Here is a 133,965-nt window from a genome sequence, read left to right as displayed (position 1 = left end):
ATTTATTGAGTGCCCTCGATGTACTTAATTGGGGTGTTAAGCATTTTCTTGACATCATTTATTTAATTATTTAATTACCCCTAACACTCTGCAAGGAAGGTCTTATTCATCCCATTTTGCAGACAAGACAACCCAGGCCCAGCAGTTCCGTCCAGTCCACCATATTGGTCAGTGGCGCAGCTGGGATTTGAACAGGTCTGTCTGCCTTTAACGTTTATGTTCTTCCCACAGCCCTATTGGCTCCCACAGGAGGGACGTGACCACACGAGGGAGACTTCCCTAACTTGTCAGGGAGTCTGCAAGGTGCCTGTTCATAGCCCGAAAGCAGAGCAGTTTTCTGTGCCATTGCTTTGGTTTTTAAAAAAATTACGGTATTTTTTTGGAATTTCAAAGAGTTACAGATTTTGGTGTCTATCAGAAAAGGATGCGGGTCACAGAAGTTGGAAAGTGCTGTATTTGCTTATTTTATCTTCACTTTCTTCTTAGTTTTTTTTAAAAAATAAAATCATTTTATTATGGCAGCAGTAAATGTGCAGCATAGGAACTTAGAAAATACAAACAAGCAAAATGGAAAAGAAAGTCGCCGAATTCTGACCACCCAGAGATCACTTCCAGTAACCTCTAAGTAGTACAAGTCTTGTCCGGAAAGTGAGGTGAACTACGCTTTCCTTCAGGGCGTTTGCGAGAATTAAATAATCCAATAAGTGATGTGGAGGAAATGCTTAGCAGAGCATTTAAATACATGGAAGGTAAATATTGGTTCTCTTTCCTGCTTGAAATTTCTTTCATTTACTTTCTTACTCACCTGTGTGTGGCTTTTTGTTTTAGCCAAAATGAGAGTCTGCTATACATGCTTTTTAGTCACTTGCTTTTTTTATGTGAATGGATCTATATTTTTCCATGTCAGTTAACATTTATCTTCTCAGATACTCAGTTCATATTAAAATTTCCTCAAATAAGACAATAAATAAATAAATAAATAAATAAATAAATAAATAAAGGCTTTTAAAGCTGATTTGTCCTGTCCAAATTAGCATCTAATTCAGGACCACAATTACACCTTAAATTTATTTTACTCTAACATTGTTTTTATTTTTAAAAATTAAAAAAAAAATGACACCAATTTGTTGCAGAGACTGAGCCAGTTGTCTTATAGAGGTCGCCCTTCAGACGGGTCTTGTCTAACTTGTGTCTAACTTGCCCCTCTCTCCTTGTGTTTCTAATCCCTTCTACTTTCCTTATTACAGCTAAAGGTTTTCAGGTTCAAATCAAGCATCTTTGTCCGGGATGCAGCCTATGCACTTCATTTTGCATCTCACCGGAAAACAGAAGGGTATCTGGGTAACCCACTTGCCTCTTGGTGGTCTATTTGTTTGGTATTCAGGTTATGCTGATTAATACTCAGGTTATGCAGACGTCAAGGAAGATTCTAGTGATCTGCAGTAATGATCTTTTTAGCCTGTGAGACAAGTTCCAAAATATTTAAACAGTTGATGCCGACGGTTGCAGAAATACATTACATATTAAACAGATAATATCCTTCGTCAAAAGACAAAGCGATTTGTGCAGCTGCCACGAGTCCTGCCCAATTGGTCACAGAATGTCAGAACCAGAGGACAGAACCAGAACCGAAAGCAGGTCAGGCCCTTCCTGCCCTCCATCAAGTTTAACTCCACAAGCCCAGCAGCACGGAGGCACTGAGACTCCTGTGAAGTGCAGATCTGAGCCTGGGTCAGATCCCTGCAGTGTCTCCTCAGCTCCTGTAGGGTAAACTTCGAGATTTTAACGTGGACACGTCGGTTTCTATGATTTGGTCCAAAGACGTCTAAGTCTCACGGCCCACCATTCCCCAGCATGCGCCTTATGCTTTTTGTGCCTGTGTTTCACCAGACTGCAGACTGCTGGGGTTCCCCGCCCACCATCACCCCTACCACCCGCTAGCATCCCTGCCCATTCTTTGCCAGCTGCTTCCTTAGCACTAAGCGGAGGAGTCATCTCCTCCAGGTGCCATCTCTGATCTTCCAGACTAGCTGGTGCCCATACAGGACCTGGGGAGAGCGTTCTTAGAGATCATCCTGAAATGTTTGCTGAACAGCTGACCCCTGTTTCAAGCCCCCCCCCCCCCCCCCCAGCCTGGCCTGGAGAGGAGGTTTGGGGGTCTTGGGGGAAAGTCTACGATTAGGGGCAGCGACCCCAGGTCAGACTCTAGGAAGTGGGCAAGCAGCCGTGTCTGAAAGGCTCTTGTTATGTTAACAATCAGAGATCCAAGTCAGGCAGAGGGCGAAGCAGTCAGGATAAAGCTCAAGGGTTAGGTGATTAGAACTCTCATGAGAAAAAAACAACAAAAACGAGAAAGAAGTACGATTAGGAACCATCCCTCAGAAATCAGAACAGGTATCTAGTAGGTTCCCCCAGTTCCAAACCAGGACCCGACTGTCTATCCTAGACCCGACTCATCTGCCCTTTGTCATGCAGCTTCCTGGTGAGATCAAGAAGGCGGGCTCCTGAGGGGCTAGTGGGCCCAGCACAGCCGCCTGAGCACCTCCGGGCCATCTCCCCTCCGTCTGTCTGGCTGGATGCTGCCCGCTCTCTCCATTCCTGTTCCTGCTCCCTCCTCTCCTCCTTCCTGCTGCTTCAGGGGTTTCCCCCTCCCTGCCTACCTATTCTGTTTTTACTTTCTACTTTTCTTTTTGCCCCTTCCCCCTCTTTCTCACTATCTCTGGGCAGAATGTAGACCTGATGTTTGTATTAATCTCTCTATCAGGAAATTTTATATTTTGAATTTTCACTAGAAAGCATAAATGTTTCTCCCACACTATTTTTACTCTTAATAGAAGGCCCCAAATTGCCTGATACTCATTTAGACTTTTTTTTTTCTTTTGGCTTTAAGAATTCATGGTATTTTCAAATACACTCAAAACATAAGGTGTTGATTTGAAAGATTTTGAGAGAAAACCATTGAAAGACTCGTGGGGTTCCTACTATTTCATTTGACTTACATTGGAGAGCAGGAAGGGATCACTAAGAAGGAATCTTCGTGTGAAGAAAGAGGACTCCCTAAGAGCTGGGACAGTCATTTAGACTTTTTAAAAATATTTTTTAAAATTAATTTTGGAGAGGAAGGGAGACACAGAGAGAGAAACATTGAGGAGAGAGAAACGTCCATCAGCTGCCTCCTACACACCCCCTACGGGGGCTGGAGCCTGCAATCAGGGCATGTGCCCTGACCCGGAATGAACCTGTGACCTTTTGGTGCTCGGGAGGACGCTCCACCAACTGAGCCACACTGGCAGGGTATACTCATTTAGATTTAGTTAAAACCTCTCTGCCAGAGTTTGAAGAAAAGCAAGCTACTGTGTGTGTGGGGGGGGGCAGGTGGGGGGAGTGGGTGCACTGACCCTGACACCTCCCCCCACCCCCACCCCACCCGAGCAGCAGGGGAAGGGGTGGGGCAACACAAAACCTCCAGGCATTGGGGGGGGGGGGCCCTTTCAGAAGAGTTGTCCCTCAGGGGACAGTGTCCTCCCAAAGGCTTTATTCCAACGTTCCCAGGTGACCATAAAGCATCCCGGAATTACATGCCTGGAGTTTTACTCACAAGGAGGATGCTCCAAACTGGTTTCTCCTTGAACCTGGGATGCCTGGAATGCCTCCGATCACTCCCATTGTAGGAAGGATTTAGCATCTAACAGGGATGATCTGGTTAAGCAGGATCCTGCAGGGAGAGCTGGGCAATGTCATACCCGGAGAACATATATCGTCCCCAAAACGCACATTTTACAAATAGTAACCATGAAGCACAGAGAGGTAAGGGACTCACCTCCGACTGCCTAGCTCACAGTGATGGAGCTTAGACGAGAATCCCACCCCCATTGTCCCACGTTGGATGACAAATGAGCAGGAACCATGGACACATGTCTCAACATCTATAAAGAACAATCTATTTCATGCTCCAGAAATTAAAGATCAAAGCAAAGAGAGTCAGAGTGGGGCTTGCGGGGTTCAATTTAAGTGACGATATGATGTGACAACCCACCGCCTTGTCTCCATGTTGAATGGTCTTTGCTTAGTAACGATTCTGACAGCCCCTGGTAGATGAGGGTCACAGGTACTCATTCTGACAAATTCCTCGGCAGTCCTCAGGGATTTGATAACTTCCTTATTTTCCCAGTGCTTCCCAGGAAGAGAAATTCTGTATAAAAGATCTACCTCACGCCTACCTGCATATGATGGGAATGCCAGGAAGGGCACTGGGTGCCTTCCACATGCACAGCTGTTCTCTGCTCCAGCAGGCACAGTCCCCTGTCTGTCTGGCTAGCTTCCTCATTCCTGGCACTCAAACTCCTCCTATTTCTCCTTCAACTTATTCAGAAAAGTCAAGCATTTGAGAGGCCAACGAAACTTAAGATGATCTATCTAGTCTTGTTGTGTTCAAACTCCTTTTAAACATGGTCAAAAATATAGTTTATCACCAACCAGTACACACATGCACAGACATATACTCTTATTATGTATGATGGACTTTGCTATTTCCTTTTATATTCTATTTCATTCCATTAAAAACGTTCATCTAGGTAGACATTCTAAATTGACTTTATGATCCATTATTGGGGGGTGTAGCTCACTGTGTGAAAAACACAAATTTAATCCAACTCTCTAATTTTACAAAAAAAGAAGGTGAGCAGATTTAAGTAACTTATCCAAGAACTGGACCCAAATATGAATAGAATTCTCACTCTAGTTATGCAGAGTGGTGAGCCTCGGTAGGTAGAAGTTAAGGCATCTAATTATTTTTTCCTCCTGATAGATTATTAATATCTCTTTATCATGTCTCCTTTAGAAAGACAGATTCTGTCATAATCTACAGACAGTAGAGGAGATCATTTTGATAACGTTAAGAAGTGATTGAGAAGGATAATTTAGTCAGCTAGTATTTATTCCTCAGGCACTTATTAGGTGTCTAAGATGTTCTAAGCACACTTTGGGCCTAGAGATACAAAGATGAGTGAGATATGGTGGAATCTTGGATCAGGGTGTGTCCATAAGCATGGAAAGAAAGGAGCTAATTTATCCCTGCTGTGAAGGATTTTACATACCTAACTGGTCACGTGAAATTGACAAATATTTAATGAATGCCTAAAATGGTGACTATTTTTGGAAATTCAACTTAGTCTAACAAGATGAGTATGGAAGGGGGCAATAGGTGGATGATTCTAAGTTAAGACGGAGAGGGATGGTGATAATACCCATCAGGAATTATGCATCTGGCCTGGCAACCCAGGAGGCGTGCTTACTGCTAACTATGCGCACAGCCCCATGAATCACCAATGGCTCCAAGTTGCAAAAGTGATTATGAAGCATTTCTTATTTTGGCCAGATTTTCCGGCTGACAGTGTGACGGACGCTTTCTCTTTTAAGCCTTCACTGCCAGTGGGGTTCGGTGGTTTCAGCCCCAGCCTTTTTCCTGTTAAGCCACATGCTTTTCTGCCTTTGCTGAGGTGCTTGACAAGCACTTTGCCAAAACATGCAAAGAACGGAACACACCCTGATCTTCAGAGGAAGGACACCCTTTTCGATTCCCTGGAAGCCCTACTCCTAAGCCAGTGGGATTTGCTGTGGTCTCCTCCCCGTCCCCTCCTTTGGCTCTGTGGGGAGGAGACAGAAGAGGGAGGAATCTGGGAGGAGGCTGCTGCCCCCTTGACCTGCCGGCTTTTCCTTTCTGAGGGAGCCTGTGGTGCAGGGCAGACAGGATCTGCTGACTTGGAGAGAGACGGGGAGAGTGCAGAGCTGGAGCTGATGGAGGGCAGGTGTCATGTTCCCTCTTAGGCCAGAGAACTGTTCCCTCTTTCAGGTCCTACACTTGCTTCCTCTCCACAGAAAACAAGGCTCTCAGCTGAAAGCCTGCAGATTGAGGCAGGAAGAAAGGCGCTAACTACTTAGACTAGTGGATTACCAGGATCGCTAAAGGACATTTCCCCCCATTTCTTCAGATACCCAGTTAGTTTTCACTGATGCATCTGATGCAGTTGGGAGGGTGAAAGGTGTGAGGTTCCAGTTAGCTTTTGGTAGCGCTGGCCGTGTGATGTGTGCTACAGATTTCAGTCGTCGGGCAGCATCTGGACTCCTCCCTGCTGAGAGCTATGTGCTGTGTGAACAGACATCACCCAGCAGGAAGAATGAGTGACTTGTTAGCTTGTGATATTGTTTGGGGAGTTTGTACCCCATCTTACAATTGTTATGAAAGTGATTACTATATAAGCCAAATGTCCCCTCCTGTGTCTAGCTCTTCCATCCTCTCTGTTCAAGGGTTAAAACAAATCGTTTTACCATAGTTTTTCATCGTCACTTGTCACAGTAACTTCTCTCCTGCCAACATGTCAGTGCGGGTGAGAGGGAGGAAATTAATTCCCTAAGTTAAGGGAGGCGGGTGAGGGATGGAAACATTGGTTTGAAACTATGGAAATGGAGAGTAACAGGGAACAGGCAGGTACTTGCTGTCCACAGATTGTGAAAGATTAGTCATAGTTTAATGTATTCTGGACAGTGGAAAATAGCAATTTTTTGAAATCAAGAAGAAAGATAATAAGTGCCATCTCAGGATGGGACCTGCCATTATCAAGTCAGATCATGTCCTCTTTGCTGGGGATACCCCCCTCCCCCCTCTCCTCCCTCCCCCAGTGAAGCACATATTTAATCTATAAGGATATTTCTTGGTGGGTGGTTGACCCAGTTTTGTCGACCAGCCTACAGTGGTGCCTGGGAGATGCCAGTGTGGCCTACTGGTTAGATCTTCTCCTGCCTTTTTGGGGAAGGAACTTTTTCAGTGTTCAAATTGTTGGATGATAATTTGGTTCTTTCTTAGAAAATTATAGCCCATAATTTTGGTTCTAGGATTATACTATACATAGATCAGGGCTGAACACATTATAGATAGCAGAGCCTGTGTTGAATTCAGAAGAAAAAAATGAGTATGTTTTATGTCCATGAAAAATAACCTGAGACAAATTGTCTTGATAGCTGAGGGTATCTATCTAAATATTTCTCTTCAATCCTGGCATCCTTACAAACAAATCTAAGTTTCATAATGCTGTATCAAATCTATTGGATTCACAGATTCAATCTCAGCTGGGAGGGAAACTGGAACTCCAAAAATTTTAAAACCATATTATATCTGTGAGAATTGCACTTGGGAGTGTGAGGTCTTTTCACTGATGTTGGGACCATCTTGTTAATAATGTGTCATAACATACAGATTCTTAAACATGTGCAAAGCCTTGGACCCCGCAGTTTCAGTTCCGATGGAAATAAGGTAAAGCACCTGCAAAGCTCCGCATCACTATTTACACCATCAAAGGAGTGGGAGGGACCTCAGTGTCCATTCCTGGGCTGAAATAGCCCTTAAGATACTTTCACAAAGTGCGTTAAGTGGAAAAAGTAGGCACAAACTTTTATACATAATAGTCTCAGCTTTTAAGTGACATGTAACGAATAAGAGCCCAGAGAAAGGGTGTAGTGACAGCCGCGAATCTGGGCTTCCTAGGAGCGGGGTGTCGGCTGCAGGGTAAGCAGCGGCAACATTGGGTGAGAGGAAAACCAGCATGATGTTGGCAGCGGTCCCCTCTGGGTAACGGTGCATGATTTCCACTTCCTTTTCATTTTCTTACATTTTCTAAATTCTCCACAATAAGTACATTAGTGTGTTTTTTAAAAATTCTCACCCAAGGATATTTTCCCATTGATTATTTTAGAGTGGAAGAGAGAGGGAAAGACAGAGAGAAACATCGATGCGAGAGTAAAACATGGATTGGTTGCCTCTTGCACGTGCCCTGACCAGGGCCCCGGCCGGGGAGGAGCCTGCAACTGACATACATGCCCTGGACTGGAATCAAACCCGGGACCCTTCAGTTCACAGGCTGGCGCTCTATCCACTGAGCCAAACCGGCTAGGGCAGTACACGTTAGTTTTATACTAGGAAATGATCAATGCTGGCTGCACTAACAAAAAGTAGCTTAGAATCTCAACACTGACTTGTTTAAAATGTTTGTTTTTATTCCTTATAAATGTAGGAAGTCTGTTATTCTTGACGTAAAAGGCTGGGTCTTCGTCTGCATGTTCTCCTTCCGATGATCGTCCTCCAGGGAGAGTACCCTTGTTTCAAGAGCTTTTACTGAGCTTGGTGCTTTTAGGCGACAGTGACATCTTCGGCCTAACTGGTTGCCCTCGTTGATCCTGGGCGCCATTGCTGCCGCAATGACAATGCGAGTGTGTGCCATGGGCCATTAGTCAGTCAGCTGTCCCAGGGATGATGACGTGTACACGAAACCCCAGCCGTTCCCTCGCTGCTGTGGTTCATTGAAACAGCTTCCTCCCAGGTCTCCTTCCCAGCAGCCTCTGCCCCTCCTACAGGCACCAGAGCAGCTTCCCAGGTGAGGCCCAATTCACAGTTGTCCTATGAGTGTCTCGCTGGCTCTCAGGTTCAAATAAAGACTCCTTAGCAGGTCCTATGTATGTAGGCCTCCGACTTCTTGTCTATGCAACCATCTTCTCTCATTCTCCACCTTGCCAACTACGACACAGTTTTCAAAATCGCATCTCTGTCCGTGTTCCCTGTTTCCCTCCTCCTCTCCTGTGCTGTTCCGTAGGTCTGGAGTTCCCTTCCGTTTCTGCCTGTTTGTTATGGGCCCTCCCACCCGGGCCCTCCCACCCGGGCCCTCCCACCCTCGGCCAAAGGTCGTTTCTTCTGAGCAGCCTTTTCCAGCTCCACGCGGCTGGGCCCTTCTCTTCTCCCACAGCCGCTCACCCGGTCCCTGGTGAGCACGTGTTATCCTGTGTTTTAACGCTTCTTCCTGCCTCTGCTGTGCGAGCCTTGGTGGCCAGGACCCTGGTTCACCTCTCTCCTCCGAGCACTTAGCTCAGAGTAGCCGGTGAAACGCTCAGAAGCTGCTTAAAGCAGGAATGCGCTTCGGAACTAGGCACAGTAGAGCCCATGTCATCTTTTCCTAACCGCTTCTTCTATGAAGGAAGATCAAAAGGTGGACCAAGGAAGATGTTCGAAAAGTAATTAGCATAATGCCTGGCACAGAATAACACATATTTGTGTTTTGTTTTTTAAAGCCTTCTCTCTTTACAACCTCATCTAGTTTTTATGTTCCCCACACCTGGTGGCGAATGCCTCGCTGATACCAAAGTCCCCACCCGGTTGGTGCCTCCCTGTTAAACACACAGAGAACACTTCCCAGTCAGCCACCGTTTGTGCTGATCACATGTGCACGCCGTGACTTTTGTACTCACACCTCACCATCACTCACCGCGCTGTTCACCTCCTCCCGGCAGGTGTGCACTCAGCTTGTTTCTCACCTTGAGCTCAGTCATCTGCTGATCACAGAGAAACTATGACTTTCTAACCCAAGGGCGGTCCTTTTTGTAGAAAATGGTTTTCAGTGCTTAGAGTTGGCCTGTTCTGTCAATAGCAATAACAGGGAGCCCTCAGCTTTCCTTCAATGCGCTTTTTCTGCGTTGGGTCTCGGTGCCCTAAGTTGCCTTTCTCATGCACAGCGCAGCCTACAGAGGAGCCAGAGCACAGGCCCGTCGTGCTCACACGTGACACCTGCTGGCCAGTCAGTGCCAGACAGTCGCCACCTTTACCTGCCACACACAGCTTGTTTGTGTAACGATTGGACTGGTTCTGTTTCCTTCCCCTTATTATTTTTAACAAGATAGGACACCCCCCAAGTTCGGGTTTATTAACTTTCTTAACAATCCACAAAAGCAAGGGTTTACTGGCAAACCCTCGCTAGCAATTCTTTCTCAGTGTGAACTGTTTCTTCAGATTCACTGTTATTTCAAAGAAGCTGAAACAGAATCGAAAGAAGGTGTTTTAACAAATCACTTTTTATCTGTATTTGATATTTAGTACATGTTTATTGTAACAATCATTTACACATTTTAACACTCAAGAAAAAAGAAAAAATTATACCATATTTAGTGGCAATAAGTGTTGGCTTTCTGGGAATGTTTTTTTTTTTTTTCATGTAACATGTAAGTGTAATGTTTAAGGTTCGTTTATTTGATTTTTATGGTTGTTTTGAGAAATATATTATGACGAAGAGTAAAGATCTTTTATTTTACTATTGGAAACTCTAGTTTGCCCCCTGCTGCATGATATGTTTATTACAGAACTTAAATAAGAAATCGAAGAAATGGTTTTAAAAAGGAAAACAAACACCCATCAACCAACCAATGGCTATAATGTAGGGTAATCCTTTTATCAGCAGTCTCTCTCAAATTTCCAGAAATTTTAACTTTCTTCCAGAGTATTTTTTCTGCATAAAATCACTTTCTCTGTAACATTTTAGAATTTATTTTATTATTTAGAATTTATTTTTGAAAGGAATGTTAGTTTGTTTTCAATAATTTTATTTTATTATTCTTTTTGCAAAAGTTAAATTTCTCCTGAAATGTGACTGTCTTCATGAGTTATGCACTTGCATTTTTTTTTTTTTGCTAAGTCTGGCATTTACACAAGCTTCTCCGAGATCATTCAAAGGGCTTCTTTAAATGCAAAGTTAGAGTGCGCCCGGCCGGTGTGGCTCAATGGTTGAACATCAACCAGTGAACCAGGAAGTCACGGCTCGATTCCCAGTCAGGGCACATGCCCAGGTTGTGGGCTCGATCCCCAGTGGGGAGTGTGCAGAAAGCAGCTGATCAATGATTCTCTCTCACCATTGATATTTCAATCTCTCTCTCCTCCCTTCCTCTCTGAAATCAATAAAAAGTACAAAATTAGAGTGCATGCTCTGTACTAGACATTCTCTTTCACTGGAGATACAGATCTTTATCTCAGGTGCTCACAGACTGTCAGGCTCAGGCGCTGATAGTGGAGTGAGCAGGCAGGTGGGTCGTGGAGGACATACCAAGGGATGCTCCCAGGAAGTGGCAGAGCTTGAGGGAGCGCTGAAGGATGAGGAGGAAGAAGTGAGTAGATGAGAGGAGTGCAGAGGGTTCAGATGAAGGAGGCAGGGTGGGGCAGGGGACGGAGCTATGAGAAAGCATGCCCTGCTCCAGAAACCGCAGAGTCCATACGCCTCACCTCAAGTAATAAAAGAGGTCAAGGGCAGTCACTGTGCAAATGCCTCCCATGCAGAATGAGTGATTGGAGTCATGTTGGACAAGACAGCACAGACCTGTCCACCTCAGTGGAGACTTAGAGGCTCTCCCAGGCTTTCGGCCAGCAAGCCACCTTCTCTTAAGGCGCTCCTGCCCGCCATGCTCGGTTCTCTGCCTTAGTGCCCCAGCCGCGGAGGTGACTCTGTGTCTGATGACAACAGCACAGCAGCTATTGTGAGGACCTCCGAGGGCTGCCCGGGGGGTCCTGTGAAATGGGACCAGCCTATCACCAGCACAGAGACGTCACTGGGTCCTCATTCCCTGCCGAGCTAAAGCCACACCCCTCACGGGAGTCGAGATCCTCTGCCATCTGCCTCTCGCATGCCCTCCGTCATTAATTTTCAAGAATGTGGTAAGAATACGGTTTTTGGAGTTAGGCTCTCGGGTGTGAATTTTAACTCTGCTACCCAAGCTCTGACATAAAAATTACAGTTTCCCTCTGCGTTAGTGTCTTCATCTATGACATTGGGGTCACACCACAAGTGTTTTTCAGAATGCAAAAGGGTAATATGTCTTGGGTAATTAGTATAATAAGCATCATCTAAAATGACTGACTATGTAATAATTTTATAATTCTTCACTTGTTTCAGGCATTTAAAATATATACCTTTAATCTTAAAAGTATTTAATTTGAATACTTAATGTTCTCTGGATGTATCCTGTGGTTTTGGTTTTTATACCTTTTAGAATCACTGTCAGACAGAATTCTACTTGGCCTAGCTCAGATCTCACCGTGTTCAAAAGCCTTCCTCAGTTCCCTTCATTGAAATGATTATTCTTTCATTATTGTGACAGAAATTGGTGCCTCTGATACAGAACAGTATTACATCCAATGGGAAAAGACATTCTATAATTTACATTCAATTGATTTGTTAGTTTATAGTGAGCATTTACTAATAACATAACAGTTATATTGAGAAATTCTATTATGGTCAGATAAGTGAATTACTCTGAATTTAAATTTATGAATGAATCCATTTTCCTCTATTATATATGTAATGCTAAAGATGATATTCACCTAGAACACAGTGGGGAAATTTTTCCTGAATGTGTGATTGTGCACCAAAGAGAAAACAAAACACTTTTTCTTATCACAGGTTTTATTGAAGAAACATATAAAACATCAGTACATTAGTAATACATTGCATACAGGAAGATCTAATCAAAAAGGAATTTTTGAAAAATTTTTTTTATGAAACAAGTTTATAAATACTCTGCTTCCTATAGTCTTTCTTTCCCTTCACCTGATAGAACTTTTCTAAGACAACCCATTTATTCATTTAACAATGCTATCCCCTCAAGTAAACATGCAGGGCCGGAGATATGACCTGAACTACCTTCTGTTATACTTATTTATCTGTTACATCTCCTTTCCTGGCTTCTGGATTTATTTTTAAGCTGGAACGTGAGTGCTGTGTCACCTTTACCTCTTAGGTAAATCAGTAGCGTACCTCTGAAGCACTGGACGGGACGTCCTGCTTGCTGGGGATGATGTTTTTAAAATACTGATTTCAGAGGCGTGAGTCCCACATGAGCGACGCTGATGACCTGGGAGTGAGGGAGGTTCCTCCTCACTGGTGGCGTGGAGGGAAAATGAAATGGCTCTGGTCTTGCTTCCAGGGATCGCGCGGAGGGAGCAGCCACCGTCAGAGGTAGATTGCCTCTGCGAGCACCTTACATCTTTGCGTATTGATAGACGGAGGAGAAAAAGCCCACAGAAGAACTTTCTCGCCCTTCTCACAAGTGGTTTTACCTAATTTGAAAATTTTAATCTGTCAGTACTATTTTATTCATAATTTTTCACATCTAATACTATTTTTAGTTTTAATTCCATTGTCACCTTCCATTTAATTATTTACTAATTGTTTCACAATGTTTAGAATGACTGGCCTAATAGAATAAAAATTTCAAAAAAATAGGTCAGCATATGGCATGGGCCTGAACGCGTACAGGTGCTACTGAGTGTTAGGATGGCCGTGGCGCCGTGCTCTCTGGCCGTCTGTGGATTTCACCTAACCATGGAGTAACAGAATGTGGCGGAGTCTCGGCATGAAGCCTAAAGTAAGGAGTGGCTGTGATGACTGGCAATACATGCAATTTGGAACTGATTAGAAAACATGTAAATTACCTGGCATTGCACTGTTTTAGCCATTCTGCACTTTAACCACAAAACCTTTTTTATTTTCTCGAGGGAGACTTTTTCCTCCAACTAGACAATAGCAAAGACCATGCAATAGGCCAAATGAGGTCCTCTCCATGTCAGATGCAGTTCTAGTCTTACATAGCACACTGGCCAGGGCACCCGAGCGAGGGGTTCAAGTTTGGTACCACAGCTGCTGGTTGTGATCACTTAATGTCTCCATTCTAGATTCCTTTTCTGTAAAATGAGAGAATTGGGCAAGAGTATATGTGAGAGGCCCCCGATTTTACAGTAGTTTTATTTATAAAGGAAGAAGCACCAAAATTATTTTCTTCCAAAGGAAAAGTCCCTGAAAATAAGTTTATTTCATTTACACGATCTTACGAGTCATAGTATAGCTACTACTATATAGTTTACATATTTTATAGAACTAAATAAAACAATCTCACTCGAGTTCTTTTTCTCAAGCAGCTTTGAGCGCACTAACAATAAGCAACCTGTACATGTGTTTCCACTGCACTCCCCCAGTAGAAGGAGCAGTGTTTAAAGGAAAAACAGCTTGGTAATGGTCTAAATACTAATTATTTTTGGTGGGAACTCAGACATGTATCTTCAGAGTTTTGTTCTAAGTCTTGATATGAATTAGAAGTACTACGAAGACAGCAATCATGCCTGTCCTCCTCCCTATGTATGCACAGAGCCAAGGTCAGCACTCAGCATAGAGCAGCTTTTCAGTTGCTGAATACACGCACTTACAGAGGTGCTTCTGGAGATGATCTAGTTACCAAATAAAAACTCTATGGCTCAGGTCAATGACACTTATTAAACCATAATCCGTATGTTCTTCTGACATAAGTAGTGAGAGCAGGGAAAAAATTCTCTGTAATGGGGAAAAACTCTCCTACTCTACTGCTTCCCTAAGAACCGTTTATACTGTGGTGTTTTCATATTTTGTTTTGCTATTCTAATTGCTATTTACAATTAATGATACAAATCAATAAAGTGCAACAAAAATTAATCCATATTGATTTATGTATATATGTATAGATATATAGGTGCATATATATTGCTAGCCCACTTTCAGTGATGCATTTAGCTGGCAAACTCTTTCCCTGTATTATATTAAGCATGCCCTAAATATTTCATATCTTGAGAAACCATTTGAAGAGACAAATGATTTTATTTTTCTATTGCTAAATGCCCCATCTTCCTTTTCAGTTTCCTTTCAGAAATGTATACTTTATTCACTTTTTCAATTAAAATATTTAATAGAGATAATTCTCTAAAGACACAAATGTCTGGTGAATGCAGACAAGACTCCTTTTGCAACCTACAAGGACAAGGGCATCTGGGTTTACACGACCAGATGCACAGGCCCAAAGACCTCTAAGGTTCGCCTAATGAGTTATGTGCTCTTTATTAGACAGTATCAAAGGACATAACACATTTCTTCAAGTGTTTTTGGCATATTATTGAAAGTCAGAAATAATTTAAAAAGGCTTATCTAAAGTTCTCAGCCATATTTATCCCCCAAAAAGATGTAATCAAAGAATGCCATTACATTTTAAAAATTTGAGTATTTGTTGACTAGTTAAATGTTAAATAGAGTACATTATACATCTTTGATGGATATGTTGGTGATTCCACAGGGCAAGGAATACTGACCATAAAGCGCTTACTGTTGGGAGTAATGTATGTTACTATACCGTGTTACTCTATGTCGAGATGTCATTGGGGATGTGGAACCAATGGTTCGGCTTATGTGAATATCCGGAGGACTCACCATTTGTGTCACTTGAATTTCTGGCCCTACTAAAATACTGCCACTCATCACAGGTCCCATGCAACCATCAGTCATGCTACCACTCCTCATGTCAGGCACGCCAGGACTAGACACTACTCTCTCTGTGTAGATGACATTTTGTGCGTTGGCTAACTCAGCTGGTACGCAAAGATTCCCTTGAACATCATAGACAGGTGTCATTACCGTTTCCGTTACTACAACATTGGGTGCAAGCTGAGGATCGAAAACGATTGTGGTGGGCTGCATACACTGATCGGTAGTCGTGTAGGTCTCAGTCACTACAATATCCCCGTGGATCATGGGTTCAGGCATTGCCATTTCTGCTTGGAATTCAGCCTCTGAGAGAGTCATTCCTGAAGATTCATTCACAAAGTAATTAGGCCCGAGCAAAGGGAGATCCGTACTGATAGGTATACAGGCTTGGTGTGAGGGAAATGGTTCAATTTCCGTGTCTAAGCAGATTTCAGCAAGAGTTCTAAACTTGGGATCTAAAGTTTCCATGTAGTCTTCATCCAGATCATCCACAATCCAACTGCAGCAGCCGATCGAGCCCACAGGCGACCCGACTCCCTCGTGGTCATAAATGAGCAAGCAGTCGTTTGCTGGCCGACCTTCATCTTCATCTGCATAGACATACGCTTTCTGAAATTAGAAGAAAAATGGAAAGTTAGAAGTTTCCTTTCCCTTTAAATGATCAGTGCCTTAGAGGCATCTGATTTAAGATTTTATGGAATGAACCTAGGAAAACCCTGATTCTTTGCTGTCTTTCTAAATAATTGGCATTGTTGAAGGAGATCACTGTGCATTAATGGTGCATGGATTTAGAATAAATGTGTATTATCTTATTTGAACGCTGACAAGTGATCATTTCTACATTTTATTCAGAGTATGAATCAAAGACAGTGTGTTAACCATTTGGATTTGTAGTCTTTGTTTCTGAGATGGTCAAGAAATAATAAAACATATCAAGTTACATTCAAAATATTATTTAAGGAGATATATTTGATCAACTTAGAATAAAAGCAAGGATAAAGATGTAAATATCTCTAAGCTTCAGAGACTTGATCAGGATGTCAATGGAGTTTTGTGGTCTGAGTGGAAAGACCTGGGGTCTCTCTGGAGTTAGGCTAACAGGTGAGGGCACAAGGAGGTAACCTGCTGTGATCGTCAAGTGAAATCCTAGGGAGGAGCCATGAAAGTGGAACTTTTCTGTTTGAAGGGGGGGTGGGGGTGGGGATGGGGGTGGGAGCAGAGACCTGCCATTCTCTCCCCCTTTCTCTAACCTGCCATGGCCCTTGGTGGGTCCCATGGAATGCTATAGGGCCTGCCTAGCACCATCTGAATCACCTGATATAATCTGACCCCTTCTTTATTTTATTTATTTAAATGTTTTTATTGATTTTTAGATAGAGAGGAAGGGAGAGGGAAAGAGAGAAGAAACATCAATGATAAGAGAGAATCATTGATTGGGTGCCTCCTGCACACCTCTCACAGGGGATGGAGCCTGCAACCCAGGCATGTGCCCCACAACAGACATGTGCCCTGACTTGGAATTGAATCAGTGACCTCTTAGTTCCTGGGTTGATGCTTAACCACTGAGCAACACCGGCCAGGCTCCCCTCTTTGTTTTATAAATAAGGATACTGAAGGCCCAGAGAGGGGCAGTGGCATGCCCCCAAACCCAAGTAACTGTGCACTACAACTTTAAATCCAGCTTTCCTTTTTATACCACATCATGCTGCTTTTCCTCTGGTCTGCACCAGCATCCAAATGCTACCGCTAGGAATGGCTGATTTTAGGTCTTGAAGTCAATTATTCATGAGATCGGCATTACCTTAAAACTCTGCGGGTTAATATTTAAAAGGCAGGTGGGTGAGAGGAGCATCCTTTGGCATGGGGCACTCGTCAGCTGCCCGGTGGCTGGTGCTGATGTAACAGTGACAGCAAAGAGGCCTGGGCTTTGCTCCTCAGAGGCTGAGGGGGGCCGGAAGGCGGAGGGGGGAGGGGGAAGGGGCTGTGTCTCACGGCCTCTGAAATCTAGGGCCACTTGTAAGTGTAGAGCTGAAATGTTTGGGGGAGGACGACCTCAGTGCTCATAGAGAAAGGAGAATGCATTTAGTTTTCCTTTGTCCTGTAAAGCACCGACTGTAACCATAGGGACACATGCCCAGGGCAGTTTGACATTCATGGTAAAGTTCCTTTGATGTTAATGAGATTCTAGGAGTGATTTGTTAAACATCACTTCTGTGACACGTGCCATTTGTTCCCATCTGTGGAATGCACTCTGTAGTACCGATCACACATTGAAATAACCTGTACTATTCATGCGCAGTCTGCCATCATATTTGTAACCACCAATTTTAAGATACAGCTTACATGACAACAGCACCCTTTCAATGTTTTGTGATGAGCAGTGGTGCAATTGGTGTGTTACCCTATGGGGAGTGAAACAGGCTGGGTGAAATATGAGATAAAAGGGAAGGCTCAATAGGTGAAGTAAACATGCTAAGTAGCGATTCACAGGAGGGTGTATTTACTCTGTGTGCTGCCCGCTGGGCCATCCAGTGATGAGGGGGTTTCCCTTTGGAAGATCACAGCCCCTGTTCCTTCTCTGAGTGAGGACACTGGTGGGCGGGGCCCTGGTCAGAGAAGAGGAGCCCCGGGTTCTAGGCCCTGACCTGGCGCCAAGTCCTGGGGCTGCTCTTCTTGAGTGACCACCCCTTTCCTTTCCCAATCCTGGCTCTCACTTTATTTTTCTCCCTTCTGCGGGAACCACCTGCCGAGCAGGAAGGATGCCATCAAGTGAGGACACAAATACATAGATCTTTTTCTTAGTCAGGATCTTGCTGCTGTGTGGTTGCTAGGGGCAACAAAGTGGGAAAACTGCGAGGAAACAGAAAAGTGGAAAGAAGGACGAGGAGAATGAGGAGAGATGCCAGCCTTTCTCGTGGTAGTAAATGTGTTATGTCAGTCATGTGAAATGCTTCCCCACACAGCCTCTCTGTCTGATGCTGGAGGGGTAAGGTGAAGACCTGCACCCACTGCCGGTTGCTGTGGTTCAGCCTCAGCCTGCTTCCTGGGTGATGGGTGTGTGTGTGTGTGGGGGGGCGGGGTGAGGGGGTATGGGGATGTGTGTGGGGGTGGGGTGGGGGAGGTGGATTACCTCGGAGAAGTAGCTGTCCAGGAAAGCCAGGTTCAGGCCCACGTCTGCCTGCTCCCTCTGGGGGCCCAGCATGGAGCCCCTCCTCCTCAGGGTGCCCCCGGCCCCAGCGGCCAGGCCGGTGGTGCCCAGCCCGGTGTTCAGCTCCATGCCCGACACGCCCCCTTCCACCGTCCCGCCGGCCGCGTACGTGTTCGTGTAGATGTCTGTGGGGAGAAGGAGTTCAGTGCTGGAGTTGTCTGCTTTGTGTGTCCAAGGAAACCACTGCGGGGCTGTCTGTGGGGCTGTCTGTGGGGCACCCCGACGCCCCACAACCAGGTGAGGTGCCCTTGGCATCACAGCCACCCCTCCAGGCTGGTGGAAACCAGGGCGGAGGGAGCAGCTGCCCGATGGGCTCTCACTGTGCATGCACTTGGCCCCTAGACTGAAAGTGTGACCAGCTGGGGAGGGAGGCCCCTGTGCCCGCACCAGTCAGTGCCGTCAGTGCTGCCTCTGGCAAGCTCCCCGCCAGCCCAAGGTTTGCGCCCTCTCCAGAACCTTCCAAAGCAGGGCAGTGATGTGTTTGCGGGAAGGAGCTCACAGTCCCGGTTCACCCTGGTGCTGGGGGAGAGCTGGCTCTCCCAGGAGCGTTCATTCTCCCCAGCCTCTGACTTGGGACACTGAGGAACCATCTCTGAGAAATCTGGGGGTTGGGAGAGGTCTGGGGGCTGGGAGAGGGCCGGGGTTTGGGAGGGGTCTGGGGGCTGGGAGAGGTCTGGGCAGCCTCTCTGCTTGTTGGTCCTGCCCAGTGGCTGTGTGTTTGCAGGAGTCTTGGGTATGTGTGGGCCTGGTGAGTGAGGAGAGTACAAGATTTGTGAGGCAAATGCATGTGTGAATTTAAGAAAAGTCCTTCAATGTATTATTTAAAGAACATATTTGCTGACTTTTTCTTTCTTTTTTTTTTTTTAACAGTCTCTTATAAATAATGGCTACAGTATCACTTACTCTGTACTAGGCATTATTGGAATATATACTTCATGATACACACATATACGCATATTCATATATCACATATGTCATACATATATAGTATATCCTATACATAATGTACAGGGTGACCCCTCAAAATATATACACACTTTAAGAGCTGACAGCTCAATTTTGAAAATGAAATGTATTTTAATGAACACTGCCTTTATAATTATACACGTTTGGGAACACCCCATGTGTGTGACATATACACATAAGCATATGTGTGTGTGTGTGTATCTGTGTGTATATATGTGTGTGTGTATATGTGTGTGTGTGTGTGTGTATATATATATATACACACACACACACACACACACACACACACATATATATGTGTGTGTATCTAATCTAATAATAGACAAACATGGTAATTGACCATACCTTCGCTATGCTTCCCATTGGCTAATCAGGGCGATATGCAAATTAACTGCCAATAAAGATGGCAGTTAACCGCCAACAAAGATGGCAGTTAATTTGCATATGTAGGCACAATGATGGGAGGTGAAAGGGGAAGGACAGTGATTGGAGACCCAGGCGGCAGGCAAGAGCTGGATAGCAGGGCAAAGGCGTCCCTGGGGGCTGCCTTTGCCCACCCCCCAGCCGGTGATTGGAGAAGCCAGAGGGGGGCCAGCATCCGCCTCTTCCCTGCCCCCCCCCCCCCCCCCCCCCCCCCCCCGGCCATGGATCAGCAACCGGAGAAGCCGGAGGGGGGTCAGGGAAGAGGCCAGCAGCTGCCAGTGTTCGAAGAAGTACCTGTATTTTTTTTTTCAAAGTACCTGTATTTTTAATAATTTCTTGACATGGTAAAAGAATTTTACATTATGATCCAAGGGTGGTGGGGTGAGGAGAAGGAGCAGCAGAACAATCCAACAAACAAAAAGGGAAACAGAAATGCATGGTGGAAGGGATTTGAAGGGTGGATAGGGGCATTGCCCAACTAAAATGCAATTGGTTTGTTACTGAGTACAATTCATGGGAAGAGAGCATCCTAACTCCTTCTCTATACAGCATATTGGGAGTAAAAATGATGCATCCAGGTGGAAATATGATTAGGGGTTGGAAGACAGACAGGGAAAGAAGAAATCAGAAATAGACACTGAGTCACTGGGTGGCTGACTGCAAATACTGACTGTCCAGTAGTGATAGAATAAAAAAGTGGGGGATATCTCTGGAAGATTCAAGAGAAAGGGGGCAACTCTTCTATGGTTTTGAATTGCCAGGCAGATTTCCACATACACACGTGTACATGCCTATGTTTGCATGCACACACATATACACATAACTGACTGCCCCCCTGGAAGCACAGAAGAAGAAGCTGCCAGAAGAAGAAGCCACCCACCTTTGGTCTAGGCGCCAGCACCTGTGGCTGGCTGCAGCCCAGGAGATGGACAAGCTACCTGCCCGAGGTCCCAGGCTGCAGCCACCCTGAGAAGCTGCCAGCCCTGTGGTCCAGGGCGCCAGCGCCTGTAGCCAGGGAAATAGGTTCCCTCTTCTCCTACTACAGTCATTACTTCAGTATTCCCCTTCTGAATTTCTCTCCTGTGCTGCAACCCAACGCCACTTTTTATCGAAAGGATACGGAACAGAGAGAGCAGTGTTAAGAGCTTACATTTTTAAGCCGGTAAGGTTGGTGCTTAAACATATAAATAGAAAACTAGAGTCCTTAAGGTAACAAAGGCTACAAAGGACAGGGACAGCACATGACCTATTATATCCAGCAATTCATATGGGGACTGAAAACTTTGCAATAATGACAATTAGTGAAGATATGAATCAACTAAAATAGTTGACAGGGACAATTCTTCCATCTTTGAAAATATCTACATCAAATCTGTTTAAATAGATTTTCATCTGCATAATATAACACATTCTGACAAGACCACCACCACCACCAATGTGGTCAGTGTTGTGCCAATAAATGTTTAATAACTGAGGCCCCCCCCCCCCCCCCCCCCGCCGAGTGCACAAATTTTTGTGCACCGGGCTACACACACACACACACACACACACACACACACTCTTCACAGCAACACTTTGAAGGAGGTGCTCTCATAAACTGAATTTCAGTGATGAGAAAAGTGAGGCCCAGAGAGGTTGAGTGTTTTGTCCAGGAACTTATTACTGCTAAGATGCAGAGCTGGGAATCACACCCACGCATTCTGGCTCCAAAATTCACCATTTAAAATGCTACCCTACACCTCACTGCCTGCAGTTTAAGATAGAAAAACGAAGTGGTCACTTCTCATATACTGTCATATTGAGGGGATCAATAGATATGCTGTTTTTATAAAGGTAATTACACATGAGGTTTATCTGGCTTAGTAATTTTGCAAATTTTAAAATTGTGGCGTCCACTTACCGGAGGAATCCATACGATCCTGCGTGTTAGAAGCGGTTATTGGTACACATATATTTGACACATCCTGAAAAGACAAAATATATTTTAAAAGGAATGTTTTATGTTAAATATTTAAAATGGACATCTTTCTATTTTCGTGGGCTGTGTAACTATCAAGATGTGCTCGGTTTCCATGGAAATGCCGTGTGCTTGTACTCACCCTGTCCTCAGGATGGGCCCCTTCTATTCTCCAGGACTGGATCACTCCTTCTCCGCCCTCGGGCACCGGGGCAAACCTGGTCCCCAGGCCCTCTGGCTGCCTTCGCTTGCAGCAGCATATGAGCAGCAGGAGCGGCGATACTGCCAGGAATGCAAAAGGCAGAGTCAGCAGGTGGCTCAGCGTAGGGAGTCACAAGCGCTTCATTTTGCAGGAAATGTGGCATTATATTTAGAACCAGAGGATGGAGACAAATGTAAGAGCATCATTTCCCCCTAAGAGATTGAGAGTACACATCCATGTTTATAAATACAAACCCGCCAACTCACATAGACTGTTAGAGCTGGAACGAAGGGAGGTTAGACCATGTAGTCTGGGCCCTTTCCTGGCAGATTAGAAAAGTAAGTCTTTCCTCTCGTCCGAGATTCCTGAACTGGGTGGTAGCAGATTTAGGATTCAAATCAAATGTTAGGATTCCTAGTTCCCCATAAATGCATGCACATTTATAGATGTGTATTTATTCACAAGTAATCATCTGTGCATGTGTATGCATTTATAAGCCTATCTATGTGTAACTATGGATTAACATTTGAGGAAATACATATTAACCTCCCTGGTCATGTGTGTGCCTACAGGTCCCTGGATACGTGTATGTGTACACACACACCATCCTCTTTCTAAGAAAATCCTCACTTTTTAGGAAGTGGTTCAAAGTCACTTCCACCAGAAAGACTTGCCCGCCCTTCCCCTCGGACTTAACTGCTCCTGCCGCTCCGCTCTTGAAGCCTCTGCTGCAGGTCTCACTGGAAGGCTTACTCTGTGCTCTGCTGTGTTATACTTAGACTTGCACGTGTTCCCCATCTTTGGGACCCTCACTAAGTCTAGACCTCTTTAGTCACCGCTATTGAACACGTACATGCCCTCACCAGCTCCTTTGTTTAGTTCCGGATTTTCACAAAAATTGCCACAGATAATAAAGGGAAATGACCAAATGAACGCAAGCCTGGTTCCATTCTTATTTGGGAGAACTATTGCGAAGAGGGGTTTAAGCCGGTACTTACAGAGCAGTAGTAGGAGGCCCAGAGCAATCATGCCAATCCCTGCTGGTCCCAGGCCAACATTTGAACCCTCAATGCGGTCGCCAGGGACAGGCCCATATATGTCACTGGTAACTGAGCTGCTATCCCCGGTGTAGATGCCCGGAGTGCTGGAGTGCAAGCACGTTTGGCTGATGTCACAGTCGCAGGCCTCTATCTTCACCGTCTGCGGCAGTTCACACGCCCGGTTGAAGCTGTCCTTCACCAGGATTGGGATTTGGTAAGCTCCCACTGACAGCGGCTGCCCAGCCATCAGGAGGGCAGAGGTAGCTGCAAGGGAGGAGAGGAAAGAGAAAGAAATTAAATCACTTGCTGGTGACCCTTCCTAATACTCATGCCTGACTTAGGGCCTGATCCCTTAGTCATAGAGCTCCCTCTACTTACTAAGAAACAAAACAGAGAAACACTTACAATGAATTTTTAAGACTTTTCCTGCTGGATTGTTATCTGTACAAAGACAACAATACTTGGCCATAATATGAACGCAATAGATATTTGTCCAATGAAGGAAGAGTATTGAGCTGAGAGGAAATATTGGAAGTCTTCAATTAAGGATTACAATTTACAAATATCCTCCCTAAAACTGTTGTTTATCTCTTATTCAGAATCATTGCCCTTTCATTTAAAATTATTCCAGTAACTATTGTTTTTTTAATTCTTTGTGCTATTATTGCTTATTGATTTTCTATAGAAACTATTGCTTAAATATTGATTGAAATTTATTTATCAACCCAAGGCATTTTGAAGATGATTAAATTTACACTTAACACATGAATAGTAATTGATTAATTCATGGCACTCAATAATAATAATAATTATTGCTTATTACTTTCAGTTAGCTATATGATACACCACCTAGTTGTACCAAAATTTAGCCTGGGCATAAAGTAAGACCTGAATAAAGCTGTGAAATAGTGGCATGTTAGGTGAAAACTTACTCTGTTCTTCGACACCAACATTGAAACAGGGCTCTGGGAATATTATCTCTAGTGTCATATATAAACTAGAGGCCTGGTGTGTGGAATTCGTGCACTTGGGGGGTTCCTCAGTCTGGCCTGACCCTTTTCGCAGTCCAGGAACCCTTGGGGGATGTCCGACTGATGGCTTAGGCCCACTCCCTGTTTCTGGTTGAGCGGTGCTCCCCCTGTGGGGAGCGCACAGATCACCATGGGGCAGCTCTTGTGTTGAGCATTTGCTTCCTGCTGGTCTGTGCACGTCATAGAGACCAGTTGTTTTGCAGTTTGGTCAATTTGCATATTAGCCTTTTATTATATAGGATATATATGTGTGTGTGTGTGTGTGTGTGTGTGTGTGTGTATATAACTGGCAAATCTGTAATATCATTGAATATCATTACCAATCTCCATGTTGAACATTCTTATATTTTTTACTCATCGTGTTTAGGATCTGAAAGACGAAAATGTGGCTAGAAATTATTGTTTAAGAATGGACTATTGGACTTTATAGGGAAAGGTGAATTCAGAGTTGTCTTAATTTTAATAGAATTGCTTTAATATGCTTAGCTTTCTAAAAGATTACAGTGGTTTTGTGGAGATGAGCAAAAAGGTTTTATGGGGAAACATTTCTTTCTTTGGCTAAGTCCCTAGTGGGGGCATTTTCCCCAGCATTAGTTTATGGTTTCTCCTTCCTGTGGATGGAGAAGCTTGGTGACCTCAGAAAGGGGAAGTGTTTGCTCTCACCTTGGGCTCTAGCATATGACCTCCACCCTCCCACCACCCACCCCTGCCTCCAAAGTCTTTCCTATTTTACCAAGTGACTATGAGATTAGGCAGCCAGCTTAGACCAAATGAGGCCCTCTCTGAGCATTTCACTTTCTAATTGACATTTAACATTTCAGGGAAAAGAACCTAAAGTATATTAAATATTATGTTGCCTGAAATTTACTCTTCATTTTAATCATTGCTTTCATTTTTATGTAGCAAAAATACTAACACACATACATTCTGGGATATTTATACTTTACATACTTCAGTTGATGCATTCCTTTGTATCTAAATGCTTCATATAATTCTAATTTTAATGCTGCTTAGTACTACATCTTAATATGTACCAGACTTTGCCTAACCATTCATCTAATATTGCACAATTGGATTTAAATTTTTATTCTTACAAATAAGTGTGAGCTCATAGCTCTTTATAGAAACAACTAGAGGCCTGGTGCACGAATTTGTGCACCAGTGGGGTCCCTTGGCCTGGCCTGTGGGATTCAGCCAAAACCAGTTCTCCAACATCCCCTGAGGGGTCCCAGATTGCAAGAGGGTGCAGGCCAGGCCTAGGGAACCCACCAGTGCATGATCAGGGCCAGGGAGAGACTCAGGAGGGCTCCAGGGCATGTCTAGCCCATCTTGCTCAGTCCCGAACGGCCAGATCCCAGCAGCAAGTTAACCTACTGGTTGGAGCCTCTGCCCCTTGGTGGTCAGTGCACGTCATAGTAGGTGATTAAGTGGCCTTAGCATATCATTAGCATATTATGCTTTGATTGGTTGAATGGACAACTGAACAACTGGACACTTAGCATATTAGGCTTTTATTATATAGAATTTCTTTGACCTAATATGCTTCTAAGTGAGTAGAAAATGTGTAGATGTAAATCTATGGCATACCTGAGTTTCAGAGACATTTAAGTGACTTGCCTGAAATAATTTAGGCTAGGGAATTGTGACATCTGGCAAGTTTGTCAAGAGTTCTGTTTATTTCAAACTGATAAAATATTTGTGTAGCACCCCATCTATATAAAATAATGGCTAAACTGATCTTTACATACTACTATTTGTAAATGCAGCATTGATAAGACATTTTTACTTTTATTTCAGTTCAACATTTTCCCAAATAGTGTAAATGTGCATATTAATTTTTTTCATTTAATATGAATATGGTGAGAATTATGGAAACAGAGATAGAAAATATGACATGGCTTGACTAATTACTGGTAATTGTTTTTGCTTTTAGTCTTTAAAGTGAGCAAGTTTGCATTCCACTTACCATTTACTGGTTTGATATCCCATAAGTTAGCTGTCCCTGGTGGCTGATCAACAACACAGAAGGTAAAGGGAGACCCGTAAGAATGATGGTTAATGTCTCTCGCGGATATAAGGATGGATGGAGAGGCGGTGCAGATGGCATTACTTTCAGCAACAATGACTGGACAGTAGTCATTGACATCAGGAACTTCAATGCAGATGGTTCCCGTAGCCGTTTTCCCAGAGCCATCTGGAAGGGCAAAGCATCATGGGTGTTGGGATGAATGGTGTCAGGGGGAAATTTCTTTCTCACATCCCCTGGCAATGCCACAGCACATAGGAGCGGTGTGAGGGACTCCTGAGATGGAGCGTGATGGGTTCCTGCCTACGTCACGGCCCTGAAGCCACCTGGCCTCTGCTCACAACCCTCCAGCCACCCTGCCTTCTTCCCAGTTTTTCGGACTAGTTTCCTTCTAACTCAAGACTCCTTGACATCCTAGTCACCCTTCCTAAAATGCTTTCACCTCCGTCTTACTCTGCCAACTCCTCTGCATCCTAAGATGCAAAAGGAAATGTCCTTCCTAGAGAAGGTTTCCTGCTGTCCATTCCCACCCCGTCCCCGTAACGGAGACAGCTCCGAGCCTCCATTTCAGGATGCTTATTGACTCCTGGGTTATTGAAATAACCACAATTGAAATGAAATAACTACTTGTCTATACTTTTCCTTTCCATTTGTTTAATTCCACCCATTAGATGCTATTTCTCTCGGAGAAGGTACTTCAGAAAACAAATATAAAAATATTTTATTTTTTCCCCCCTAACCTCTTTGGAATAAATTTTAGGTTAGTATAGTTTATCAAAAAGGGCAAGGTGCCAGGAAATAGTAGGCTGGGTTTAGTTCACTTTTCTACTTTTATGTTCTTTTACAATGAATAAAGAATTATTTTGTTTTTAACTTGTGAAGGGTCTTAGTTTCATCATTTGTAAACTAGAACATTATCATCTCGGGTATTTTACTAGCTCATTTTTGGAGAAGTTAACTTCTCTTAAAGACGATTTTTGTGTGCCTAAGTGGAGAGCCATCTGGTCAACCACAGGAGAATAGACTGGAAGGCTATCCGTACCCTGCATGGTTTTATGCAGGAGGTTCTTGATTCCTGCTTCAGCTTGGACTTTCCAGGTTTAGGCTCTCATTAGAGAGCCACCGGGCCATCCCACAGCTGGTTGTCTGTGTCCTTCTCTGGCCTCCAGGGCTTTCTCAGGGCCGTTGGATGTGGCAACCCACAGCTCAAGTTATTGCTGACAGTGTTTGCTCCGGTGTCCTTTGCTACATAAAGAGCTGTGGCCCCTCATCTTTGAACAGCCTTATCTGAACCCCTAGGAGGCCTCTGTGCCAGGGCATACACTCTGCTTATGAATAAACGATGGCCTTGTGTGTAGTCTTTTGTCCATAAATTTTTGATAGTGTTTTTCTCTTTCTTTATTCACTTGAAATGACTAATTTTTATCCTAGTTTTTGAAGACTTTCACATATGACCAATGGACGACCTTAGGTTCTGATCAGCATGCTGAGTCCATATCAGAAGAGGCCTTCTAGAATTCTGATAATAAATGAGGCGATGTTGTTTCTGTAACTGTCCCAGATGTGAAATGCGACACTCACAGGATGAAGACCAGAATGTATGTGTTGTAATTGCTTGGGCATTACCATGGTTTCTTTTATAATCTTACGCTGCCCATTTATCTCTCTCTTTGTTTACTATTGTAAAGCTCAGATATAAACTTAGTGCAAACCTGCAGTATCTGTCTTCTGATAGGAATGTGTCTGGGACTTCTGTTTTCCTCCCTTGCCGGTTACTGACCTTTTGTGTTGTTTTGTTATGCAGTGGTTGGTTTCCTAGGCAGTACTCCTGGGAATCATTAACTATTGATAAACAAATGTCTGTTGCTACTCACCTAGAGGAAGGCCTAATAGATTTTCCCATGTGAAAAGCAGCTCAGGGACAAGTTAATTCAGTTCATCTGTGCTGAGGACTTCTAGTTTGGATCTTATACAGTGGGGCCTTGACTTATGAGTTTAATTCTTTCCGAGACCGTGCTCCTTAAGCTCGTTAAGGAGCTCGTTAACTCAAATTACTCTGTCAACTCAAAGCAAAAAATCTGCGGAGAGACAGCTGGTATCTCAAAAAACTCGTTAGTTGGGACACTCATAAGTCAAGGCCCCACTGTATTTGCAATAGGTTCTTGGTTCTTAACATCTTACTTGGGCAACATGTCTAAGAAGCGGCACTCATGCAGGCCTCCAGGTGGCTCAGCGGCAGTGACTGCAGTGGCACCGCCTTTCCTGCAGCTGGTCCCCAGTGAGCTTTGGGCACATCTTGCCGCACTTGTAACATTCCCAACACACTGCAGATCCGGCGAACCATCTCAAGTGATAAGGCCATAAACAGAAAATGAATTTTCTTTATATGTTTTAACTTTTTTGCTTTACACTGTCTGATACAAGTCTTTTTTAGAAGCAGGTGAAATAAATTATGACAAATGTAAATTGTGGTTGTAAGTGTACTGAATTCAGTTCTTGGTCTAAGGCACTTAGACCTCTGTAAATCTTGTAGACACCCCTGAATGATATATTTTATTTGAGTCAATCTTCTACCAACATTAGAATAATATTCGTACTTAATGCAAACTAATAATTTGATGAAAGCATTGAATATAAATTTCTTACCATCTATAGCCAGGATCTCTGCTGTGTATATCCCATTGGTAATATATTTTGACTTCTTATCAAATTCCCTAGAAAATTGTATCTCGCCAGTCCTCGAGTCAACTTTTAACCAGCTGCCAGCATCATGTCCTATGATATACCTGTTTTTAAGGAAATAAGTTCATCATTTGCTTAAATGAAAGTTAATAAGTTTAGTCACACCCAATGCATTAAACTTATATATGGTGTTTGCTGCTTTACAGTAACAATTGATTTGGATTATAAAATGTATCTATGTCAATAAAATTCTGACATTGAACATATTAATGCACAGAGTTTTAAAATTTCATAATTTTTACTCCTTACTTCTTTATATAATTGTTCATAAAATGTATAAGTCTGTTTCAGGTTTGTTTATTAAATCATAGCAATATCAAGGAAATATCCTTTATTCATTCACATGGATGTATCAGTTGCTCCTCAGTTTTAAGGTATATTGGTTTCAGAGCACTTCATTGTTGGCCTTTCAGAGGTTGTGGTATCATTTATTCCATTAGTGTATATGGGTTTTGTGACTTATAATTGATTCAAAGTGCTTGGGCGAAGATCTTTCGTCTGCACCAGGCACAATTTTAAGTTCCCATGGCCCTTATCTGACATCCCCTTTTCCTCTATCCCATACTGACGACTCCATAAGTGTTGATGTCTTTTAATTTGTTAGCTGATTAAATAATCAAAATTGTTCCAATCGAAGCAATTTCTAAGTCAACAGATTGTTCACTCAAAAAATATTGGGTGTAAGAAGGGAGAAAAGAAAAGGATATAAAGAATATTTATATATTTCACTATAGTTATTTTCCAGACTATCTTATATAGGTCTAACTCATGTATAATATATATACCTCGTGCCCCTAATTCCTACTTTTCTGTTTTCTAATTCTGACTCTCTACATTATTTTAGCTTCAATACTATCCTTCTTCATAAGGTTAAGTAGAAGGTTGAAATTAGCCCCAAAGTTATAGATAACACAGGTTAAAAAAAAAACAAGCGGTGACTCATCTTTTATGATGTCTTACTGTTTACGATATGGCTTAGTCAGCCCAGGTCCAGGGTGGTACCACTGGCCATAAAAGATCAAAGAGACTCACAGAGTAACTGAAGGTGATTCTTTGATCTTACAATTGCTCCCTGGACACAATTACTCTTACACCCAGTTGGAGCCCTTACAGCCTGTAAAACACGATTAACATTCTAAGAACATGCCAGTGCCACAGTAGTGTTCTATAGCAGGTGAACAGGCAAAGCCGAACTCCAAAAATAATTCAAGCCCCACACACTGGCACATGCTCCACGAATCAGCACTGGGTAGAACCACGCGTTGCTGTTCTAACACAAGCAAAGGATTTGCAGTACCTGACGTTCGTGGCAGGATTCCCTGTGTCCAAATCTATAGCCGTGTATGTGCCAAGAACATAATTCAGTAAGGAATCTCCTCTTACTCCTTCTTGCACACTGAAAGTCATGGAGTTTGGATCAAATGTGGGTCCTTCTCGCACGTTAATGACCTGAATTCTCACAGGGGTTGAATGCATTCGGAATCGAGAGGCAACTGAGTGGTGAAATTCAGCTTGGTTTTTGACTCCAATGCTAAGATGAATATTAGGCATTTGTTCATAATCCAGCATCTGAAATGGTAGAAATTAAAAACTCTGACACAGCAAAAGATTTATTTTGACAGAATAAGAAACCATGGTAAGGACACAACGACACCAGCATAAAGTCCAGGAGTTATGCAATTCTGATTGTGAATTGATAAAATTTTATTTATTATGGCATGAGGTGTATTTCAGACATGTGATCCCCTTTATCTTTTAGATAATGAGGTGTATAGGTCATTTAGGCTTGTGAATTTAAATTGGACTCAAATCTGGAGTTTTGAACTTCATATATAAAAACCCTGGAATGAAAAATGATCTTTTTTTCCAAATGAGGTATTTATGACAAATAAAAAATAAAATTAGAATGAAGTAAAGAATGTCCATAGCTGTTAACTGAATACATAGGCCCGAGGTTCCTATGTAGAATTCACACCTGAGCATTTCTGAAAGTATAATCAACAGATTAAAGGAGCCAATATTAATATTTTTTTGTTAAAATTCTAGTTGAGTAGCAATTCCTCTCAAAGTCGAAGTGAATGCATATGTACACACATACATATATTTGTATTGTGTGTTAGTATTTCAATACATATTTATCAGTAAATAGCAAAAAGAAAGTTATTGACAGAAATTTTAAATTTTCGTTTTGTCTTTTAAAACTACAAGTTCCTTGAGAATGAAGATCATGTCCCATTCACTTTCATATCTGTAGCACATAACAATTCTCAATAAATTGGAGTTGAACTAAATCATTTATAATTCCCTCACACTAAGGAAAAGGTTATAGAAAGCTCAGTCAAAAGCCTTGACTGAGGGTGGCTTGAGTAAAGGTCATTGGTGACACCATTCCAAATGCCAAATCCTAGGGGAATTACACATACATGATCTAAGCACACAGTTCTTCCGGCTATGTGCTAACACACACATTAAGGGGTTTCACTCCATATTAACTAGCGTTGTCATATTATTTTGATGTCTTCAAGCATATTTTTCTGCTCTCTTTAAGAGACTTGGGAAGTTATGCAGGGAAAAAAAATAGATATTAATAGATATTTTGTCTACACAGCATCTAACACTACCTTAATCAATTTTCATAAATTGAATCCAATATATATTTTTTAAATATATTTTATTGATTTTTTTACAGAGAGGAAGGGAGAGAGATAGAGAGTTAGAAACGTCGATGAGAGAGAAACATTGATCAGCTGCCTCCTGCACATCTCCTACTGGGGATGTGCCTGCAACCCAGGTACATGCCCTTGACCGGAATCGAACCTGGGACCTTTCAGTCCGCAAGCCGATGCTCTATCCACTGAGCCAAATCGGTTTCGGCTGAATCCAATATTTTTATTTTTCAATAAACTAAGTATGTCTTTAGAACACTTTGACTCTCACAGAAGACAATTATATAAGTCATAGATGGTCATTGCATGAATTACTCTTTTTTTGTGTTCATTAGAATGACAAGCATAAAACGTAAAGGTTTTTTCCATAATTTTGATGACCACTTTATAAATTTGTGCACCACATGATTTCCATGCTAATGGTTGTGTTTCGTGGAAAAATAGTAATGTTTTAATTGCTCCAGACAATTTAAAAAACAGAGAAAGACTCAATATGTAAACGATATTTTTGTATTTCAAGGAGTCTAAATGGCTGATAAAAGTCTCACAGGAATAGAGAAAAGCAGTGACAACATTGAATGATCACCAGGGGTCAAACTAAATGTGTGTGCGCGTCTGTCTGTCTGTATGCTCATAGCTGGAAGTTCTGTCTATGTTGTTAGTAGTAATTGTGTTTGAGAAATTAATCTCCTTTGTTACATCGATGTTAATTTGAATCTTATTAGTTTGTAGTTTTGTTTCTAATTTGTACCTTCAGATTATATTGCCGCCCATTCAGTAAAAATGGAAAGTAGTTTGAGAAAAGCTAATCCATAGGAAAAAGCCAAGCCCTGTAGGTTGGTTTTCAAGTTTCTCACAGACTGGCTCCCACTCAGCATCTCCACTCCTGAGTCTCATTGCTTCTCTAGGCGGATACTCTGCATGGCTCCACAGAGGTGCTCACATGCCCTGAATGTGTATTACATGTTCTTCCCTGTATGTGTGCTCACTTCATTTCCCACCGGAGCAGTCTCCGTTGGAAGGCCCTGCTTAACTTATTCCCTGTATGGAATATTTTCAGACAGATCTAACTCAAAAGCATTCCCCCCTCTGATCTCAGTAATTCTCTCAGCTTTCACCCATTTAGCAATTGATTATGTTTTATATGACATCTGTACTACTATTTATTATGTTTTTTATAATATACTAGAGGCCCAGTGCATGAAATTTGTGCATGGGTAGGGTTCCCTAGCTGCTGCTGGCTGCTGGCCGTGGCCTCCCTTCCCCAGGCTGCCTGTCGCCACCGCCAGCTGGGGTGGGACTGGCCAGGGAGAGGGGTCGCAGGCAGTTGGCTGGCTTGCCCGCCCCCTGGTTGAACTCCCGGTCGAACTCCCGGTCAAGGGGACAATTTGTATATTAGGCTTTTATTATATAGGATTTTTATTGATTTCAGAGAGGAAGTGAGAGGGAGAGAGAGATAGAAACATCAATGATAAGAGAATCATTGATGGGCTGCCTCCTACACACTCCCTATTAGGGGTTGAACCCATAATCTGGGCATGTGCCCTAAATGGGAATTGAACCATGACCTCCCAGTTCATAGGTTGACACTCAACAGCTGAGCCATGCCAGCTGGGGTATTTATTATGTTTTTAACTCTCATATTATTTTCTAACATGGGGGTCCTTGTCTTGACTTCTCAACTACACATTGGACACTGTGAGAATGTGAGAACAAAATAGCCTTATTTTTCTTGGTAATAAATAATGTGTTGCTTGGCTGGTGGTCTCAGTAAGTAAGGAAGCTTACTTAGGACGCTTGTTCACAGAAACAGTATTCAAGGCTGTGGGTGGGTTGCTTTTTGTAGGCAGATCCTGTCTCTGAGAGTATTTTAAAACATCTTTAAAAGAAAAGGTTGCAGATCTCATACTGTACCTTGACGACTCTCAAAATGCCTTCATTGGTTCGTGGGTCTGTTTGAATCTCAAACCAATTCCCATCATTCCCGGAGAGAATTACATATTTTGCCAGCCAATTATCCGTGCCTTCCTCATCAAGATCAATGGCTTTTAACCTTATCAGTTCCGAATTCAAACAGTTCTCCTCAATGCTTGCTGAGTACTGAGTGACACAGACCAATTTTGTAGTCAGTGAATTTTCAAAAGAGGAAAGTTAGCTTCAAATCCTGAATTATCATTTACAATACTAACAACAAACTGTGTCAGAGATTTCTGTGTCATTATTAAATGACATATATTCAACAAGAAATCTAAGAGTAAAGTGATTTTCATGTGCTATCTGTAAAACTAGGGCCAGACTGCATTGTTTCATTTTCCTTGTTTATTTTTCATTTTCCATACCTTCCTCCTTTTCTATAAAAGGCCAGATAGTAAATATATTAGGCTCTGTAGGCCTGAGATTAGTGCTGTAACTACTCATTTTTGCTGCTGTAGCATTACAACAGCCACAGACAACACGTAAAGGAATAAGTACCACTGTGGTCCAATAGAAAAAATATTTTTTACCAAAACAAGTGGCAAGCAGATTTGGCTCTGCTGATTTTGATTTTATGCTTCTTTCTGCCTAAGTCTGAAAGTGGAAGTTGAGAATGTTTGGGACTCTGTTAGAACTGATTCAGTAAATCATCAGGCATATACAATCCATCAACATTGTTATAGGATTCCCAGAATGATATTAATAAATTCCTACACTTCTTCAAATGGAATATATGGAGGATATTGGTCTATTGTTTTCACAGAGGAGATCATTATGGAATAGTGAGTGACTCAAAGGCAAATACCCCAAATTAAGATTCATTATTATACATAAAAAAATGTCGAGGTTTATATAGTAAAGCTGAGTACATCCATACATGTAAAAGAACCACAACTAGTGGGAATGTAAATTGATGATTGACATTTATGTAAAAGGGATGATAAGAGAAACAGCTTACGGAAGTTCTCTCTAAGGTGGGGAAATTATCGTTGACATCTAAGACCTGGATCCTACAGGCGCACTCAGAGGAGAGTCCATCTGCAGCTCCGTCTCGGTCCGAGCCCCGCACGAGGAGGTTGTACATGCTGTGCTCCTTGATTAAGATGAAAAAGAGTTGTAAGACTTAGGTCTTCATTGGAATAAAACCCAACACATTCTCATGTCATTATTCCCCCATTCTTTTATAATTTTATATAATATATTAATATAATTTTTAATCTATATAATTTTCATTTAAAATAATGTTTGGATTCTTTTTCCTTCCCCCCTTTACACTGGACGAAGGGCATACATGCATTATTTCATCTCCGTATTTTCAAAACTGTATCCTTTATTTCTTTGCATTCATTCCCGGAAGGCTTTACCTCTCTGTCGAGGAAGCTGGACATGGTGCGGACCTCGCCGGTGTACCTGTTCAGGATGAACATTGGTGCACCTGCTGGCTCCTGAGAGATGATCTTGTAGGCGATTTTAGAGTTCAGGTGATTGTCTTCATCTGCATCGGTGGCACTTAACTTTACTACCAGTGTGTCTAGAAATGAAGATGGAGATGGAGAGTGTTGGGGACTCTGTTAAAATCAATTTGGTAAATCAGCAGGCAAAGGAAGAAAGAATGGTTGGCCTTCTCCTGCTGGCTCTCTCTTCTAGTTATCCATGAGCATGGACAGGGTGGGGCAAAAGTGGGTTTACAGTTGTTTGTATGGACAGTCATATAATCTCTCTATATAAAAACGTTAAGTGACCTGTCGACCATTTGACCCGTTGACCACTTGACTGGTCGACCAGTCGCTGTGATGCTCACTGACCACCAGGGAGCAGACAATCAATGCAGGAGCTTCCCCCTGGTGGTCAGTGCGCTCCCACAGCGGGAGTGCTGCTCAGCTGACTGGGATGAGTGGGGCTGGGATGGGCAGGAGCAGCTCCTCCACAGATCCCCACAGGTTACGCCGAGGGACCCCACTGGTGCACAAATCTGTGCACTGGGCCTCTAGTAACTAATAACTAATAATATAAGAATAAACTGTGTTTCACGTACTCACACCTATGAACCTACTTTTGCCCCACCCTGTCTTACTATAACTTTAGCTACACCATTAATGACAAAAATCATAGTGATTTGCTTCTTAAAACACTTTATAAAGTACTTGCACTCCTTAAATGCTTTAAATTACGTATATTTCAATCTCCTAAAGCTGTGTCCTAGAGGAATAGAAGTGGCACAATGCAGAGAAGGAGATTGGTCTACTCACTTGCATCGCTGTTTTCTTCAATGCTGCCTGTGTACACATTTTGTGTAAAGACTGGAGGGTTGTCATTTATGTCCATCACTTTGACTCTAAGCTCAAGAGGCCTTTCTAAGTCTTCACCCCGTGCATTCAGAGCCCGGCAATAGATCTGTGGAAAGTTGGAAAAAACCTGTCTTTCTCCACCAAAGGAAATTCAGTTACGTGCTTGAAAATATATAAGGAAACGTGCAGGGAAACAATTTTCTCAGTCAATTGAGACTACTTTTACAGTCTAGTAATTTAAATATTGTCAAGACATTTGATCATGTGCTTATATAATACGCCAGAGAATTCTGAACCATAATCTATTTTCATACTCTTCCTACCTCCTCAAGCCCTTTATTCAGTTTCATTCTGCCGTGTTTTATCAGAAGGAGGCATTAGTCCTGGGATGAATTTTTTTTTAAGGCATGAAAAATAATACGTGTAAATCAAAGCACACTGCTGTGACTTACCAGGAAAAGTGGAGTTATCTCTCTGTCCACCACGGAGGTGATGTTAATTTCCCCCGTCTGAGGATTAATGGCGAACACTCCGTATGGTGGCCGATCAATGCCTACCCCAGAGATGCGGTACGTAATCTTCTGGCTCACTTCGCAGTCTGATCGGATCTATGAGAAAGCGGCGAGGATTTAGGGCGGATATGAACTTCACAGGGTGGTGGAACGAGGAGGGAAAGGCTCTGCAGCCAGATAGGTCTTATATTGAAACCCGGCACCATGACATAGGCCTGTGTGACCTTGGAAAATGCACTTAATTTTGTCAAGTACTGGTTTGTAATGGGATAATACAACTTATGTCCCAGGCTTGTTGTGGGGATTGTATGAGGTAACATGTATACTCCCCACCCCATGACTGACATAGGGCACACCCACGTCTGATGCTAGATTTGTTATTATTAACGTTACGTTGTTCATGTCTCTGATTTGTTTTGCACATAGAGAAAATGTTTAACAGAAGAACTCAGAATCTTTACTATTTTGTAAGAAGACTGTTGTATTAATATGTACTCTGCTTAGACTTGGATTTGAGATTCAATCAAAATGGTAGATATCAGAAGAGAAATACAGTGTTTAGAGATATTGGCAATAATTTTTTAAGTCAAAACTTAACATATCACTCACTTGCCAAACATAGTTTATGACACATATTCTGCTATCTAGATTATATTTTCATAGGTATACATCTATGGCTCATAAATTTAAACAAAGGTAGTTTAAAATTGGAAATCTAACCTATATACTAAAGATGAGAACACTCAATAAAATACTAAGACTTGTTACCCACATATCCACAATTAAGTAAAGGCAGCTAGAAATGCAACTTGGATGAGCTCCACTCCAGTCCAAAGATCTTATTTATGTAAACGAAAATCCAGGAAATCCCTCAAATGCAAATATATAGGAGAGAATATGCAATACCAGCGGGTAATATAAAGCTGTAAATGTGAGTTGAATGGGAACCATATCAATTTAAAAGCTTTCCAAAACTTTGAAAACATCTGAGAGAGAATAGATCTCTTTTCTTGAGCTGAGACTATGTCTGTAATATTACTGCTGCTGCCGCCTGTAGTTGATGTAAAGCCTTACGGAAGGAGTTCTGATAAACCACTACCCTTGATTGCAATAGGGGCCCGAGGCCGAGAGGCCTGGAAAGAGCTAGCGAAGCTGTTCATGCGGATCCTGCCCTTCATGGGTCAACTTATGACATATTCTTCCTCAACGCTCCTTCCTTATTGAGAGCCACTCTTTGAAATAGCGTTTAGGCTCTCCGAGCTTCTGGACCTGGTGAGACTGTCGGGCTGGTCAGGAGAATGTTGGTGTATGCAGGCATGTCCTAGAGCGGGCGGGTGAGGAGAAGCAGACCTGTGTATGCAGGCATGTCCTAGAGCGGGCGGGTGAGGAGAAGCAGACATGTGTATGCAGGCATGTCCTAGAGCGGGCGGGTGAGGAGAAGCAGACCTGTGTATGCAGGCATGTCCTAGAGAGGGCGGGTGAGGAGAAGCAGACATGTGTATGCAGGCATGTCCTAGAGCGGGCGGGTGAGGAGAAGCAGACATGTGTATGCAGGCATGTCCTAGAGCGGGTGGGTGAGGAGAAGCAGACCTGTGTATGCAGGCATGTCCTAGAGAGGGCGGGTGAGGAGAAGCAGACATGTGTATGCAGGCATGTCCTAGAGCGGGCAGGTGAGGAGAAGCAGACATGTGTATGCAGGCATGTCCTAGAGCGGGCGGGTGAGGAGAAGCAGACCTGTGTATGCAGGCATGTCCTAGAGAGGGCGGGTGAGGAGAAGCAGACCTGTGTATGCAGGCATGTCCTAGAGCGGGCGGGTGAGGAGAAGCAGACATGTGTATGCAGATGTGTTCTAGAGCAGGTGGGTGAGGAGAAGCAGACATGTGTATGCAGGCATGTCCTAGAGCAGGCAGGTGAGGAGAAGCAGACATGTATATGCAGATGTGTCCCAGAGCAGGCGGGTGAGGAGAAGCAGACATGTGTATGCAGATGTGTTCTAGAATGGGCAGGTGAGGAGAAGCAGACATGTGTATGCAGATGTGTTCTAGAATAGGCGGGTGAGGAGAAGCAGACATGTGTATGCAGATGTGTTCTAGAACAGGCGGGTGAGGAGAAGCAGACATGTGTATGCAGATGTGTTCTAGAGCGGGCGGGTGAGGAGAAGCAGCAGATGGACGGACAGAGCCCAGTGGTGCTGGAGACCCAGGTCTCTCCCCAATCCCTCAGGCGCCTCAGCTCTGTAGCAGTTCCCAGAACATGAGAGGCAAAGGGGGGCCTCCGCAGCCCAGGCAGGAGACGCCCCCGCCCCGGCACCCCTGCCGGTGGAGCAGTGGAGCCTGCAGGGCCTGGGATGCTGAGGCTGCCCGCCCTCCAGGGCCTGCAGTGTGGGCGCAGGGCGACCCGTGATGCATCCCTTACCCTGGCGATGGGGTTCCGCTTGGAGTTGTCCTCTCCTTCTCGACACGCCGCCGCGAACTTGATCCATTCGCGCTTCTGTCTCCTGACAGTTTGCCACTTGGTTGTGCCCTTTTCCACGTCCAGTTCTTTCACCTGGAGCGGAAGCAGGCACATTGCAGAGCGTCAGGACAGTTTTCCTTCGCAAGGACATCTGCTCAGCACGGTAGGGAACACCCAGAAGAAGCCACGGCATTGAATTTGAGGAACAAAAAGTGTTTTTACCACCTTATCCCTCTAGGTGGGTGGAGCTTGGGCAGCCTCAGCAGCTACTTCTCTCTGGAATCGTCTCACTGCTAACTGTATGATTCTATGAAACACATTTTGTTGGCTAAGTGTGGAGCTCGTAATGTTCTACTGGATAATAGGCGTATGTGGTCTTTCTTCTTTCAATCTGTCCACTGATTAGCAGACATTGGTCCACAGCATCCATGGACACATCTGGATTATGCCACAAGGTCCTTGATATTTGGCCTGGTCAGTCCAAAAGCATTCCTGGGGGGGCGGGTCTAAGCTGACCCATCTACCTTCCCCCATGCGCCAGTGCCAGCTGGGCTGCCAAGGCAAGAGGGTTATTATGGGTAATGCAGCCACAACACAGTAAATAGACTAATAAAATATGGTCATACTTTATGTATTAATCCTGTAAACCAACAGCATAAATAAGTGTTAGGGGCTGTTGGAACCCAGGAGTGTTTCCTAAGCTTGGACAGGACCGCATATCGAGGTCCGGTTGGCATGGACCACGTATGCTCAGTGGCGTTCTGGGTAGGACCACATTGTAAGGACCACTTGGTGTGGACAGATGTGTCAGTGGCTATGGCGGACAGGACCAAGTGTTTCAGTAGGTGGGGACCTTGCCCACCTCACCCTCCATGGAGCTCTGACCAGGCTGTCTGGTCTCCAGAGGTTAACAGCTGCAGCTGCTCCAGGTGAGTGCATCCCTGAGAGGCTGTGCTGGTGAGTGTACCTGACTCAAGAGAGGACAAGTGCTGCTTTTCTGTTGGTAAGGACGCCACTCTGGCTATGTATCCAGGTAGACTGTTGCAGATCAGAAGACTGTTTTAACTGAAATGATGGTAACCACCATAATCCCATGGACACCTATATGGATTCTCAGTGCTATCTATGTGTTTTCATAGTCTCTGCTTGCTATGTGTTTTTATAGACTTAATTGCTGTTGTTGGAGGGTGTTTAAGAGTTTTATATATTAAAGACTTCAGCAATGTTACTACATGCATGAACATTTTTGTGTACATGTATAAACATGCACACACACATCTATATTTTTGTAACTCTTTATGTACTTGTTGAGACATTGATAATTGTATGTTTGTTTTAGCTAAGGCTTCATTTAATTACCACTTTGGGGGGAGGAGCTGCTCCATGCGAATGGAGCTTATACTTTCAGGAACCAAAGCATTTACATTTTTCTCCATTTTGATGCAACTTCCTAAAATGTACCACCTATTGTCTATTTTGTCAACAAAGATCACACAGTGATTATATTTTCTCCCATTATTTGATATTATCAGAATGAAAATGTAACCGCTATAATAAAGTCCTCCCAGAGGAGATAGCTTTACTTTCCCAGTCCCACTCTAAATGGTCCTGGGTTCTGTGGTTCTATTTAGTTGTGGTTACAGATATTTTTGCTTTTGTATTTTTTCCTCACTGATTAACCATACAATTATGCTGATGTAATTGTCTAAAACTCCTCTTCCCATTCTAACGTGTTACTTTACTTTTTTTGCTTTGCCTTAGGTTGGGAAACATAAATAAGCTACTAGTAAAGTTTGATAAGCAGGAGTTACTATGACGCTGACCTGTCACAAACCTTGCCTAAAGCATGGACATTTAAAATTATGGCTTTCAAATATCGCTGTTTTCAAATATTCTGATTTTTGATATATTATGCATTACATGACTCAGTTTCTCTTTCCATTCTAAATTGAGTAGGTAGTTTTAATAATTATACATTACCTCAACAATAAATTCACTGTTTACTTCCAACACCACCTGTTATAGAAGATACAGCATTAGCATAAATTTGCATAGTTTAAAGGAAGTCAAGTCATGAAATTATTGACAGTGTTCTCTGATTAATTCATTTCTTAAACACACATTTTGCTAGTGATATGGAATAAACATGGGTAACACAATATTAATAGTACAGGTTTTCCCCCACAGAGGCTTTTAAACTTTTAAGGAAGCAAACACATAGCTACAGGAAAGTTAGTGTGTGTGCTTCAGCGGGGGCACCCAGGGGCGCAGCGGAAGGAAAAGCAGACAACTCAGGTTACCCAGTGAGTTTCAGGAGGGCCGCAGAGGAGAGTGGGGGTGAAAGCGGTCTGCAGGATGAAGCTACTCTGAGAAGAGAAATTGATGGGGACAATTTTCAGCCAGAATAAAACATGAACACAGGTGTAAGGGCATCCTCTACGTTTCCCAGGATGCCCCAGGAATGGGAAGTAATATTATCAGCTGGAAAGAAGAGGAAATAGCAAGGGGATGCGGGAGACAAGGTTAGGAATGGCAGGTTGGAGGCAGATCATGAAGTGTTTTATATACCAACTAGGGAGTGGGGGCTTCACTGAATAAAATACAGGGTTTGACAGTAACACCTTTTAAAAAACACATCACTGATATGAAGGGATGGTTACAAGGGAAAAGTACTTGAAGTCCAGACACTTAAGAATGAGCAGTTGCTGGGTAAGACACAGTTAGAACATGAACATAGGGCTGACTGGAAAGGAGAGAGAATGGAGACATTGCCAAGGAACTAATAGGACTTGTAGATTGTGGGTACAAGGAGAGGATGTAAGTTAAGTTGGCTTATTGGGACAACAGGGTACTTTTAATAATAACAGAAAATTTAACAGGAGAGGGTCACTGCAGGGAGATGATGCCGAAGTCTTCATTAATTAATTAATTAGTTAATCTTATTCTAAAATTTGGGGTAGACATAAAAGATGAAGAAGTGGAAATTTATTTAAACAGGAGTGCTATTTAAAGTTGCAGGAGGTGAGGGTAGTCCATTAAAAAGTTTAAGAAGATCAATAAAGTAGTCAGAGAACAGACTCTTATAGGAAATGCTTATATTGTGCAGGGGACAGAAGAAAGAAGTCTAAGCAGAGAATAGAGAGGGCAGGGGACCAGGTTTGTGGGTGCAGAGCAGCTTTTGTCCACACAAAAAGGTCAGAAGTGGCAGGGCGGTGGCTGTGGTTGTGGTTGTGGTTGTGGTTGTGGCTGTGGTGGTGGTTGTGGCTGTGGTTGTGGTTGTGGTTGTGGTTGTGGCTATGGTTGTGGTTGTGGTTGTGGCTGTGGTGGTGGTTGTGGTTGTGGATATGGTGGAGGGTTAGTCAGCAGGCTGAATTCAGAAAGAAGAGATGCAGATGGAGAAGAAGTAGCCAGAAAAGAGGCAGGATGAGTGGCAGGCAGGGATAAGAAGTTAGCTGAAGAGGAACAACTTAATGGTTCATGTTTCGTAGCAAGGTCAAGGAGATTGGGAGCTGAGACGTCCTGGGGGTTTGCGCAGGCAGTCAGTGCGAACTTGTGCAAGTGGCATCAGTCAGATTGCAGGAGTCAAGGAAAAGCTGTTGAGAAAGTACACATAGCAACCATACATGACATTTTCAAGTTAGCAGTTAAAAGACGTGAGAGAGATGATGCAATTTGAGGAGTTAATGAAATCAAGACATATTTTTTAGGTTGGGGAACCATGACCAAATATACAGTCCACAGGGAGAGGAAAAGGGGTTTGTGGAGAAAGAATGGTAGATGGAGATGAGGGAAAGGGAGGGGAAGAGGAGGCGGAAGTCAAGGAGCTACAAGTGTAATCTAAGAGAGCATGGGAATGGTTAATCACAGCGCAGGGCAGCACAGTACAGGTAGTGCTTGTGGAGCTGGGCACCTGCAGCCCGTATGGTTTTGTTAACCGGTGTCATCCCAATTCATTCAATCAAAAGGAAACAATAGCAGTGCAAGGAGGGGCCCTGGTCATGAAGAAGACAGTCTCTTCCTCTGAAACAGAAGCCGGAAGGACACTATGAAGAGAGAAAAGCATTGTGAGGTGTAAGAGCAGGATAACTTTTACATGGCTTTTCTGAATCGGAGTGAGCAGGGATGGGGAAGGCGGGGGGGCGGGAGGAGACAGTCAAAAGAGAAGTGACAGGAAACCAACAAAATGCCACGAATCAGAGAGGAGCAGCAGGCTCACCCAGCGTTCCTGAGTGAGGGAACACTGGGCACAGAAAATTAGAAATAGAGAAAATAATCTATTATTCCGTAGCGGACAGCCAGTGTGAGGACCAGTTGGCTTGGGAAGTCTGTCCTGCTCCTTTTCTAGCGGAGCTCGGCGACCTGCTGTGCGAGGAGAGGACTGTGAGGGCTGTCCCGGGGTGGAGGTTGCTGTCAAGGTGGAGTGGGGACTGGGGAGGTGATGAGCTACCACTGCGAGCTCCAGAGAGCCAGGGAGCAGAGTAAAACCAGGCCACTCCAGTGGACTGAGATGAGGGAGACCCTGGACCAGGTGGAGTGGGTGCAAAGCGGATTTCGCAGATGTGGGGGCGGGGGACGGTATAAGAGAGGGTGAAGGGTATGGGTGGGGATTTGGAAGGACAGCTGAGCCCAGAAGAAGGGAAAATCAGCGATGAGAAATGTGGCATTAGGGCCCAGTGTTTCCACTTCACTCTTTTTCTCCCTCATGTGTAAATTTATTAGACATTAGAAAACTAGCTACACCAGGAAAAGAAATTCAATATTTAATAGGAGGTGGTCTTATTTGGTGGCATAGGGTGTTTTATTTCATAATAAATATTGCCTTTGGGGTTTAGATATTCTTTTGGTTAAAAAAGTAGATGATTCTGGAAAGTATAAGGAAAAGTAAAAATCACATAGAATCTGACCACTTGGAGATCATCATTGTTAATATTTGGAGATTTTTAGAATTTGTCCTTTTCAAAAACACATACTTAGACAAATTATAATATTTTTGTATTCATTCATTCTTTCATCAGTTTTTTAAAAATATATTTTATTCATTTTTCACAGAGAGGAAGGGAGAGGGATAGAGAGTTAGAAACATCGATGAGAGAGAAACATGGATCAGCTGCCTCTTGCACACCTCCTACTGGGGATGTGCCCGCAACCAAGGTACGTGCCCTTGGCCGGAATCGAACCTGGGACCTTTCAGTCTGCAGGCTGACGCTCTATCCACTGAGCCAAACTGGTCAGGGCAACAAATTATAATTTTTTAACCCCAAATAAATGATATTATCTGCACAATTTAGTAATCTCTTCCACTCAGTTATTATCACAGTAAAGTTTCATGTCAAGGAGTACATGTCGACATCATACATTTAAAAAATATTTTTGTTACCTTCTCCTGAGGACATGTTTTTCCATTGTTTTTCAGAGAGAGTGGAAGGGAGGGAGGGGGAATATAGATGGATAGACAGACAGACATATTTGGGAGAGGAGAACCAGCTCAATCCTTCAACAGAATGACTTACGCAAAGTATATACATGTGGAAGCTGCGTAACTAGTAAGTGATTCCTTTAAAACTACTGTACACGTCTGCCTTTGAAGTGCTTATGTATGTCAGGGCTATCTGTGCTCCAGTTTGAAGACTATTGTCGTAGTTCTTTTAAATTGGTGTATGTTTCTAAGATAATTTATATCTTAAAGTGGATATACAGTCCTAAATTATGGATTAGCTTTATTAAAAGCAATGAGCTATAGACATGACTACTTTAGACTTGGGAGCAGAAGAACTGAGTATGAGTCTTGACTCCGTTTGGCAGATGTGACCTTGGATCAGTCCCCTACCCGCTCTCTGATTCAGGTTCTGATCTAAGGAGAGTAAACATGTGAAAGTACTAGGTCTATAAAGAGGAAAGAAGAGACGGAAGAGTTTTCCTCCGTGCATCAGAGGGTGTACTCACAGCACATCCTAACACAGAAGAGTGCCAGTCAGTCATTGTGAAAGCTTGGGACTGGCCTCAGCACTTCTAGAGGGAGGCTGGGGGGTGGGGGTGGTGGTGAATGGAGGGATGGGTGAGAAGGGTGCAGGGGAATATCGTCAATGATAGTGTGATAACTGCCCGGGGACAGGCGGTTACTAGACTCAGTGTGGTGAGCACATCATCAATTACATAAACGAATATAATATTGTATGCCAACTAGACTTTAATAAAAATAATAATTAAATGCTTCTGCCTTGAAGGGAAAAAAAAGAAAAAAGAAAGAAATTAACCACATCAAACAGATTAGTGCTCAGTTTGAAAGAATAAAGGAAGTGCTTTGAGTTCACATGACCTTCCTCCTGTCCTCTCTTCAGAACCCCTGTGAACAGGATAGCAACATCCAGCCCTGAGATTCCGAGTCTAAGCTCTTTCCCCTCCATTGCTGTCCCTGGTGTTTCTCAGGGAGGTGGTGGTGGGGTGGGGGTGGGGGGGTGGGGGAGAAGGGGGGCTGATTGCAGTGCCTGCCAGGGTTTGCCTCGCAGACAGGCGTGGTGCCTGAGGGAGCCTGTGCGCTACATACATTCTGACGTTTCTACCGATGACAGTGCCAGCAGCCCAGCCCTCCACACCGCCTCCCTTTCTGGCAGGTCTCACTGAAGGAACTGGGCTGGTTTTATTCTCGACCCGTGAAACCAGGAGCCCTGTCAGGAGGCTCCACTCCCCGGGAACCGCCTGGGAGCGGGTGTGCGGAAGAAACTCGGTGACATCATCTTCCGAAGTTGCACTGCATTAGCTGCACGAACCTCCGTGAAACTGCAGAACAGCGACGGGTTCCTGGGTAAATGCAGACACTCCTTGCCTTTCAAAGTCACCTTTTAAAGCTTATGCCGGTCACGTACCATCCGAGGATGGGGCTTGGCCTGAGAACCCGGCTACAACACGGCACATGACACAGGGCTGACCCCATCACAGGCGTGGAGACAGGAAAGAGGCAGAGGCACTGCAGGGAGGGAGCAGATTATCCCCGAGAGATGCTGGTACCCTGAGTGGTCACAGCCTCTGTGGCCTCGCTGGGAGAGGGTTCCCTGTCTTCCTTTCCCTGTGGATGTCCTTACAATGAATTGCCTGAACTAAAGTAACTGCAATAGGACTTTTCCTGGCAAAGAAAAGTGCCCACAAAGCTAACGTGTGTGTATCTGTGCTCATCTCCGAGCATATGATGAAGACTAGGACGGAGTACCTGCCCAGAAAGCCATCACACGGTAAAAGAGGGAGGACAGCAGATAAACAAGAGAAGATATGGGATGTCATAGACATTGCAGAAGAAGCGCGTGCAGAGCGCAATGTTGCCCAAAGTAGTCACCTCTGGGAGGGACCAAGGAGAGCTCTGGACGGGCGGCCCGGGGCTGTCTGCATCAGCCAGGCTTTGAAAATGTCTTTGTTTGTAACACGGGGCTGCTTCTAAATACCTTCAGGAGTGTTACATGCGTGAAACAACCTTGCTAGCTATAAAACGCCTCGCGAGTGCGGCGTGGTGAAATGGGAATGCAGTGGGAGACCGGATCCAGAGGTGTTTCCGCAGCCTGCAGGGAGGGAGGAGAACCAACTCCTTTGGCGTCTCAATTTCAAGCCCTCAAGCTCACTTCGAAGTTCACTACCCACATTGAGTTGCTATAAGCATGTAGGTGGGAAATGTGGTGAAGTGCCTTGGCAAGAAAGATAAATTGGAAACAGAATCCATTCATTCACTCATTCATTCAAAAGATTTCATTGATAAAATGTTATGTGACGGGGACTGTCCTTTGTGTGCAAGATAATTTCTGACCTATTAGGGTGTATATACATTCTAGGGAGAATAATAGCCAATATGCCATAGCCATCCAACTTTTGGAAAATTGCTGAAGTTTTTCTGGGCCTAACTTTCTTTTTAAATACCTCCTCCTAGAGAGAGATGATGATTTTATATGAGATATGTAGAATCTAAGTCATTGCATGTGCTTTTTGCAGTATTAGGAGACATACTATTCTCTTACCTCCCGAGTGTATCTCACGTAGCAGCTACTGAACAGGCCTGTTTCCATCCCTGTGCCATCTTTTTGAAGTTAGTTTTCACCGTCCTTTGCACACCCAGTACCTTATTAATAAGCAGTTCTCCCCTGAATAATACTTGTAAAAATAATTGAGTAAAGCAATCACCATCCTCATGGGGCTCTGGTAGACATGCCAAGTTCAGGCCTAATTATACCACTTTTGTTTATAATGGAAGGTATAGCCAGGAGTGGCATTTTAGTTGGTAAGTGTGTAATTTTCAGTGTGGAAGGGAGGGCAGACGTTTCCCAGGCCGGGGATCCCTGGAAGTTTCTCCAGCCACTTCCTTCACACTCCCTGTCACAGCTGCTCTTCTGAGTGAGGGATCCCACCGCAGTCCCACCTGGGGAAGGGAGGGAAACACAGCTGCAACCCAGGCTCACTGCTTTGTAAGGAGCTCCTCGCTGGAGACTCAGGACTAGAAAGGAGTCGGGGACTATCTACTTATCAGCAAGAAGTCCTCTCAGAAAGCAACCCCCTAAAAAGAGGAAAGGAAGGATGCATCTAGAGTCTCAGAGCAGCATCTTCATGCTACAGTTCTAGAAACAAATGTTCTTGGCAGCATTGCATTGAAGTTCTAGGGCCTGAGTATCTCTTGGCATACAGAGCTTCTTTAGTCCATCATGCACTCTGCAGAGACCTGAAGGCCACACTGTAAGTCTGTCCACTTGGTTCAAATATATGTTGTAATTCCTTAGTCACACCAACAAAGAAACACCAGAGGTGAGATTTGCTTCTGTATAACCTTTGGTGCGATGAGGTCATCAGTAATGTCTGTAACCAGCAGTCTTGGAACCGGTCATTTCATGCTATCTAATGCATTCTGTACAACCAAAACAACCACATCAGATAAGATTGTTTGTCATCAGCCTCCACTTCTAGAAATTTGACTGAAAGTAAAATAAATAAATACAAATTTCTGTTTGATCTGTCAGAATCACAGTGTTTTATCTGAAAACTAACCTGATAAGTGGCTAGGTTAGTTCTAAATATGTTGATCAATTTTGATGCCTGTTGTCAGCTTATAGTAGATAACAGCTACTAGTATATATGTCGCCACCTACCTTCTTTACTTTCCAAGAATCAGAACACTTAATTGAAAGCTTAACATCTTATACATAGCATGAATGATCACCATCTGTGCACAAAACATCTTATCTGATAACAGCTACGTGGCTGTTTGTATGATCTTATCAACGCAATAAAATACAAGCCTCTCATAGCTAATAACTGTTCTGCCTTAAGTGATTCCTCCCTAGTAAACTTACACACTCCATAGCGTTGCCTAAATCTTTAAGTTCTCCAACCAAAGTTATGAAAATAATATTTGCGAGTCAGACCTGAACTTCTATCTACACAGCTATTCAATGGAGACCATTGTAGAGTCTCAGAGTTTCCGTCTGGGAAGAAACTTAGCGACAGGATGTCTGACCACACACTCTCCCCCGGGCACAGGGAGGCCCTGAGGAGCTGGTGCCTTAGCCACGGTTATGCAACCCCTTGAGGAGAATCCGTGGCTTCAGTCTGGGCTTCTGCGTCTGGGTTTAGTGTTGACTGCCCCTCACCACCCCGGTGTGTGAGGGACATGAAGAGCACCTTAGGATGAAGGTGCTGAAGGGCTCAATGAGAGAATGAGATGCCTATTGTAGCTTAGAGTTGGGGTAGCTTTTATAGGTGAAGTCAGTCAAAACCTTGTTTAAAGTGCTCTCTGTGGTTAAGATACAGATGACACAGACCCGTCCGTCTCTGAGAGGCTGCCACACCCTCCCTGGGCTAAGCTGCAATGATGCCCCAGAGAGCCTTTGATTTAGTTAATGAAAAAGGGGCGGAGTTGAAGTTCAGGAAATGAAAGACAAGCAGGAATGCCCCTTTTCTACAGCACCCGTGACAGTGTATTGATTCCCCTTACACATTCTTGCACTTGTCCAAACCTTGACACATGCTAGAAATCTCTACGTCCTAATTGAAAAAATTATTAGTTGATATCTTAAGAGATCTATTAGAAATACAAAAAGAGCTTAAGTCTATTACAATTACCATGAGATATGAAACACAAATACTGTAAGATCTGTGGAGAGAAATTAAGTATCAAGACTCTAAAATTATGAGGGAAAATAAGTCCATATTAACAAAAAGAGATTCTAAGAATCTGAAATATAATACTCTTTCAAGATCAAGGAAAAGAAAATTCACTCTTCAGTTAAGTAATATTGTCATAGAATATACCTGGGCAGAAAGGACTAGGAGGCAAACTTTAGTGCCCGGAAGTTGCCTCAAAAATCTTGATGCATGCAATCAGTTTTCCTTACAGGAAACAAAAGGTTTATCCGAGTCAAAGATGGAGGTACCCCATAGAAGTGCTGTAAGAGGTCTATGCTAATAATTCTTCATTTCTCTGAAAGATGGAATCAGATTCTTTCTGCTTCCTTTAGCAATGCAAGGAAAGGATGATCCTCATAACAGGGCAGTGCACTTCTATTTGTACTGTTTCAGTTTATCATTATTTTGCATGATGGTCTTATTTAATAGTATGTCTTCCAAGTTCAGAGAATGGAATGTTCTACCACTGTTCCTTTCAAGCTTGGGCTGTGCACTGCTTTTGAAGTTCATAGACATGGACTCCAGCAGAATGGTACCTGCTGGACCAACTGGACACGGTGTATTGCCACATCTGTCTGGCTTCAGCTCTCCTCTGCCTTCTAGAACTGATGCTTAGATGTGTCCTGTATAACTCCTTCCTAATAGTAGGGCGGGAATCATTTTGCAAACTCATGTCGTAGCACCACCGCCAACATTCCTGGGACACTGTACATTATTTGCCTTTATATACTTTGAAAAAAATATGTGCAATTTTCTAATAATTTACTCCTCTTATCTTTCCACTCATTTTTCTTAATTGTTATTTTAAATAAGGAATAAGTTTCATTCACCTTTTTATCTCCAGCAGCTACTACAGTACCGAACACAAAATCAGTGGTTAATAAATAGCTATTTGTTAAGTAATAGACAAGAGATAAATACATGGTTTACCTTAAAAATGCAAAGAAGGAAAAAGGAAACACATTTCTTGTATCATGTTAATTTGTACCAAAAGTTGATAAATTTATGGATGGGGTGAAAACCACAGGAATTTCTTCCTTGGTATATACAAGAAGTGAACTTGGAGATGGACAAGTCAGATTGAATTGTTCTGTCATTTGCCCATCAATAGACTGGAATCTAATCTAACCTAGTTTAATTGGTCCTTTAAATAGAATTTTCTAATTGAATTGGCAATAGTTTGGGGAATCGGCCAACCTTATCTTTGTTCCTCTAAGAGCTGGCACTAGGAGCTGCCTTACTTCTTTTAAGGGGAGGACATCCTGTAAGCATGATGCCTGAGGAGAAAGCACTCCATTCTTTGGCACCCAGAGGTTGGAGGGAAGTAAGATACAAAATGTCACATTTACTCTAAAGAAATAGATGATCTAACTGTTTCCTTCCTGGACTACAGAAATGCTTTAATAATCCAGAAGGGGTTCCTTGAGGGCTTGGTTTTCTCCTTTTTTCCCCCATTTCTGATCGGAAAAAAATTTCATATGACTTAAATATTTCACAATTAGTTGCAATGTAATTTTGACCTAGCTACCATTCTTCCACCTTGAAGGAAACACACAGGGAAATAACTGTTTAAAAGAGATGGGCTGGATTCACTTTGCTTCCCTTCAAATTTAGAACCCATTTGCACCAGGGATTTTGACAGTCATCTGTCTGATTGAAGTGTAAGAACTATGCTTAATAAAATATACTTAATAAAATAGGTACATTACTTGAGTTCTGATTGTAAATTTTAGATTTGTTCTAGCCTTTAATCTGAATTAGAGGATGTCTCTGACTCTGTTTAAGGCTAATTCAGCCAGATTCTCGCCCTGCTTCTCTGTAGCATTTAGCCCCTCAAGCTTGGCGAGACCTGAAATCACCAAAGGCGGAAACTGTCTTTGCAGGCAGGGTTTCCAAATGGATGACATCCCATGTAGAACGTCCAGGGGACGGAGCAGACACGGCGTCAGGCTGCCTTTCCTTCCCAGGCCTCACATTCCACTTACCAGGAAAATGATCAAGAGGTGAATGTTCCTGAAGAGGAGCCAGTCCATGCCTTCGGGTTGCTCTGCACACAAACCCCAGCGAGATACGAGTTTAGTCCTAGTCCCCGGGCTGCTGGATTCAGCCCGCAGCAAGACGTGCCTGGAGATGCCCTTTAGGAAGGCATGGGTGCTACCGCTGCTCTCCCGGGCAGAGGAGTGAAGATGTTCTAGAATGACACTGTCTCTCCACCCCAAACTCCGCGGCTGGTCTGGAAGGCTGGCATTGTTTGGGCTCTGGGTAAGCACATGGACACACCTTGATTCTTATTGCAATGAAACCCTTTGTTGGACACCAAAGGAAAAAATCTTACAGTGTGAAGACAAGATTTACGGGGAAGATACCCAATGAATAATAAATTACTCATAACATGAAAAATAATTAAAATGCTAGGGCCTATCATCATGCTGAATAAAATTAGTAGGCTGCCTCTTACTGCCAACATTGTAAAAGCAAAATTACACACACTGACAACACACACACATGTCCACTACCAAACCAACTTCAAGGAATGCGTCTGAGCGTAGGGCCCTGCGAAGGGCACTGGGCCTGAAGTGTGGGGCGGGGAGAAAGGTAGGAGAGCGATGCGCTCACCTCTTCGTTCAGGCGATTCCTCTTCCCTCCTCAAGAAGTCTTCTCCTTTCACCTCATTCTTTCATTTTAAAGTTGTTCTGAAAAAATAAGGTTAAGACAAAGAAAGGCTGCCTTCACTAGTATGTTTGTTTTAGCACCTTTTCCCTGAATACACAGTCGAACCCATATGATATAACATTAAATTGCTTTAAGATAACCACAGTACAGAGTTTGCTCACTCCTGTGGCATCGCCACTGGTAGAAAAGTACATCCATGGGAACACTTGTTAAACCCACATGAATATTTATTAAGACGAGACTGAAATCAGAAACCTGAGAATTTCAGGGAAAAAGACCAGGGCAGCATCTGGGTATTTCTGAAAACCATTTTCCCTTCTCACTTCCTCTTTGTCCGTGTGGGTTGAGAATAGGGTATAGTTTCCTCATGAAAAAAATATTACAGGCTCCCAGCAACCTCAATCAGCATTAAAAGAGATGTAGTCAAATGGTCTGCAATCATTAATATGGGTGGGTCGGGGCTTTTCAAAGGGAGACTGTACCCTGTCTTCACTACCCCATCATGCAATTCAGAACAAGGCGGGCTCTATTTCTAGTGATGGAATGTCTTCCAAACAGCACTTAGTGTCTTGAGAATCTCAGCTTAACATTTTTGGGAGAATAGGAAAGAGTCAAGGCAATTAGAGGGCTGGAAAGTATCTTAAAATAAAGGGAAATGAATTATATGTTGAGATATTTATGAGAAGGAAATTATATATAAGCAATGGGAAACAATGAATTGTTGCAAAAAGGTAGTATTTGAATATACTATCTGCCCAAGCCGAATCTTGTATATCTGGGGATATTTGCCTAATTCAGAAATATCTCTGCTGACCAGGTAGGGCTTGTGCGTGGTATCATGTTTTGTTTTTGAATTGATTTCAGAGAGGAAGGGAGAGGGAGAGAGAGATAGAAACATCAATGGTGAGAGATAATCAATGATTGGCTGCCTCCTGCACACCCCGCACTGGGGATCGAGCCTGCAACCTGGGCATGTGCCTTGACCGGGAATTGAACCCTGACCTTCTGGTTCATAGGTCGACGCTCAACCACCGAGCCACGCCAGCCAAGACACGTTTTAAATACATCTCTAGGTGGTTCTCTAGATTGTCTAGAATGCTAACAGACATACAACATTCACTGGATGGTTTAGCAACCCACCACTTCATCATATCCTAGATAGGTCTTTAAACCAAGAGTTATGGAAAGCTATGCTTGAGTAAATTAAGCATTAAAATTTTTCGTAACTGTTTTATATCCAACTGAGCTTTCCTAATTTTTATTTTCATGACTTTTTACCCAGAGGTTGGAATGTGACACTTGTCTCTACCATAGAAACCTTTTCTTTTATATATAGGTCAGAACAGCATGGAATTATTCTTACTCTTGAGATCTGTCCTCCATCAGTAGTGCCGGTGAGCTTCGGGCTGCGGGGCGCGGCGGCGTTTTCCCGTTGTTTCTCTGTGTGTGGAAGTACAAATGGTGCTGCTGCTTGAGCTTGTTTCCAAGACACAGGGTGGTGTGACGTGGTCCTCGCCTGTCCGGCCTGCCGAAGGCCTTCTTATTGGCTGGAATTGCACTGAGGCCTTTGCTTTTATTTTCCCATAAACCCCTTGGCTTACTTTAAAATAAAGGAGGACTGTAGGAATTTGCACTGGCTGGGTGAGTGGGGGGGATTCCTTGGCTAACTGTGTATATTTCTGTCGCTAGAAAGATACCACAGACAGCTATGGGGATGGTTTGGGTCTTGTGGAGATTTAATGAGCAATACTGCTTAAGATTTGAATTATAGAAACACTGGAGAATACAACGTGACTCAAATAAAAGGCTTAAAAGATACGTGGCTGATACCCCCTTTCTATGTGCCACCCAGTTTATCATGACTCACGTACATACAATTCTTTTTGGTGTCTGCATCTAAAGGGGAATATGAAAAGTTGGCAGGGAATCTGTAGAAGTTTGGGGAATATGAGAAGATGGTAGAGAATATATAGAAACTTCAGTGTTTCTAGTACCATGTTCTGGGCCATCAAGCAGATGTAAGTGTGGAAGATTGCCCTGGGAGCCACTGCAGAACAGTAGCGAATGGGAGAATCCAACATGGGATTCTTCAGTGGATTTATGTCTATAAACAATAGGCCATTCAGAGCCTCAGAGGGAACTCAGGGATCTGGGAGGAGTCAGTGCCTCTAATGATGATTTTGTTTCCATACCTACTTCCAAGCAGGCTCGGGCAACCTACAGTAGTGTATTATACTAAGAGACATTGGACAGAAAGTTGACCATTGTTTAGCCAGCTAAAGAAAATTATTTTTGTTTTGTTTCAGTTAATGTTGAATTAGAATCATTTACTTTGCCTGAGAGAATTAATGAAACCGGTCTAAACCCCTATGTGTTACTGTTTTTCGCAAGGGGAAAGTTATGTTCTTCATTTGCTGTAACAGATGGAGATCTTTCCACCGTTTGTGTTGGTACTATGATTGGTGGATTTCTCTTGAAATATAAAATTTTCAATCTACCTGAGTTGCTATTCATAGGATGAGTTTCAAAGAAAAGAAACAACAAGCAGAAGAACTAGATACCTGATCATTTAGGTGTTTCCTTCAGATTTCTCCATTTATAACTCCTAATTTCAATGGTCCCTCAAATTCAGATCTGGAGATTACCATCACGAGCAGATGCAGAGTCTGCAATAACTGAGAAGTTGCCACTTGAAGCTCCGACACTCATTTACATCTACTCCTTGAGAGAGTTGGTGGGATGGTCCCAAAAATAGAATCACCCAAGGATTTCAATTTATTTTTTAAAAAAATATTTTTATTTATTTCAAAGAGGAAGGGAGAGGTAGAGGGAGATAGAAACATCAATGATGAGAGACAACAATTGATTGGCTGCCTCCTGCATGCCCCCTACTGGGGATCGAACCCGAAACCTAGGCATGTGTCCTTGACTGGAATCGAACAGGGGACCCTTCAGTCCACAGGCTGACGCTCTATCCACTGAGCCAAACCTGTTAGGGCAAGATTTCAATTTAAACCCTCTTCAAGGCAAAGCTTAATCATGGTTCTGAGCTTAGATAGATAAATAGCAGCTACTTCTGTTTCTGTTGTGGGGCTCCAGCCTTCACATATGCTAATGTTTGAACATAGCCTAAAGATTATTTAATTCAATCTCTCCTCTCTAACTTCTCTCCTATACACTTTAGAGGTTTATTAGTGCTGATGATAGGGAAAGTATACTAACTCCTGCTTCATAGTCAATTTATATAAATACTAAGCCATTTTCTAATACTGGCTAGATATGTGAAGGCAAAATAGAAAAGAATTGATGGCTAAATGTTACTTTTTTTTTTTTTAAACACACACCTATTTTATAGTTTACCAAATTATTGAGCTTAATAGCTGGCTCTGCAAGCAGAATTTTGTCTTATTACTTATGTTTCCCTATTTGTGTTTGTTACCAAACCAGTAGCATTTCATCTGCTCATGGGAAAGTGCATGTCGACTTTCAAGGATGCTCTTGGAATTTCATTATTGTTCTTGTGCTTCTGTGATGTGGTCTCATCCTGCTTCTACCGTAGTGGGACATTTTCATTCTCTACATCATATCCATCTAAAACATAGTAAGTGCCCTAACGTTTATATTTTTAAAGGAATGCCATACAAGACAGCTCATTCAACACGTTGCAGTACAAATTCTCTTTGAAAAAAAAGAAATGTGATCTCTACAGGCCAAATAGTATGAACATAATGTTAGGGCAAATTTTCCATCTAATTATGATGGTTTCAGACTAACGATGGATATTATTGAAATACCCAAGGACATATTAAAGGAGAGGAAATTTAAAAAATATTTATGGACCTAAACTATGTTTGTCAAATGCAGTAGGCAAGTAGGTTCTGGAGCTGACTCAAACAAAAGGATTTCCATCGGCATGGGCCTCGGGAGATGGACAGCAGGTAAACACAGCTTGTCTTGGCTTTGACCTAGAGCAGCTGCTGTGCAAACATGCCTGACTGTTCACCTTAAGGTAATGGCACTGAAGGTAAACAACCTGTCTCCTCATTAAAGCCAATTTATGTGTAGAGATAAGGGTGCCAGCATACAAGGTTATTTAGTGGGTGTTAGATATCATGGAGGTTAAATGTCAGTTTCCTACAGAGTTCTGTTAATATAATAGGATGTTAATGTACACCCTAAAATCATACACCCTGACAGAGGTGCCTTGTTGATTCTCTCTGTGACTTCATGTCCTCAGTGTGGGATGTCATTCAAGTAAGTACAAAAAGAATTACCTGGCTTCTAGCTTTATTTTTTTTTTTTTAATATATTTTTATTGATAGAGAGGAAGGGAGAGGGAGAGATAGAGATAGAAACATCAATGATGAGAACCATTGATTGGCTGCTTCCTGCATGCCCCACACTGGGGATCAAGTTCGCAACCCAGGCATGTGCCCTGACCGGTATTTGAACTGTGACCTCCTGGTTCATAGGTCAACGCTCAACCACTGAGCCACACCTGCCGGGCTGTTGTAATTAAAGTGTATTACTGCAGACTTATCACTTGCTTGCTGCATACTTATCCCCCCTGTGTCGCTGATGTCTTTATTATTGATTTATAAACATTGTTGGTATGTAAGAGAAATTAATCTCTGCCATATATGGCAGCTATTTTCTACTTAAAAATATATTTTTGCAAATGACTCCCGCTCATGACGCCGTGGCAGCGGTGCCACAGTGTGATAGGCACTCAGGTGCCAGCCTGGCTCCTTCGCTGGCCGTGGCAGTGCCCCTCTTTGGCGAAGTCGCGATGTGGATAGAGGGCACCTTTGATGCTCTGAATGGGCTGGGCTGAAGCTGTTGGGGGTGAAATTCAGGAACGAGAAACTCAAAAGCTAGGCAGTGCTTCTTGAAATATATGTCTTGGTTCAATTGCACCAAATATCATATGGTCCAGTGTGCAGGAAAGGCGGGTTCTTGACCCCAGATTTGCTGAGTCAGCATCTGGGGATGGACCCTTGGATTAGTTCATTTTTAACATGCTTTCTGGGTAATTCTTAGATTGCAGACTGAAGTTTAGGAACTACTGAGGCAGGAAAATTAACCTGGGCCTATGGGTCGCTCAGGGAAAAATGGCAACAGGTAAACGTGGACTTTTAAAAAATATGATATTTAGCATCTCTTCATGGAAGAAGGGGGTTAGCCATTTCTTCTTCTTTTTTAAAGAAATATATTTTATTGATTTCAGAGAGGAAGGGAGAGGCAGAGAGAGAGATGGAAACATCAATGATGAGAGAGAATCATTGATTGGCTGCCTCCTATATGCCGCAGACTGATGCTCTATCCACTGAGCCAAACCAGCTAGGGCCATTTCTGCTTCTTTTTATGTGAAACACTTACTCCCTTTCCCCCACTGTGTCACACTTTATTGATTTATAAACACTGTTCACATGTAAGAGAAATTAACCTTGGCCATATATGTGGCAACTATTTTCTACTTAAAAAAATCTTTTTTGCAATAGAGATTGATTATGTTTTTATTTTATTTTTATTTTTTAATATATATTTTATTGATTTTTTTACAGAGAGGAAGGGAGAGGGATAGAGAGTTAGAAACATCGATGAGAGAGAAACATCAATCAGCTGCCTCCTGCACGCCCCCCACTGGGGATGTGCCCGCAACCAAGGCACATGCCCTTGACCGGAATCGAACCTGGGACCCTTCAGTCTGCAGGCTGTCACTCTATCCACTGAGCCAAACCGGCCAGGGCTATGTTTTTCTATAGAACAGGCTATTATAAACAGTCCTGCTATTTATCAGTTCCTTATTGCTGTGTTAACAAATTGTTACAAACTAGTGACTGAAAACAACACAAGTTCATTATCTTACAGTTCTGAAGGCCCAAAGTCCAAGTGAGGCCAGCCTGCATTCTTGCTCACCAACACTGCCCCCAAAAGTTTTGTCAGACTTTAAATTGTAGCCAATTTGTGGGATAGGCACTTGTATCTCATTTTCATTTCCCGGATTATTTGGGGCTCAATATTTTTGCATAAATTTCTTGATCGTTTGGAATTTTTCTTTTGTTAAATGCATATTGAAGTTGTTTTTTCTATTGTTATATTTAGATTGTTCTCTTTTAAAATAGTTTGTAGTTCTTTACGTCATACATATAAATGTGTTGGGTACATGTATTGCAAATATTTTCACTCATTCTGTGGCTTGTCTTCTTTTTAAAATGGTAGTTTGTAATGAATAGAATTGCTTATTTTTGAAGTAATCAGTTTGTTATTTATTTATTTTATGGTTAGTGCTCTGGTGTCTTATTTAAGAAAGCTTTCATACACTTAAAATATTGCCCTTCATGGTTGTTTCAAAGTTATCTAGAGATAATGGCCTGGGATCAATTTCATCTTTATTTTTCATATGTGGATCTTACTGTCCTGATACATTCATTTGAAAAGAGTATGCTTTTCACTGCTTTCTGCACTACCAATAAAAATAAATCTGAATTGTGCATTAAATAACTAATGTGCAAGTAAAGTGTAAATAAATAAAATATTAGAAATAAAAAGAAAGTGTGCATAACTGTGGGTGTCTCTTTTTCATCTCTTTTTCCTTTTGTCTGTTCTTATGTGAGTTCTAAGCTGTTCTAACTGCATAACTTTACAGTAAGTCTTGACATCTCATAGAACAAGTTCTCCCGCTTTGTTCAACTCTAGAGTGCTCTGGCTATTTGGCCAGTAGCGTTTCCTGTATGTTTTAGAATCACCTGATTCACAAGCAAACTGAGACTATGATTAGGACTGCACAATTTTGAGTCATGTATTGGAATATACAAATAAGGAACATTCTTTTATTTAATATTTTAAGTAATTAATTTTAGGTTTATTTAATAAAGTTTTATTATTTTTTCACTGTTAAAGTCTGACAGAGACCTTTTTGAGGCTTATTTAGTACTAGTATAAGATATATTTTTTTTAAATTGTAGTTTCTGACATTTATTTTATTTCATATGGAAATACAATTGATTTTGGCTCTTGATTTTTGTATTCAGCAGTTTTGCAAAACTCATCTGGATATTGAATATTTTATTAAAATTTTAAAAAATGTTTATTACTTTTTAAAATTTTTAAAAATTTAAATTTATTGGGGTGACATTGGTTAATAAAATTATATAGGTTTCAAGTGTATAATTCTATAATGCACCTTCTTTATATTGCATTTGTGTTCACCACCCAAATTCACCATATATTTGACTCCCTTTACTCTTTTCTACCTACCCCTCTTTCCCTCTGGTAACCACCATATTGTTGTCTGTAACTATGGTTTTTGTTTGTCTTGTTAGTTCATTTGGCTAAACCCTTATTTTTAATTTGATTGATATTAAAAATTCAAGATTCTTCTGGATTTTAACTACATCATGATTTAATTTGACAATAAAGATATTTTGTTTCTTTCTTTCCAGTCCCTATAATCTTTCCCCTCTACTTTTGAATCACTGGTAAAATGTTAAATGCAATATTGATAGTGAGCATCATTATTTTATTTCTCTTTTTCATAGAAAAAGCTTTTAGTGTTGTACCATTAAATATGATGTTTTATTTCTGGATTTTATAGTTTGTATAAAGTTAAGAAGTCTACTCATAATTTACTAAGAATATTTATCATGAACATATATTTTACTAAATATGTCCTATACATTGAGAAGAGGCATCATTGTACCAAAGAACAATTCAGAAAATGAAGTTTTATTAGGAATGGTGGGAATTTGACAAGCAATATGATGTAATCTGGGGGCTCAGTTCTCACACGGACTGTCAATGCAAGGATGGATTTTAGAAAAATTGAGTAGTGAATGGATGGCATTCACTCGTGTATTCAAGAAATAATTACTGTTTTTGCTTGTCACTGCCTGACCTCTGAGCATCACACATTAATTCAAAATTTGTTATTTAATTAGTTCCATATCCAACTAATGATGAACAATTTTTGGTGTAGCTTTATAATAAGCTAGGTGCAAGCACATGTCTTAAGAGATTGAGTGAATTGGCATGATGGCTAGAAATAAGTTATTAAAATATTGGGGTTATGCCTATAAAAATGATGTCTTTAGTAATTGACTCCTAGCCCTTCTTTCTGAAAGTAAATAGACATCAAAACCAATTATCTATTAAGGTCACTCCTAAGTGTGTAACAGTAAAGCTCAGTCATGTATCAGAGGAGAGTGATTATATGTCTAAACACTCTGAGGGTAGACGCATCTAATTAACACCAATGTCACAATATCATAAAGGTACATTATTAATTACAAGGACCTGAAGACTTTCCCATTTCATACCATTGGGTTTTATTACCCAACCTATCAATATTTTAGCTTATGTCCATTCTGTTTACAGCACAATGTTCAAGAAAGACCTGTCAAGTCAGAAACTTCTGAGGTTTCTTCTTGCATATTTCGCCAGACCGTGGGGCAGAGGATACCAGTGGTTGTAACAGACCCTGCGGTGCCATCTCCGTATTTTGCCCTTTTCCCTTATCATTTTTGTGCCCACACACCCAAATTCTAACTGCCAGTGCTTGTGTTTCTCTATCCATTGGTGCCACAGCCACTTTGCCCGTCTGTACAGCAGGCACAGCGGATTCTGTCCCCAGAGGCAGCCCTTAACTATTAACTGGTGGCAGCTTTGTCTAAATACACAATTTCCCTCATTTCTGGGATGCTTTAACTCTGCAGTGTCTGAGTGTAACTGCACGGGTTCCCAGAGTTTTCTCCAGGAGGGCTGAGGCTCGGTTGCTCATGGTGGTAATTGTCTGATAGCTCACATGTCATCGGCTGCTTTCTCTTTCCTGTCTCATCTCCCCAGGCCCCACCAGTAGTTCCTTCACTTACCCTCCCCCTCTACATGGCCCTTAAATTCTCTTTCAGGGCCTACCTCTGGGTGAACCCAATCTAAGATGTGATCCAAAGAAACCGACAAACCCACATCAGTAATTTATCAAGCAGAAACTGGCATTTATTTTTAAAGTGATATCTACTAATTTGATTGCAGAGAAATAGTTTTCTTTGAAAATGTGACACATTACATTCTGGGTCCAACCAGATATGAACCTCAGTAAGAATCAAATCTTGACATTTTGAGCAGTTCTGGAAAATGAGTCAGGGCTGTCCTAGGTTTTGTGGGAGGGAAGATGACTGGAATACACCAAGTTCGTCATAATTAAGCTTTGTTTGTAAAATCGAGAAAAGTAAGTCCCAGGGGCAGCTGAAATTTGTCTTATTTGAACTCAATCACCAAGCACATGCCCAGAAACTGGTATGATTTTTGAACTTTTTAACTCATCTGCTATTCTCCATTTGTAGTTATTATACTTGAGTTTTTCCAAGACATTTTATAATGAGATTTGAATTTAATTGATTGCTCAGGGCCCTTTTTCCAATTTCTTTTTAAATGTTGCTTTACTAAACTGCCTAAGGTTTTTGTTTTATGTTTGTTACTTACTGGCTACCAACCTGTTGCCGACAAACCAGGGAGTAGGAGTCCCTCGGAGTAAAGCTAACTATAGGTTACAACAACCACTCACTCACCTCCGTTATTTCAGAAGCTTCCTAACTAATCGTGATTCTGTGATTTCCTTCCAAGAGTTTCAGCACTGCAGGTAGAGTGGCCTTTTAAAAATACAAATCTGAGCAGATTTGTAGAGTAAGTCAGCGTTCTTCCCATGGCCTGCTAGGTCCCACGGTCCCACCCCTTGTTACCTTTCAGGCTGCATTTCTGCTTACTTTCTTTCACTCTCTCCAGCCACGTGGGTCTCCTGCTTCTTCCTTGAACACCCCAAGTGTGTGCCCGCCCAGAATTTTTCCTGATAAAGAACACCCCTCCCATCCTGCTCTCCCTAGCCTACGTGCCCTGCTTTATTTTCTCTTGACCACTTACTGCCATCTAACTCGCTATATATTTTCATGTTTACTGTCAAACCTTGGGCCCCTCCATATCCTGAATACAAGCTCCACGACAAGACGGATTGTTTTGTTCATTCTCATGTCATCACTGCTTGGCACAACTGTTAGGCATTCATCTGCTGTGTGAATAATTAAATGATGAATGAATGAACAAGTTGGTCAAGGACAGAGTTTCTGAGGAGATGATATTTAAATTGCTACCTAAAGATGAAAGGAGGCAACCAGATGAAAATGAGGAAGAAAATGTTCCATGCAGAGTGCATACCAGTTGCAAAGAAAGGTCAAAGCAGTTCTTCAGTCTGTTTCTTCTCACCTCCATCACAACTTATCCTAGTCCAAGCCACCATCTTTCATGCCGGACCAGGCAGGCCCCTATAGGCTATTCTTGGGTGTGCAAAGAAAATCCATTGCAATTCTTAAAACAGAGAATTTATTTAATGTAATTTATATTTCCAAAGGCCACCTGCCTCATATGTAGAAAATTATTTGAAGATAAATGGAAGTAAAGAGACTACTTAAGAGGCAGTTCTGGCAGTGTGGTGGTGGATGGGGATGGAGATTATTAGGTGGACTGAGATATATGTTGTTATAGAATCAATAGGACCTGGTGGATCAAATGTAAGGGGTGAAGAAAAGGATGAAATCCGGGAGAAGTGCTTAGTTTCTGGCTTGAACAATGGGTCAGTGAGATCATATTCACTGGGATGAGAGTATTTGGGTGGTAAAATGATAAGTTAAATTTTGAACATCTTAAACAGGGGCTTGGATGAGGTCTCATAGAAACAGTGTAGAATGTTGAGATGAGAGGTCTTGGGACCAAACTTTAGGGGAATATCACCATTTAAAAGGTGAGTAGGCGGGGAACAAAAAAATTAGAGAATGACCAATACAGCATAAGTAATATCCTGAAAGGATAGTGTTATATATAAAAGCCAAGAAAGAAGTGTTTCAAGGAAGAGAGAATTTCAGATTCTTCCTGGAAGTTATGAAAGACAAGGACAGAAAAGTGGGCCTTGTGTTTGGCAATGTGTAGGTCTGGGACAAACTTGACAAGGGCCATTCTGATGGACTGATGGGTGAGGGTGGAAGTCTGATGGGACATGAGAAAGAAAGGAAAGCAACTGTGCAGGAGTCTTAAGAAGTTTGGTGAAACAAGTAAAGTAAAAGGGAGGTAGTTGGTACAAGGAGGGGTGGTGATGAAAATGCTGCAGGAGGGAGGGAGGGAGGGAGGGAGGGAGGGAGAGAGAGAGAGAGAGAGAGAGAGAGAGAGAGAGAGAGAGAGAGAGAAACTAGGGAAGGAGCAAAGTTCTGGTACACAAATGGGGATTGTCTTTTTATATGAGTAGGACACTAACTCCATTGTAATAGGCAGGGAAAATGAGTGTGCGTACAGGTGGATGTGTAGGTTTCGCAGAGGAAGATGAGTGGATTCGAGATTGATGACTTGTTTTCTCAGTAAACAATAGGATTAGATCACCAACTAGGAATGAGAAGGAAAGAGGAGGTGTGGGAGGTTTGAGGACAAAGAAGGCATGGAATAGTAATGCAGTCTAATGAGAGGGGACGCCTGTCACAGAATCAGGATTGTAAAGCTGCCGGAGATGTTACTCTGTGATTGAGATCCTGTGCTTAAAATGAAAAAGTCAGCTCACTTGAATCATCTGTTTAGTTGTTTGTGTGTAGACAGAGCTGGAGGGTGAGAGATTTGGGATATGTAAGTGGGATAGCAGGGCCAGGAGGCCCAAGGTAGTCACTAAGAGGTGACTAGAGTAGGACTCCGAAAGCCTGATTAGATAAGGAGGGGCATGAAGCTAACAGCCAGTGAGAAAGTGGTGGGAGTCCAATGAAACTCATGGGAGTTTTGATGAAGGGGAGGAATTGCAACAATTCCTTAATGACTTAAGCACGTGAGCTGGGACGATAAGGAGGAAGTAAAACGGAGGCAGCCGAGGTGCTGCCATGTTGGGTTATGATAAGGAAGGGGGTGGCTGAGGGGGAGTGGGGAAGATGGGGGTCTGGGGACTAAGAATTGGGTGTCAAGTGCCTCACCTATGTGGTCATTGAGGTTCCTGTGAACACCCTCAGAATCGGAGAAGTCTGCGGCCAGGCTTCCGTGGCCAGAATATGAGTCTTCAGTAAAAGGGGACATTATTAAGACAGAGGTCAGTACATGGCACGTGGAGAACAAAGGGAGGGGGTATAAGCAGATCCCATGTGTCTGAAAAGGCTGAGGTTTTGTGCAAGCTGGAGGCGATAATGGTCCAGAAAGTGGCCAGAGAGCAAAGAGGAGATGTGCCCCAACACAGATGAAGGGGTCTGACTTCAAACGCAAATAAAAAGAAACGCCATTCTAAAAGCAATGAAACGCTAGTGTACACAACAATAAAAAATTAGAGTAGCAAAGGAAGAAAGAAAGGAAAAAGCATAAAGATGCTAAAAGTACAAGCTGTTGGTCATGGACTTATGCGTGCGGGGCTGTAGAGGCTGTGCTCCGACATGACTAAGCAGCGCTCCGGAGACATGAGCTCGGAAAAGGCAAGAAACGGTGAAAATAAATGTTAACAGTGTGAAGCGTAAAAAATTCTTCACTTGTCTGGGCTGAAAATAACAACTAGCTTTGCTAACCTCTCATTATTCCCCAGCCCCCTAACAACCCAGAAAGGATAATAAAACAGTGTTAATCACTTTATTGCTGCCAACATAACTCTTTGGAAACTACAAACCAACTTAAAAGAGCCAACAGGTGACCAAGCAAGGAACTGGTACCCAAATCATTCACAAACGTTTATGTTGAAACTGGAAGGCAAGCACCTTGTTTTAAGCATTATCAAAGATCACCATTAGAGTTTTAAAATATTTGTAAAATAGCAAAAGAAAAACTAGTTCGACTAAGTACAGCTTAGTGGTGAAGTGTGTAGTAATTCTAATATAACTACGTGGAGAGACTGTAGGTAAATGATAGATGACTGTGTTAAACGTATTTGATGGCTAATAGGCTGATTCACTCATACTTCTGTGCTAACACAAATTGAATAACCTGGAACTGGGAGACAGATTCTGTTTCCTGGGTGCTAGTCATCTAGGTGGACTGTGTACTCCGTGCAATGTGAAGCAGGGCTTAGGAATACTAAAAATCCCAAAAAGGTTGGAATTTATTAAATGGGCATGAGAAAATGAGGCAGCACGTTTAAAAGTTTATTGGGTTTCAAATGTCTTTCCCAAATAGCTATGGCCATTTTAGCCAATGATCATTACACCCTTAACCTCCTACCAAATTGGCTGACACTCAAATGTTGCTGTAATAATTAAAAACATCGAGTCAGAGTGCATATGTAATTTTTGAAGCTCTATAATTAAAATTCTGTCAGAGCGTTACTTGAATGAAGATTATGAGACTAAGAACTTTATACATGAATATAAAACATGTTCTGATGAAGACCAATACATAGCCCTGAATTCAGACCTTTTTTTTTTTTCTATAAATGTTTCAGGGCAAATACAGTTAGATCAAGTAACCTAGAGGTTAATGATACGCAGCAGATATATCTGGAATTCAATGTCAGAAGAGCTCAGGACGGTATTTTGGTTGATATTAAATAATCAAAGAAATACTTATAATGCACTAATTTTTGTCCCCAAGGACTGTCTCTGTAGAAGTCAGATACTTTGTAAACTTTAAACGCTGTTTTGAACTATGTATACGTAACATTTAAATCATTATTTCTTCTTTTTTGTTAAGACAAATTGATCTGAGATCCAGCTTGCGATGTGGATTTGAATGATGATTATTCCCTTATAAAATAAAGTCTACTTCTTAGGTCTATGGGACAACCTAAGGTCTATGATTCAGAATAAAGCACCTAAAGGGAAGACTGGAATTCTCCCCCAAAGTCTGTTCATTGAAAATAACATGCCTTCAAAGGACCATGTTATAATGGTTGAGGTCTTAAAAGGCAATTTAAAAAATGTAGGAATAAAAAGAATATCAATGTGTAATCCTAAAAAAGAACCCCATCCCCCAAAACCCCCCCAAACAATTGAATTTGAAAGTATCTTCCTAGAAAGATTGATGAAGAATACTGCTATTTTTTCTTGTATTTCCATGGTTTTATGTAACTGATGGATCTTAATATCAACAGTTATTAAAGATGGTCACTCTGGCATTTGTTAGACAACCTAAAAACATACCTGAAGATACCAGGAGTCTCAAGAAAACACTTTTTTATGACATGTCATATCAAAGGAACAAGTAAAACTACTTGTGACCACTCCCTTTAACTTATTAACTAATAATTGATTAATAATTATTTTTTTCTTCAAACTCCTGGGTCCAAGTATACTCAAGTATATTTGAATAAATGCCCTTTGACTTTATTTCTGGAAAAATGATCCATCATTAATGGAACCCCCAAAACGGAGAAAGAAATAAAAGACTCCCAGTGAATGACTTTATTTACACCTCTGCATTTGGCATGCTACAGAACATCACAATTTTACCAGTACATATTCAACAGAGTTCAAATAAGATGTATATTGTGGCTTTGAAAATATTGACATCATCTGCTATAACATAGAGCAGAACAGCTATAGGTAAAATAATTCATTCCCCAACCCCTTTTGACAAGAGTTGGAAGTTGAATATTCTTTGATCTGTAAAACCTTGGGAAACTTGAATAATGGGGGGAATAATCCTTACAAGATGTTGTCATATCCAGTTTTATTTTAATGAACTCATATTCTCACTGGATTTAGAAACGAAAAAAAAAAGTTCCTTTACCATGCAATGGTAAATTTACTTCTGGCTAACAATGCTTTGATTCTATTTACAGACCTTTAACCAGGTAATACTGTATAGCAAACACACAGAAATGTACATTACTAAAATTTAGAGCTAGAAAAATATGCCATAGGATATAATTTGGAATCTATAAATTGGAGCATGTGTAAACCAAGAACATATTGACAAATCAAATCAGAAATGTAAAGTTTATGCTAGTGCGAAAAGTCAGTTGGCAGTGGGATAGAATAATGAAATGGGATTGTCTAGTACAATTTCATTTGTGTTAACACAATATCATCGACTCTGTTAAAAGTTCCTAGTTGATCCCTTCAAAATAGCAACAGAGGGCTGTTCAAAAAAGTAGTAAATTCACTTCAAACTAACAGTGCAGTATTACTTGACGGAACAATTCTAACTTACCCCAGCAAACATTTTACATGTTCTAAACACTTTTTAAGGATAACCTTTAAAAAATTCCCCCAAAGCTTAACCATGCAGCTCAGCTTAAGTAAACCATTTTAACTGAGGAGCTGTATAGTAGAGAGCTGAATATAAATGAACAACACTTAACTAAACACACAATCTGAGAATACAGCGCAGTTCCCGCCTGCTTCCTGGGGAGGTGACCTGCCGCTAGAGAGGACAACAGTGCCACGTGTTCTCTGCTTTAATCTGAGAAGCACACTTGGCACTTCTCCTTTCTTAAGTCAGAGCTGCAGCAGGAAAGGGAGACATGGGTGTGAAATCCTGCCACCTCCCTAGTAGGCGGTATCAGTCACTATTGCATCTACACTAAACACAAACTAGAAGCAGGAAAGTCTTGACAGAAGAATTCTAGCTGCAGCCCCATCTCAAGATTCAGACTCAGAGCAAATGGGCCAGTTTACCCCAAATGGACCTCGCCCTGTGGCCACTCTCTATGGAACTTCCCTCCCAGAAAACAGTCCCTCATCTGCGGGTTGTCTGACCCAGTGCAGTTATTAAGGTCGGAGCGCTTGGTGGCTTGTGGACTTGGCTGTGGTGCCAGATTCTTGTTTCTTTAATGGTTAACCGTGGTCTGACTATGTGGTTGGATTTTTATTTATATTATCTATGAAACTGACAGGGCATTTGGCACAAATTTCAAACTCTTCCCACATACACGAACACATAGTGCATGTGTAGTTCTTTTTAAATATTGCAGGAAGTGCATAGCAAGTCAAAAAATAGCAAGAGATTGATGCCAACTGCCATGTGAAGGCCAGCGCTTTTACCTGGCTGCGTTTTCTTTCTTCCACATGCTGGAGATGCACTGCAGGCCACGCAGAAGCACAGAGAATGCTGTCTCGTGACTCCACTGGGACTAATTCAAGAAAAGGGTGAACCCATGCTAAGGAGGCCTCTTGCCCAACAACCCGTTTCCGTCTGTTTTCCTCCTGGTGGTTGGAGGGAACGGTGCTCCACACTTTCCTTAGCACCTGGTTGCTCATCACAAATCCCGTTGTCAGCTTTTTGGGGGTGGGAATTGGAGCTAACTCTCAATCTCTGAGAAAAAGTGTGCTGGGACCCTGGCTACTTAGTATATTGCACGGTACTGTACTTGGTGATTCGACTTCGGGCTGTGCTAGGGGAAGTGGATCCAAGGGTCTGGCTAAAGTGATGGTCAGAGGAGCTCCTCATATGGCCGATGGTGGCTGTCCCCCCCATGCTGCTACTCAGGCCTCCGCCTCCCCCCAGGCTGCTCAGCCCGAAGCCACCACCACCTATTCCAGCTTCACTGCCAACCAGGCCACTGCCGACTGTGCCACTGCCACCAATGATCCCCGCTGGGCCACTAAATCCAGTTACGCCAGAGCCAGACATAACCCTCTCGGTCACAATCACGTTGTGGGCATTGGATAGGTCAGGGTGCACATTCAGGCTGCCCATCATGCCAGAAGTTGGCCGGATTACCCTTTCTGTCACTACCACGTTGGAAGACTCTCTGGGATCAGGGATGGTCAGAGTGGTGGGTAGACTTGAACCTGGAGCTATTATCCTTTCTGTCACTATGACGTTTGACCCCTCTCTTAGGTCAGGCATCTCTAGCATCCCATGCAAGTCGGCACCAGAGATGGGGCCGACCACCCTCTCTGTCACCACCACGTTGGAGGCGTGCCGGTTGTCATGGATGTGGACAGAGGGCTTCAGAGTGCCAGAGGTGGCGTAGGACTCAGTCACAGTGACATTACCATAGCTCAGGGGGTCAGGAATGGACATAGGATGCTGAACACCAGGGCCAGAGGGGTAGGCACTCTCAGAAATGACTGTAGTCGTGCCATAGCATGGGGAGATGGGTGGGCGTCCACTAGCAACGGGCTCTGATCCCTGCTGAGGGTAAATCGGTTCAGTGCTCTCAGGCCAAGGGAGATCAAAATCTGGATATGATTCGACATTTTTCCCCAGGCTGATATCTGCCAGCCTCTTAAATTTAGGCCCCAGTGTATCCAAGAAACTGTCATCAAAGTCTTCTCCAATGAAGCTACAACAGCCCACAGAGCCAGCGGGGGAACCCACACCTTCAATATCATATATGAGCAGACAGTCATTGGACGGGCGCCCTTCGTCTTCATCGGCATAAGCATATGCTTTCTAAATTTGCAGAGGAGAGAGAAAATGAAGTCATGAATACATATTTAACAACAATAGAAGTCTTTATCTTAAGTTTTTTTTACAGGGCATTACCAAAGAAAAATAGAAAAAAACAAAATTCTAGCCTCTATTAGAGGTGTTCTAAAAATCATATAACTGCATGAAATAATTTGCTTAGAAGTTATTTTAACTGTAATTCCACTAATATATCTTGATTTTTAAAATTTATTTAGGTGGACTTTATAATGGTGTACTTTGGACACAAAAGCACACACACAAAAAATCACATGAATTATTTTGTAACCAAGTTAGGAGGAGGTACTTAAAAATGCTGAATTTGAAGTACACAAAATTGTGCTTTTTTTAGGTTTATTTGTACAAGTGGGATTGGTAGGAAAGAGGAGTTGGAGACGTGTATTCACAGGGGTCCATCTGTGAATAAGCTTATTTGCCATGTGAAGGGATTTAGACTTCATGCCATAGGCAAAACACAGCTGGGAGCCGGTGGCTGTTCCTGAGTGGGGGAGCAGCAGGCCTCGGTGAGCGGGTTAGCTATAGTGTTAGCAGCGCCATCACCCATGGAGGCTGGGAGCCTGGTGAGGAGATGCCTGCCAAAGCCCCCGGGGAACAGTGGGAGCCTAGGGTACAGCAGTGGGTTCTAGCTAGACGGGGAGGAAGGCATGGGACAGAGCCCTTACCTGGCAGAAGTAACTTTCCATAAAGTCCATGTTCAGACCTTCTCTACATTCCCTCATAGAATTTCTTCTTAATGTTCCAGAATATTCTTGACAGATCTCAGGTTCTCCTGATGATTTAACTCCATCCGCTAATTCAAATCCTGTCATTCTTTCTTCTCCTTCCATCTCTTGCATTTCTCTGCCACCATACTCATTTGTATAAACCCCTGAAAGTGAAGGTTTAAATTTACTTTATGTAGTGTGCTGTAGACTAAAAATTAGTACCTTACTTTTATGTATAGTTCTTCATTTAAGTATGCATTTGTGAGCAAAGTAAAAAGTAAAAAAGAAAATGATACTGAAATATAGGAACTATAAATATATTCAGTTCAAAATAATAGTATCAATTAACTTGGTAACTTGGTAATTATTGTTAATTATTTGTTGGTAACTATATGTTGAGCTAGAAGCAAGGGGCTGCATAGTGGTTCCAAAAACCTATGCTTTACATATTTTTATTTAAAAAAATTTTCAAGTACAGTTTACATTCAATATTATTTTGTATTAGTTTCTGCTGTACAACATATTGGTTAGATTTACAGTGCTCCCCCTGATATTTCCAGTACCCAACTGGCACCATACATAGTTATTAAGAGGACTTTGATTTTAAATTAACAAAAATTGGGGGGAAATGACCTACATTCTAAAAGTGAAATGGTATAAGAACACCCCAATGTACTATATTAGAAGCACAGGGCCCCAGGAGAAGCCCAAGGACCACGCTTTCAGAGAAGAAGCCATGGCGATGGCAAGGGGAAAGGTCTGCCTGGGAGTCTTGAATCTGCCCGTGGATGTGAGGGTGAATGGAAGCCTCACAGTATTCTCAGCAGGGGAGGTAAAGCCATGGCCTGGATTGTGGAGGTGCCGTGGACAGGAGCAGTGCTGACATGATAGGTGTCATGCTTTACTATTTTAAATTCGTGATTTTAGGGACAGTGCGTTTCCAGACGGCTGTTACTTTGGTGCCTTTCACTGTGCTTTGTGGAGGTCTGTGTAAATATTTGTAGACTTAATGAGAGACTTAATGTATAAATAAAGTCTTAGAACTGATTGGATATCAGTGAGCAGGAAGATATAAAAGTTTCTACTTTTGACGTGGGAGGGGGGCGATGTTGGTTTGATTTTAACAACAATGGAGGCATGAGGAGGAAATATGGTTTTAAATACTAGCACGTCCATGCTTTGCATAAGGTCCAGTTCTACAAGTTATAAATATTCCTATACTTGTTCCATTTTAAAGAGTCAACGTGGAAAAGTCATGATTACAAGTTTGAGGAAGGCTGAGAGAAAAATAAGAGAATCAATATGTATTTACCTTGAAAAACAGAAAAGATGGCACAACTCTTTTCAAAGATATGAGGTTTCTAAAATTCAGTTGCTCTTTTTATTGGAGTCACAGTTATTCGCGTACTGTGAAATGCTCGTTCTCCCTGGGTTCTGCCTGGGAACTGCTCTAGACTCTGTTGTGGGGCCGGTTGTACCGACAGGCTCACCCGTGTGCTGGACAAGCTCCACCACGTGCACACGCCTCAAAGGAGAGTGTTAGAAGATGTTGATAGTGTCCCCTCCACTTACTTACAGTCTGAGAAACTGGACAGATCTTTCAGGTCAACCTTTAGGCTGATGCTGAGAATGGATGCAGTTTTTAGTTTTGTCATGATGACAGCAGAAGCCAGCATGATTCTGAACCATTCATGAATTGTGGAGGTGGAATCTAGTCTCAATAAATGAGCGCAGATCTATTTTAATAGAGTTGTTCTTTCATTCTAATTAGCATTTTGGGGTGTACATAAGATTTGCTTAACTAGACAAAAAATAAACCACAAAAACCCATGCCCCAAATAGACTCGTGGTTACAACTCAGTTATTCTTTTCTACGTATAGACATCCTAATCAGGCCATTTCCTAAGCACTCTCTGATGATTGAAGAAGATGTAAAAAATTCAACACATAAGAATAACAATTCCTGCCGAAACCGGTTTGGCTCAATGGATAGGGCGTCGGCCTGCGGACTGAAAGGTCCCAGGTTTGATTCCGGTCAAGGGCATGTACCTGGGTTGCAGGCATATCCCCAGCGGGGGAGTGTGCAGGAGGCAGCTGATCGATGTTTCTCTCTCATCGATGTTTCTAACTCTCTATCTCTCTCCCTTCCTCTCTGTAGAAAATCAATAAAAAATATATTTAAAAAAAAAAGAAAAAAGAATAACAATTCCTGTAGGTTTTCCCTTTCCATTTAATATGTAAATTAGTCATTTTAAAAGGAAGAATAGAAACAATTTTAAAGACAAATATAATAATTGAGAAACAGTGAGGTATGCAAAGAGAGAACACAATTCCTTCTGAGTCATTTGAGTTGTTAAAATAAAAGGAAATTGTACCTGAAGTGTCAACACATTGGATTATATTCCCTCCTGGTGGAATTTGTGGTATAGGGATGGTGGTGATAATCTAAAAGACAAGAAACAACATCTTCCCATTTGTAACGACTCTTTTCTTTCTCTAGTTACCCATTGGGTTAGTTCTCAAATTATTTCCGATGCTCTGAAAGAATGTTACTGAGGAAACTTTTGAAATCCATGTGAAACCGGAACTGCATTCAGAAAGCCTTCCCTGGTTACATCCATCTAATTTGCAGGCACCTCTGCTTTCTCTCCAGTGCCCCCCATGGCTAGCATGCAGAAGACTGAGTTTAGGTGACTACCGCAGGTCATTTCTTACAGATTGGCACTTACCCCAGGCTCAGGCCCCGGTCCTTCCACTGCCCACGGATGCATTACCCCTTCTGAACACTCAGGAACAGGCTCGAAGCCGGCTCCGCCACCAGGGGCGCCTCCACAGTCACAGCAGATCAACAAGAATGGGACCACTGGGGGTGACAGGAGAGGAATATTGGAATTAGCAGAGGGGCCACAAAAGAAAAACTTGCTTTTTGTGATTAAATTTGAATCCCTAATATAACCCCATTTGATCCTAAAATTATTATGGAGGTTATAGAAAATAAACTGTATAATGGTGAGATACTACAATCACTGTGCGCTTCAGTATACTAGATTGCAATAAATTTTAATTTGTTATTTCAGATTCAGGTTACAAATAGTATCGTACTATGAACACAGATGATTCTTCTCCCTGTTACTCAGGAAAATAGGGAAAGAGAGAAAAAAGAAAACTGGTAGGCCAGTCCACATGTTTGGTGTTTTGTCTTTATTTTTCTCCTTTCATACATGCCTGCCTTTTTATTTCAACAGTAACATCTTGTTCATGCTTCAAGCAATTATCCTCTTTGAGGCTCTTATTTGCCCTTCAATATCTTTTCTTGAAATTACTCAGGCACAAATAGAGAACCTTACGCTGCTTCACACTGTCTTTTACTCGCAATCAATTAGAAGTTTCTAGCTCAGAGCTTTTTACATAATATGATCTTAAATAGCGATTTGGAATGAATGGGTGGATGAAGAAAAGGATGTGTACATTTTTTAAACAATAAGGAAGGAGGGAAAGAAAAAAGGAAGAGGGCAGGTGGGTAGGGGAATGGAGTAAGGATAGTGATGAGAGAGAGGGAAATGCTGGGCCAGCCCGGGTTCCAGAGACACGAGGGAAAGTCTGTGCACTCTTCTCGGACCTGCCTGCACCTTCCCACCCGCCACCTGGAGGACAGTATGCTGTGTCCCGAATGTGTTCATAGGAACAGGTGTTAATGAAAAGCTCCACACATAGGCATTCCCTGTAGGCCAGTGGTTCTCAACCTTCCCAATGCCGCGACCCTTTAACACAGTCCCTCATGTTGCGGTGACCCCCAACCATAAAATTATTTTCGTTGCTACTTCAGAACTGTAATGTTGCTACTGTTATGAATCGTCATGTAAACATCTGGAATGGAGGATGTATTTTCATTGTTACAAATTGAACATAATTAAAGCATAGTGATTAATCGCAAAAACAATATGTAATTATATATGTGTTTTCCGATGGTCTTAGGCGACCCCTGTGAAAGGGTCGTTTGATCCCCAAAGGGGTTGCGACCCACAGGTTGAGAACCGCTGCTGTAGGCTTTCCTGGCCATTCCAATCAGTTGTTTCTCATTGTCTTCTCTGCTCCAATAGCAGTGGGACCTGCCTATGATGGGGCTTCCCATCACATTGAGATTGAATGTGAAAGAAGTTTTTATCTTCCACTGCCAAGCAATTGGCTTTTTAAAAATCTCATAAATCCAGCACTAGATGTAGAAGTATCTTGATAATTGAACACAATAAGAATTGTTAAAATACATTTTATCAAAAGATCAGAAAATGTCTCCCAATTTTTTGGGGGGTGGGGGGCACCTGCAGATTGGCTGTTAAAAGTACTTACATCCTAGGACCAAGAATCCCATGATGAGCAGTCCAATGCCAGCGGGACCAAAATGTACATTATCTGGAAACATGGGCACGCCTATGGGTTCTCTATCATAACCATCTGTTACACCTCCATCGACATTGCCATTGTTGCTTTGTGTGTTGACAGTGACTTCACCAGTAGTAAGTTCACCTGTACCACCACCAGTACCAGTATCACCTTGATCTGTGTTATATTTTGGAGTGGTTTCAGAAGTTGCCCAGCCAGAACCTTGAAGATCAATATTAATTGTACCAGTACAAGTTCTTTGAAGACCATCTGTAACAAGGTTCAAAATGGAAGAAATTCATAAATTTAATGTAGTCATTGTTGGGCAATACGAAACTATTTCCTTTTTGCATCAATAGTTATTTCAATGTCTTTATCCCATTCATTCAGTAACTTCCCCAGTTCTCCCTTGCCGGTGACTCCTTTTGTAAATCAAACTGTTATGACGGTTAGTGCTCCTGAAAAATTGTCTCGTGTAGAGGGAAGCGTGGGCAGTAAACACCACCTTGTGTCTGCATTGGCCAGTGCTGCGTTATAAGCTCTGGGGAGGCATTCCTAGACTACTGTTTGTTTGTTTTTTTGTTTTGTTTTTCACATTTCTTATATGAGAGCTAGATTTTTATTTTTATTTTTTTTGGTGGTTTTATTGTCTTTCTTCTTCAATTATGTTTGTGCTTTTCCTTTTATGGGCTGACAAAATGAACAGATTGGGAGCAGGTTAGTACAGCATTTCTACAAAAATTTCTTAGTGAGGAAGCAGCATATCCCCAAACTCACAGCCACCAACCACTCACGGGAGAGGGAACTGGTGCTGTTGGAGGCGGGGAAATTTTCATTTCAATAAGAAGGTGAAATACGTTTGTTTCACAAGCAGATATTCCAGTGTGCTTCCTTCTTGTCCTTCAAAGTTTCAGTAAGTTACTGTGTTCCTTGACTGAACACAGGGGTAGGGAGATTTGCTATTTGTTTCAACTTAATTGCTCTACCCTTGCCTTTTATTTCATCTAACCAACCAACCAACCAACCGACCAACCAACCAACCAACCAACCAACCAGTATTTCAAAACAATGGACTAATTTTTGAGTGCATTTGATACAAAAGGTGGTGCATCAGAATCCAGCAGCATTTTCATGGGCAGGTGCCTGGGGCTGAGCTAGAGCTGTAGTAATGACTACAGAAGGGCGCAGGGTTGCTCTGTGGTGATGAGTATGTTTTCTATCTCCTTTGTGGCAGTGTATGTATTCATACATCTGTCAATGCCTGTTATCGATATTGCTTTTGATATTTATTATAGATAATGCTAAAAGGAACTTCAATGTGCATTCAGCCTTTTATATTTAGGGATTTTCCTAAGGTTATTGAAAACTGGCTAAAAATAAAGGAATGATTTTGTTTGACATTATTGTTCTTAACTCAATTACATAAATGTAAGCTCTGTTGTCAGACTTTGTCCATTGATGTAACCCTAGAACCCAGTACAATGGCTGACATTTGGTTAGGATTCAATATATAGATTCTGAGTAAATGAATAAAAAAGTCCCTGGAAGAATGTAACAGAGACAAATTTAAATCCAATCTATGATATCAAATCACATAATGTTATTGGCTTTGGTCTTATTTTTATCATTTTCATCACCTGTGATATTTATCCCCCTTTTTGATGAGAAAAGGCATGCTTTCTGTTTGCGATAAGCCTAACAATGTTGTAAACAAAGTTTCAATTTTTCCTTCATGTCTCCAGTGAAGCTTGATTTTGGATGTAAAACTGGAGTCAACTAGCAATTTACTTAAGGTCATTTCAGCACTGAATCAAAATAAGCTTTATCTTTAAATGGAATCACATTTCTGTTTGCAATATATATGTTTTAAAACTACTCTTATTTTGATTAATTGTGGAAAAAACATTATAATTTGGTAAAAATTCTGAATTGTTGAATGACTTTAAAGGAATGCTATTTATTATTTTTTACACCTGCAAAGCAAGTGGAAATAGTCAACCTGTTTTTAGAATAATTGAATGAGGAAGAAAGAAGGAGAGGGAGGGAGAAAGCAACGGAAGTAGCAAGCTTTGCTTAGAAGAAATTAGTCTCGAGGCCCTCTCCTCCTTTAGGGACCAGCCTAAATTAATTTTAAAAGTAATATAAGCATGCTACCTCCAAATTGCTCAAACAAAGTTGTGCATCAATTTTCCAAAGATTATATAAAGTTAAGTTAGCTTGGCTTCTGGCCTATTTGAATATAATTTTATAATACATATAATTTAAAAATTGCAATTATTTACATTAATAAAGAACTAACATTTATTGAAAGTCTAAGTCAGGGGTGGGCAACCCCTGGCACGTGTGCCAAACATGGCACGCCAGAAACTTTTGCTGGCACGTGAAACCCTCTCTTATAATCTTCCATTTACAATTTTTTTCTTATTAAATCTTTATTGTTCAGATTATTATAGTTGTTCCCCTTTTTTCCCCCCATAGCTCCCCTCCACCCAGTTCCCACCCCACCCTCTGCCCTTACCCCCCCCACCCCCCCACTGTCCTCATCTATAGGTGTACGATTTTTGTCACCGAGTCAAAGGTCATGCACATGGAAACTGTTGCTGTTTCCATTCGCAACGTGTCCCTATGCTCGGAAAGGTCTCTCACGACTTGTTCACGCTCTACTCAGGAAGGGTGCGGAGCCATTGCCGGGGTCCAACCCCAGCAGGTCCAGGGGTTCCCAAAGGCGTAGACGGAGTCGGCGAAGAAGGAAGGACACGGAGACAGTGTTCAGTTGATCAGCAGCCTAGCCAGGATCTCCATCCAAGTTCTGGTCTGGATCTCCAGCAAAGTTCTGGTTAGGATCTCCAGCCAGGTTCTGTGTCCATGTTCTCTTGCTAGGTTCTCCAGCCAGGTTCTGTGTCCATGTTCTCTTGCTAGGTTCTCCAGCCAGGTTCTGTGTCCATGTTCTCTTGCTAGGTTCTCCAGCCAGGTTCTGTCCAGGTTCTCCAGCCAGGTTCAGTCACCAGGTTCTAGTCAGGTTCTCTTGCCAATTTCTGTAGTCAGGTTCAGTCCAGGATCTTTTGCCATGTTCTCTCCCTAGGTTCTGTCTTTAGGTTCTGAGGCCAGTTTCTGTCCAGGAACTTTTGCCATGTTCTCTCCAGCGAAGTTCTTCTGTCTCTAGAGAACGTTCTGTGTAGGTTCTGTGCCTAGGTTCTGTCTCTCTTGGTTCCGTATTCTAAGTTCTGTGTCTTGCTGTCTTATTACATCTGTATTTATACCAGTTGATTCAATCCTATCAATCTCTATTACAAAGGTTAGGGCGTTTCTTATCTCCATTCCAGGGAGTAAAGATTATGTAGCTTAAGCATGATTGTTTGTAGTTAAAGTGATTAATTACCCACCTGGCACTAGTTAAGAGGTTTTATTCCCTCCCTAACTTCAGGGGAAAATCCCTACCTGGGGAAACAACCTTTCTCAGAGACCTTGGTTAAAACACATAGTGCCAAGAAGGTGAGCAAACATATTAAGAACAGTATGCCATATATGCCAGGTCCCTTGAAACAGCAAGCATGGACCGGCTCCCGGCAAGCCATGTTACGGCTTTTTAAAATAATATATCCTCTTATGTTTAAAATGAGGATTTCGATACCAAAACTGAGGAGAAAGCAACACTACAGCTGCTCTTGCCCCTCTCGCCCTTTGGGTGATAGTTGTGCGTGGAGTTGCAAGCTGGTTCGCGGGCCATCGACATACAATTTTTTTCTTAATATCGACTTTTTTATTTTTCAGATAAATTCAGTGTAGGTGCATCTTAGATAAATAAATAATTTTACATAACATGTATACATTAAAAAATAAATGTATTTTTCATCATCATATACTGTGTTTTTGTCGCTTGAATGAATTTTATTATTTCTTCAAGGTTCTTCACATACGTACACCTTAAGAGATATCAAGTAGGCGTAACATGTTCTCAAAAAATTAGGGTTGGCACGCAGAAGAATTTTGAGTCAGAGATTTGCTGGTTTTGGCACACACTCACAAAAAGGTTGCCCACCCCTGGTCTAAGTGCTTTACATGTAGTAACTCCTCAAATCCATATTGTTATTGTTCCATTTTGCAGAAGAAAAGACTGAGGGGTAAATGGGTTAAATGACTTCTCTAAAATCCCATATCTAGTAAGTGATGGCACAAAATACCAATCCAGTCTCACTCCAGAGCTCATGGTCTTATCCACTAAGTTATACTGCTTTTCCTATCATTAAAGATTTGATTCTGTAATAGCCAATATGATAACTTTTGTTGAAAAAAGCATTACTTTGAAATACAATTAAAATATATATTGAAATTTTAGAAGGAAAAATGTTAAATTGATCTCTTACCGTCTATAGATAGAATTGTTCCTTGGTATTTTCCATTAAGCATATTATATTGTTCCATGGTAACTTGATTTCTCAAAGTAATAATGCCCGTTTTTGAGTCAACAGAGAGTAGGTCAGCTGGATTATTTCCCATTACGTATCTGTATTTGAAAGATAATAGTATAAATTAATGTCAGCTATCTAAAAAGCAGAGAGAAAGAGATTTTATTTATAAAACATGTCTCTAGTCAGTAGTTAGAATCCCTGAATACAGTTTTCAGTTATTAGATACACTTTCTCCTTTTTTCAGGGCAGTCCCAGCTATTTGAAGACATTTGGAAACAGACAAAGCTGTCAATTTAAGAAAACAGAATGATTGAGCAGCTATTTCCGATGGAATGTCTCTTATGCCACTTGGTTGGCACAATGATCCTTTGATGCTTGTGGTCTCATTTTCATTTGGTTTAGGAAGCATCGGAACTACTCTGGAAGACCCAAAACCTAGGACTTCCTGAGCTCATTAGCAATTCTAAATTATTCTCTTACCAAAGAACTTATGTCTTCATCAGCTTGGCCATCATCCCCTCCCTATTTCTACTCCCCTTCTCCACATACACAATAACTAAACAGGACTTCTTTTGAATTCCAAACTGCCTAAGTCCTTTCCTGATGCTTCTGTCCTGTTTTCTATTGTCTTCCTCTCCTCATCTTTCACTTCCATGTCTTTTTTTTTCTCATTTACATTTAACAAAAGAAATACTGGTTAGCAACTCTCTGTCTCAGGGATGGTGCTAAACTCAGGGAATAGAACTTTGAGAGGACACAGGGGTGGGTGTTGGGATTGAGGGATGGGAGGTGACCTGTCCTCCGTGAACTATATCTGCGGGGTGAGAGTTTATCAGTAATGGTGGGACAGTGCGATAAGAGCTGTAACACAAACACTCACCTAGTGTGAGAAGAATATGGAGAAAGCACTTTAAAATCTAATATGTGAGATCTTTCCCCCATTGTTACTCTTGGTCACAAGCACATGTTTAAAACATATGTGCACATATACACAGATTTTTTTTATGATCAAGTAGAAATATTTGGATATACAGAGTTACAAAAAATTATACAGCATGATTTTTCTTTAAGTCATTTTTCATGCCAAAGTTATTATTGGCCAATACTAAGTGCTTATTAAAGTGAAGAAAATAAATAAATCTAACTGGATTCAATCTGGGCAAATTTGCAATGGGAAAATTAGTTCATAAAATCCGGAGTAAATTATCTTGGGATGTGGTAATCAGCTAATTGGTCCATAAAATATAAAAAACACAGGAGTGTCAAAGTTTAAAGATACAATATTTTCACATTTTGCATCTTTATACTTTCACATCTTACATGTTGCACAATCTTTTATTTTTTTGTAAGTTAAGCACTCTAAATTAAGTAATAATTCAGTAGCTAGTACTTTTTATAATTAAATGATGGCTTCAAAATAATGAAAAAATATTTAAATTCATACTTAAAATGTCAAAAAAAGAGCATATGTACTTCATTCACTATGTGATGGAAATTCATTGGAAAATGTCAGCCTTACCTAACTTTTGTTGAAGGTCCGCCAGTGTCCAGGTCAGTAGCTATAAAATCTCCCACTCTAGAATTCTGTCCCATGTTACTAGTTACTACAAATGTCTTTGAACCTGGATGGAACACTGAGCCTTCAATTACATTTACCACAGTCACGGAGATTGCTGTCGCTGTGAGTTTATATTGAGACATAATTGATTGATGAAATTCAGCTTTATTTCTAACACCGATACTGAGTTGCAGATTGTTCATGGCTTCATAATCCAAGGGCTAGTAAATACAGAATGAAATAATTTTACTACAAAAAGAAAAGAATTCTTGAAGAAAAAGAAATCCTTTGATAATAGGCAAATAAATGTTTATGCCTAGAAAGATGATATTAAATATAAATACATACAATGTATTCTTACTTTATCTTTAATCTAATACAAACACATACAATATATATGGTGAGAAAAAATCCAATCTTGTATCCTTTGTTGAAAAAAATTGAAAAGGTATGACACGAGTCCTCACTGTCCACCAAATTAAAAATTTAAAAATAATATAGATGGTCAAATCCTGGCATTTTGTAGTGCAAAGACAGTTTATGTTAGCCTGTATCATTTTGTGTTTTTCAGAAAGTAGTTCTGTTTATACAAAGTATGGGCCTGATACAGTGTAGGTTCCATCATTTGACTGGCTTTATCCATAGAGAACTATTTAGAAGAATTTTACTTCTACAAAGCTGACTTCTTTTATTAAGTCAGGTACTAGAATGTAGCACGTGAATAATAAAGAGAAATTCTTATTTTTTTTCAACATATTCTAGAACAAATTATTTCACCTTTTGGAAATAATTAAGTAGTCATTTTCACTAAAAATGATGATGTTAATATCCATTACTCATAAAATCCACAAACAATGGATTATGCCAAATATATTTTTCTAAATTTTCACATAAGAGTCTTTAGGTGACCATGGATTCACGCATTGTACTCTTCACTTAGGTAAATTTTTAGTCTTTGCCCTAATGTTGGCTGTACTTGCAATTTCAAGATTGGCTATAAAATCATGTATACTTATACATTACACACAAATACACAGACTTATTACATATAGTATATAATCATAAAAAGATTTAACATATGATGTTACACCTGGGAGAAAAATAAGAATCATTCCCATTTTATAGATAGAGGTATGGAGGACAGATAGATTAATTTTCTAAAATAATAGAGTAGTTTAGTGTGAAATAGTTTAGGATTTTTTCCCAGCATGGAATCCTAGGGAGTATAGTGAAAGAATATGGACTTAGTAGCTAAGATGTAGGTTTGTATGCCAGACGTACCACACACCGTTAAGTGAAGTTGAGCAGGTTACATACTCTCTCTGGACCTCAATGTATTTATCTGTAATATGGGTATATAACTGATTGAGGGATGCTGTGAGGAATAGACTAAAGCCTCTGCACATGGCGGAAGCTATAGACATGGTGACACTCTACGATGACATGAAACAAATGATCACACATTCCCAGAAGGACAGACTGTAGGAGTCTATTTCTGAGGAATATTCTGAAGGAAGGAAATAGTGGAAAAGGAATTACATTTTCCTATGAAGAATCCATATTGCACATATCACATATAGTTTATGCACCACTATTGCAATATTTTAAATTGATTTTAGAGAGAGGAAGGGAGAGAGAGAGAGAAACATCGATTTGTTGTTTCACTTATTTATGCATTCATTGGTAGATTCTCGTATTTGCCCTGTCCCGGGATCAAACCCGCAACCTTGGCATACTGGGAAGATACTCTAACCAGCTGAGCCACCTGACCAGGAGGCTCTTGCACAAAAATAGACTTGCTGGGGCTTTAGCACAGGGTGAAAATTTCACTACCCGCTCCCTGGGAGCCAGGCATCTCCCCGCTTCACATCTCAGAGGAAATTCTACTGCAGTTGACTTGGTGGTTCGTTAATGTCAGGGGGACACAGGGAAACTCGAGGGACTTGGACCAAATCTTTAGTGTATTTATGTCCATAATAAATCTCGGTCAGCAGCCACTAGGAGGTGAGAACGTGATTCTACAATTACAGTAATTTACTGTTAATTTCATAAAAACACAATGGAGGAATAAAGAACATTCGATTTATATAGTGAATATTCTTAGTGCGTAATAATTGCCATGGACACATTTTTTTTGTAAAGGCCATGTTAAATCTGATTTAAAAATATTTTTAAACATCTAAAACAAAGCCCTAAAGCATAATCATATTTTGTTGTAAGCATAAAGTTAATTTCTTGCTTAAAAATTCTTTTAATTCATATGATCTGCGGGTGAGTATTGTATTGATAGAGTTTCGAGTTAAAATTCAATGCCTGTTTTCATGAAATTATATAAGCAGAAAACCTCGCCATGTAAAAGTTCTATATCATATACCATTTTAAAACAGTAATTTTTTATCTTTTCACCCACTGGAGTTTACGTAATCTTAACATTTAAATTTAAGATTAACATTTGGAGAAAGACCAAGAGAACAAAATATGGAGGATAATTATACCATACCTTAATAATCCTTAAAGTCCCCACATTGGTTCTTTCGTTCATTTCTATGTCAAACCAGTTCCCCTCATTTCCAGAGATGAAGAAAATGACAGCCATCCAGTTAGCGGAGAACTCCTCGTCCAAGTCAATGACTCTGAGTTGGAGCAAATTTGAGTTCAGAGAGTTTTCTTCGATCTCTAGTTCATACTGAAACGAGAAGCAAGAAGCCTTAGCGCACACTGTGAGAGAGAATGACACTAGACTTACCCTGAGTGTCTACAGTTACTCATGATTTAGGAAGGGGATCTATGTTTAATGTCTCTCTTTCCGTTGTTCAAATATGTGGCCCCTGTGCATTACATACATAAGCACAGACAAAGGGCATGTCTGCCTTGGGGTTGTATGTGACTAAGGAAAACATAGACGTCTGTAAAGAGGATTGTCCAAACACATTTTGGCATGTGATGAACTGAAAGTCATTCCTTTCGAAGACAAGTACTTACCGAAGACCCTTCCAGGTATGGGATGTTGTCATTGACATCGAGGATTTTGATGCTGCATTCGCAGTCTGCTGACATGCCATCTGCCCCGCCGTCTCGGTCTGAGCCTCTTACAGCAAGAGAATATTGGCTGTATTGCTACAAATACACATGACAGACAATTTCACAGTTGACATCATCCTTATTCTGACTCATGCAGAGTTCTTTTAAAATGCTGGCTCATGATTTACATAAATCTATGGTGGTGATAAGGGTACCACCGATCATTGAAAATGCATATATCTCACACGAATCACTATGAAAGACACCACGTTGAGTCCCCAAAATGCTTCTTCAGCCTCATGGAAAAGAAGCAACATTCTTTAAAAGTCTCATTCCTTGTATTTTTGTTCAGAATTTGAAAACGTTTATAAAGGGCAAATTGGGTCGAAACGCCCCGGAGGGAAGAGTTGAAAGTTTACCGGGAATTTTGGCATGCCAGTTCCGTGCCTTTCATAACCAGCCCCGAGTGTGCAAGAACAAAGAGGCCCAGGTGGTTTGCACGTCTGGGGGCGGCAGGTTGTGGCAGTGGAATTATGGATGTTCTAGCTCAGTTCTCAGCCTTCTGGCCCTTTAAATACAGTTCCTCATGCTGTGACCCAACCATAAAATTATTTTCGTTGCTACTTCATCACTGTCATGTTGCTACTGTGATGAATTGTCACGTAAATATCTGGTATGCAGGATGGTCTTAGGCGACCCCTGTGGAAGGGTCGTTCGACCGCCAAAGGGGTCGCAACCCACAGGTTGAGAACCGCTGTCATCTAGCTCCTTGATTCTACTCAATGGTGCTTACATTTCCAGAAGCCGGTGAAAGCTATGACTCCTTTTCCAGACACAAGCACATTTGCGTTCTCATTTAAAACTGTGATGCGATCTTGGAGGCTTCATAGGTAGAGACATCTTGAGGTCTCTCTATGGACGCCTCGTTAAGAATATCTGGAGTTTTCCCCTTTACTGTTGAGAGCTCTCCACTGCTAAAATGCTATATACATGAAAGGAGTTTCATTGGGTTCTTTAAGAAAGTTTAAGAAAGAGCTAAGTAGTCAATTTCTTCTGATGGTAACTTTCAAACAAGTATAAAAAGAGAGGTAGGTAACCTAGAAACTGATGGCATTTAGATAATCAAAGAGTGTAGAAATATCCTGATTTATCCTAAATTCCAGGTCGTCAATAGGAGTTTGTCATTATTAAATAACTATAATTATTAAAATAAAATTTAATTGAGTATTAATTAGGAAATAACACTTTCTCATGCATATACTTATAGTACATGCAGGTTAGCTATATTCTATTTTAAAATAATGAAAAGTTGATATTTTTATATTAAGTTATGGGACCACATGGCATGATGGAAACCATGTAATGCTGATTCTAATTTGGTAACACTCACTAATTGTTTTCTTATTCATAAATGAAAAGATTGATCTGGAAGTTATGTAATTTCTATCTATCATTCTGTTCCTGCGATTCATTTCCCAAAGTAATCAATGGGTTGTCAGCAGCTGCAGCATAGGAAGAAAACAAAGATTTCTGTTGTCAAATGAGCTTAGGATGCACCGGGTTAAAGAGAGAGAAACGAGTTTCTGAGCCTGTGAACACTCTTGGAGCCTCGACCACGTTTGCATGCACTGTGACTCACCAAGACGGGGGCTAGAAGAGCCAGTGTCTTTTACATTTATTTCACTAGGGAACTCACTTGTTTCATAAAATGGAGCTTTTGCCTCTACTTCTATGCATATTTTTATGTACTCTCAGAATGTAGTTTTCTCAATTTAAGGCAAATCCTAAGTAAGATTAAATGAAAGACAAGAATATAAAATGTATGTGAGGCATCCCCGTATTTTCATTTTAAAGATTTTTTTTATGTCATTACCATTATGTGAAAAGGTTATGTAACTGAATTTTTAAAATATAGTTTCCTTTTTTTTTTTCTTAGGTACTCTTGCTTTTAGATTCAGTTCCTATGAATTAACAACCCATTCAAAGAAAAATAAATTACCTCTCTGTCTAGAAAATTATTCATTGTCCGAATTTCTCCAGTGTATCTGTTGATAATAAACATGGGTGAATCAGAAGGTTCCTGGCTGATAATCTTAAAGGCGATTTTTGAGTTCAAATTATTGGGTTCATCTGCATCAGTAGCATTGAGTCTCATCACCAGCGTATCTAGAAATCAAGGAGAAAGGATTGCAAATGGACAGTTTGTATGTATTTTTCTTATTGTTTATAATTACTTTTCCAAGAAGAGGTTAGGTTAGTTGGTTCATATAATGTGCACTCTACCATTTTTGTTTTCTACTTCTTCGACATAATCATATCTTAGCTCCTTTCTTTACCTTTACATTGAGAAAAAGATCACATTTGACCAAGAACCTAGATATTACTGGTAGTTAGAAAACAATGAAATGTTTTATTTTGCCTTTCCATTTCTTATTCTAGTATAATGATTTCTTTTTACGGCTTTTGTGGTGAAACAAAATGATATTAAGGCCAGACTAACTGATTCTCAACTATACAGCACTTTCTAGTGAAAGAAGGGGAAGAAGCAGTATGAATGACAGTGGATGGGATTGCCCTTCAGAGCAGTCGGCTGGGAGGCTCCATGCTCTTCCCAGGGCCCCTGCCCCACTGTGCTAAGTCCTTGTGGAATGTCCCCTTAGGAATCTACTACAGAGCTGGTATGAGAGTCACAAGAGAAAATTCCTCTCATGGTTTTGGAGCTGCTTGTTGCACGTGAGCAACTGAAGCTGCTTTCGCAGTGGAAGGGAAAACCTTTAGGGAGACTTCCTCATGCCTGTCTTCTGCTTGCTTTTCTAGAATTACCTCTTACATTGGTGATGGGTACATGGACATAACTTAGCTTCTAGTGGACTGGCTGTTAAGAATGATCTGGAAGCCCGTATAGTCTTGCTTACTTCAGAAAGTTGACTACTTACTTGCATTAGAGTTTTCTTCTATTTGTCCTAGGAAACTAGACATAGAAAATACTGGCGGGTTGTCATTTATATCCAGAACTCGGACTCGGAGCTCCAGGGGCCTCTCTAAATCTTGGCCCTGTAAGTTCAGAGCCCGGCAGTAGATCTAGAAGAAAAAAAAAGAGGAATAATTATATGATGCGACAAATATTGAGTTTTTACTTTGTTTGGACGCTCTACTAGGCGCTGTGCCACTAAAAGAAAAATAAGACTTTATTTCCTACTTGAGTGTGAGCACAAGCAGTACTTATAATCAATAAGGGAGGCACACATGTACTCAAAATACCACTTAAGAAAAGGTAACATGATCAGTTACAAAAGGATGAGCAACAATAATGTGACATCATAGGGGATGTAATGACTGAGATCCATCTTAAAAGAGGTTCTCAAGCTGGAGATTGGCAGGGTGTTCCCAGCAAAGGGATTCATTAAGAGAAGAAGCCTTGTTTGAAATTAGGAATAGGGGCTAAGTGGGGGGAGGGGGGGCTGTTGAGACTGTGGTAAAGGAGAGTAACGTGGGGGCTTCCAAGAAATAGAGTGTTCATAAGCTCGGAGGGGCTGTATGGGTGTTTGTGCTATTGTTATTATTACCAGCCGTATGCATAAATTAATATATGCTATTTTACCTATTTTGGTATATTTCATTTAAAAACCCATTATGCTTTAACCAAAGCTAATAGGCTGGCATGCTGATTTAGAGAGTTTTTGGGAAAACATTGTGGGAAATAAGGCAGGAATATATATTTGGAAGAGAAGACTAAGGAATTAAAATAGTGAAAGCAGCAAACATAGATGACTATTTGAAGGTATTTTGGGATATGGATTGATAGTGTTTTAATAGAAGAGGTTACAAGATCCAGACAGGTTGTCCTTTATTTTTTAAAAGTTTTCTTTATTGATTTTAGAGAGATAGAGGAAGGAAGGAAGAGAGAGAGAGAGACCTGACTAGGGATGGAACCTGCAATCCTTGGTATATATCGGGATGATGCCTAGCCAACTAAGCTACCCAGCCAGCGCCTATTTCTTTATTTTTAATTTTAAGTATTAACAAGTGTTGACCATGATGGGAGTAACTCACAGGACAGCAGAAGAGACATGAAAAAGGAAAGTTGGTACAAGAAGGTTCTTGAAGAACTAGGTAATTATGGGACAGTGGGAACTCTAGAGATATATTGGAGAAAACAAAATGCATCTTGCTTTTGGAACATTTCTGAGCAGGCGGAGGGAATTAATTGTAGGCGTTTTTGGTGAAGAGCCTCAGATTTTTATAATGAAGTTGGTCATGAGGTCAGCTGCTTAAAATAGAAACGAGTTAAGGGTTTGAAGAGTAAGCACTTACACTTTGTCACAGCTAGTAGAGAATAGAGTAAGGTTCAGGTAAGGAGGGACTGAGGCCTTCCCGAGGCACAGTCTGTGCTCCGGGAGCTTGAGCAATTTGCATTTATACTCAAGTATGCTCTCAGGAAAGGCTCCGTGGAACCTACAGGATCACCCCTAGGCACTGGAGCTAGAGGAGACCAACATTCTCAACTAATTAAAGACAAAGAAGTACACGTTGAGTACTTGCCCTTCTAGCAAATGCTCTAGCTTGCCAGTGGGGCCAGACCGGAGGCTAGCGTTTTTTTGCTGAGGAGCTCATGCAAGATACCTTTGTCTCTCGGTCTTCCCTATGTGTCTCTGGGGTCATAGTTGCTCATGAATTAAGAGACAACCAAAAAGTGCCTAATACTGAGACTCTTGAAACCAAATCAAGTATGATCTGAGCTCAAGATATTCTCTGCCGGGAGCCGGTCCATCCTTGCTGTTTCAAGGGACCTGGCATATATGGCATACTGTTCTTAATATGTTTGCTCACCTTCTTGGCACTATGTGTTTTAACCGAGGTCTCCTCTCTGAGAAAGGTTGTTTCCCCAGGTAGGGATTTTCCCCTGAAGTTAGGGAGGGAATAAAACCTCTTAACTAAGTGCCAGGCGGGAAATTAATCACTTTAACTACGAACAATCATGCTTAAGCTACATAATCTTTACTCCCTTGAATGGAGATAAGAAACGCCATAACCTTTGTAATAGAGATTGATAGGATTGGAATCAACTGGTATAAATACAGACGTAAGAACACAGAACTTAGAACACAGAACTTAGAACACAGAACTAAGAAGACAGAACCAGGAGGCACAGAACCTACACAGAACGTTCTCTAGAGACAGAAGAACTTCGCTGGGGAGAACATGGCAAAAGATCCTGGACTGAACCTGACTACAGAAATTGGCAAGAGAACCTGACTAGAACCTGGTGACTGAACCTGGCTGGAGAACCTGGACAGAACCTGGCTGGAGAACCTAGCGAGGGAACATGGCTACAGAACCTGGAGAACCTAGCAAGAGAACATGGACATAGAACCTGGCTGGAGATCCTAACCAGAACCTCTCTGGAGATCCAGACCAGAACTTGGCTGGAGATCCTGGCTGGAGATCCTGGCTAGGCTGCTGATCAACTGAACACTGTCTCCGTGTCCTTCCTTCTTTGCCGACTCCGTCTACACCTTTGGGAACCCCTGGACCTGCTGGGGTTGGACCCCGGCAATTCTCCAAATAATTTAGGCCTGAACATATATATTGACACGGCATCCACTTACAATGAAAAACGGGGTGACTTCTCGATCAACTATGGATGTTATGTTAATTTCACCAGTTTTTTGGTTAATAACGAAGATTCCAAAAGGTGGTTGATCAATTCCTACTCCAGAGATGCGGTAGGTAACTTGCTGGTTTGCAGCACAATCTGAATGAATCTGCAGAAAGAGCACAAGTGAAATTATTACAGGATGCAAAAAAAAAAAAAAAAAAATCTGCTGTTTCATATGTAATAGCTGTCTTTTTTGAGAGTTATTGAATGTCCTGATATCCCAGTTATTTGGGGGGAAATTCTGGAAGTAGAGAATTATTTTCCTAGATAGTGGAATAGTTACAGTGCTAGTATTTTTCAGTGATAACTGATAATGTAATAGAAGAAATTCAATTGTGTTTTTACCAAATAATAAAAAAGTAAAATATCACCCTAATATATCTAAGTCTATGCAATCATCATTCATGAATGCATTCATTCATTCATTCATTCAACATTTATAGTTTGATGGTATTATTTTCAGGCTCTGTGCTGGTATTGGTCTAGAGTAGGGAACTCCTTGCCCTCTTGAGGAGTTGACCAATGTTGTCATTATATAACCTTGATCTTCCATTTCAAATGTGAAGATTGAGGTGGACCTAGGTAGGTAACGAAAGATACCTGACTACATGTAAAGCTTTTAATTCTGAAATTGGGGAGGTAGTATTAGCAGAAAAGTAAAGAGACCACCCCAAAGAAATGGTTGCAGAAACCAGGACTCTGTTCATTGAAATAAAATATTGTATGGGGAGTGTCTCTGTGTGTATCTAAGTGAAAGTGTTATGTTTGTCTGTGTAGGGATATATATTTGTATATGAATGAATCTGTGTGTGGGTTTGTGTTTCTGAATGTGCCTCTGTGTGTGTGTGTGTGTGTGTGTGTGTGTGTGTGTGTGTGTGTATAAAGACATGTAAGGGAAAGTGAAAGGAGAAAGATTTTTTGAAAAAAGGTACATTGTGAATGTTCATAAACAAGCCAAAAGTAGGAGTTTAATTCGAACAGATTGTGAGGTAGAGAGAGCACATGTTGAAATTGTTCCTGTAAATATGATGAGTGGTAACACACTATATTTTTAAAATCCAGAGTCTGGGGTAACACATGATTGTGTATGTTAATTTCACCAGTACGGTGAGTCCATATTTAACCGTTTACATGAGTGCCTACATTTCTTAATTTATCTCTTTAATGGCTTCAACTTTCATGATCTGAATGACTGTCATTCTGTTGTATATCATGACTTCTCAGTCAGGTATGTTCTTAAACTATGTAAAGGGCAGGTTCTTTTGAAATGTTAACATCATCCATTTTGATTGTCGAGTTGCTGTTTTGGGGTTGAGACTTACTTTGGCGATTGGGTTCCTCTTTGAGTTGTCTTCGCCTTCCCGGCAGGCTGCTGCAAACTTGATCCACTCGCGCTTGTGCCTCCTGATGGAGTGCCACTTGATGGTGCCATTCTTAGCGTTATAATCTCTGACCTTGAACGGGCAGGGGAAAGTAATGGTACCTTATTAACTTGTATTCAGAATTCACGTTCTACTAAAGAAGCTGTGGGAGGGGTCATTGTATGTCAGAAAGGTGCTTCTTTGGGAAGATGGGTAATTCTGATACTCTGTTAATTTTAGCATAACATTAACCTTACTTATAAGGATGATTTTTTTTGTGGGTGGTGGGGTGAGGCACAGGGATATGTTGTTACTCCCAAATCATTTTCTTTGTTTTTAATTTGAAAAAGTAAATTTGCTGTATGTTACCTGGATTCGAAACTCACTGTTAACTTCCACCAACACCTATAAAAAAATAAGATAAACACAATAGTTAATTTTTAACTAAATGCTTTACAATTTATGTTATCAAATCATTAAAAAGTCAAATTCACGTCATTAAAATTATTTCCTGTCTGGATAGCAGGTGGATCAGCTTATCTCTCAGGTCTGATAATGATCGGAAGGATTCTTTTCCTTTTGGTTTTTACTTTTCAATTTCTCTCTTCTTTTTTTAGTTACTTTTATTTTTAACCTTTTTTTTAAAATTCTATCCTATGCAGATACTTGTAATCATATGAGCTAGGACATTTGAAGCTATAAGCCAGTGGGAATGAGGGTTGGGAGCTTGGGTTCTCTTCTTATGCCTGAAGAGCTGGAGATGTTCAACCATAAGTTATGATACTGAAAGTTTTGACTACAGTTTTAGCATCTGAGTGGTCACAGGTGGAAATAGGAAAAAATGTTTTGGGGTGAAGAAAGAATACGAAGCAGAAAATATCCAGAGAGCTTCCAAAATAGTTGCTTCCTCACATTCCAATTCGAAATGGATGCTTTTCTATTGTTCTTGAAAATCTTAAGATGGTAAGTTTTGTACTTGCTTGGAAAAATGAGACTATAAAGTTCCAAAATAAAAGCAAATAATTTTCTCTGTGTAAAATTGAGCTCATGTTTGATGTTTTACTGTTCGCACTGGACACAATAGATGATGTGAGTGCGTCCTTCCATGGAAGGAGAGGAATTTCAGGAGTGTGGGGCAAATTGCTGGGCAGGCGGCTTCCATCCATCTTTCCTCCTGCATCAGTGTGAGCAAGTCAAGCAGAGGCTGCATGTCCAGCTCAGTCTGGCTTTGATCTTTACGAATGATTTGTAGAGTTAAAACAGGGTCATTTAACTTATTTTCCCCTAAACTCCAAAGGCATTTCTAAAAGCACAAATACTTATGTAATACATTCAATAATCAACATACTTAAGACATTGTAAATATCTATCTAAAAATTAGGTGTGAACTTGAAGGCTAGATTGCATTTATTAAGTTTTAAATTGCACTTAGAATTAGTAAATGCAGTGTGAATCTTGAGTTTGTTTTTCTGCCTAAAGGGGACATTTTTAACTTCTCCTTGAACTTTTGTTAGACTTGCAAAGTATGAAAACTATTATTGCAAACAGGCTTTATCTGTGTTACTAATAAAATAAAATTATGGTTTGTATTTTAAAAAATACTGACACATAATAGTAATTTCAAAATAGAGTAAATTACTTTTTTATAGTGAATTTTAATTTCACCATTAAGTTAAAAATAAAATTTTAGCCCTGGCTGGTTTGGCTCCATGGATAGAGCATTGGCCTGTGGACTGAAAGGTCCCAGGTTCGATTCCAGTCAAGGGCATGTACCTTGGTTGCGGGCACATCCCCAGTGGGGAGTGTGCAGGAGGCAGCTGGTTGATGTTTCTCTCTCATCAATGTTTCTAACTCTCTATCCCTCTCCCATCTTCTCTGTAAAAAATCAATAAAATATATTTAAAAAAAATAAAAAATAAAAAATAAAAAATAAAAAATAAAATTTTAGTGTTTATGTACATTATAAAAAATCACCATAATTGATAATTCAAGAAACTTTATATTATGGTTAATATGAGTAGTTTAAAATGATAATATTTTTATTATAGGAGTTACATACTCATGGTATATATTTAATGTTAATCATGATCATTATCACCATTACAATTCCCTAAATGATAACTAAATACTAGACAACATGTTTAGAGAAACCCATGCATTTCATCTTCACAAGTACATGTGGTCAATACTATAATTATCTTCACTTTACAGATGAGGAAATTGAGGTTTCCATATTAATTTATGGCTAAATACAATCCAATACAATTCAATCTAAATTTGTGCTTGAGGTATGGGTTTTACAATTAAGTGCAAGATAGCCTATTTTACATAAATTACTAAATAAAATATACTATAGATGACTGACATTACAATTCTGAGAATTCAAATAAAAATCCTGATTTTAATCTCATATTATCCTTGTGATTAAGAATCTAATCTCATATGATATACAATAATAACAATAATAATAGTAATACTGGGGTGTGTGTGTATGTAAGAAATGTAAATGGCCCACATGGTTGGAGAAGGACCTGAAATGGTATTGTAGAATCCGACTTGAGTGCGGAAATGAACCCGTGTTAATGCAGCTGTCTGCTTCTTGCTGCCGTGAACTCATGAGCACTTGGTCCTCTCGTTTGTGGGTGTTGGGTGGGGGTGCGAGGCTCCCTTATTTGTCTGCCATTTCTTCATAGCTTCAGATTGGGTATTCACCTGCTATCTGTCTGGCACTTCCTCACCGCATGAAGTGTCAGGGTCACTGTTTGCTTTGGAGAACTAGCCTGATGACGATGACTAACCTGACTTTACAAAGCTGGGTCATTGTTTTTCCCATGAGAGGCAACTTGGGCAGAAGACCAAGCAGGTTTCACCATACAGTCAGGCTCTTAATTAGATTGGTAATTAAAAAACTGCCAGGTCTGCTTAAAAATATGTCGTGTGGACATAACCAGATTGCCTTTTGCTCAGGCTAAAATAATCTCTGAAACAAAGTCACTCTTTGACTTTGAAAGGCAAAATAACGAGGTAAAAAGAGCATTTGGTACAGTCAGAAACCTTTCAATGCACTTCCTAAATTCTCTGAGCTGCAGTTTTCTCATTCATAAAATGACAGGAGTTGCCTGGATTATATACAGTTACCTTTCGAATTCTAACACCGATTCCCTGTGTGCAATAGGAAAACATTGAAGTTTCTTGATCATGGGAAATGGATGATAAAGCTGTGAATTTAAAAGATGACCGACAGCAATTGAGGGAGGCAGTGGGAAGAGGCAGCGATTACAGGCTGGGAGCAGTTGAGTTTCTGCATCAAGTCAGTCCAGGGATGAGGAGCAGCAGTGGCAGTGGGAAGAGACTGGGAGAGATCAAAGGAGAGATACTGCTTGATTGAAATGCAAGGGGTTTGAGAAAAGGTGGGATGTGGGCGTGAAGAGAGGGAAGTAAACCTGGAGATCAGGAACGAGGCAGAAGCAGGATCTGGCAGGTTAGAACAAACCTAGATGCTAGAGATCTGCCCAGTGAAAATGTTCAGCGATTGGAATATGTGTCAGCACCATGAACAATAGTTCGGGCCTGATACACAGATTTGAGAGACACCTGCTCAGGTAAGATGGTTTAAATCGTGGGAGAGTTTGAGATCCCTAAAGTGGAGGATACAGCAAAGCAGCAGCCTGTGGCTGAGGATGAAACCAGGGGAATTCCTATATTTATGTAACTGGGAACAATGACAACAAACAAGAAACAGCAAGAGGTAGAAAAGAAGTGGCCAGCGAAATAGGAGGAAAATATAATGCAATGCCATGGTTGTCAAAGGAAGGGAGAACTGAAGGACACATACAGTGTGAACATGTGTCCGATGATATAAAAAAAAGGCGAGCAGAGTGAAGCCTGAGAAAACCCTGAAGTTTTCTGTGACCTTCAAGAGTTCTGTGACCTTTAGGAGAATGCCTTCAATTGGATGGAGCAAGCTCTCCCTGACTGACAAGATAGAGAAGAGGACATAAGGGTGCCACTTTTTTGGGAGAAATTTGGTGGTATAAGGAAATAGAGGCAATAGCAGAATTAGACAGTGTCCATGGAGCTATCTGGGGAGAGGGAGATGCGGATTTTTAAAGGTTGAGAAAGGGGAGAGTAGGAGATTTTGAGCTGAAGCAGGAAAGGTTGAGAAAGTACTGGCTAGAGGTATTGTGATGACCAGGAGGGGATCGGCAGAAAGAAAGGGCTCTGAAGACAGGGAGGGGAAGAGTGAAGAGATGGAGATTAAAATCAATGAATTAGGAGAGGGAAATTGGAGGGCATCATACTGGAGGATCCAGACCCTGCCCCTGGAGTAAGGGCGAGGTTATTTTTCTGGTAACTGGGGGAGCAGTTCGGATTCTGAAATAACCTGGGAATACGTTCTGAGGAGGCTGTGAGGGAGATTCACTTAGAGATGAATACAGGGTTGTCAAGCTTACTGAGCACATCTCAGCTCTCTTGCCTCTGGATATGGACCTTGGGGTAAGTCACTTAGTCATTCTGTGCCTCAGTTTCCTCATTTGTATATGAGACTAAAGCCTTTGTTTTTAAGTCCCAAAATTCTAAGAGCAATAAAGAAGTCGCTTGAAGTGAATCCTCAATGACTCGTCCCTTCACCTCTAATTTAGAAGCCAATACACATATAAACAAAACAAACAACCCCCCTTTGCCCCCCCACAAAACACCAGCAACCACAGAACACAAAATCGATGCTCATTTCAATGATTCTCTAATTCAGCGGTTCTCAACCTGTGGGTCGCGACCCCTTTGGGGGTCGAATGACCCTTTCACAGGGGTCGCCTAAGACCATCGGAAAACACATATATAACATATTGTTTTTGTGATTAATCACCCTACTTTAATTATGTTCAATTTGTAACAATGAAATTGGGGGTCACCACCACATGAGGAACAGTATTAAAGGGTCGCGGCACTAGGAAGGTTGAGAACCACTGCTCTAATTATACTCATTTTTGGTTCTTTTCTTTTAATATTGACTTTTATATTTCTTTGTATGTAACAAAATCACCTCGAAAGTAGTAATTTATAATTTTTTCAAGGAAAACTTCTTCCATTTCATAATTGTGAAGTGGTCTTCCAGTTACTTGACAGTTTTTGTTAAGCATCGAGTCTAATGTATTTAACTCTTATCGATAAAGCTAAAATATAATAATTTGCTTCTTTAAAAAAAGTCCTCTTGATTTATTTTATTTGTTCATTGGTTCATTTACTTATTTGACAAATATATATTGAATGTGTATTATGGGGATCCAAGGCTTTAGTAAGACCTTTAAGGAGCTTAAGCCCTAAAAGTATTATGGTAAGTAAGCCTTAGAGGAAATGTAAAATAAATGTAACAATACACCATTTAAAAAGTGCTAGGGAACCTCAACGTGATGATTTCCATGTTTAATACCTTGACACATTTCTGGAGTGCATGAGGGAAGCGAAATATAAACTATCCCCAAATTCCCTTCTGATGCCTCTACGTGGTGAGATTAGACATCCATCGCGCAATCTTGCATCGGCGCAGAGCACTGTGAAAGGTACAACAGTGAGTCGGCCAGAAGCTGCCCTCAGCCAGCTGACAGTCAAGTAGTGTTAGGAGCAGCAGGCAGCCATTCATTAGTGGGATGTGGCTTTACATTGGACAAGTGTGAAACACGGAGCTCTATTCTCACAGACCAGGGAGGGCAGGATCTGCAGCCAATGGCATCTAAACCACAGGAAAGGAATTTGCATGCCAAGCGTCGTCAGCAGGGGTGGCTGCCCAGCGTTCTGAAGGGAGTTCCCTCACTGACGGAGCTGCCAGGCGGAGCGTGCCTCCTGTGGCACTCAGGCAGTGCCTCTCAGGACACGGGAGGTCAGCCACGGCGTCCTCTGGGAATGCACAGTGAAGAAAGAGTTACCAGAAATCACGTGCTTTGGGGATGGACAACAGGGCTGTTTTCTAGACTCAGGAGCCTTGGGAAATAGGTGTCTCTTGGCCCTGAGGGGCCCAGCCTTCAGCTCCATCAAGGGAGCATTGTCCCAGGCCTTGGGTTCTTCTGTTGCCTAACCCAGGCATGGCGACATGTTTGACTGTGTGGCAACGAAAACCAATTATATGGTGAGACATTTGCCCACCCCCTTTTCCTAAGGCGAAAGGAGATGCTGGTCCTAAATGTGTCTGAAACCTACAGTGGGGAGCGCCGGGTAAATGGCAATGATCTTGTTAAATTCAGTTTGTAAATTTTACTAAACAGGCGAACAGAAAAAAAAATTTCTACTGGAATACTAACATCTATAATATACATCATTGTAATATGTGCTCAAGAAAGCATAGGAATCCCCTGTTTCGCTTGTCTTCTGTTTAGTCTGTAGTAGTTTGCTAGCTCTTCCCTTGTGCTACGCATCAGTAAACATAGTAATGGGGACTTAAGATGCCCAGTTCAAACAAGTTGATGAACTATGAATAAAGCATATGCAGGGGTGGGCAGACGTAGGCCTACAGTTCTGATACAAATAAATAATACAATAATGAGTAAATAATAATTCAAGAATAAGCTGTTTCACGCACTCACAACTGCAAACCTACTTTGGCCCACCCCTCTATTATTTTTTGTGTATTTTTGTGTGAGTGCTGAGAAATACTCAGATAAATGCCTGCTTAAATACTAAATACTTTCAGTTAAGTTGAAAGAGTGGAGTTAGTTTATCAGGTGGTTGCAGGTTTGTTTGTTTGTGTGTGTGTTTTTTAGAGGAAATATTAACCATGGAAAGAGAAGAAGTTAGGCTAGTGTGATGTACTGAAGAAACGGGATCATTCTTGGCACTAAAGAATGGTTTATTTGCGTTCGTTGCTGCAGAAGTTGGCCTTTATAGAAGAAGACACCTTGAAAGTGTATTGATTGAACCTGGCAAAGTTATAAGTTATCATTTAGAAATCATTAGAACTATAAAAATTCTACTGGTTCTAGTTTGCTTTCCCACAGTGACAATGCCATACCTCATACCATTGTCACAACCTTCTTAGAGACTTCTTATATTGGTGCATAGGTAACATTGTTCTCTGGCCTAGAATGCCCCTCCACACACTGATATCACGGAAACAAAAAGGAAAGAAAAATAAATGCAGAATCAATAACATTTATTTGGCTCGCTGTGTTATAACAGGTGTAAGCCATTGTCTGTCCCAGAGACTTGTCTAAATAATGGAATCACCCTGTGGCAATGTCGGCCACTGTAAGAGCAGGTTGGTTCTTCATCTTCATTCTCCAGAGCTAACCCCCTAACTTCAGCAAGGTCCATCCCTCCCGGTGTATTGAGAAGACTGCACAGCATGCTTGCAAACAGGTGGCTGCCCAGCTCTCACATGGACTTGCATTAAAGATACCACCAGTCCAAATGTCTTAAGGGCTTTCAGAATCGTCCAACTAGGCTCCCTATGGCAGGCTTTCACTTATCAATTTCCAGCAGAGGAAGGTGTAATTCATTCCCTCCCTCCCTCCCTCCCTCCCTCCCTCCCTCCCTCCTCCTCCCTCCCTCCCTCCCTCCCTCCTCCTTCCTCCCTCCTTCCCTCCCTCCCTCCTTCACTTCCTCCCTCCTTCCCTCCCTCCCTCCTTCACTTCCTCCCTCCCTTCCTTCCTCCCTCCCTCCCTCCCTCCCTCCCTCCCTCCCTCCCTCCCTCCTTCCTTCCTTCCTTCCTTCCTTCCTTCCTTCCTTCCTTCCTTCCTATTTTTTTGGAGAACTCAAAGATTCACAGTGAGGCTAGCAGAAAGCTAAGGGGAAGAGTTGGCTATGGTGGTGGTTAATCTTCAGAAGAAGAGTATTTCAAAGCAAACATAGACTGCATAACCCCAAAGGACATTTATCTAAATTACCTGGTAAAACCAGTAGCAAAAAGGAATTGTAATTTTTACAAACCTTAGAAAGTGACACGTTTTATAAAAATGTTATAATAATGTAAAAGTGAAACATTTAATTCACCATAGAGTAAGTTCTTTGAAAAATAATTTTCTTAAGGCATATGAGAAACTTGATTGATTCTAAAGTAAAATATGGCAAAAACCAAATAAATAAACAAATAATCCACACAAAAGAAACCTATCAAGACTCAAAAAATAAAATACAAATGTCCAGAAACCTCTACAAAGAATGAAAGTTCAATAAGGATACGTTTGGATAAAATGATACATTATACTGAAGAATGACTAATTGGAAAGGGACTGTTTATAGAAATTTTATAGGATGTAATTAATTAAAAATAATCATAAAATAATGAAATAACGTGTCTTACAGATTCAATGAAAGTTATTCCATGAATAAACCTTGAACCAACTGTAACTATCATAGGACTTAATAGATCAAATGATATAAAGGAAAAATAAAGTATTATATCATTTCACAATGTACAAATGCTCCTGTGTTCAAATGATGTACCGCATAACACTCATTAGTCCCTGCCACATCCCAGGTTATGACATCACCTGGACCTAGAGAGCCATGAAAACATCCATGGAAGAGCTCATGCTTAAAGGGCAACTTGACATAAAATCATAGAAAAAAAGGGGCAACTTGTACTAAATGAGCAGCTTATTGATGCTCATTTACAACAAAATCCACTGGTTGTGACATATCTTAATGAATAAACTGAACTAAAACTAAGCAGCATACTTTGAATCAGAGATCTAACTTGTTATTATGAAACCCAACAATCCAGTTTTAAAATTAAGCAAGTAGAAACAAATGTGAACCACAGCACCACACACATCCTGCCAAATTGGATTGCGATTTAAGCGGCACTTGCCTCTGTGGGTTACATTAACCTTTTACTGTTTGAGAGACGGCGATTCAAAAATGTTTCACATCAGTGAAATCGAGGCAACACATTGGCGCTGTATTTAGGGTTGTCTTTAATAAGAGAAAACTAATAACGTCTAAAGAGGACAGTGATAAAACATTTCATTACATTTGTCTGATCATCAATGTACATCTTGTATATCATAGTCATTAGTGATTTTCCATTAGTAAGAATGAGTATTATGATAATTATACTTATTTCTTAATTATAGCTCTTCCTTCCCCTACTCTGTCATTTCTAAATCTCCCATAATGTCATTTTTTAAAGTAAAAAGATTGTTTTAAATAAATTCAGAGTGGGGTCTCGATATTAGAGATATGGATCCCAGCCACATATAAAGCCGATGAGGTTAATTGGATAGTGAGGCCAGTCACAGGCAGCTATGATTCTAATGTATATGGATCCCATTTCTATGTTTTAAAATTTATAGTGAATCTACCAGCAAAGATACCAAAAGAATGAAAAAAAATGTTTACATTAAAAATCAGGACACACCTGTGCTATGACTTTGACAGCCCAGCTGTGAGAGAGAATTTGAACAGCAAAGTGCTATGAAATAGCCAGGTGACTTTCCCAAATTCCATGTTTTCTCAGAATGACTTAGCAATGACTTCCATGTCAGAGATGACATGTGATGAGTGGACACTGATGCCTTACTGTGATCTCTGGTCTTCAATTAAAGAGAGAAGCACTATTTAAAAACCTAGTCCATAAAATCACCTGGTCATTAACATAAACTTTTGATGGGTCTAAGTTAGAAATAACGCCGAATAGCACTTTCTGAAAAGTTCACCCTGGTTTGCAACACGAACCATCATGCAGGGTTTTTGGCAGAAGCCACTCACCAGAAGGGTGACCAGCGCCGCAGCGATCCTGATGTGCCAGCCCATCGCTGCCCGGCTCTCTTACATCCAGGCCTGGAGTCTGGTGGTTCTCTCTTCCTTTGCTTTCCCCCACTCGGCCGGCCGGTGTCTGATGGAAATAACTTCTCAGTAGGTGTTCCTACATGCAGGCTTTGAGGTGTTTCTGCCTTCGCTGGGAGAAGGACCGAAGGTACGTATAACCAGTCCAGATCCCCACCCTAAAACTTGGGCTGGTCTCACTAAAATGCTTGACAAGATCATCATTGCTCCCAGGTAAAAGCTCAGGGACACACCCTCCTCCCAGCTGTGAGGCAGCTCTCGGGAGGACAGGGACGGTTCGCTCCTTTACTGACTGGTTCCAGTGGCAGGCATTTAACAGAGTCAGAAATATGGAGAATTATGGCATTGGCAGGAGCTTACCCCCCACCCCCTCTGCTCTGCTCACAGGTTGCTGAGCTCCCTCCCGTATTAATAAGGCAAGTGTAGTCTGGATGCAAGCCCATAGTATTCAAAGGGGACCGTGGCCCACGCTTATAGCCAGACGCGCAGGCACAGGAGAAAACCATAGACTCCATTTCAGTGGATGCCAGGGAACATTCAGTCATTTTCAAAGTTCTCTAGGGGGCAAACAATTTGCTAATGTGAAGAGTGGGGATTTTTTAAAGCAATAGTTCACACAAGCAGAACTCTGATACTTACAATTCCGAGGTCCTCTGCCTTCAGGCGGCCAGCCTCAGTCCAGGGCAGCCTGTGCTCTTTTCTCTAAAGGATCATCTTCTCTCCCCAGCATGTTTGTTCTCTCTGAAGTTTTGCCTTTTTCAGGTGGGGTAAGAAATAGTACAATATCATGGTCAGAGGAAAAGAAAGCAATAAAAACCTCTAACTAAAGTCCTGTGGGTAATTTTAGGTGAGGATCAGTGCCTGGCATACCAGTGGGAGCTCAGAAAGCTGCTCGTCAGGTGAGGTGGGTGAAAAGTCAGTGCGGTTCCCAAGCTCAGAGCCAAGGACGGGGAGCGAGCCAATTAGCACACGGGGAGCGCACAGCAGAGCAGCTGCCCACACAGGCACATGGGACCCAGCAGCCTGCGGTTCGTGGAGATGAATTGCGACTCTCAAGGCAGCGCCTGACAATGCTCCTGGGAGATGCGCTGCACCTCGCCATGTCCATGCCCAGGGTGCGCATCCTGAGTGGCAGGGGGGCTGTGCGAGTTGAAGGGGAGTCTGGGACAAGAGACGGACTGGATGGGATAAAGTTGGTTCTGATCAAAAGGGTGCTAGCAATGGCCTCGAGAGAAGGCGAGTCAGAGCTTCTACTGAACACTGTCATTTCACTGCCGATGTGTGACAAAGGTGACAGCAGAGGTTTGAAACGTCACGCCATCCATCGTGGAGCGTAGAGGGAAGGAGATGGGCGGCCCATGCTTACTTACCGTGAATACGAATGCTTATAATTAGAACTGGTTGAAATAAATAATGAAATAAAAGGAAATAGGCCAGATTTCTTACTAGTCGAGGAAGACAGAAAGTGAGTGTCAAAATATAAAAGAATTAAGAAGTACAACAGAACAGAAAGCGAGCCCACCCGCGACGTGTCCGAGCAGTGTATTAGCGGGAGGACTGTGTGAGCATGCACGGACAGCAGAGGTGCGCCAGCTTCCTCTCGCATCTTTTCAGCGGCAAGTGAATGCTTTCTGGACCTTGAATTCTGGGCATGGCTCTCGGGTGTGCACAGACCCTCTTCACCCAGGACCAGCCTTGGCTCCAGCCCTCACTCCATGCCCGGCTCCAGCAACCCGAGCAGCAGCCCCTGCAGCCCTTCCGGAGAGGCGTGGCGGAACCCCAAGGTCGCAGAGCGGCGGCTGTCCGGCCCGTCACGTGATATTGAGCACAGATGGGAAAGGGAGATTATGGACCCCTCCTCCTTCACCCCTTCCTCTGCTGCTTTCTCTTTCCTGCTCATTTTCATGTCCTTGGCACATCACCATCCAATAGAACTTTCTGAAATGGGGACATGTTCTCTACCTGTGCTACCCAGTCTGGTAGCCACTAACCACCTATGGCTATTGAGCATTTGAAATGTGCGATGACTGAGAAACTGAATTTTTAACTTTATTTAATTTTAGTTAATTTAATTTAAATAACCACTCGTGGCCAGTGGTTACTATATGGCACCGTTCTTTGTCTTCTATCCGATTCTTTGCCTCAGCTCCTCTGTTCTTCATACATTCAACTCCTTTTCTAACTGAGGGCATGCTAGCCCTGCCCCAGTTTCCAATCAGCACCTTGGGGTCCCCTTTTCTGTGGGTTCCTATGACCTCAGGGGGCCCAGTCCTTTCTCCCGACTCCTTATTGATCCCATTCTCGAATGCTGACGAGTTGAGATACTTTAGAACACAGGCAACACGGAGCCCTCTCGTTTCCGTGTTCACATTTCCCAGCCTCCTTAGCTGCAAGCTCACACACACTGCACATCCCTGTGCTACTCACGTTTGCTGTTTCCATCTGGTCTCCTCTCTGCGCCCTGTTTCTACTCTGAACACTGTTCATGAAGTGAGCCTCCAGCCAGTTCTCACTTCATGGAAATTTTATGAAATTTGGGGGTATTTTTCTGTTTGGAACTTCCCTGGTAAACTGACAGATTTTCCTCACAGGCATCAAGATTTTCCTGGGAAGGGACTTTCCCTCTCCCATAAGGCACTGCAAATTCTAGAAGGATATCTCAAGCGCCTACATTTCTACGTTTGCTCACAGTTTGGGTTGCTGTCATGTCTTCATGAAAGACGAAATAGTCAGCATATTTCACTCAAGGTGATGGGTTGTAATAGTCTAGAATTTTCTAAGCCTCATTAAATTGACTGTTCTATCTCCCTCCATCTACACAGCACCCATAGCATGGACTCATACATTTCCACGGAATATGCTTTTATGTTATATGTGAACCTCTGACTTTATATGTGTGTCTAGTCCAGCCGTGGGCAAACTATGGCCCGTGGGCCGGATCCAGCCCGTTTGAAATGAATAAAACTAAAAAAAAAAAAAGACCGTACCCTTTTATGTAATGATGTTTACTTTGAATTTATATTAGTTCACACAAACACTCCATCCATGCTTTTGTTCCGACCCTTCGGTCCAGTTTAAGAACCCATTGTGGCCCTCGAGTCAAAAAGTTTGCCCACCCCTGGTCTAGTCTATACTGATCAGCTCTCAAATTGTGTAAAAATAAGTGAAACAATAATAAATCCTGAAAGTAGAGAAGAAATTGAGGTAAATACGTTATAAAGAGACATTTTGGTACTTGCCATTATATTAATGTTCCTAGGCTTGTATTGATTCCAGATCTCATTCACATTGTTTAAAATTAGACTCTTCCTCAGTGAATCACTTAGACATGGCTGGCGCCGGAGGCTGCTGCTTTAGATTACAGAGACTTCCCTGTCAATATACAATAATCAAATGCAATGTCTCATCCTTTATTGGATTTCTGATCTGAACAGAAAAGCTATAGGAATAATTTTAGGGATATTTAAAGAAATTTAAGTATGGGCTGTTAAGGAGTTACTATCAATTTCATTAGGTTATGTAGTAATATGTCTTTATTTTTAAAGATACATGCTTAATTATGCAGAGGCAACATTTTCTGTATGATAATCCAGCAATAATATGACCAAATATTAACAATTGTAAAATCTAAGGGACAATATATGGTTTTTATATTTGAAAAATTTCATAATAAAAGTAAGAATAGTGGAGTAAAGTACCGGTTGGCAAATTATAGCCATGGGCTAACTCTGGCTCTCGGCCTGTTTTGTTGTTGTTGTGTGTGTGTTTTTAACACAGCCATGCTCATATGCTACTGTGTTATCATGGATGCTTCCCACGGCCACAGCAGAACCAAGAAGTTACGACAGAGCATGTGGCCTGCACAGCCGGAACTAACGACTTCTCTGACCCTGAACAGAAGAAGGTTGCTGACCCCTGGGCTGGATGAGTAGTTCGCAACTTGTCATACAAAATATGACTCGTTCGTAAATGAATCTCTTTTAGGAGAACTGATAAGATTAACTGAAAGAGTGTAAATAGAAATCGCGATGACTGAAAGTAACCACGAAAACTGAAGCAACGAATCACTGAGGAAAAGATACATTTTCATAATCCAATTGTATTTTTAGCCTTATATTTTCAGGGAGACTTTTTTCACTTAACTAGGATAAGCCGCAGCCTAACTCTTCTTCCTTTTACACCAGATTCAAGGAAAACCTTAAGTTATTTTTCTTTAGAAAAATACTTTCCTCATTTCTAAGAATAAGAGCTCAACCATGTCACCTCTTGGAGTAGTTTTCTCTATATAGAAAGAACATTTACGAGTGGGGAAAATTTCAAATGGTTTTGAGGACATTGGACTTTATCTTAATACTTAAATATTTTATGATAACACACGACTAATGAAAGAGACTAACTTATTATTGTCTGTTCTTTTAAAAAATTTAAAAATTATCCTAATTGAACATCCCCTGCATGTTCATGACTGTGATCGATGCTGTGGAACATTCAAACTAATGTCGAACTCTGCCCTTAACGAGGTTACGCTGTAGCTGCAAACGTTCTGAGAAAGAAGTAATACTGCTCCCCGTGGAAGACTCCCTACTCACACATCTCTGTATTCGCTACCCCACAAGTGCACCCTTTGATTGCAAGTGCAAGTGCTTCCTTTTACTTTTAACAAATGATCATCAGTTCAGTTCCATACGCTTTTCTTTGGCCTGCTGTATGCCTTGCACTGTGCGAGGGACTAGTTATAAAGATGCATATGCCATGGTCCTTGACCTCAAGTGGTTCCAGGTTAGCTGAATGAGAAAAGCAGACTTCCCCCGGCTTGCTAAATGGAGGCATACAGAGGGCTTTGGGAGCCTCAGCCAGTTTTGCTGGAGGTGATGTCAGATAAATCTTATATGGCAGGTCCATGAATAAGGTCTTTTTGGTCGATGTCATTTCCTGAATGTTGTTGAGATGCTGTAGGAACTTAACTCTTGTTTACATCAACTAGCCTGTGGTAAACTTGATTTTATCACATGTCATCTCACTTAAAGTCTTAGGACCTATCCATGATGCTTAGTGAGAACTAACTGTACTGTTAAAAGTTACATGATAGAATTGATTTCTAAAATACTTGATTTCTTCTTTTCTTTGTTGCTCACCTAAGTGGACTCGTGTTGTACTTTCACATTTAAGCCTTCTTTTGTTTCAACGTGACCTTTCTGCCTCTGTTTCTGCTGCCGTAGATCTTCCTCTGCTCCTCCTCACGCGGTGTTGCTGGGCCACACGTCTAAGTGGCCGCTCACTTTCCCCTTGGGATTTGTGTTGTATTCATTGTCCAGAGGGTGTTTCTGAAACATTGCTTTCCTTATATCATACTTCTTCTCAAGAAACCACAGTAAGTCCATATTTCCTCCCAGGTTAAAATATCCTCATATGGCAACTCCTCATGTTATTTGCCATATCTGGTGAAAACAAAACACAATCACCTCTACAGTCTTAAGGTTTTCTGCCGTCGCCTTTCATTTCTGAAGAGCCTGATTTTGATGATGATAATACCAATATGTTTTAGGGTAAGATATTGATTGATAGAGTATTTTTCCTTTAAGGTTTGTGTGTATAGTCTATGAGCAGGTAAGATGTTTACTGCATCATTTTCAGAAGCTATTGTTGACAGTGGTTTTAAAAATTCAATTCCACCCTACTAGGGATTGTGCTAGTTGACAGGAGAGATAAAAATATGTAATAAAAGTTTCTTTCTTTACAAAGACTATAATCTTGATTGGATCTCAAAGAGGTGATGAGTCTTGTCTCTGTTACAAGGCTTTCTGATGGATGTGCTACAGGAAAGGCCTCTATGTTTTATGGTCCTTGCTAAAGGAAAATCATATCCACATTAAGGACACTGGAGAACACTTCATGGAAGAGGTGGATATTGACATTTTCAGGATGACTACATTCTCAACAAATGAAAATGTAGATGGAAAAGAAGGCAGAAAGGAACGTGCATTTTTCAGGCCAGAAAGGAGTCAGATTCGACCTACGTGTACGGTTTGGGAGACGTAGCAGCACCAATGAGCTAGCACATGTGGAAGGAGGTCATAGATGTACTACTGAGGAAAGTGGATGACATTCTATGGCAGACAATAACCACTCTGGGCTTTAGAGCAAGGTGCTGGCCTAGTCAAAGTCGTGTTTGAAGAATTTGTCCTGGAAACTGTGGTGAATGGATAGAGAAGAGACACTACACAGAGGAAGATGAATTTGGAGACCAATTGAAATTGTCTCTAGGAATATAAGGTGGTTCAAGGTTAGAAAATTCAATACATTATTTAACCATTATTACAACTAAAATTTTAAAAATAGCTTCCATGGGTGTTTTTAGAAGCTTGATATAATTTATCATCTATTTTTAAATGAAAGAATAAAATATAAAAGGATAAAATGGTCACTAACTTGATTAAAATAATGTATCATAGCCCTGGCCTGTGTGGCTCAACTGGTTGAATGTTTTCCTGTGCACAGAAGGGTCACTGGTTCGATTCCCAGTCAGGGCATATGCCCAGGTTGAAGGCTCAGTCCCCTGTCAGGGTGTGTGCGGCAGGTGGCTGATGGATGCTTCTCTTTCTCTCTCTCTCCCTCTCCCTTCCTTTCTCTCTCTAAAAACAAACCAACAAAATCACCACAAAAAACAAAACCACAAAATGATGGATCATTCTAATACCGTTCTAATTAACCCAGTTATGAACAACCGGAAAGGAGCAAAGGAAAGGCCAGATGTTATAGGCATTCATTTGTGGCAGCTTCGCCAGGAAGCTAAGGCCTTACACTCCCCAGGGAGCCACTGGTCTATTCCCTGCAGATCCCTGGGGGAAGGGACCGGACAGAGAGAAGAACAGACTCCTGCCTAGTAAAGTTGGGGTGACTTCAGGAAGGTACTTGTCTGTCAGTCACAAATGGGAACAGGTCATTGGCCAGAGGAGGCGTGTCCACGCCCAGCGCTGGGAGATTTGGAATGTCTGACACCTAAACAAAGGAGCTGGTTCTCTTGTGCTTCGCTTTTGGGCGCTTGTTGCGGGGGTGCTCTCCTGCCTTCACCCACATGACTCGCAGCCATGTGCACCCCACACCGTGGATGATGGACGCAACTAGCCCGATGCTGCACCAGACCCAGCTCCACCTGGGAAAGGAAACTCTGGACACTGCCTCTGCTTCTAGCCCCCCTGAATGCCCAGCTGCACGCTTTCCAGGACTGGATTAAGGGAAATGGGGCTTTGGAAACAAAGGGATGCGATTCTACACAAATAAAAATCCCTCATCCTGCCGTGCAGGTCTCAGAAAATCCTTTTTCTCAAGATATCGGAAGGGCCCTCCCCAAGCACTCAGTGGGGAGAGAGGTCCCCATCCACCGGTGACAATACAGAAATCTGCCATTGCGCTTAGTGTGAAATGGTAGATATTTTTATTAAAATCAAGAAAGAGATCCCACTATTATATTACTTAATATTTTCTGGAAGTATAACCAAATATAAATATCAGAAGAAATTTAAAATTATGACTATCACAGGTCATAAATTTTTCTACATGGGAATTCTAAGAGAACCAATTTAAAAATATAGCAAATGACATAAAAAGTTAGTAATGTGATTGAGTATCTAATTTAAAAAAATTCTCAGTAATTTACAGACTTATTAGTTAGGGGCTATTGTGAAAGAAATATAAGAAAATAGTTTACAGTAGACTACTTCATAATGAAGCAGGGAAGAAAGGTGTAGAACCTACAAGATGAAAACTTTTAAGCTTTCCCAAGGGACATAAAGAAGACATAAATAAAAAGAAATACCTTATTTTTGTCCAGAAAGATATGATATGATAAAGAACCCTCCCCCCAATTATTTTTTTGAAACTTGACAAAATAATTTTATATTCATAAGGAATAACAAATAATCAAGACTAGAAATTAAAAGTTATAGTACATGAAAAATATAGTAATGAGTGAAATAAAACCTGACAAGGCTTAAACTGAATGCTACAGTAATAAACACACTTTGGAACTGGAAAATGATTTAAAGGACCAGTGAAATAGATTAAGGATTCATGTATGATTAAAAAAAGATCTCTAGTGTGAAATATTGATGGGTTTTCATATCACTGAGAAAAATGTGCATAATTCAAAGGATGATATTGATTAAGTGGCTAGACATTTAGAACAGAATTAACATACTTCTTATACCAGAAGAAAATCCAGAAGAAGAAAAGATTTAAATGTAAAGGAAGCTTGTCATAGAAGAAAAGAGATGAGTGAAAATTTAAATATCTTGAAATTGAGAATGTCTACAGAAATCCAGAACCTATAAAGGATTGATGAATTTTAGAGGAATGACAGTCAAAACGTGTGCATAAACAAGCATAACCAAAGGAGGGGAGAAGGAAGGTGGTAAGCTGTAAAAAAGATTTTTCACACGTGTAACAATGAAAGATCAACTCCTGTAATATCTAATGAGCTCTTGCAAATCTGTAAGAAAAAGTTGGCAACTGAAATATAAGTAGGCAAGGACATAAACAGATCTTTCACTCAAAGGGACAAAAAAATGGTTAGTAGGCAGCAGAAAAGATGCCCAACCTTAGTCAGAATTAGATTACAAATACAAATTAGACAACAAATACAAATATTTCACAGATCAGATTAGCATTTAATAGCACAACCATTAGATAACACCATTGCTGTGGAAGAAGTAGGAAAAATCGTCTCCTTGACTGAAAGTGGATGTGAAAGTTGGTGCAATGTTTTGGGAAGGCAATTTGATAATAGCTAAAAAAAATTTATACATACACTTTGATGCAATAATTTATTTTTCTCAATTTAGTCCCAGGTGCATTGGGTACAACTGATTAAAAATGCGCATTCAACGAAGGCCCTGGCCTGGTAGCTGAGTTGATTAGAGTGTCATCCCAGTTCACAAAGGTTTTGGGTTTGATCCCCAGTCAGGGCACATGCAAGAAGCATAAAGAAGTGGAACAATGAATCAATGTTTCCCCTTCTCCCCCCTTCTCTCTCTCAAATCATAAAAAAATAATAAATAAACTTGTACATATAAGGAAGTTCTTCGCATTATTGTTGCAATAGTGAAAAAATGGTAATAAAGCAAATGTCTATCAGAGCAGAATTTGTTAAATAGATTAGGGTATTTTGTGTAGTGAAATAAATAAATGAGACCGATCCCTATATACCTATATGGAAAGCAGTACAAGCTACAGTAAGTTTAAAGCTTAGATGTAGAACTGTGTGCACACTCTTTATAAAAATTTATTTTGTGTGCACACATTTTTACATATGCATAGAATTTTTCAGAAATTACTTACAAAAATCTGTTTATTGGAAAAGAAATGGTATGCTTAATTTTGTATTCTACTTGATTTCTATATTTGATCATTAGCAGGCCTTTATTATGTAACAAAAGTAAAAATAGACTAAGCTTCATAATTGACCTTTTAGAAAGGAGTTATGTTAAGTGTCCATCTGAAGGTAGGTAGGGGGACGGGATTAGAGTTATATATGTGACAGCTGTCAGTGTGAAGTGACGATGAAATGGCAGAGCGGAGGCAGCCACTGAAGAGAGCATGAAGAGGAGGACACGGGAATATCAGGAGGGGCGGTCTGCATGTTTACATCTGTTCGGTCAGGGGGAAGAAAAGTCAGCAAGACACACAGATGGAAAATGCCCTTCCAAGTGGTAGAACCAGTTTGGGCCAATGTGATTTAAATCAAAGGAAGAATGCTGAGATGAAAGCTTCCAGACAGTTCTGAAGGCGGGAGAAAGTAGGAGCACAGGCATTCTCCTGATTTCTCCCCCAGCTCTCCCGCTCTTACTCTTCTGTTTCTTTGCAGACATGTTCTTCTCTAAGCACCCATTCCTTGTGGGCATGATCCCGCATCCACATGCCTCTTTCATGTCCGTATTAGAATGTAAATGTTGGCAGTGGAACAGCTCCCCGGGGCTGAGGGTGTGACCATAGAAACTGCTGTTTATGAGAGTGTGAGTTGTACAAGCCTCCTGAGAAGCTAAAAACTCCTTAAGGTATGGAAGGTATGTCTTCTTCCCTGTGCTTCCTGGCATTGCTTGGGACCCCATATCTGCCCAATACATGTGTTAAGTGAAATTGAAGTAAAGGCCCATTTTCCAGAAAGTCTGCCACCTTAGTTCTTATAGCATGTTTCTAGTCTCCCATGTCTCACAGTTACCTCCATAGAAACTCTCTTTCATCGCAACTTTTGAAGCATAATTAGTATTTGTGGCATTCATTTACTCATCTCTTGATCTCAAACAGTGATTCCCCCCCCCTATTTTATTTAACAATAAGGATTTCAAGAATAAATTTGTGGTTGCCATCTGTGGGCAGTGCATATCTTTTGGCAAGTATAACAGAGTTACAACAAGAAACCTGGCAGCAGGTTTTTTTAGACATGTTTCTGGACCTTGGGAGGGTTTCCCAGCTCAAGCATCTGCAAACATCATCAAAATGCCGTGATATAATCAACAAGGCCCCATGAAATGCTGATGACTAACCTCTGGAAATGCACATCCAAGCAGTCGAGCTTGTATATTATGAGTCATAGAGTGTGGACTCAGAGCCGGTGAGAAGAACACCCAGGGAAATCTGCATACACTCAGATATTGATTAAGAAGTGAGTCTAAGAGAACGCCCAATTCTATCAGGAATCTGGTGTCAGTATCATATCATCAACTTTTATTTCAGACTAATCATATCAAGGAGCAACCACAGGAACATAATAAAAATACATTCTGAGCGATTAAATTTGATGATAAATACTTTGCACAATTAAAAAAATTGGAAAACTCTTTGTTCAGAAACAAAGTGTTCTGAAAATGTCAATTTTTAGGCCTTATTTACCTTTACTGAGGCCACATTTTTATAGAGTGTGTAGCCCAGGAAACTATTATTAGTAAGTGCCCAAAGTGGATTGGATGTAATACAGTTAGAGAACATCTGCCATAGAAGTTTAGCTAATAAGAATTTATTCCTAAATTGTCTTGGTGCCTGTACCACAACTATTATCAATGAGTAGAGACACACTGAGCCTGAGAGCATTCTGTTACTTATTTAAACCATTACTGCCAGTTTCTGGCATTTAGAGCAATGGTGAGCAACCTGAATATTTCCATTAATTACTAGCCATTGCTTGGCCTAGAGCAGTGATGGCGAACCTATGACACGCGTGTCAGAGGTGACACTCGAACTCATTTTTTTGGTTCATTTATCTTTGTTAAATGGCATTTAAATATATAAAATAAACATCAAAAATATAAGTCTTTGTTTTACTGTGGTTGCAGAGATCAAAAAATGTCTCTATGTGACACGGCACCGGAGTTAAGTTAGGGATTTTCAATGCTGGCACGCCGAGCTCAGAGGTTCGCCATCACTGCCCTACAGGGAAAGAAGCAAACTTCAGAGTAGGGCAAACAGATCAAATTCCGTAGCTTCTGCTTGGTGGTCTCGGCTGAATCAGTCTCTGTTCATGAGTGTCCGTTTTCTCATTGGAAAAATGGAGATGATGGTATCTGTTTAATAAGCAAGGGCTTATGGGAGTTAAAGAAAGGGCACGGGAAGTCACAGTGAGTTGGTGGCTCTTCAGACGCTCCCCCTTATTCCAGAAATACAGGCTTTGGGCATGGACTGAACTTTACCCAGACACCTGCTTAGGCCAGTGTTCCTCCACACCAGGACCCTTTATGGAAAGCAGTTTGACCGTTAGCAGCTACTTCCTCTTCAAAGAGAGCATTTCCCAGAGGCCTCTGTGCTGTGAGGCAGGTCAAATAGGGCCACACCTACAGCATCTTCTGATCCAAATGTCAGTAGGAAGTTCTCCTAGTTCTCAAATGCCCCCTCCTCCACCCACACTCAACTCCCAACCAGCACTCACTTGGTATAAGAATAGTCACCAACTAGTAAAACAAAAAATATGCCATCAGTGGAGGAATTTAAGAAAGTGATGGGTAGTAACTTTATAGAAACATGGCAGTTGCTGAAATTCAATAATGTATTTATTCATTCAATAAATGTGGATTAAGTTCTTCTTATGTGTCAGGTGCTAGGCTAGGCATTGGAGATCTAAGATATCCATAAGGAGGTTGTAATTCAGAGAGCGTGATGCTTTTGTAGAGAAAGTGACAATATTATTTTATATTTATTTCACATTATTTTTTGTTTAAGTCAGTGGAGCCCAACCTATAAGCCAGGAACTTATTGCAAGGAGCCTGTCACATCCTACATTATCCATCATTGTCTGTGGACTAAATAACTGCGGGCCCAAAAGTACCTGCCCTCCATTGATTATTTAGAGTAAACAATTAGTGGTACCTCCAAAAACTTATTCACACTTTCAAATGTTTATAAAATATTTCAAGTATTTATAAAAAGTATCCTATTTGTAAAATATACTAAAATTAATAAAATAAAATTAATTAATTTTCATTTTAGTCATTGTGCATTGAGTATTTTCTTGACAGATATGAATTAGCAGTATTACAATCTAATAAAGCATTTATATAAATGCAAAGTATGTAAATATTTAAAAGGGGAATCTTATACTTTTAGAAAATATATTTTTATTGATTTCAGACAGGAAGGGAGAGACAGAAACATCAGTGATAAGAGAGAATCATTGGTCAGTTGCCTCCTGCATGCCCCACACCAGGGATCGAGCCCTCAACTGGGGCATGCGCCCTGATCGGGAAACAAACCCTGACCTCCTGGTTCATAGGCTGACGCTCAGCCACTGAGCAGCAGGAGCTGGGCAGGATATTATACTTAAAAATAGAAAACCCTTGAGAACCACTTAAACTGTTATAATGAATTAGCCTAAGGTAGTTATTTTAAAACAAATAATAACTTACTAATATTTTTTTTTCACCCACAGGAAATTTTTAAAGAGTTTTTCAAAATTTAATATTAGTATTTAGTATTTATTGAGGGCTGAAAATTAGATGCAGTGCCTAGCATAGAATATTGCATAAAACCTGACAAATATTGGTAAGATTAACTATTTAACAAGATATATGGATAAATTAATTTCTCTGCAATGAACCTACATTTCTCATTAATTTTTACATAAAGTTATTAATGTTTTGAATAAAAATTAATAATAGTGTCTTCAAGTATGAATGCAGAAAAAATGGGATACAGCAAAACTCTTTAATTACAAAAATTGGGAAGAAACTTAGATTTCCTATAATTTGCTACTTGACCTAATGCTTGAATTACCCTCTGGTATCATGTGTGTGATGCAATTGTTAAAAACTTTTAAATTTTTAGACTTCAAAAATTAATAAGTGCATTGAAATATTTCCTAAGAGTATTGTTTTATATTCCCAATTAGTAATAGAATATAAGTACTGACGATGGAAACCAAATATAAAATAAGAGATTATGACAATGTGATTATCTGCTGTTTGTATTTTATTGCAGCATAGGTAGCAGACCAAGAGATTTTGAAATGTAATGAAAGTACTTGAAAACTTTCTTAACTCCTATATTTAAAGTGTATTTTAAATGAAACATCTAAATTTTTAAGCATACGTTATGAGGTTAATCATTCACCTTCTTTTGAAACTTATTTGTTTATTTAAAATATTTTTTATTGATTTTTAGAGAGAGAAGAAGGGATAGGGAGAGAGAGAAAGATTGATGTGAGCCTGAAACATCAACTGGCTGCCTCCTGCACACCCCCTACCAGGGGGCGAGCCCGTAATCTGGGCATGTGCCCTGACTAGGAATTGAACCGGCACGGGATGACACCCAACCAACTGAGCCACATCAGCCAGCGCAAAAACATCTTTATTTTTAAGGATTATATATCTGGTTTATTTAATTGCCCTTGAATTTCAGGAAGTTGTAGCACTTAAAACTAAAGATTTTCAAAACTTGCTGGAAGATAAGTGGGTGCTTCATTAGCCTGGGTTGTATCTAGAACCAGCCACTCCTTGGTAGCCATGAACTAATGCTTAGTGGTGACATACCCGTCTTCTCAACCTAACTGCTTGTATACTAAGCAAAGGGCCTGTTACTTACTAGGGGCAAATAGCACGTCAAGATGGCATTTGCAGAATCTAGCCAGGTAATAACCTTCCTGAGCTTTAACAGTTGATAAATTGTGATGTTGATGCTAAAGTTTCCTAGACCCCACCTGAGAGCAGTAGTGGGACAAAGGATGACATAGAGTCGCCACATTCTCTCAGTGGGGTCAGGATTTAATTTAAATGGTAAGCCCTTGATTTGAAAATGATTTTGAAATTAGAGGCACTACTAGAAGCTGAATGGACTTTCCTTTGTTTTTAAAAAAATATATTGATTTTTTACAGAGAGGAAGGGAGAGGGATAGAGAGTTAGAAACATCAATCAGCTGCCTCCTGCACACTCCCCACTGGGGATGTGCCCGCAACCAAGGTACATGCCCTTGATCAGAATCAAACCTTGGACCCTCTGGACAGGCTGACGCTCTGTCCACTGAGCCAAACCAGTTATGGGTGAATGGACTTTCTTTTACTGCCTAACTACCCACTTTCCCTTCAAGATCCCTCCCTGACTTAACCAGGACCATCAATGTCACCTCGCACTCAGCCTGTGGTATGTGCACCTGATGAATCGGAATCGAACTGGAGGGACTCAGTCAGGAAGGACTTGCCCACTGTCCCAAGTCCACTGCTGTCTTATTATTACCTTACCACCTGCCACACTTGCTTTCCACCAATATTACTATTATTTTGCTAAATTAATAGGTCTAGTCAAAGAACTTGTTCAACTTGTTCTATTTTTTCTGAGCAGGTGTGACACACTAGTATAACTTCACAACGTCCTCATGATTTCTCTGTAGCAGCTTAAATTACTCAATAGAACTTGAATTTTGAAGACCAAGCATTTCAAATGCTTCAAAATACATGGAAACATAAGAAGATAGACTTTTTTTTTTGACTATTTAAAAATTTGTGACATTAACAATGAGTTGTTCTTTGCAATATTCAACGCGAGTTGACTTTGATTTTTTAAAGCCTTCCTACCATTCATTTTCAAGGAAATCGGACCTTGAGCAAGGTTGTCACAGGTCTGGGTCTCAGAGCTCCCTTCCACCAGGTGGGAATGCTCTGGTCAATGGTAGGAGGCTCCTTCTACTTCTAACAGTTTGTGATTCTAGGAAATACACTTTTGTAATAAGTATATGTTATAAATTTAAGAGAAAGGGAACTTTGGGATTGTGTTAAGTACAGCTGCAGGATTAGTTCTTATCTTAATGTCTAATTCCCAGATGGTTTTCTGTGTGGTAAACTTTTCCACCCTATGTAATTGCAGGTTATTATTTATTATACCCCGGTCTTACCATGCAGTGCGTAGTCAATATATCAGAACAGTCAAATGTCAGGTTTGGGAACAATCATGGTGATTGCCTAGTGCTGCCACCACACAGGAAACCCAGGGCCAGAGATAGCTAAGGACTTATCCAAGGTCAGCTTGGGTCTTCTGACTCCTTCAGTGCCTCCTTCCTTGTGGACTCAGTCTCTCAACGTGAGATTTCATAAATGTAGCCATTCTCACTTTAAAAATTATTAAGAAAAAATACCATTTAGATATAAGACTGAAATCACGACAACCTAACACAGCGATTTTCAACCTTTTCCATCTCATGGCACACATAAACTCATTACTAAAATTCTGCTGCACACCAAAAAAATATATTTTTTGCTCACCTGACAAAAACAAGCAGGTATAATTTTGATTCATTCGCACCAGACAGCTATTGTTGTGTTGCTGTTGTCATTGTTTTATTTGACTGTCTAAGGCAGCGGTTCTTAACCTGTGGGTCGCGACCCCTTTGGGGGTCGAACAACCCTTTCACGGGGTTGCCTAAGACCATCGGAAAACACATATATAATTACATATTGTTTTTGTGATTAATCACTATGCTTTAATTATGTTCCATTTGTAACAATGAAATTGGGGGTCACCACAACATGAGGGACTGTATTAAAGGGTCGCAGTATTAGGAAGGTTGGGAACCACTGATCTAAGGGAAAAGAGGTCAGGGCCCCTGACTGAGTGGTCAGGTACTGCATGTTTTGACAATTGTTGCCATATGCCATAGAGCCTCTTGCAGCACAGCGTTGAAAATTGTTGACCTAACATGACAATCAGGATGGTAGACAAAGGTATCATCCCGGTTGTCCTAGAGAGGAACCCATAGGAGTTCTATTATCTTTGCAATTACAGAAATAATGGAAACTTCAGCCAATAGTTGAAATGTAGGACCAATAATTGAAATATAGGATCCAAATATTGTTTATTGTTTTTCTAAGTGAAAGAAGTTGGTCTTTGTTGAGATTTCTTTGGTGGTGGTGGTGGTTCTGATTTCTAACGCTTGGGGTTTTAAGATTCCGGCACATGGGCACATAGTTAATGGTTTTGTAGAGGTGGGAATTTTTTTAGTTGTTATTCAGTGATGGCATTAACATACATATTTTCCCTTTTTCTGTAAGCAACTAATAGAATGATATTCTAGTAAATTACTAAAAATAGGATGATGTACTAATAAATTATTTTTTATTCCATTCATACCAATCTGTCCTGAGATCTAGATATGTAATTTATTAAAAGTGTTTATATTTAACTAGAAATATTATACTAATTCTTAACATCAATTTATTGCATTTAGGTAGCCATTTACAAATGGGAAAAATGTGTTTGTCAAATGCATTTACTGTGAATTGCATCTCGCAGGTATAAGATTATAAAGTAAGTGGATGCAGCCAGAATCACATTGATAATAAATACCTATGAGAACCCTGAAGTTACACATAAATAAAAGTATACTTTGTCTTGTGAACATAACTCTATGCAGTAATATAAAGTTATACGTGCCTAATGTGTGGGACAGAGCCATAGTCCCATAACACGCCAGCCTGGGTTCAGGCCCTGGTTGGGTCATTTCCTATCCATGTGACCTGGGAAATTTGTTTGCCTCTCTCTCTGCCTTAGTTTCCTTCACGGTAAGAGAGGGCTAATACTAGCACCTACCTCAGAGTGTTGAGGGAATTACCTGACTTAACATTTGGGCCAGCTCAGAGCAAGTGCTAAAGAAGCATTAGCTATTATTACTATGACACAGAAATGTGCACAATAGAAGAAAGAATGCACATATACAGTATATATTTCCAGTTTTTCTTAAGTGTGTGGTTGAATTCACCTGAGTTAATCCTGTGCAGGATTTAGTTGGTATAGTCTGTCCTTTCCTCTGGGGTGTTACACTAGTTTCTGTTTTCTGCAGCTTATATGTGTGTGCACTAGGTTAGGGTGTAAAATGTACTTCTTGTGCTAGGTCATGGGGGAAATAAAAGATCGAAGGGGCTGTCCTAGAAGACGGGCTCCTCCTCAGCTGGAAGTTGCTTCAGAGCTGCCTCAGGCCCGCCCCCCCCCGCCCCCCCCCCCCACACACACCCCAGTGAACAATGAGCAGTAAAACTGGCTCTAGGGCCGGGGAGTGAAGATAATGGTGTAAGTGGCTTGGGAGCAGGTGATGCCTGGTGCCTGATGCCTCCAGGTGTAGACAGGGCGGGGACAGAGGCGGTGGGTGGGGAGGCCTGGCAGGGTGGAGGCTGGAGGCGGAGAAGCTCAGAGCAGGCAGCAACTTGTGCTCAGCCTCGGGGTTGGGCTGTGTGGGGGGTGGAGAGGCTCTGGTGAGATTAGGCTGGTTGGTCCCTGGAGGGAGGGATGCAGGCTGAGCAGGGAGGCAAGGCCTTTCAGTGCTAAACACTTGCATGGCAGGAGATGCCACTGGGGGAGACCAGCACTGCTCCCAACTCGATGGGGAAGAGGGACTGAGGGGGGCAGGGGGGGTGATAGAAGCTGGGGGGAGGAAACAAGAAAAGATTGGGGTGAGTTGAATAAGAATCAGGACATCCTAGACCAGTGGTTCTCAGCCTTGGCTGCACATTAGAATCACCTGGGAATCTTTTTAAAATCCTGATTTCTGGGCCTCATCCTCCGGAAATTCTGTTTCTTTGTCATGGGGTGGGGCCACAACATTAGTAACAAAGAAAGAGAATTTCCGGAGGATGAGGCCCAGAAATCAGGATTTTAAAAAGATTCCCAGGTGATTCTAATGTGCAGCCAAGGTTGAGAACCACTGCCCTAGACTCCTTATGACTCAAGGTGATGCATGGTAGGCAGGGCTCTTCAGCCAATTAAGAGCTAAAGGGAACAATGGCAACTCCAAGGGATGCGGCTCTTCACAGCTTGCACCGGGCACCGGGGATGCGTAAAACTGCTGCTGCATCTGGCAAGGCTGACGTGGGTCTCTGCTGCTGACGAGGAGCGTCTGTCTGATTGTGAAGTTCACGATGAGCTGAGGAAGCGTGAGGGCCACGTGTGGCTTTCAGTGGGATCTGCTTAAGGAGTTACACCCCTGGGTTTCCAGTCCCCTTCCCGGCAGAGAAGACGTGGAGCTGGGGTCTCAGGAGAGCTAGAAGCAAAGCCTTGGTCCAGAGTTTCCTTCCATGTGGCAGCCGGTCCAGTTCTGCAGCAGCCTCGTGACAGTCCCTCACCTCAGTCCATTGTGTGCGGGGGCCACACGGCGGGCAAATGCCGGGGAGCAGGAGCGAGCGGGCCCCTCAAGTCAGGAGCCAAGCGCAACACCAAGAGCACAAGAGCCCAAGAGGGAGAATTCCTTTGTTTAGGGCCGTGGTCGACAAACTGCGGCTCTCGAGCCACATGCGGCTCTTTGGCCCCTTGAGTGTGGCTCTTCCACAAGATACCACGTGCGGGCGCACACGTACAGTGCGATTGAAACTTCATGGCCCATGTGCAGAAGTCGGTATTTTGTAGAAGAGCCACACTCAGGGGGCCAAAGAGCCGCATGTGGCTTGAGAGCCGCAGTTTGCCGACCACTGGTTTAGGGGATTAAATGTCCCCAATTTCGTGCCCTTGCAGTGGCCACACCCATGCTGGTCAATGACTGTTCCCAGGTGTGACTGACAGCCAAGGACCTTCCCATCGTCACCCTAGCGCTACTGGGCATGCACCTGTTCTCCTCCCTATCCAGTCCCTTCCCCCAGCGATCTGTGGTGGCTCCCTGGGGAGTGTAAATAAAGCTGTAGCCTCCTGGTGAAGCTGCCCAAATGACATGACAGGCCTCAAATATTTCGCCTTTCCTTCCCTCCTCTCCTGTTTTAACTAGGTTAATTACCACAGTGTCACTCAGGCCACTTATCCCATTAGATCAGTCATTTAAAGGTGTAAACTAGTTTAATGGGATTCAAATGTATTCTGTAGGTCAATAAATATCACACATGCATCGCTGTAATGAAGAGTGTGCAGGATGGCTGACAAAGACAGTTCTCTTGATGCAGACAACCTCAGGGTCCCTCCGTAACAGAGTTGGTGACAGAGTTGGTGATGAGAGTGACTGTGGCGGATTTTAATCGTTAGTAAAGTAACCAATGAGCTGCCTGTACAGGCCCAATATGCATGCATACAAGAGGTTTCATTTCTGTAAACTAGTGAAAAAAAGGGAAGATTACTAGTTAGAGGTGTATAGTTCTTTTTTTCCATTTCATTTTTTAAATTAAATTTGTTGGGGTGACATCTACACTAATAAAAGAGAAACATGGTAATCGGCGTACGGCACTACCCTTTTCATTGGCTAATCAGGGCTATATGCAAATTAACTGCCAACTAAGATTGGCAGTTAACTGCCAACAAGATGGCGGTTAATTTGCATATGTAGGCACAATGCAGGGAGGCGAAAGGGAAAGCAGGAAGAAGCCCCCTGCCACTGACAGTGATCGGAAACCCAGGGGGGAGCTAAGAGCTGGGGGGGGCAGGGCAAAGGCGGCCCTGGGGCTGCCTTTGCCCTGCCCCCCAGCCATGATCGGAGAATCAGGTGCCTTTTCCGCCCTGGCCAGTGACAGCAGGAAGTAAGGGGTGGAGCCAGCGATGGGAGCTGTGCACGGTCGAGGCTGGCAGTCCCAGGAGCTAGGGGTCCCTTGCCCGGGCCTAAAGCGGAGCCCACGATCGCGGGGCCGCTGCAGCTGCGGGTCCCCGCTGCCTGGGCCGGATGCCTAGGCCAGAGGCGTTAGGCCTGGGCAGGGGCGGAGCCTGCAACCGCGGGGAGCTGGGGGTCCCCTGCCCAGGCTTGACACCTCTGCCGGAGGCCTCAGGCCTGGTCAAGGGGCCGATCCGGTGATTGGTGATCGGAGGGTGATGAGGGTCAACTCCTCTGGCCGAGGCATCAGGCCTGGGTGGGGGGCGGAGCCGGGGATTGGAGGGATATGATGGTCCCCTTGCCCAGGCCTGAAGCCTGGGTCAGAGGCGTCAGGCTTGGGCGGGGGGTGGAGCAAGCGATCAGAGGGAGATGGGGGTCCCCTGCCCAGGCATGATTCCTGGGCCAGAGGCCTCAGGCCTGGGTGGGGGCCAGAGCCAGTGATCGGGGGGGAGATGGGGGTCCCCTGTCCAAGCCTGACACCTCTGGCGGAGGCGTCAGGCCTGGGCAAGGGGCCGATCAGGCCATCGGAGGGTGATGGGGGTCTACGCCTCTGGCCAAGGCATCAGGCCTGGGCTGGGGGCAGAACCAGTGATCGGGGGGAGATGGGGGTCCCCTGTCCAAGCCTGACACCTCTGGCGAAGGCGTCAGGCCTGGGCAAGGGGCCGATCCTGTGATTGGAGGGTGATGGGGGTCAATGCCTGAGGGCTCCCAGTATGTGAGAGGGGGCAGGCTGGGCTGAGGGACACTCCCCCCCCCCCACACACACACCCAGTGCACGAATTTCATGCACCGGGCCCCTAGTTGGTTAATAAAATTATATTGTTTCAAGTATACAATTCTATAATACATCATTTGTATATTGTATTGTATATTTAGCACTCAAAGCCAAATCTCTGTCCATCATCAGATATTTGACCTCCTTTAGCCTTTACCCACCCCTTCCCTCTGGTGTCTTCCATACTATTGTCTGTGTCTATGAGTTTCTGATTTCTGCTTGTTCATTTTTTGTTTTCAGTTTTATAGCCACACTAGAGGCCCGATGCACAAAATTTGTGCAAGAGTAGGCCTTCCTTCCCCCAGCTGCCTGCACCGGCTTCCCTTGCAGCCCCAGCTTCGTCTGGAAGGTTGTCTGGAAGGACATCTGTTCTAATTAGCATATTATGCTTTATTATTATAGATATGAGTGAACTATATAGAAAAGTACAGGTCTTCACTTGGTATCTAAAGTCTTCAGGCTGACTGAAAGCTTCCATTCTGCCCTCTTCACGTGGGCATATACTCCACTGAACTATGTTTCATCTCTTAAATGCTAAGCACTTTCATCTCCTCTGTGACTTTGCTCATGTGGTTTCATCTTCAGGGATGTCTTTCCCCAGCCCATTCCCTTTCTCAGCCTGACAAATTTGTTCTTATTCTTTAAAATGCATCTCAAATGGTCCCTTCTCTTTGTAGCCTTTCCTTCTCCCTAGGAATAACTAGTGTTTTAATATCCATCCTATATAATAAAGAGGTAATATGCAAATTAACCCTCACGGCCTCCAAAGATGACTGTCTACGACCAGGCTGGCAGGGGGTTAGTGAGTGACGACCAAACGACTGAACAAGCAGGCTAAGTGGGGTGACCAGGCCGGCAGCGGGGGTCAGTTGGAGGTGACCAGACCAGCAGGGGGCAGTTGGGGGTGACCAGGCCAGCGGGGGGGCAGTCAGGGGTGACCAGGTCAGCAGAGGGGGGCAATTGGGGGCAACCAGGCCAGCAGGGGGTGCAGTTGGGGGGCAACCAGGCTGGCAGGGGGGTATATGGGGGTAATTAGGCTGGCAGAAAGGGGGCATTGAGGGTTGACTAGGCTGTCAGGGAGTCAGTTGGGGGCGACTAGGCCAGCAGGGAGGGAGCAGTTAGGGGTAACCTGACCGGCAGTGGGGGGCAGTTAGGGGCAACCAGGCCAGCAGGGGGGACAGTTAGGGGTGATCAGGCCAGCACGCAGAGGCAGTGAGGGGCGATCAGGCTGGCAGGGGTGGCAGTTAGGGGTGACCAGGCAGGCAGGCAGGTGAGTGTTTAGGAGCCAGCGGTCCAGGATTGTGAGAGGGATGTGCGACTGCCAGTTTAGATGTGCGATCCCTGGGATCAGGCCTCAACCGGCAGTCAGACATCTCCCAAAGGGTCCCGGATTGGAGAGGGTGCAGGCTGGGCTAAGGGGGGGGGGACCACCCCCCTGCACGAATTTCATGCATCAGGCCTCTAGTTTTTGTTATAATACCTGACATATTCTCTATGTAATTGCCTGTTAATCTGTCTACTTCTATTCTAGTTCATAAGAGCAGGGTCTATATCCTATTCCTATATATTTCCCAAGTGCCTAACTAAGGGACCAGTTAATAGTCAGGGATCATGAATATTAAATGACCGTCTGACCTATAGAAATAGGAAATATAAGTATAATTCAAAGATACGTATCCTCTGAATCCTGCCTAAGGTTTTTTGTTTTGTTTTTATAACATTTCATTTTGGAGTGAGATGATTTGACAGGAACGTCTGATTAAGCATTTTAAAAACTTCAAATGGTGGTGATTTTTTTTTTTTTTTTTTAAAGAAAAGAAGGAGCTTTCTTCTTTGCTTTGTAATCCCAAATCCTTGAAGAACAACTTGTTGAAAATAGATTCTTGGCCAAATGCTAAATGGAAATTATGTATTCTTTTCTAAAATGATGTTTATCACTTTAGGAAGTGGGGTATGACTGTTTTCAGTTAACATTTTCATGTTGATTCTCATCAAATGCACCTCAAAAAGGATGATGAGTGAAGAGTTTAGGGAATGAAATAATGAAGAATTTTCTTTCTTCCAGATGTCTTCTAGGGTATCCCCTCCTTCTGCATCGTTGTGCGTGTGGTTCAGAGGGACTGCCCTTCTCTGTGGTTCAGGGTGGACCGCATGGGAGTGCCTGCTTGAAAATGAAGCTAACAGCAAGGCCAGCACAGAAAAAGGGTAAGGGATGGGAGAAGGGAAGGGAGTGGAAGGGAAGAAAAGGGGCAGAAAAAAGAAAGGAAGAAAAGAAAAGAGAGAATAGATGAGAAGAGAAAAGATAAGAGAAGAGAAAGATTGGTCAAGTACTGATGATGTCACTGCACACCCCTGACTGGGCATGTGCCTTGACCGGCAATCGAACCTTGACCTCCTGGTTCATAGGTCGACGCTCAACCACTGAGCCACCCATGCCATTTAGGCCCAACTTTATTTTTTGCTGTCCTTGGTTACATGATTCCCTCATCCCCAGTGTCTCACAATTTTTAACCTTCTCTCTCTCTCTCCTTTGTGTGCTGTTACCGTCTGATCCTCTGATTGACCACTTATCTTCTGAGTCAGCTCGGGCTGAGCTCTGGAATCCTTCCTGACTCTAAATAGTCAATAAATCTTCCCACAGGCTCCTGGAGCGTCTGGGCTCCCCCTGGCAGAGTCTTTGTTTCGCTTTATTTCGTTTTCAGTTTCCCCTGAAACACAGAGCGAGACAAAAGAGCAGTAAATCCCTGAAACTCCTGGAGCCCCCACACAACGCTTGTGAGAACCCATACGTGCTAAGTAGAGGAGCAAATCGGTGAACTAACAGGTGACTTCTAATTGTTTAAGGGAGACAGCAGTGTTGAGAATTCACAAAGAAATCCTTTCAGCCCCATCCCCTCCCCGCCCCCGCAAAGTAACCCTGGAAAATCATTTGACATTTCCTGGATCTGTTGTTGATAATTTTTAGCTTTGCCTAAGTTTATGTATTTATTTTTTTAATGAGGGTTTAGAAGCCTTTGAAGTTAAAGTCTCAAACCGGGTCCAAAACATCATCTTCCCAAAATCTAAACTAAAGGGGAACTTGCATCCGCCAAAGACAGCGGTGCCCGGATGAGAGGCTACTTTCTGGTAGAGATGAAATCCAGCTCGTTCAGGACTGATGTGTGGGTGGAAAACCTGACAAAACAACAGTAAATCTTTAGACTCCTTGAGTTCTCAGCATGTGTGGGTACCAAGGTCATCCAGAGTTGAAGACAAATGGGAATGAACTAAATGGCCCACAGAGGCTGCTCAGCTCCCTCATGCAGGGAACTTGTCCACCGCCCCCCCCCCCCCCCCCCCCAACCCCCGTCTTCCTAATGCTGTTGCCTCTGCAAGGAATGCCCTGCCTCATTCTCTGCCCCTCACTCACCCACCTGCTCTCCTCCAGGCCGGAGGCTTCCTCCTTCCTGTCTTCTGGATGTGCTTACAGTCAGGACACATGCAACACACTTCTACTGCTGCTCCCATTTTGGCTTGAATTGCAGTTCATTGTTTACATGCTCCCCTGTGCTCACCCCTCTTTTTACACACACACACACACACACACACACACACACACACACACACACAAATACACACAAATGTAAACTCCTAACCCACCCAGGGACAGTGTGGCTAATGGTTGAGCATTGACCTATGAACCAGGAGGTCACGGTTCAATTCCCGGTCAGGGCACACACTCAGATTGTGGGCTCCATCCCCAGTGGGGGGCCTGCAGAAGGCAGCTGATTGATGTTTCTCATCATTGACGTTTCTATCTCTCTCTCTCTCCCCCTTTCTCATTGAAATCAGTAAAAATATGTTTAAAAAATGTAATCTCCTAGAGGGAAAGGTTGTGGCCTTTCATATTGTAACTCCCTAAATGTTCAGAGACGGAAGGCACTCATATGGGAGAGTTCATACAGTGTCCCCACCTTGTGAAAGTTCACACTGCGCCACTTTGCTTATATGAACCCCTGAGCCAATGAAATCCGAAGAAGATTTTTGCTTAAAAAAAGAGATGAGAATAACATTGAACGCCTGTTTTGCAGCGAGCATCACAGAAGCAGTGGGCACCGGCGCAGTGAGCGGCCCGCCCAGCCTCCCCGGGAGCTGCAGCAGCATCTCCGCATCAGCCCCATCGTCTTGCGGCCTGTGAGTACCTGTGCTTTCTCCCATTCCTCTTGTGCGTCCTGAGGAATCCGCAAAGCCTGAAGGAGCGCACAGGGCATTGTACTTAGTGTAAAGTTGGGTGTAACTGGGCATTTGGATCGCGGTGAATGCAATGAAGACGCTGTGCGGTGTTGATTTTGGGGTCAGGGAATACTCAGAAACTGTCCTTATATATAACTGAATGGTAGTTGCTTGTTTTCTTTATTCCATTTTGGATTCTGCGTAGGGACACTGTACTTTGGGATACCTGGAGAAACCTGAACATGGAAAATGCATGTGGATTGTTTCCTCAATTGAATATAACACTATGGAAAAAGGAAAGAAAGAAAAGAACAGAGAGCCCTGACCGGTGTGGCTCAGTGGATAGAGCACCGGCTTGTGGACTAAAGGGTCCCAGGTTCAATTCCGGTCAAGGGCATGTACCTTGGTTGCAGGCTCATCCCCAGTGAGGGGTATGCAGGAGGCAGCTGATCGATGTTTCTCTCTCATCGATGTTTCTAACTCTCTATCCCTCTCCCTTCCTCTCTGTAAAAAAAATTAATAAAATATATTTTTTAAAAAAAGAAAAGAACAGAGATATGTGGGCACTCAGTTTGCTATGCATTGCAGAATGCAATTATGTAGCACCATTTACATAGTCTTGAATAGGGGGTGTTAGAAAAGAGTATTTACTATAAAAGGACATTAAATTAGAGAAGAAAAGAGAATGTGGCTCAGGAAAATGGAAAGACTTACTCTGCTGTTTAAAATGCTCCCCGAAGTTCATTCATGAACAGGGTGTGGACGGGGAGACCTGGCCATGTGCAAGCTTGCACTATCGTGTCCTGTACAATATAAAGCAGAAACCTACGTAGTGTGATTGAGATCTTGGCGTAGCCGAAAGAAGGTTAAAGAGACCTGGTTTCTTATCTAGCTGAAGTTATAAACTGTGGAGAATTCCCAGAAAATAAGGGGTCAGACACGTTCTTTTATTTTTCCAAAATTAGCTGGCAAATTCGTAACTGTGTTATGTTGCATATTTATGCGCCTCCTCCACACTCGGAAAGAACACTGAATGGCATAGCTGTTGGATGTTTCTATGTCTTATCTTGCATCAGAATGACCTTATCCCGAGAGACAGCCATTCATTTTCTGCGTCGAAAGTCCATTTTTATGACCTTGTCAAGACAAGTGTTTTCAGATTTCTGTCTGTATTCCTACATCCACACAAGGTATCAACTTCGTTTAGAATTGCTAACCGTGGCATTCATCTACAATCCTGCAGCTGAAACCCTCCTGTCGTAACCCATATGGCAAAAGCCCACCCATTCGGTCACCACCACCGTTTTCAAGAAGTGCCCCAGCCCTCCAAGGAGCCCTTTATCAGCCTCTGCTGTGAAACCCGCGACCGCGGTGCCTGGGTTCTCCAAGCCATCGCCTGGGAAAGGGGGGATGCCTGCTGGAGGTGGGCTCGGAGAGGACAGGGAGGTGAAAACCTCACCAGCACGTTCTCATTCTTCTCTGCAAACCTCTGCGTCTTCTGCTGAATGGTCAGTTCAGCTCATGGGCATTTTTCTCTTCTCTTTTATGCACCCAGCCTGTGCTGCTCCCTAACACAGAGCGATCCCTGATGGAGAGACCTGGACCAGGCCTCTCTGGAGGGCTCCGACACTCCCCCAGGTCCTGCCAGACAGAGCTAACCCGAGACTGCTATATGCAGATGGTGAGGACTATCAAGGAGCTCTGTGCCATATGCGGTCAGATTTTCTTAAAACACAGGGCACTGTGATTTACCTTCAGAAAAGGAAGCACTAACTCAACCACAGGCTCATCTAAACAGCATAAAAGATGAAAACTTCAAAAGAAAATGTTCTTGTAGAAGGCTGTAGATGAAAGATAAAATAATTGGGCTGAGGAAGAATTACAAATTTGCTTTGTTTTATTGTTTAAAGTATTACAAAGAGTAGTACATATGTCTCCTTTTTTCCCCCAATTGACCTTCCCCCAGCCTCCCCTACCCCCCGGCACATGCCCTCACCCCCCTCCCAGTGTCTTGTGTCCATTGGTTATACTTATATGCATGCATACAAGTCCTTCGGTTGATCTCTTACCCCTCCCAACATGCCCCCCCAAACCTCCCCAGCCTTCCCGCTGTAGTTTGACAGTCTGTTAGATGCTGCTCTGCCTCTGTATCTATTTTTGTTCATCAGTTTATAATGGTCTTTATTATCCATAAATGAGTGAGATCATGTGGTATTTTTTCTTTCATTGACTGACTTATTTCACTTAGCATAATGCTCTCCAGTTCCATCCATGCTGTTGCAAATGGTAAGAATTCCTTCTTTTTTACAGGAGTTGTAGTATTCCATCGTGTAGATGTACCACAGTTTTCTAATCCACTCATCTGCTGATGGGCACTTAGGCTGTTTCCAAATCTTAGCTATTGTAAATTGTGCTGCTATGAACATAGTGGTTCACATATCCTTTCTAATTAGTGTTTCTGTTTTCTTGGGATATATTTCTAGAAGTGGTATTACTGGGTCAAATGGCAGTTCCATTTTTAATTTTTTGAGGAAATGCCATACCATTCTCCACAGTGGCTGCACCAGTCTGCATTCCCACCAGCAGTGCACGGGGGTTCCTTTTTCTCCACATCCTCTCCAGCACTTGTCATTTGTCGATTTGTTGATGATAGCCAGTCTGACAGGTGTGAGATGGTACCTCATTGTTGTTTTGATTTGCATCTCTTGGATGATGAGTGACTTTGAGCTTGTTTTTATATGTCTCTTGGCTTTCTGAATGTCCTCTTTTGAAAAGTGTCTCTTTACGTCCTTTGCACATTTTTTGATTGGATTGGTTATCTTCCTTTTGTTAAGTTGTATGAGTTCCCTGTAAATGTTGGAGATTAAACCCTTATTGGAGATAATATTGGCAAATACATTCTCTCATGCAGTGGGCTTTCTTGTTGTTTTGCTGATGGTTACAAATTTGCTTTTTAGGAAAACTTTCATTCAGAAAAAAACAACACATGTCGGTTGGGATTTTACAAACTTGGTAATAAAGATTGTAAATTTCAGGGTGGGATTTCTTACTAAAAAGCAACAGCAGGTTCTCGTATTCTGTGTGAATACTACTTTGTTGACTTAATCTACACACAGATCTCATTCAAAAGAAGGCACACACACCAAGCAAAAACTGCTTACCAGTGACGCTGCTCCCGAGGAATTACTCCTTGACTCTGTTCAGTGGGTGTGGGAGGTGACTTCCCCGTGGCCGGGAGCTGGAGAGCAGCCACAGTGAACACCCGTGTGAACATAAAACAATTAGCAAAGAGTCATTCTGAATCAGCTGGCTCTCAGAACAATCTGGGATTTATTAATCTGCCCTGATAATTATTAGTATTATAATTCCTAATGAATTTGGGCTTGTGAAAGCATAGATATAATTCTCAAAAATTAGATGTTGTCAACACTTAAATTTTATAGTTTGTTTTTTTTTAGTAAAGAGACTTGTTCAGTTTTTTACTTAGACTGTGCAAAGTCAAGTTAACCACATGACATAGTTTTCTTTCAGAAATCAAAAATAACTTCCATTTGAAAATATAACTTCCTTTTCCAACTTTTATAGTTAAAGGCTTTTAATGGAAACATTAAATTATGTACTACCCTTTTTAAAAATACAATATTTGCTTAAAAGCTGGGACCAACATAAATTGTTATAAACAGTTGCCTACAAAGTGCGTGGGACATTTGTTTTCAACGTTATGAATCAGAGGACAAATTCTACTCATTGAGCTCTTTGGTACAGCTACAGATACATTTGAGAGGGAGAAAAAGGCACAACCAAACATCGCTTTTTAATTCACCAATGCAATTAGTAATGAGTGTTTCCAAGTCATAATTCTTTAAAGACTTAGAGCACTGTTCTAACTAATAACAGCAGAGGCCAATGCTGAAAAGTTGATCCGATTATTGTATAATTCAAAGAGCAATTTTTCCTGTAATAACATTTACTTGCTTTGATCCTGAAATTACGCCATATTGCAAACAAAACCTCATGGGATTTTGTCTTCTTGAGGAAAGTTTGACTGATTAAATGTTTATATTCAGAATTTTGTGTCTGTTCACGTTATATGAAGCAGAGCCATAGTTAGACTTTCAGAATGCGCTGATGGTGCTATAAAATAATCTCTAGCAGAAAAACACAGTGTTCTGTACTCAGAGTTGGGCAGATAAGAAACTGTTGCTTTTAAAGTTCTGATTGGAGGCTACTGAGCCCATTGGAAGTCATTATTGACTCGAGATAAGGAGACCTGTGCTCTCGTACTGAACACATGACACATCACTGAAATAATCTGAGTTTCATTTTTCTCATGGTGACTATGTCCATAGTCACCAACCAACACCCACTTATCTAACAGGGATGTTTTGTTTACAATAGTAATAATTGAGGAGAATTTTGAACTTGGGCTATATAGTGCAAATGTAAAATCTTTAAGTTAAATTAACATTCTGCAATTTAACATATCAGACTTTTTAACATTAATATTTAGATATAATCCCTATCATTTTATAATCTGGCTAGTTTTTCCCTTCAATTTTCCAGGACCTAACAAATGAGTAAAGTTCATCTTTTATTGCAAAGAAAACATAACATTAAAGGCATAGAAGCAATTTTTATGAGAATATATATTTTTAGGGCTTACCACACTTTACACTTGAAATATGTACAGATTATGTAAATTATACCTCAGTAAACTTAAAAAATATATGGATACCGTAGACTGGCAGACAGCAGGTTAGAAATAACATAAATATCAGCCAAGGAGATCGACATACAGTTCTCAATAAAACAAACAATGGCTCGGAAGCATATAAAACGAATTTTGTCTCACTGAATTCATGTAACTCATTATATAATTTTGTTAATAAAGTTTTTTAAGTATAGCATACACAAAGTAAAATAAAGAATTTTTTTTTTAAATATATTTTATTGATTTCTTACAGAGAGGAAGGGAGAGGGATAGAGAGTTAGAAACATTGATGAGAGAAACATCGATCAGCTGCCTCCTGCACACTCCCTACTGGGTATGTGCCCGCAACCAAGGTACATGCCCTTGACCGGAATCGAACCCGGGACCCTTGAATCCGCAGGCCGACGCTCTATCCATTGAGCCAAACCGGTCAGGGCAAAATAAAGAATTTTAACTGTGACTTCGATGCATCGTTAATGAAATAACCCCATTTAACTGCCATTCAAATCAAGAGACAAAGGTTTTTCCACTGTGCCTTCCCCCAAACTACCCCTTCAACTATGCTGTCTTTGAACAATGTAAAGAAGTTTTTCTGCTTTTGAATATCACATAAGTAAAAATAGGAGGATATGCCTTCCTTTGTGCCTAACCTATTTCACTTATTAAATTTGTTAGACTTACATTAATAGTAAACAATATAAGAATAAAATTTTCAAATTCATAAACCCTTAATCTCAACAACTGGACCATGGCAAATTTATCTTACAGATTTCTATGCATATGCGTGGTGATGATTTTGAAAAGAGGTATTTAATCTGTTTTGTAATCACGAAATCTGAAAATAGCAACAAAAAACATATCAATAGAGAACTTATTCAATATTTCGTGGTACCTACATAGAGTGGAATACTATGGAGCCATTTGAAGGAATGAGCCCATTCTTTTAAGAGGCGCATTTAAATTTACACATGTAAATTGCCTCTGGAATAATAAAATAGTTGTTGTTTCTAGTTAAGGAAGCTGGGTGGTGAGGAAGGTGTATTTTCCTTTCGTTAGATTTAAACCATTTTTTGTTGTCAATGACAATTGACATGCACTATTACATTAGTTTCAGGTATCCACCCCAGTGATGAGGCATTATCTAACTCACTAAGTGATCACCCTGATAAGTCTTGCACCCATTTGATGGCACACAGAGTGAGCAGGATTTTTTGCTACGTTCCCTGTGCTGTACTTTACATCCAGGACTATTCTGTGACAACCAAGCTGTACTTCTTAACCCTTTCACCTTTTTCACCCATCGCCCCATCAAACCCCTCCCCTCTGGCAACTGTCAAAATGTTCTTTTTATCTACAAGTCTGTTCTGTTCTGCTTGTTCATTTATTTATTTTTTTTAAAGATGCAATTGTTGATAGATATGTGTTTATTGCCATTATAGTGTTCATATTTTTTATCTTTTTTTCCTTTTTCTTTTAAAGAAGGCCCTTTAACATTTCATGTGATACTGGTTGGGTGGTGATGAACTCCTTTAGCTTTTTCCTGTCTGTGAAGCTCTGTATCTGTCCTTCGATTTTAAACGATAGCTTTGCTGGGGAGAGTAATCTTATTCGTAGGTCCTTGCTTTTTCATCACTTTGAATATTTCTTGTCAATCCCTTCTGGCCTGCAAAGTTTCTGTTGAGGAATTAGCTGACAGTCCTATGGGCGCTCCCTTGTAGGTAGGCAGTGATTTTCCACTGGTGTTCCATGGCACACCGGTGGGCTGCAGGGGTTTGTAAAGCACGCAATACCTGCCTGTGCAGTCGGGGCACTGGCCTCTTTCCTTTAGGTTGTCGAATAAAAAAAATGACAACCGCCAGCACAGTAGCCATTTGATGTGAATGAATCAAAATGACGCCTACTTTTTGTCAGGGTGGCAAAGATCTATTTTTTGCCGTGCCACAGAATTTTAGAAATTAGTTTATGTATGTCATGAGATGAAAAAGGTTGGAAATTGCTCTTCTAATGGAAACTCTGACACTGAATGGAGGCTCTGGAGGCCACACCCTGGGTGTGGCCAGCCTGTTCCTCCCCATGGGCCAAGGAGGGGAGGGAGGTCCCCTTAGTGTGCCTGCCTGCCTCTCCTTCCCTTGTTCACGTTGGCAAAGTGCTGTATAGACACCTTTATTTTTGAGGAGGGATCAGGAAACAAGTAAGTGTGTCCCCAAAGCAAAGAAGCTAACATTTCCCATTTAACTATTTAACTAATACAAAACCATAACACATTTCTGCTGTGAACTCGGTTTTTTATTGCGTGACGTTAGCTGAGCACCAGAAATTAGCTTGATGCTGTCTGCAATGCCTTAGTATCACATTCCATGAAATTATACTCGTAAAGTGGTCAAATTGCAATGAGTGTCCTGTCTGCTTTCAATGACAATTAAATTATGTATCTGTTGCCCTTGCATGCTTCATGTGAAATGTTTTCCACTCCCCTTGGTTGATGGCAAACCTGACTCTGCACAACATCTCTGGTATTTCCTTTGTCTGTCTCAGGTGCCTACACCTTCCCCCTGGACAGACCTTCTGACCAGCCCTTCTTCTGATTCATGGCAACCTTTTGGTGCTTCTTCCTCTCTGTTACTTTGCAAAAAACATTTCCTCCTTACTACTTCCATCAACAAGAATTTTTTGTTTTTGGCCTGTAGAACTTTCTCTCTCTCTCTCTCTCTCTCTCTCTCTCTCTCTCTCTCTTTCTCAAACATTATATCTTTTTTTTTCTGGCCTGTGTTCTTTAATTTTCCTCCAAGACTATTGTTAATTATTTGAATGCCTTCACCGTTTCTTGTATTTCAACTTTCATTTCTCTCTAATTTCTTTCAAGTTCCCCACACTACACTTATGCCTATTTTCTCCTTCTTATTCTTCTGTCTTGTATTATATCACTCATGCTTAAGTGAACCCATTTCCATTTAAAAATAACTTTCTGTTTCTTAAATCTCCTCTTCCTCAAGTCCTACTGAGCAAAGTATAAAATAAAGGAGCCCAGTTTTTCTCTCTATACATCTGTATCTATAATACGCTTGCTGGGTTTAGTTGATAATATTAGCTCAGAAATTTATGGCAAAGCTTTTCAGAATTTTTAACTTGCTAGTCCCAAATATGCAAAAACAAACAAAAAAAAACCCCCATACACACACAAAAAAACCCAAAAACCAGATTTAGAACATGTTGAAAAATGTTGGTTTTCAATTTATTAGTAAACTGCCTTAAACTTTCCTTGTGCCCACTTTTTGTTTTTCCTGCACTAAATCACATCTGGGTAAATCATCGCGCCAACCACTGACCATCGCCACCCAAGGTCTCTGCTCTTGTTGCTTCTGTGACTTCAAGTCCCAGCCCTGGTGCTTTACCCAAACACTTGGAAAATATCCCAGGAAAACCCCTAAATTCACTAGGCTCACAGACTCAGAAACTGAAGAGGAAAGGACTAGAGATGCCAAAATAAAATAAAAGAGATGGAAGGAAGAAGAGCAATGGAAAGAAGGATACTCTGAAAATACAATAAGGACAGAGAAGAAATCCTGGTTGGGGAAGGTCTAAAGAAAAAAATGCGGAGATTGCGTGTATTGCCTTCCAGAGACGTCAGCTAAGCTGCAGGGTCCTGAGGGGTTAGCGGGCTTGCATGTGACCATTTGCAAAAAAAGCGCCGTGTTTCTTTACCTCTAACACAACAGCTTTATTCCTTTTCTAAAGAGCAATTTATTATATGGCAATCGAATGCAGTAGGCATGATGAAAGGGTGTTAAAATGGATGTAGGAGGTTACTGACAAACACTGCAGAATTTAGACGTGGAATAACAAACAAGTGGCTGGAAATCAACCAGTAAATTACTATGAATGGGGAAACACATCTCAAAGTAAAGGGAAAATGCCAATATCCAGAGGAACGCTGTTGATGAGAGCGTGGCGAAGGACTGATGGCTGCCGTTGCCGAGAGAAGGCTGGTTCCCTCTTCAGGTGTTGTCTGAGTGGGGGGGGATTGAGGTACAACCCAAATGGGGATGGATGGAAAAATCTGGAAATAATATGATTCTTACTAATGAGCCATGTTTCAATTTATAGGTAGACTGCATTAAACTTTCCTTACGCCCATTTTCTATTTTTCCTGTATTAAGTAGCATCTGGATAAATCATTACTCTAGCCATTGACCATCGCCACCCAGGGTCAGGCTAGCCTTTCCTGGGAGGGGACTTTTATCTCTGCCAGGATTTAATCCAGGGTGGCAGCGACCCTCCTGGCCATGCTGGGGAACTCTTTCCCTGTGTGCTCCTAAGCACAGAGAACAGACCAGGAAACCTGCCTTTCAATAGGAATGGTAACAGCCTCCAGCATCTGAATGGAGCTGATAACTTCAGAAGTCCCTCATGAAATCAGGTAGGTGGGCAAGAACACTTCATAGGCTTTCATTTAAAACTGTGAACTGAAGAAGTACTTTAAAACGCCATGTTTAAATTAGAATTCATCTACTGTTTTATGGGGCCATCTTTAGTTTCAAGAATTATAGT

General features: G+C 41.7%; 2 protein-coding genes across 3 annotated transcripts; both read right to left on the bottom strand.

Moving 5' to 3' along the window:
- Positions 1 to 12,270: 12,270 nt before the first annotated feature.
- Positions 12,271 to 51,032, bottom strand: DSG4 (desmoglein 4). 2 transcript variants are annotated; one of them, XM_036323650.1, is made up of 17 exons: positions 50,770 to 51,032; positions 40,613 to 40,648; positions 38,594 to 38,725; positions 36,119 to 36,274; positions 35,628 to 35,772; positions 34,743 to 34,909; positions 34,337 to 34,471; positions 33,319 to 33,504; positions 30,036 to 30,307; positions 28,643 to 28,782; positions 25,937 to 26,164; positions 22,898 to 23,203; positions 21,840 to 21,979; positions 21,641 to 21,704; positions 18,274 to 18,476; positions 15,294 to 15,752; positions 12,271 to 12,919 (listed from the first exon to the last, which is right to left on the bottom strand). In XM_036323650.1, the coding sequence occupies exons 1-17, from the start codon at positions 50,815 to 50,817 to the stop codon at positions 12,590 to 12,592; spliced, it is 3,147 nt and encodes a 1,048-aa protein (XP_036179543.1). In that variant the 5' UTR covers positions 50,818 to 51,032; the 3' UTR covers positions 12,271 to 12,589. The 2 variants fall into 2 exon arrangements, with proteins under 2 accessions (XP_036179543.1, XP_036179544.1); XM_036323651.1 differs by having other exon boundaries at positions 12,776 to 15,752.
- A 14,800-nt stretch (positions 51,033 to 65,832) lies between these two features.
- On the bottom strand, positions 65,833 to 100,581 carry DSG1 (desmoglein 1). Its single transcript, XM_036321224.1, has 17 exons — positions 100,567 to 100,581; positions 100,336 to 100,449; positions 99,619 to 99,745; positions 90,286 to 90,321; positions 89,878 to 90,009; positions 88,506 to 88,661; positions 85,833 to 85,977; positions 84,896 to 85,062; positions 82,858 to 82,992; positions 82,376 to 82,561; positions 79,837 to 80,096; positions 78,273 to 78,412; positions 73,876 to 74,178; positions 72,258 to 72,391; positions 71,904 to 71,973; positions 69,487 to 69,692; positions 65,833 to 68,788 (listed from the first exon to the last, which is right to left on the bottom strand). Exons 3-17 carry the CDS (start codon positions 99,661 to 99,663, stop codon positions 67,730 to 67,732), a joined length of 3,174 nt encoding a protein of 1,057 aa, XP_036177117.1. The 5' UTR covers positions 99,664 to 99,745; positions 100,336 to 100,449; positions 100,567 to 100,581; the 3' UTR covers positions 65,833 to 67,729.
- Between the last annotated feature and the right edge of the window lie 33,384 nt (positions 100,582 to 133,965).

This window comes from Myotis myotis, unplaced genomic scaffold, assembly GCF_014108235.1.
Source record: "Myotis myotis isolate mMyoMyo1 unplaced genomic scaffold, mMyoMyo1.p scaffold_m19_p_9, whole genome shotgun sequence".
NCBI classification, from domain to species: Eukaryota; Metazoa; Chordata; class Mammalia; order Chiroptera; family Vespertilionidae; genus Myotis; species Myotis myotis.
The sequence above is the reverse complement of the archived record's forward strand: the minus strand, read 5'-3'. Positions and strand labels throughout refer to the sequence as shown.

Coding starts and splice junctions, on each gene's coding strand:
- DSG4 (XM_036323650.1), bottom strand. CDS start 50,817: ATGGACTGGCTCCTCTTCAGGAACATTCACCTCTTGATCATTTTCCTG. Junction 34,472..34,742: donor CCAGCTTCCTCGACAGAGAG/GTAAAGCCTTCC, acceptor ATCTTAATCAAG/GAGCACAGCATGTACAACCT. Junction 28,783..30,035: donor AATCCTGCCACGAACGTCAG/GTACTGCAAATC, acceptor CCTTAAAAACAG/GTATATCATAGGACATGATG.
- DSG1 (XM_036321224.1), bottom strand. CDS start 99,663: ATGGGCTGGCACATCAGGATCGCTGCGGCGCTGGTCACCCTTCTG. Junction 85,063..85,832: donor AGAAGAAAACTCTAATGCAA/GTAAGTAGTCAA, acceptor CTTGATTTCTAG/ATACGCTGGTGATGAGACTC. Junction 68,789..69,486: donor TGGAAAGTTACTTCTGCCAG/GTAAGGGCTCTG, acceptor CTGCAAATTTAG/AAAGCATATGCTTATGCCGA.